The sequence below is a fragment of the Oryza glaberrima genome, chromosome 6, assembly GCF_000147395.1.
Source record: "Oryza glaberrima chromosome 6, OglaRS2, whole genome shotgun sequence".
NCBI classification, from domain to species: domain Eukaryota; kingdom Viridiplantae; phylum Streptophyta; class Magnoliopsida; order Poales; family Poaceae; genus Oryza; species Oryza glaberrima.
This window is the reverse complement of record NC_068331.1, coordinates 11,817,604-11,927,296: the sequence shown is the minus strand read 5'-3', so window position 1 is coordinate 11,927,296 and position 109,693 is coordinate 11,817,604. Positions and strand designations below refer to the sequence as shown.

Sequence of the window (109,693 nt, the reverse complement as noted above, 5' to 3'; positions counted from 1 at the left end):
TAATCTGGCAAAGCGATTTAGCTGATACTAGCATAAAGCCTAAAGCGAATCTCAGCCGATACAAGTAAATAAAGCTACCAAACTAGATTAACTAAGATATATGATAAATAGGTAGACAAACATACCAACCAAACCAGAGCGATCCAAGAGATCGAGAACGATGCAGCCTTAGAGAACACCAATGTAGCCGATACGATTGCCAGGGCCGGCGGAACATAGGACTTACCCTTTCGCTGGAGATTGAAAGCCGATGCAGCCCCGCGTTAGGTGCCAAGTTCCGTCGGATGATAAGTAGAACCTCGGTAAAGAGGGTGGCGACGCGCCGAGAGTAGTTGTATTGATCGAGAGATAATTTACAATGACTCTAGGTGTACATATTTATACCCATGGGTAGATTGAACAAGAAAGAAACTTTTCTAAAGATAAAAGGAAAACATAAAGTCCTTATCGTAAACTAAACACACTATCCTAAAGATAAAAAGAAACTAACAAACTTTTCCTAATTAATAGATAAACTTATACCGCCATGCCATAGTCTTCACGATTCCTTTTTGAACTCGATCTCTTCTAGATAAACTTTCTTTAATATATTAATTTCCTTAATTGGATATAGCAAGAATCCTACTATTGGTAACTTGATAATTCCCATCGGCTGATTCCAGGACTCTGAAGCCGATACTGATTCTAGGCCGATGATGACTTCGTGGCTTACCAAATTTTGGCGTTAATAGTGACGCTTGTTGATTTGGGGTCTTTGTCCCACATGGGTACCTTTAACTATTGTCGAATCTAATTCGCCTTAACCGCAAAATATTAAAACCATGGTAAAACGACTACCTCAGATATTTTGAGCATGGACACTGATGAGCATTGGCGACTCCAGACGAGCGGTTGACCATCTCCTACTGCTTCACCAGCCCAGTACCATGGTGTCAGTGCCCACGTGCGGGCTCTTATCAAGCTCGAGCTTGCAGCTGTGGTGCTAAGCGGCGACACTCGTTTGGACCAACCTCCTCGCCTATAGCTATATGCCATTGGTCCCTCCCAGATTTGAAGGTGTTAGTTCCTTCTACTCAAAGGACTTCCTCGAGCTCCACTATGGCAAGGACCTCCCCTCCATTCACCCCATGGCAAGGGACTCGTTTGCCCCCCTCCCTTTGTGCTGGTGGATCCCGTGCCCTCCATTAGAATCGTCACTGGTCTGCATACATGGTCACCGCTACCACCCCAAGCCCTAAGATGACCGTCAAGGTCGATGAGCCCATCGAGCAACAAAGCTCATATAGCGTCGTCCTGACCTTGGTCTTTAGTAGGGAGAAGGGAAGAGGGAGGAGAGATATTGACATGTGGGCCTCACACAGTAACAGGCATGTGATCTATTTGATTATTTTTTTATGAAACTGCCAATGACATGTGACTCTTATTATTGTTTTGTATTTTTCTTTCAGTTTGTGATTGCGCGTAAGCACCACATAACCACCACATAGGACAAACACTGGTTAACGTGCCAAGTAGGGTTTACATAGGATGAAATCACTCTTAAAACAGCCAAGTTTAACAGATAAGGAGCATTTCTACCTGATCAAGTTTAACAGATAAGGAGCATTTCTACCTGATTTAACAGTTACAAGATATAAATAAGATTTTGTCAATAGTTGAGAAAATCAAAATAGAATTTTTTTCCCCTGTCTTAGGGCTTGTTTGAGGGAGTTTCTAGTGGCTACAACTTCTGACATAATCTCCAGCTTCCCAAACAGTTCAAATTATCACCCAAATTCTGAAAATATGTAGCTGTAGAATAAAAAAACCCTAGAACACAAAAGATGAAAAACCCACCTCTCTAGATTATCAAAAGTTAATTACCAACCAGCAAATTTTTAGAATTTTAAGCTCTCAAAACACGGCTATAGTCCTTGTTCCCTATGTGCGTGCACAGGTAGCTTTGCGTATGGGTATGATAGGCCTTATGGCCCAATAGGTATGAATTTTTTTTGGCATTTTCCTATTAACAAGTGATTTAGAATAGATTGAAAGTTACTCAAAATTTTGTATTTTCAAAGTTACTTTTGGATAGATTTTTGAATACTTTTACTAATTTTATAGTCATCATTGAATACTTTTATAATTCAAGTAAAAATTTAAACAATAGACTTTTCAACTAAAAGTTTTATTTCAAATTTAAAAAATCCGAGTAAACTTTCTATTGAAAATTTGAAACTTGTAACTTAAATTTTAAAACTTTCAACTTAAACTTTACAACTTTCTACTCAAAGTATAAAAAATTTAAACTAAGATTTAAAATTTTCAAGTCAGATTTTAAAACTTTCAACTCATATACTACAATAGCACTGCACCCGCGTGCAGTAGACATCCTCATCTACTTGATCTCTTATAACAAAACTTTAATGGGATTTCCAACTAATCAGCCACCGGTAGTCCAATGTCTATTTTCCAAAAGAATTTCTAGAAAATCCCAGAAATACACAACACTATATTGGCCTTCTCACAGACTATATCTCTATAAAAAAAACCTCTTGAGATTAGAAAAACATTTTTGATATTAGTTGCGGGAGCCACAAGGAACCTTTGTTAATGCTAAATCATACTAAGAAGGACTTAGGCTCAGTTACGTTAATGAGAAAAATAATTCAAAGACTTCAACTGATAAACAACATTATTTATTACTGAAACATTAAGTAGCATTATTACTATGGTTGCCCGTGCAAATAATGTACATTAGTACAGTTACTCACACAGTAATGATAACTGAACTTCGTTTTGCTTTGCATCACTGTTGAGCAGAGACAAAATGAAGAATCATTAAATAAAATTACTTAAAGAATCCAAAATCAAGTCACTGTCGGGAAAAAATGATTTGGGGGAAGAAACATTAATGTCTTAAATCACATCACTATCCCTGTTGCGCAGAAGTGACAAAGAAAAATATCATAAATTATTAAATTTAAAAATCCTAAATCAAATAACCAAAAGTAGGTAGACATGATATAGGAAATAATACAACAAATTGAGTTTAAAATCCTAAATCAAATCACCGTAAGGTAGAAATGATATAGGAAATAATACCATTAATAAGGACAAAAAAAATAAAATGTTTAGCCACATCACCGTTGGCTAGAAATGGTAAAGAAATTAAGCTTACTGACAAATTAAAGTTCTTAATCACATCACCGCTGGGTAGATGTGATAAAAGAAATAATAATGCACTAATGGCTTGAACTAAAAAACTAAGTCATTTGACCATTAGGCCCAGAAATGACAAAGGAACTAATAATATATATTAAAATTTCCTCAATTATATGACCGTTGGGCAGAAAATAATCATAGAAATATTAATCTTAATGGAATTTGACATATAATAACAATGGTTAAAATAATTTTACGCCTAATTATTTTCTAGTTAAATTTCCCATTGGTTCCATTCAACTAGAAATAATTTAAATGACTGAGGAAATAATAATCATCATGATGAAATCATAGTCTAATATAATATAATATCATTAATTTTTTTCTAGTTAAACTTCACGTTGGTCCCATTTAACTTGAAATAATTCTCTAAGTGATAAAAAAATTGATCATGGTTTCTTAGCAATTTTAATGACTCAAAAAATGACAAATAAAATTCTGTAAATGACTAAAGGAATTAAATCGATGGGGCGTAAAAAAAATTCTTATTTTGGCCTAGGTCTTAGGAGTTGGCCCATCACTGTGCCGGGCCGTGGGGCACGCACGTGTGGAGACGGTCCATCTCATCACTGGTGGGATGTTGCAGGAGCAACGACCGGCGCAGCCCATCTTACTTCTACGGCCCGTGAACGTCCGATAGGAGGGCCGGCCGATCTTACTGACAGCAGAGATTGAACTCACGTCGGTGAAATCATCACCGGAGGGGGTACCTACTAATTTGACCTATAAATAGGTCTATGGATTAATCCACTTGCATCTCTACGATGTGGGCATGTGGCAAGCTGAGCCATGACGTGAAAACCCGTTGACTACCTTTTATTTAACATATAATTAGGTTCGCGGGACAGCCCGCTTGTATCCCTATTCAAAACCATAATGTCCCAATCCTCTTCTCTTCCCATCCCCGTTCTTTTCTCCGGTGAGCAAAACAACGGCGATGGTCCGGCGAACTGAAGGTCACGCAGCGGCGCGAATCTTGCTATTCGCTGGCTATTGAGGGGTGAAACCCTAATCCCATGTTTTTCTCTTCCTCTCCCCCGATCCCTTTTCTCTCCGGTCTCCTCTCTGGTGAGCGAAGAGCGACACAACTTTATATTCAAACATCAAAAACTTTTATCCAAAAATACTCAAATAACGCTTCCCGTTCAGTTCCGGGCACCCACCGACACCTTCCTAACCATAGTCGTTGACGCCATCTCGGCCATCGGCGGCCAGCAGCCTAGCCCTAGGATTAGGGTAGAATATCTAGGGTCAAGCACCGTATAGCCTAATATACTAATGAGTGCACTAGGATAGGGAGGAGTTGAGCCAGGGTTTACGATTCCGATAGGCCCTTCCGTTTCAGGCACTGGCGGAATTCGGAATTTCGCGAAATCCGGTGGAAAATCGGTAAATTCCGAACAAATTTCATAAACCAAAATTTGAATACAAATTCCCTGAGTTTGCCGACAAGTTCTCGAAAACCGGGCGGTTTTGGCGAAATTCAGATCGAAATCATCGGAATTTCGATCAGTAATCTTGCCCATGTAAGTGTTTTCCTTTTTTAAATTCTTTATTCTTTTCTTTCCTATGTAAGTTTCAATAAATACATACAATACATCATTTTTTTTGAAAATTTATATCCCAATAGGTTCTATGAATATCATAGCATATATAAGATTTTATTTGATTTTTTCTTTTTTTATCAATTTAAATTTGAATTTGGATGAAACTCCTCGAAATCTCGGACGGTTTCTACTTTCTAGTCTCGTCGAAACATCGAAATTTCATGAAATCCGACCGGATTTCGTCGGAATCGTAAGAAGGAGAGGAACAGAGGGAAGGGGAGAGACCGAGAGAGAGAGGGGGGGTGCTGATCGGCGACTAGTAGCGCGCCCGCGCTCCCGCGCGATCAGCGCCCCCCTCTCTAGTCTCTACTCCTATACATGAGTACTATGTATATATGTATTATGTATATACTATATATATACACGTGTATATATTAATTATATATATATATATACACACTTTATTGTATAAAAAATATACACATATATATAAAGTTTGTGTGCTTATGTATAAAAAACAAAAAAAATATGTATACAAACTTTATATACATGTATACTAAGTTTGTGTACATACGTATAAAATTTAAAAAATATACTTATACAAACTTTATATACGCGTATGCAAACTTTATATACGTGTATGCAAACTTTGCATACGCGTATATAAATTTTGTATACGCGTATGCAAAGTTTGTATTTATACATGTATAACGTATTAAAAATAAAAAAAAACTAATAATGATACGGAAAGAAAAAAAAGAAAAGCAACAAAACTAAAATAGAAACCGTAAACTACGGAAAGGAAAAACAGAAAAAGAAAAGAAAATCGCAAACTACAACAGGAAAAAAAAGAAATCACTCCTGAAAAAAATCACGCGCCGTCGCCGCCCCCCTCTCCACGCACGACACGCGTCCAGTCGCGCGGCGCAGGGGAGGGCGCGCGCGACTGGTCGCGGATTAGCTATCTGGAGGGAGAGCGCGGGGGGGGGGGGGGGGGGGGGGGGGGGCGATGAGAAGACGAATTGTTCGTCTCCACTGGCCTTGTGGGCTTAATGTGCGCCCCAAACGACAAGAACAACTACAGGCACTGAAAGCAGCACGGATCAATAGCATTCTGTTTCTTTCTAAGACACAGCACGTACGCAAAACACTCACATATACACATATGCGTGCACTCATTCTTTTTGGCAATTTATTTTAAGATAATGGTAATTACCAGCCTTTGCTTTACTTGGAAATGTACTTTGTGAGTTACGTTAATGATGACCTTACCAAATTACGGATACGCAGATCAGAATTCAGAGCAAACGGTAGATCGTTAATTGGTAGTACGTAGTTCGTGGCCAAGAAGGAAAATCCTATTTCTCAAAAAAAAAAAAGATGCCAAATCCTAAACTGGGAATACTTATGACGCCTTAACAACCATTGCCGATGCCGATGGGTCAGTCTACATCATAAGGCCCTGCAGGTAATTAACCGTTATCATGACGACGACGGCGATCGAAGCCATCGATCACAGCCATGAATGGATATATATAGATGGTAGCTTAGCTTCATCACCACTGTTCGATCGCACGCATGCCCTCCAGCAACATTTGCATTGGCAAGTTGCAGCTTTGTGGACGCGTGGGGACGCCATGCATGCATGGTGCCTGCCTAGCTATCAACTAACAATAAGCTGGGTGTCAAGTACTAATTGAGTATAAGACTAGTGGGTTAGTGGGCCTTTCTATTTGAGTAGAACGGGAGAGAATATATGTATAGTATTATGGGAGTCAACTAATTGTACTAGCAAAGCTAGGTCCACCTAGCTTGACGTCATAGATCTTCTCCATCTTTAAGACTAAAAGTGTTATGGGGTTATGTAACAAAGAAATGAGAATTTTCGCCATGGAATACATACTACTTTTAGGATATGTAACAACTTTCGGCCATTTAGACTTCAATTTAAATTCATGTTTGGACCGTTGAACTCTCTTTAGTGTTATCGATGCCTCCATGTCTCTACGGTATTACACCCGGATCGACCAAGCGAGCACGAAAAGGCACTAGCAGACAAAGTCGCGGATGACAACGTGAATTCATTTAAGTTGAAGTCGGGGGATACTGTTATGGTTACGGATAAGGCATACCTCATATTCTACGACTTATGGAATATACGAGTATGGTATACCTTCACGTACACGGGTTGTTTCCATATGCATTGTAGAAATCCATTACAAATTATGGAAAATATCTCTACGAGTCAAGCAATTTCCAAAGTCCTATTCGGAGGGGATAGAGTTTTTGTTATATTGTACGGGATCTGATGTCTCCAAGTCTTACTTGGAGATCAAGATGATCCACGTTATAGAAGGGACCCCCGGGGAGGGGTGCAAGGCATCGAATCTCATCGCCAACACACCCACCATAGATTACGAAGCCAGAGTACGTGGAGCCAAGTTGCCGGGAGATCTCGTCGAATACATCGACTACGATCTTGTCGGTATCATTGAATTTGTCTACTTCGATTGTATTCTGTGTTTCTCTATCATCAATCCCATATAAACTAGACTAGGGCTATTACCTAATAAGGGGCTTGAACCAGTATAATCTTTGTCTTCTGTTTGCTTGATGTCGTATTACGTAGATCCTCGTTCCAACGTACCACGATATCCTAATCATCTGGTCTGCGAGTATCACTCGTCGACACAAATTTCTTTATGTTTGACCAAATTTATAGAAAAAATAGCATCATATATAACACTAAATTAGTTTCTTAAATTTAACATTGAATATATTTTGATAATATGTTTGTTTTGTATTAAAAATGTTGGTATATTTTTATATAAACTTTGTCGAAGTTAAAGAAGTTTGGCTAAAAAAAAGTCAAACAACTTGTAATATAAAATGGAGGGAGTAAGATTTAATAAAATTTATAGAAAATAAAGCAATATTTTCAGTACAAAATAATCATTTTAGAAAAATACATTTAATGTTACATTTATTTAACTAATTTGGTGTTGTATATGTTATAATTTTTTTTATAAACTTGATCAAACCCAAAAACTAAAAAATATCAAAGCGACTTATTATAAGATGAAACGAAGGGAGTATATCACAGTAGTAGTCTCTTCTGCTTATGTTTGTCGAGAGAGATCATGTACATGTGCATGACAAAGGCGGTCACAGGTGACATGTGCAAATGTTGCATGGTTAGAGCACGCCAATGCATATGGTTGCCGCCCCCTGGTGAGCCACACCCACACACCGGGTATAATACCCCCATGTGTTGGTGGTGCCTCGATCGCTTGCTGCTCGGTAAGAAGTGCACTTCAAGTCATCTCCTGTCCCTGTCAACTCCCATCTAGCTTAGCTTGATCCCCCTCCCTAGATCTCTCTCACTTCATATCGAGACATGCATGCTTAACTGTCTCCATCATCACGTGAGCTCCACTTGATCTCCCCTAACCCCTAGCCGTATATATAAACGGCGCAGCCAAGCTTCTCCCCAACCTCCATCCATCCTAGCTTGTCTTCTTGTAGGCGTGCCGACGATGGGCGGCGCGCCGGCGGCGGCAGTGGTGGTCGTGTTGGCTTTCATGGCGGTGATGGTGGTGGTGCCGGTGTTTGGTGCCGATGGTGGTGACGGCCGGGTTCAGGTGCAGAGCTTGGAGCGGCCGGTTGGTGGTGGCGGCGGCGGCAATGGCACGTCGTACAATGCGACCAGCGTGGCCGGCCGGAAGGATGGTGGCGGTGGCGGTGGTGGAGGAGGGGGAAGCAGTGGTGGGAGTTCTTGGAGCTATGGATGGGGGTGGGGCTGGGGCACTGACGGCGGCGGCGGTGGAAGCAGTGGCGGCGGCGGAGGAGGAGGAGGGGGAGGTGGTGGCGGTGGCGGTGGTGGAGGTGGTGGCGGCGGCGGCGGCGGCGGAAGAAGGTGCTGGTGGGGATGCGGCAATGGTAGACGGCGCCACAAAGGTGGCAAAGAAGGCGGCGGCGGCGGCGAGGGTCGCAAGGGCATAAGGACGGAGCGGGAGAGGGAGGGCGACGGCGGTGGTGGCGCGGGGAGGAGGCACGGGCGGCGGCCAAGCTACAGCTCGAGCCTGTACCGGGTGGGGGAGTACGCGCGGTGCACGGCGGCGACGGGGCGGTGCCGAGGGGCGCTGCTGGTGTGCCCGATGCAGTGCGAGGGCCCCTGCTTCTACGACTGCGACGCCAACTGCAAGGCGCACTGCCGCTTCTAGCAGCGGCCGGCCGGCGCCGCCCGCCGGCGTCATTTGCCGGCCGCGGCCGGGAATATATATATACGTCAATACGTGCCACCGGCTGCTTGCATTTGCTTGCTCATTCTGTGTCAGTGTGTTTGTGTGTGTAGCTCGCTCGATTGGCTGTTTAATTTATTGGTGAGGATAAGGGCGCGCGTGCTGCGTCGCTATAGCTATAGCTGCGTGAGGACTGATCATGAGGAAGACTTTTTGTGCATGTGCTATAGCTAATGTGTGTGTGATGCATGTGCATGAGAGCTTTTTGTGCATGGTTGAGTCCAGTGTATGTACTTCATATTATAAAGTCTTACTTTTTTTCGTAGTGAAAAAGTAGCAATGTTTTCAAAATAAAATAAATATATTAAATGTTAGTTTTATTAAAACTAATAGTGTTATAAATATTGATAAAATTTTCTATAAATTTTATCAAGCTTATAATATGAAACAAAAGGAGGAGTACATGTATATATCATAACTAGATACTCCCTCCATCCTAAAATATAAGAAATTTCGGATAGATGGGGGGCATCTTAATATTAGGAATCTGGACTGGCTTCCTGTCTATATTTATAGTACTAGGATATGTCATATTCACCTAAAATCTTTTATATTTTAGGATGGATGGAGTATATTGCATTTATTTACCAATCAGCGTTCAATTTGGAGTAGCTCACATGCATGATGTTTGGATTTAGAGAAACTGGCTAGTTCTGTTCCTGTTTCCAGCGAGCCGCGAGGCTGTGTTTAGTTCCTAAAATTGGGGAGAAGTTTGGGGAAAGTTGGTAGTTTGAAAAAAAAGTTGGGAGTTTATGTGTGTAGAAAAGTTTTAGATGTGATGTGATGGAAAGTTGGGAGTTGGGGGGAAGTTTGGTGTGAATTAAACATGGCCCAAGACCGATTTTGGAGGAATTTGCATCGCTTGGTGAATGGACATTATTTCGCTGTGATGATTCGGGATTGCAACAAAAAAAAATTGCATATTTTTTGTATGCCATTGGTTCTTCTACTTCGTCATAATGCGTGCCATGACTGAACCGCGCCGTCTGGAACAGAGATTCCTTCAGCCTTTTTTCTGTATGCAAGTAGAAAGGGGGTGCAGCTCACTCGTTACAAAAGGCTGGCTGACCACTTTACTTGTCCACTGAGAGAAACCCCATATTGATAAATCATCGCTCACAGTCATTGCTCGGTCAGATATATATATCCTCTTCGCCACCATATGCATCCTACTGTAATTAATGACCTGTTCTGAAAATTGCATGCCACTGTTATTCTCACGAAAAAAAAATATATCAGGAATGACTTCTCTACGTGCAAATTAAAGCACTTCCATTTTGTGGTGTTATTTGATGATTTGGGCTGAAGCAAAGGATAGCTAGGGCTCCCGAGAAAAACAACCGTAAAAGAATTATGATATACTCCGTCCGTCCCTAAATATTTGACGTCATTGATTTTTTTAAACATGTTTGACCGTTCATTTTATTCAAAAACTTTTGTGAAATATGTAAAGCTATATGTATACATAAAATTATATTTAACAATGAATCAAATGATAGGAAAAGAATTAATAATTACTTAATTTTTTTTGAACAAGACGAATGATCAAACATGTTTAAAAAGAGTTAACGGCATCAAATATTTAGGGACGGAGGGAGTATATATAACACATTGCGATTGTATCTTTGTCGATCGGTACTGCGATCTGTACTGACTATAGCATGGTTTGCAGATGGTTGGCCAACACCATTTCCCTTCGCCTATATGCATCGCACATGCCATCTATGTATAAATTCCTATGGTGTGTGTTCACTTGGTATCCTCGAAAAAATGATGAAGACCTGAAGCAAGTTTTCAGACTTCCTTTTTAAACTTTTTATTTCTTATAGGAAAGTACCCCTGCCTTTTTCTTTATCAAGGGAAGAAAACCTTGCCATATGTTTTAAAGCTGAGGGAAGAATACCAATGAGTACACTGCTAATTTGTTTTGGAGAGGACATTCTTTTGAGAAAATGTTATCTTTAGGGGGCACTTTATTAAGAATTCACTACTAAAAAGCCCTATCTCTGCCGGGCCAAATGAACCAATAATGATAAGGGGTTTATGCCAAAAAATCGAATTCCAGAAGTGAACCTAGCATCACTACCATCATGAACCGGCAGTAATCGATAACCATCCTTGGACCTAAACCAACGGCTGAGATTCATCGGTTCAATACGTGTACATTGACGACTTGGCCACCGGAATCAATTGGTCCCTTCCCACATCCTCTTCCTAGCCGCGTCCCTTCCCAACTCACCCCCCGTGAATCCTCTTCCCCCTCCCCAGCCACCAGAGATGGCTCCCTATCCGCCTCCCCCATCCATGGTCTAGGGCCACTGGATCTGTCTAAGATGGAGGTCACCTACGCCACCTCCTTCTACGATGAGTGGAAGATAAAAGCAGTTGTTGGTGGGGACATGGAGGGTAGATGAGGTCCTCGATCGGCGGGGAGGTAGAGGGCAATGATTTGTTCTCCTTCTCTTCCTCTCTTTAAAACCTTCTTTGCTCTCGCTCTTTCGCAAATCTAGGAGGAAGAGGAGTGAGGTATATGATCGCACTAGGTTGGAGATCTCAAATTTGATCCCACACCAATGAAAAAACTTGCCCCAATTTTGATGCTTGATCATGGGAATGGCACCAATCACTAATAATGTGTAATTACAAACCATTACAAATTAATTAAAGACCATTCGCCATCTATTATTGAAAAAGGAGACTATTAATCTTGAATGGATACGTGTGGTTATTATGAACCGTTACATATGTTGGCCTTTTTTTTTTACCTGGAAACAATGGGGGAAGCCCCCACGGTGATTTTCATTTAATTAAACAAAAACTGTACAAGATAGATTACAGATTGTCAATCCATTCTTGAAGATGAGGTCTAGAAACTAATCTAGGTAAAATATAGACTTAGTTCCTCCTTGAGATTGGCCCTCCATCGAGAAAGAGAGGGCTGCACATTCTGAAATATTATATCATTTCTCTGTTTCCACAACAGCCAGCAGGTCACAAGAAAAATTTCCATAAAGCACATAAGTCCACCATTCCTCTGCCTTTGTAACATTTGATGAAGTTGGCCTTTTTTTTTATAGTGGCAATTGATAGGACATTATATTAGGTGTGACACCCTCAAAAAAAATTGAGGAGAAAAAAAAAGAGAAAGAAGAAGAGAGCTAGCTAAGTGGGCTACTTGCCTTTGGCGCATTATAGCCAAAGAATCTATACCACTACCTCCGTCGTCTCAAAATATTTGTCTTTATACAATTTTAAATTTATTCCAAAATACTTGTCAATCTCAAGTACTACTTGTCTCATCCATCACCTGCCATTCAAATTTCTATCAATTCTACCCCCAACTTTCATTTCAAATTTCTATCAGAGATGACTCCTACGATTATATGTGTGTATGTGTCGTGTAAGCGGCCATACAATGCTTACGGTTATGCCCAATGAAGTGGTCGTACGTATATATATAGGCGATACCAATAGGAGATATTTCTAGATAGTAGGAAAGCCTAGGTATATATTGGTTCGATGGGATGTGGAATCTTTGTGTGTGGATGTTAGTGACGTTCTAGTATAATCGAGAGAAAAGAGAAAAGGAGAAAGATGAAGAGAGCTAGGTAAGTGGGCTGCTTGTTGGCTTGGGCCCAATCTAGCAAAATAATGCAGATAGAAATCCTTTCTTTCTAGAAAGTTAAGACCATTAGCTGTGATTAGAAGAAGCCACGTCATCAATTTTTTTTCTCACCGTAGGATTGATTTTTGATGGCACAGATTGCCATGTATCCTTTATATCTCACCGAGCCGACGGGCTAAGCAGTAACGCATGATGGCTAAACAGTAGTACTACGTAATGTATGATAGCAGAGGTTGTTCGACCAATTGTCTCCCACTAAGGATATTTAAGATTTTCTATCTCCCTCCACAATCAGCCATGTCATCATACAATAAGTGATTGTCCTCGGTTAATACACCCACCATCTCATAGCTCTGCATAAATCATGTCTTAAAATCCATACATCAATTGGAATCGTTTTACCTTATCTGTTCACATGCAATTCCCATTAACTAAATCTCTTCTTTTTATAAAGTTAAGACCATTAGCTGCTTCCACAAGCTTTCGCATCATTAGCTGATTAGAGCAGTTAGATTAGTTCATATCAGCTAATACCAACCGTTCGATTGATAAGGGGTATTAAGAGGGCAAACTGGGATAGTTAAGGTCATCATTACTGATTCTTGAAAAGAAAGGGTCATCGCTTCTTAGCCGTTGGATGAAACACAACAACCCATCAGTCACCGGGTGAGTCTTTTTTGCTTTACCAACCGTTAGATTCGATATAGGAAAACCATCGCAAACATATTAAACAATGGGAAGGCAAAAGGTTGTCCCTTCATTCCTTTATATTTTTTCAATAAAACTATACAAAATATAGTTATTTTACATGTTATTTCTACTAATATCACACAAAACTCATGCGGCAACGCGTGGGGTATCATCTAGTAGTGTAACAAGTTTAGTACCACATTGCTAGTTTGCAAGGAGTTTGACTGGTTTAAAAGGATGAAGGTTCGATGACTTGTAACACTGTTTCATATTTTTAGCATAAAGCGAGGACCAAAGCACAGGAGTATTGCAGTGTAGATGTGGTCCAACAAATTAAGTTGGGTCTATTATAGTTTTGGGGTCATAATTGTTACATTAGGTTACTCACATGTTGCACCAACTTTTATTTCTTGTGTATGTTTCTATAAACCATTTGAGTTGTAGTAAACATATAGCAAATGTTGCATTAACAATTTCTTCATAACAACATTTTGGTTCATATGTGAACAATTGAAAACAAAAGTTGCAACATCATTAGTAGTCCGTTTATGTTGGCTGCATTTGTATATCATTGCAACTTAGACTTTCTTCATGGAATCTAAACAACACAATTTTGTGAGGAAGCATATTTGACACTAAAAATAAAAAATAATTAACATTCATAATCTAAAAGCAAGAAACCTTCGCATCAAAATTTAGTCTATTTCGAGACAACATTCTTGTTTTTAAAAAATATATTAGTATTCTATTTCAACTTTTATAAATTCTTTTGCCATAATTGTTATTTCTTTCATCCCCGTAAGAGCCAACTGGTCATCGTCGATTGCTCAGAAAGCATCCAATGATGGGAGAACACCGAAGATGTGGCGGTGGAGTCATGAACGCAAATACAGCAAAGACCTCATGTAGAGGCACTTTTGTAGAAGTGTTTTGTAAATTGCTTCCAAAATTCGGAGTTTTATAGCATAGAGGCACTTTACAAATCGTCTAGAAAACTTCTACTCTCAAGACACTTTAGAGACATTTTCAACACATTTATTTAATTTTATCATGTAGAGGCATTCTTTTGGCATTTTAGGGCCCACAGATCCAGCTCCAGCTCCACCTTTCCTGGAGCTGGAGCCCAACCAAACAGTTTCAGCTTCACCTAATATGGGAACAGAGCTGGGTGGAGCGCTCTCACAAAATGAACTAGAGAGATGGAGCTGGGTTTAGGCTGCTTCACAACTCTACTCCAGACCCAACTCCTGAAACTAAATTTAGAAGTTGGAGCTCTACCAAACATGCCCTTAGAATGTGCTTGATATGTAAAGGCATTTTCCTAAGACATTTTAAACTATGTAGAGACACCAATGTTGAGAGAACTATGAGGATGTGTTGGTGGAGTCCACAGTATTGTACCACTAGGATTCTAATCATAGTGCCCATGAATATTGTGCGTCCCTTCAATATAATTTAATGGGGTTAGCGATTTACCGTTAGTCTCCAATTTTTTAAGCCTATCTTAGGTCGCACTCATGGGATGTGCGCATGTTGTGTAATTAATTGACTTGTGATGCATGATCATTAAAATGGTGTCAATAACTAGTGACTACAAACCATTAAAAGTTAGGGAATCAGGGACTATTTGTCTCCAATGGTTAGATGGTTCTTAGGGTAGTGGCAACCCACAAAACATAGATTATGTTACTGTGTGTTTGCACGAACTTGTTTTTTTTTCTAATTTTGGTTTCAGTAAACCATTTGAGATGTTTTGAGCATGTATTGAATGTTGCACTTTACATATTCGTCATAAGAACACATTTATTTCGTATGTGTAGTCCTATATATATTGTGACCGAGAGTTCCTTTACAAGGAATTAATACTGTCGACGTTTGAGATCGCGACTATGGTATTTGGATGGTATGGGGATTGTTGGTACCAGGGTATATGCGAGATTGAGGTAAAAGAGATGGAGACAGGGATTTTTATACAGGTTCGGGCCCCTTATCTGATAGGTAATAGCCCTACATCATGTTGGTCGAAGCCGGTGTTGCTCTTTATTCATCTGGATCACACAAATACAATATTTGGGATAACCTATCTAACTGTCGTCGACTTGGCGGCTAGATAACCAACTCATAGTCAACAACAGGGTATTCTTCCTCCTCAAATACGAACTCGTCGAGATCAGAGATGACGTTAGATCCCTCTTGCCGGCTTCCGTAGGCACCGGATGGGGTATGTCTAGGCTAATCTCGGATGTTGATGTTTGGCGACGTGTGTTGGCTCGTGGCTTTATGGCGTCTATGGTGGGTGCGTCCTCTCTCCTCCTAGGAGGGCTTGTATTTATACCCAGAGGTGCCCCCTTGTCCAAGTAAAACTAGGGAGACCAATATGGATACAACCTGATTAATCCTTATCGTTTCCATGTAGAACTATATATCCTTCCTTATCCGGAACTTCTTCTATATACGAGGTTTGTTTCCGTATAAGACATGGTATGTGGTGGGCTCTGCCGAGCTTAGTCGATTACTATTGGGTATGTGGTATCCATAACTCTGATAGTAGCCCCCGACTTCAATGCAAATGAACGAGTTGAGGTGCTTGATCGAAGACTTTGGAACAACTATTGTCGTGTTCACTTGACCGTTCTCGGTGAGATCAGAGATAGCGCTAGATTCCCCTTATTGGCCTCCGCAGGCACTATATTGGGTTTGTCTAGGTTAATACCGATGTCGACTGAGAATGCACGGAGCATGCGACTAAGTCTCCCATCTTGCTGTAATCGAGAATTTGGATTGAAGTCAAGAAATTCCATCTCGGCGGGTACACCGTCTCTTCATTCCGTATTCCTTGTCGAGCTTCATCAACTGTTCTCGAGAAATTGAGAAGGTGTAAAGTCTGCGACAAAGCCTTCTATTGTCAACATTTGTCGTACTCGCTTAGTCGATCCCGGTGTAAGACCGTGGAGACATGGAGTCCTCGACAGTGTTGAATTGAATTTTCCTGAAATCAATACTCAAAATTGAATATTAAATAGAAATAGCCCCCGAGCGAACACTCAAGGGTAACATTGCATAATATGTATGGAAAAACTGAAAATAAATTGAATCTGCGTGTGACAATAAAAGAGTACGCTCGCTAGAGTTGCCCTCAGCAAACGGAGTTCGGTACTCGTCCTAGCCCCCAGCCTTCTCCTCGGAGAAGCCTGTTCTCAGAGGAGAAGGCTCAACAACCCATAACTTGCCTAGCTGAAAATGCGATTTACCTAGCCCCCAGCCGTGAAGTTGGAAAAATCAATTTCCGATTACACGGCTTAGTTAATACACCTTTTGAGCACTCTTACATGACTAGGTCTTACATGGTCGTTCGGCTCTCAGAGTCTGACAAGACCTTATCCGCTCTGGGCGTCCCCAGCCGAAATTCCCGTAGGTCTCTCGGAGGCTTGTCGGAACGGTGTAAAGGGTCAATAGGTTCGATTTCAAGAGTAGGTGTTATCGTGGTAAGGGATCTCTGGACAAATATTGCACATACAAGCACTTACAGAAATTGACGTAGATGATGAGACGACCACCACACTGGGCAAAGACCAGGTGTATAGTTGTGCCCAACAAATCGCATAGGTTGTGGGAGAATCGCTACATCGCTGGCAGAAGACCTGTTGTAGTCATAACTCGACCACTAGAAATTGAGGTACGAGAACCGCTACGCTGCTGGTTGGGAACCAGTCGTAGTCGTACCTCGACCATTAGAAGTCGTGGTATGAGGATCGCTACGTTGCTGGTAGATAACAAGTCGTAGTCGTACCTCGACCATTAGAAGTCGTGGTGCGAGGATCGCTACGTTGCTGGCTGAAAACCAGTCGTAGTCGTACCTCGACCAGTGGAAGTTGTGGTGCGAGGATCGCTATGTTGCCGATCGAAGACCAGTCGTAGTCGTACCTCGACCATTTGTAGGGAATCCACAGTAATATATGGATGACATTCTCGTGACCTGTGAGAACAGCCTCCTGATGAAGACGAAGACAATGAGGAATTATCGTAGTCGGAGGTCCGGCTCCTATACCTACTACCTCATCCCCGGGCCCTCTAGAAGTCTGGGGATCTTGAGTTTCATCGTCGTCGTCTGATGTTGTGATGTAGTTAACCATGTCTGTTGTTTCTTGACGTCATTAGTCCTGGACGTTGTCGTCCTGGTGACAACGGCGACTAGTCGGTCTTGGTTGTTGCTATCACGACAATGTTGATCGTCGCATTAGATGTCGAAAGATTGTTGTAACCGACTGGTCGAGGACCAGGAGTAGGCATATCTCAATCACCTGAAGATGAATTTTTATGTGGTAAGAGATCGCTACGATCTACTGGCCAAGAACCAGGTGTAGACGTATCTCGATCACCCAAAGACGAATTTTTAGGTGGTGAGAGATTGCTACAATCTACTGGTCGAGAACCAGGTGTAGACGTATCTCGATCACCCGAAGATGAATTTTTAGGTGGTGAGAGATCGCGACTATCTACTGGTCGAGGACCAGGTGTAGGCGTATCTCGATCACCTGGAGGGGCGCTAGAGTTGGTGATTACATGTGCATCTCATGTGGCCAGCATGACTCACATATCCAACATATAGCATATCCGGATATCTATTTGCAATCATGTCGGGTGGAATTATCTGTTAACAACATTTTCTCAAATAGTCTAGCCGTAGCCAGCGCTATACATGAGATAAGTCGTCAGTCTTCGTTGGTAGGTTGGGTGCGACAACTCAGCATTTTTCGAGAACGTTCTCGATAATGCGGTGTACTCGACCACATCCTACTCGAGTGCTCAATTGTTCCTGAAAAATATTTTCTAGAAGACAAGATATATAGCAGAGAATATCAAGTATATACTCAAAAGACTACGCAAATATTCTAGTATTATTAGGATATAACGAGCAAATTAAATATCAGGCATTATGTAAACCATAAACAAGCATGATTTATACATAAAAAAATAGAGCGAGCCCTCGGTATTAGACCGTAGTAGGCCTAACACCGGAAACACTTGCACAATAAATATTGTATAGAAAACATGCTCTAGGTAAATATAATAAATTATGGATCTAACAATATTATATTTATCTAAAAAACGAGTACGGTAAATTGTATAAAACATTGCGTACCTGTGTAGATATATGCCGGATATATCTACGAGATTAGTAGATTAATTTTAAAAAATTAATCTTGCTAATTCCCTCTGTTTAGCGATGCTAAATTATGTATACTAAATACACTGGGATTAGCACACACATGTATGCCATCCATGTACGTGAACAGTTAAAAGAGCATTAATTCTCTTACTGCATTGATATGTGGGGGTCCCAGTGCATGCTGATGTTGTAGCCACGTAGTGCAGTCCAAGCCGATCGTGGCAAGGCAATAGAGGTGATGTGTCGTGGTGTTCCATCTGTTTAGCCGCTCGCGAGTGCGAGAAGGAGTTTAATCGAAGCATACATCTGTTTCAGGATTAGCCTCCTAATATTCGGAATCGGTTGGCTTTAACACGACGAGAAGTTTGGCGTCAATAGCCTTCGCCGTGGCAGGTTTAGTCGATCCATGATGAAGCATCACGAGTGATAACCTTGAAACCCGTGGCAGCGACGTCTTGAAGCTTGGTCGATCTCGGCGGATCGAATAGATGATGATGATTCCGATCTAATCGGAAGACATACTTCGGTCGGGTTAGATCTCCCCACAGCCGAAGTCAACGAGTAGCTTTTTGTTGGAGAATCCATCTCTTGAACCCATCTCAATTGAAACCTTGAAGCACCAAACAACCCCTACCTGACGCGCCACTGTCGACGTTTGAGATCGCGACTACTGTTTTTGGATGGTATGGGGATCATTGGTACCAGGGTATATGCGAGATTGAGGTAAAAGAGATGGAGACAGAGATTTTTATACAGGTTCGGGCCCCTTATCTGACAGGTAATAGCCCTATATCCTGTTGGCCGAAGCCGGTGTTGCTCTTTATTCATCTGGATCACATAAATACAATATTTGGGATAACCTATCTAACTGTCGTCGACTTGGCGGCTAGATAACCAACTTGTAGTCAACGACAGGGTAGTCTTCCTCCTCAAATACGAACTCGTCGAGATCAGAGATGGCGCTAGATCCCTCTTGCCGGCTTCCGTAGGCACCAGATGGGGTATGTCTAGGCTTATCTCGGATGTCGATGTTTGGCGACGTGTGTTGGCTCGTGGCTTTGTGGCGTCTATGGTGGGTGCGTCCCCTCTTGTATTTATACCCATAGGTGCCCCCTTGTCCAAAAAAACTAGGGAGACCAATATGGATACAACCCGATTAGTCCTTATCGTTTCCACGTAGAACTATGTTTGGCCTTCCTTATCCGGAACTCCTTCTATATACGAGGTTTGTTTCCGTATAAGACATGGTATGTGGTGGGCCCTACCGAGCTTAGTCGATTACTATTGGGTATGTGGTATCCATAACCCTGACAAATACAAACTTTGTGAGGAAGCATCTTTGGTGTAACAGTGGAGTTATGGTCATATGACTTCACCCATCCATGTACCTATGCACATCCAAAGTTAGTATAGAAAATTCAAACAAACCTTTGCATCTCAATGTATTCCTTTTCTTTTTAATATTACACTTGTTTTAAAAATAAAGATTCTAGTGTTATTATTCAACTATTTTATAAAGTTCTTTTCCTTCATATTCCATTGCACATGTCATTTTGTAGGCGTTGCCTACATAGCGTGAGAGCGGTAGCCTCTAAAACTGATTAGCACAAGTGATGGTCTTATGCTCAGAAAATACCAAACACATACCCTCTAGAATTCAAATGTTGGTGCCCACAAATACCTCATGTGCTTTTTATACTATTTAGTGAGGTTGGTAAATGTCTCCAATTTTATAAAGTACATATGTGAAGTAGAGTAGCATGTTTTCCCATGAAACTTCCTCTTATGTAATCGAAAAACACCAAATGCACTCCCTCCATCTCAAAATAACTTATTTATAGAGCCCAAAGTTTATCCAAAATAAGATTGATCTCTGTCTCAAAATAAATGAACTTCTCGCATCCCAAAACGAACTTTAGGAGTGAGAATATATGACCAAAACACCCCTCAATAATAGGAAAATGGTATTGGTATATGTCACGTCCTGATAAATTCATCCCGAAATAAAAATCATTCTCTAAAAGGAATAATAGAATTAATTAAAATTCAAAAAGAAATTGGCAAACACTAAAATACGTACAAGAAAAATTCGAATGTGGCCCGGAGAATTTTTGTTAAATTCTCCTTGGTCTAAAAGGAGCCCTCAAATTTAACTTGAATTTTCAGAACACCGGGAATAATTACTAAGCAACAAAAACAATTATCAAAGTTTATTAAAAAGAAAAACTAAAAATTAATCCTCCTTTTCCCTTTGGGCCAAGTCTGGCCCAAAGTTTTCCTCTCTCCCTCGGCTCGCGGCCGAAGTCCCTCTCTCCTCCCTCTCTTTTTCCTTCCCTCTCTCTCTCTTGGGCCGCCCCTCCCTCCTTCCCCTCGGCCCAGCTCCCTCCTCCTCCCTCTCTCCCCCGGGCCGCCTCTCCCTCCTCTCCTCCTGGGCCAGCCGCCCGGCCCAAGCCGCGCCCCCTGCCCGAGCCGCTCCCCTCCCGTGTGCGCACGCGCGTTGCACGCGCGCTGACCACGCGCCCGGGTGGGGCCCACGCGCCGGTCGTCGTCTCCTTCCTCCAGCCGCCCGACTCCTCTCTCTCTCCCGAAAAACCCTAGCGCCGGTATATTTTAAGGTCGTTTTGGGACATGACATCGCCGGCACCCACTCCGGCAGCCCCTGCCGCCGTGCCCGTGTGCCGGCCGACGTCGCCGTCTTCTCCAGCATCGTAGCGGCAAGGTCGCCCTCGGCCTCGCCTCCTCTCCACCCGAACCCCGCCGGTGTTTGTCGTCGCCTCCTCGCCGGTTCCCATCGTCGTCCTCTCGTCGTTCCCGGTCATCGTGGCGTTCGTCCCTCCACCAGGCCGATCGCGTATGTCGTCCGCGTCCGTCAAGTGAGCCGCTGCAGCCCCGTCATCGTCTTCGTCCTTGGCTCCGCGCCGTCAAGCCCTGTGCCGGCCGCGTCTCGCCTTCGTCCAAGGATCGCCACCGAAGTCGTTCCCTCGCCGTTCGTCTCCGTCGTCCCCGAGCCGTCTCCGCCGCCCGTTCGCCGTCGTCGTTCCCACGCCTCGTCGCATGGTGGTAAGGGTCCGTCCTCTCGCTGCCCCCGTCCTCGTCCTTTCGGTGTCGCCCCATGCCCGTTGTGCGGTTGTCGACCCCGGTACCCGTGTACCAGTGTCGGTAGTCGTTCGAGGGTGCATGTGGTGACCGTGTTTGTGTGCCCGCTCGGTAGCCGCGTGGTGTCCACGTGTGCAGTCCGCGTGGTGTCTAGTGGAGTCCGTTTGTTGGCCACTCGCCTCGGTTGACACACGGGGTCCGCTTCCGTCGACCCGTGGACCGTCTCTGTGTACTCGGTGTACCGTGGTCCCTTAGGTTGACATGTGGGGTCCGCATGTCAACAAGCGCAGCCTTCCTGTCTTTTCCAGGCTAGCGCTCACACATCTTTTATAGTTGCAAAACCTAATTACAATAATCCGTAAATCTCCACGTGACAGCATTAAACTTCGGATGACCATGTCTTGATCATACGAACCCCGAATCGACCCTTTCAAGTCTCCTAATGTTTGTTATAACCTAAAGAACCCTGTGCTTTCTTTTTTATGTATTGTTATTGCTTCTTTATAGGCTTGTAGCTTTGCTTGTGTGCTTCGCGTAGCTTCTGTCGTTCTGGAGGTTTCTAAAGCGTGGTTCGCGGTCGTCGCCGAAGGTTCGGAATGCCGTTCTCTCTAAGCAAGGCAAGTCGCATCACCCTTGAGCATATTGAATCCCAGTTTATAAAATTATTTTGATTTAAATTATTTTATTACCGCTTTACTTAAATTCCCGCGTTATCACTGTCTTATTTAGCCATGCCTATTTACCTTTGTTATGACCTTATTATTATTGCTATTGTTATTATTACCTTGTTCACCCTAGGATAAACAAAACCCCAACTAGTGGGTATTGTATTAACGTTTCCACTAGTATGAATTTAGGTAGATGCTTCACTGATTAATTAGGCAACACTAGGTGGTTTTATAACTTTAGACTTTGGTAATTCTCATATCATTTGGACAGTATGGAATGCTTGGCTTATGTTGGAATTGGACACACACCTCCCCCTCTATTCAAAACCCCCAAAATGGTTTTAGGCTGGGCTCGAGGTGCATGGTTCTGCTAGTAGCACCTCGGCCACTATAAGGACCGGTCTTCGGGCCTCTGTTGCAAAGCACTACCGTACTAACCACATGTCTAATGGGTAAGGCTTAACTCGGTGCTCAGTCTAGTCCTGGCAAGAGTACACGGATGGAGATGGACGAAGTCGGGGCTCGATGGACATCTCTAGGGCAAATGAAGGCTACACGGGCTGCGGCTCTGTAGTCGAGATGTCATGGCACAGGGTCGGTGTCCTGCTGCTAGGGGCTCAATCTTACCGGCCATAAGCGAGGTTGGGTCGGTGCTTTTGTCACAACTAGGATGGGTAAAGGGGTTATGTCACATCCTTTACGACGGGTTCCACGGCCGTGGAATGCAGAGTAAAGATGTGTCTTGTGGGTAAAGATGTACACCTCTGATCAGAGTATAATCTATTCGAATAGCCGCGCCCTCGGTTATGGGCAAGTCTAGCAATGTACCCAAGTTAGTGGTTTAATTCTGAAAACTTGCTTAACAACTAAAATGTGGAATGGTTGGCCTGGGTTGGCTTGGGACGAGCTGGGACCCAGGTCGGGTTGCCAGTTCGGTCTGAATCATCGTAGGCCTTGGGTTAAGGCAGGTTCGTGCGGGTTCACGGCCTTGATTAATAATACTGTGTAGCTCTAGGATCGTATTTATAAAATAGCTTTGGGCAACTAAGTGACTTTTAAATGCTGTTTACTGCAAAACTTAACCCTTATATTATTACCCCTTGTATCCCCTTGCATTAATCATGCATCTCCCGGTGTGGCTTGCTGAGTACTGTGGTTGTACTCATTCTTGCTCTATCTTTCCCCCCTTCAGTAAGAGAAGCTTTGGAGAAGAAGTCTTAGGTGGAGCCCTGGCTTATACCCCAGTTGAGCGCCTGTGAAGATGGAGCCGTAGGCCCGCTAGTCCGCTGTTGTTTATTTTTGTTTGTCAGGCCTGAAGCGCCTTTGTAATAATGTAAATATTATCGATATAATAAAGATGTGTCTTTTATATTATGTTTGTGTGGTGTACCCCGGCTTTTCCTGGGATGGGGATTAATACACTAGCGTTCGGGAAAATGCAAATTTTCTTGGTCGCGACAGTATATGGGTAGGTAAGGGATATTAAAGAGATACAATTTCTCAATGTAGACTGGGAATCTGGGATAGGTAATAGCCTAGAAATAAGTTTATTTTGGGATAAACTAGAAATCAACTTATTTTTTGACGGAGGGAGTACTCTCTTGCTTACTCCCCATACTAAATCAAGAAGTTTTACCCCTTCAATATTCCTTACCAACCCACCCACCCACCTACTTTTCTATTAGCGATGGGGCACTTTTCCATGCCTATTGCCTTGAGATGCTTTCAACTATTTTATAAATTCTTTTATTTCTTTAGTTGTTGGCTGTTGCATGTGTCGTTTTGTAGTTACTGCTTTCATCTACGTCATAACCATAGCCACTGAAAACTAACTAGCACAACACTCCAACTGGGTGTTGTTGGTTCCTCATAAAGCATCCAATGTTGAGAGAATATTGAAGTTGCGGTGGTGGTGTCATGAATTGCACGACTTTACCACTAGGACTGAAATCCTAGTGTCCGAATGTTGTGTGTACCATCAATAGAATTTACGGAGGTTAGTGATTTGTTGTTAGTCTTCAATTTTTTAAGCTTATTTTAGGTTGCACCTATGGATCTTCTCATATCTGTGTAATTGCTTGACTTGCGATGCGTGATTGTTAGAATGACATAAATATATAAATTGTAATACAAACCATTACAGATTAGTGAATCAACGATGATTTGGGGCCGACGGTTAGCTGGCTATTGATAACCATTGCATATTGCCTTCTTTAGGTAGTGGCAATCGACAAGTTATAGATCATGTTACTCATGTGGTTGCACCAACTTGTTCTTTTTTCTTATAATTTTGGTTGTGCAAACCATTTGAGATGTTGCAAGCATGTATTGAATATTGCGATAACACTTTCTTCATAAAACTCTCTAATTTTGTATATGGACAACTTAAAAGAATAACAACATTATTGTAGTCCTTTTATATCAACTCCATGAGTATGTTACTACGACCGAGAGTTTCTTCACAGGGAATCTAAACAACACAACTTCGCGAGAAAGCATCTTTGGTATAATGGTAGATGTGGAGTTATGGTTGTATGACTCCACACACCCTTGTAGCTATGACTCGTGCAATGTTTTCAACTATTTTTTTGCACATGTCATTGTCGATGTTGTTTTCATAGTGTGAGATCAGGAGCCTCCAAAAACTGACTAGCATAAGTGATGGTCCGTTGCTCGGAAAATACAAAATGAATGACGGTGATCTCGTGATTCATGACTACCCACCAGAATTCAAATACTGGTGCCCACAGCTTTTGATTGTGTTTAGTGATTTACCACTAGTCTCAGTTTTGTTAAAAATATGTTAAAGGCACATTATTTGTTATAAAAATGTGTTAAAGACACATTATATGTGAAGTAGAGTAGCATTATTGCCCGTGCAAGTTCCTCTTATATACTCAATAAATATCCAACTTACTCATTCTGTCGTAAATAGGTTGATATCTACAGCCCAAACTTTGTCACAAATATATGATTTTTCCTACTCTCTTACCTCTCCTCGACTCGTAAATCAAGAAGTTCCGTTCAGTGTCCCTTACCTAGCTACCCGCCGTACTAATTTCTATTGGTAGTGGACACTTTGGTCGTTTTTTCTACCTAATCCATCCTTAAAACATATGGATTCACAGGGATGCAACTTTGTCTAAAGGTAAGTTGATTTCTACCCTTTGGTCTATATGTCGTGATGTTTTATCCTTTCAATACTTCTTACCTCCCCCAACAAATACTACTTTCCTATTAATTAAGGATGTAGTCCTTTTCTCTCACCACTAAAATTGCTTCAGGATATGAGTGCTTAATTTATTTTGGTAACAAGGAAGTAAATTGCCCTGGAATGAAACGATACATTTAAAACATCAGGGGTAGTCACTTTTTTCCTAAAATAAAACGACTCCTATCATCCTAAGAAAATGTTAAAAAACAGGAGAAAAGAAAAAAAACACCTTAAGAAAAGAGATTTGAAGGATAAGACGTCCCTACAAATATATTTTTATGAAAAAATTATGTATGTGTCGGGGTATTAAACGTGAGATCTTGGATTAAAAAAACACACACCCCTTATCAATGTAATATCAACTGCATATAATAAGAAAGTAGCATTGGAGGTTGAGCAGTTAAAGGGTATTTAAAAATAAAATTTCTAAATACTCATAAAGTTAGAATCAATTTATTTTAGAACACAATTTAAACTTAGTAAATTTATTTTATGCGGAGCAGTACTCTACAACGTCCACCCACACGAGACCGTCATGTTCTCCTCCACCGCATTTATCCATCGCTTTGACCGGGTGTGCGTCAGATACCTACGTTGACCCAGCCACGCAGGACCCACCGGTCCCCCACACACCTCACTCTCTCTCCCACCATCTCACTGACAAGTGGGACCACCATAAGCTGGAATAATTGGTGTCCTCGAGCACGGGGCACGTGAAAATCCCCAAAAGTTTTATCGCTGCATTAATTTTCTGTACTACTAGTACTTAAAAAAACAACAATAAATAAATACTCCAAGACAAAGCTACAGCTAATCAATCGCTTACGTCCCACCGCGACTCGTGTGAACGCGTCCAAAATTTTCCTCGAGAAAATAAATTTGGAAACAGCTCGTTCGCCGGGTCATGTGAACGCGGACGAAAAAGAGAAAAATATCTTACCAACTGAATTTTCTAGTAACCCCTCGGTTACGCGGAAATTATAAATACGGGATAAAGAGCGGCCAAATTTAGCTACACCAAGTAACGCCTGAGAATTCCGCGGATTTTAAGGGGACTAAAGTGTAAAAGTGTCCCGCTACCGAGTCCGACTCCTCTCTTCTCCATATATATAATTTCTAGGGTTCAAGCTATTTTATTCACCTTTTGATTTTCCGGTAAATCCAATTTTTCTCTCTTCTCTAGTCTCTCTTTTTGTTTCGTCGTAGATTTCTTGGAGAATTTTGGTCGTGAAAATTTTCGAGGAGCCGTGGAGTTTGTGAGGAGGCGGTGGAATAATAAGATGGGGAATTTTAGCGCGGCTTGGTTCGTCCATCGATAAATTCCTCTATTTTTTCCGTGTACTTATATTTTTTTTGGCCGTATTTCGTAGCGAGAAAATTTTCCCGGTGAAAATTCTCTCTGTTTTTTTTTTTGCTTTTCCCCTTATTTCCGCGCAACTGTAAAAAAGAAAAAAACGAATCTTGTGAAAAGGAAAAAGGGGAAAAGAAAAGAGAAAATCGGGGAGTTTGTAGCAGGAGTTGTTTGCTAGTGTTTGAGCTGGAGTACACTCTCCCGTGCGCTTTCTTGATCTCGTTGAATTCCGCGCTGATTTCCGAGTTCGTGGGAATCGTTTGTGCGCGGAGGGGGTAGCTGGGCGAGGTCTTGGGGGGTGATTTTTGCGGAGAAATTCTGCTGTTGTTGGATGCAAGGAGGGGCCATGTCGGCGGCGGCGACGGCGACGGCGAGCGAGGCGGCGGCGTACGGCGGCGTGGGCATGAGCAAGAGCGGGGCCCTGCAGCCTCAGCCGCCGCACGGCGCCGCCGCCGCGGTGCGCCTCGCCTACACCCACGACGGCACCGCGGTGTACAAGCACACGCCGGCGGCGCCGGTGTACCAGACGCCGGCCGCCGTCGCCGCCCCGTCGCCGCCCGTCCGCGGCAATGGCGGTGCGCCCGCGTCCGCCGAGCAGCACAAGCGCAAGCGCGGCCGACCGCGCAAGTACGCCGTCACGGACGTGCCGCTCGCCGTCGTGCCACCCTCGCCGCCAAAGGCTGCGGCCGCCGCCGGCGCCGGCGCCGCCCAGTCTCCGGCGACGCCCACGCTGCCGCCGGGCTTCTCGTCGGGCCTGGCCGCGTACGGAGGCGCCGCGGCGAGCCAGCCGGCGCCACGTCAGGCTCCGCCGGCATCCGGGCGCGTGCTACCTCACAAGAAGAGGGGCCGGCCGCCGGGCTCCGGCAACAAACAGCAGCAGCGGCCTCAGCACAAGAAGGCAACAGCTCCAGGTATAATGCTTTGTCTTGTGCCTTGTTTGTTGTAGCAACTACTCACTCGTGTTACTATATTGGATATATGATGGTATTCCTTTGTGATACATGTATAGTTGTATACTCTCCGTTTAACAAACCAATCTAGGGAGGATTTGACATAACCTTCTCTTCAGATTCATTATCCTAGGTTATATCAAATTCTCTCTTAAATTGGTTTATTTTGCGAGGGAGTGAGAGAATGCTACTTCAACCAGTATGGGCAAAAGGGCATCTGGTATTTTTTGGTTGTTGTCGTGATGACAAGCAGACAGCAGCACGCCATAAGAGTATGTAGGCATGAGGATGAAGGGGACTAGAGTTGTGGGGGGAGGGAATGGAATATCTGCTGATGATGATAATGACCTTTATGCCCTTGGTGTTGCTATGCGCTTGTAGTAGTTGCTGGAAGTTTCTTTCTGAGGATGAACCCAACTGGAAGTTCGTGGGTTGTGTTCAGTTGTTCTACTGTATTCAGGATCACTGCTTCAAGGTGAATTGGTGTAGTAGTGATCATATTATGGATATGAGAACAACCTGTCCTGCTAGTTCATTCTGAAAAGTAACACTGCTTTAGTTCTATTTTTGCTTATGAGTAATTGTGGTTTTAGCTCATTTATCCTCTGATGTCTGTGGAATAGGTGTTTATGTAAACCCTGTCTTGTGGGTTTTGTTGATCTACATTGCCAATAAAGATGTTCTAATTCCATCATTAAAATTAATTGTTTGTTGAAAAAGGGAGTATTTGTTATCCTTTTCCTTAGCTGGAATTATCTGGCCATTCATCCCTTTTTGAATTTGATTCTGGGAATTTTAGTAACAATAGTTGCAATTGTTTCTTAGCTGGAATTATCTGGCCATTCACCCCTTTTTGAATTTGATTCTGGGATTTTAATAACAATAGTTGCAATTGTTTTTTTGCCTCTCATAGTTAGTTTCCTAATGCATGGCTACTCTTAGAATCCTGTGTTGCTATTTCTTCAAGAATTATACCAAAGATTGTGAAACATTTGGAAGGTGTTAGTTCTATCTAGTGCCTTATGCTCATGAGTGCTTTGAATCATCAGTTTATCTTTATTACAATATTATCTGTACTTCATTAATATGAAAATTTTCTTTGAATTCTTGCAGGATCTAGTGTGATTGGATTGAAGCCTAGCGTCATCACAGTGCAAGTTGGAGAGGTACAGTGTTACTATCCCAGGCATATCCTAGAGATGCCCTTTTGTGGTGTTAGGATTTTCTTTTATTAAGATATCATCATATTTGGTGGTCTAACTTACAAAATCTGTACATGCCCTTTTAGGCAATATGCTCTGTTTTTAATTTTTTAGCTGTACTCAGTATTTATTGTGCCAATGAAGGTCCTTTTTTATAGTTTTTGATGCAAAGTTTGTTCTTATTATGTAATTGCTGTTTCTCTATCATGCTTTACATATCAATTTCTTTTAATTTTTTAATACATTGTCTTTTTCTTGGTGTACTGGTGATGAAGCTTTGCTTAGTTCTCTAGGATGATTAACTTTCCATTTGTCAACAGTTTTTGCAACAAGTACGGTCTATCTCTATTCAATACACTTTAGGTGTAAAGTTAGTTTGTTAGTTGTTTCATCAAGCTCCCTGCTTGAATGCACACCAGTCAAATGAATATTTTTCATTATTGTACATTTCAAATCTTTAACTGAACTCAAGCTATAATAAATTTTATTTTCTTCATTCAGCCTCATGATATCAATTTAGTATTTGTTGCTGCCAATTTTGTTTTTTTTGTGTGCTTTTTTTATTGAATTGCCAGATGCAAACAGATGAATACCTCTATTTGCGTAAATTTGATCTGTCCATGTATTCTCTTAAATGATTGACCTATTCCCATCAAGAATTATTCCCTAAATAATGCATATTTGTGAATGATAATTCTTCAAGAATTTGTGGTGATAATATACAGAATATATGGAACCAGTTTCACGTCCCTTTGAATTGTATGCTTATTATTAGTTCATATGGACCGTCAATAGTAATGTGCAAACATTGGTTGGAACTCTTTTTTTTTTTTTGAATCTGTGTACTTATTAATATAATTCAATAATTTAATAAATATATACAGGGTTGCTATAAATTTCGTCTGCACAGAAAATAACTGAATTCAGATATGCATGACCTATGTCTTATTTTAGTCTTTTTCAGTTGAAAATATGTAAAACCATAATAAAATTATATGGGAACATGCTGTAGCTAACATTCGTTGTTTGGGACTGGCCTTCCCATGTTTTTCAGCTGTTCTATTCAAAGTTCTTTTGTACCTCTCTTGTAGTCATATGGTAAACTGCTAATGAGGATTTGTGATTTTCAGGATGTAGTGTCCAGGGTGATGTCCTTTACTAAGAATGGATGGGCTGTTTGTGTTCTCTCAGCTAATGGTGCTGTATCCAACATGACACTGCGTCAAGCAGGTTCTTCTGGTGCAACAACAGTAAATTATGAGGTTTAATCCATTTTCTCAGTAGGAATTTTCTATATTCTCCCTTTTTTTTAATAAATTGCACTACAGTGTGATTTGTCCAAACCAGTAGAAGAAATATTTTAGTATGCTGTGCAGCTGGGGTATTGAGCCAGTGACCTGAATGTTCCAGCCCCCAGTTCAAACCAAGTGAATTTAAGCTCATTCTTGGTCTGTCATGACCCGAGGCCATGACGAGCTGGGGTATTGAGCCACTGATCTGAATGTTCCAGCCCCCAGTTCAAACCAAGTGAATTTAAGCTCATTCTTGGTCTGTCATGACCCGAGGCCATGACGGGATAAACACCGCCGGGAAGATAGCCAGGCGGTGTCGGCCCTGGAGAAGGGATGCAGATTTCGGCTAGGAAGGAAGAGATTAGACTAATTGATATTCATTGCTTAATGATAATAGATACAGTCCCATTCTTATATAGATGGTATAGCTTGACCTCTAAGTGAGGATTCAATATAATCTTATCTCTAACTTAACTAATAATCTTATCTCTAACTTAATTGATATGGGCTGCCTATGGGCCTCCGCCTTCCGGCCCATTGCACATGACATGGTCTGTAGACGGCATAGAATCAATATTATTGAACCATATGGTCTGACTAGAAAAAAAAGCATTGGTTTGACCGGTGAACCTTGAACCTATGACTTCACCAGTCCAATTTTTGTACTATGATGTACCTCAGCTCCTGCCAAACTTTCAAGATTATAATGGCGGAAGTATTGTGAGGTTGTATTTACGAAAAGTACCACTTTATGCCTTTCACCCTTATTGCATTCAAAGCATACAATTAGTATTTTTGAAATAAATGTTGTTTGAAATTTTGAATTCTAAATTTGCATACAGTTTTCAAAATGTCATAATTCTTTGCGTTCAACGTGCAGGGCCATTTTGAGATTCTTTCTTTGTCTGGCTCATATCTGCTGTCAGAAAGTGTTGGCCTGAGCAGTCGAGCTGGGGGACTTAGTGTTTCACTTGCTGGTCCTGACGGACGTGTTTTAGGTGGCGGAGTAGCAGGACCTCTGAATGCAGCTACACCTGTTCAGGTTTCTACTTTTCACTGAAAGTACTTGATATTGATTATCTGACCCTAATGTTGATATGATGAAAACATCAATAGTTTTGGATCTTGTTCTCTTTTGTTTCTCTACTAGAATGCCCTATGCTGTCAATTAGATTAACCATGAATTATAACTCACTTGCCAAATGACATTATGCAACAGAGTACTATCTCTACGAAACATAGTCGAACGCAACGTTTTCAAACATTGGCTTTGTCCTTACCAAACTTTCATGCTTTCAAGAAAGTTTGTCTAATGGATTGTTTCATTGTACTTGGTGTTCAGGTGGTCATTGGAAGCTTTCTGGCTGATGTGAAGGGGCACAAACAGGCCATGCCGAGTGGGGCTCCGTATCCAGGTGTGAGCACTCCAACATCCAGAGGGACTCCCAGTGGATCCTCAGGTGGGCCTGGTAGCCCCCTAAACCAAAGTGCAAGTGGCTCATTTAACACCAGCAACCAACAAGCCTTGGCTGACTTCCCATGGAGATGAGCTTGGTGGTTCTGATGATCTTTCAGCCTTCAGCTAAAGTCATTGGTGGTTCTGATGAGGGGATTGGGGTTTGTAGCTATTGGACCTCAAGAGGTAAACATAATTTGGTGGTTTCGGCTGTCGCTTCGTTTATTAGACAGGTTGTTATCTCTCAAGTTTAGGTGCTGAAAATGCCAGCTCTTAGTTTAGGTGCTCCTAGACACCTAGTGTTCAGAGAAATCAGCTTGAAAGGAAAAGCTGAGAAAAAAATTTGTTGGCTTCAATGCACCCTTGGATGTCATGTGGTTAAGTTACCATGTCGAAATGTGTGGTGCTGTTTTAAGGTACACCTGTTCTTATTACTCTTTGTTTAGTGAGGGAATGCTGCATGGTTGCTTATGCACACGTAGGATTGGGCTCTAATTCTGTAATTCCATTTCCATCCCGGCTGGCCTGCCAAGGGCTGGCCGGCGTGGACTTGCCGGCCTTCCAAGGAGATGGCCCACCCAGCCCCCGAGCTTCACTTGGTTTTGGTTGGTCCGGGATTTTGTTGAGTTAATAATTACAATTTGGGAGAAACATTGATGATCTAACTATAACCGTACAAGATTTTACTGTGTTGCTTATTAGCAATTGATACACCTCTTTATGGTTTGTTGATCTTGCTGGTGCAGATCAACTTTATTACTGCAAGAAAATCGAAGAAACAAGAACAAGATAAAAGCAATATATATTGTAAATAGGAATTGATTACACATAATAAGTTGGGGTTCCGAAGACGAGTAATTAGGTGGTCTAGCCAACACGCACAACTACAAGGTGAAGTAGCAATGGCTAAACTTCAATCTAAACAAAACCCAAAAAACTCTAAAAAGATATCTATCTATTTAAGGAGATGGGAGGATGACCAAGGGTTCCTTAAGGTCGTGCTCCACCAGGTTGAGGTGCACCCCACTTATGCTTGGAGTCCCAAACAAAGTTACAAGCCCAAAGGCCCATGACAGGTGGTGCAATAACTTGTTTATTTAATTATGGATGACTGAAATAAATTTTGGACATGAGGCCAAATACATTAGAAAGAGGACTTTAATTGTTTTCCACCAAGTACTCATCGGCCAAAAAGGAGCTCGTACGCATATTTGGCGATCGTTTGAATTGAACACTGTAGCAGGTAGTCGAATTGGATTTCAGAACTTGGACAGTTTGATCTTGATGACTTCCAGTTGACCTATGATGTGAGCAATGATTGTATCAAGAGTAGCCATATGTCACATCACCATAGGTATGACCTTGCAGCATCTAAGGCGGCAAAACCGTCATCAGGAGGTGATCCTAGCCGTCCATCATCTCTACCATCATAGTGGACAGCCGGCCAACCCCTAGGTCAGCCGACAAATACCCTCCGCACTCACTTAGGGTTTATTTTCAGTAGTTTAGCATTCACTCGTCCATCCCACTCATACACATTTCATTAATTCATTAACATTTGAGTAGAGAGTGGAGGAGTCTGAGTTGGATCCACCAACTCTAGTTTGGAGGATAGGAAAAGTTCCATTAGGAGTGGAGTGGAGTGGAGTGGAGCGGTAATGATGTCGTATTTTTCTGAATTTCGTACATTTTGAGCAATATAAATTTTATCTTGTATCCGTTCCTAGTACTTCAACATTTACTTTTTAGTTTTTATTTCCTTGTGGAATACTTGTCTGATCAATGTTTTAACCGATCGTTGTTTATGTATAGCTTAGAAGTCATACATTGTTGTCTATGAGTTTCTTGTTCAGGTTTAGTCACGTAGCTAAATCCGGGAATTCTTTATTCCAATCAGAGGAAGGATTTTAGTGCAAGTCTTAGGTGTGATGTGTAGGTCTTATATTTCCAAGAAAAAATAGCTAGAAAAGCTGTAGTGTGTTGGCATTAGAGATAGCAGTGCATCGATAGTGGTAAACTACCCTGTGTGCCCGAAGTAAGAAAGTCTTTAGTATTTTAGTTCTAGCTGTGCTGAACTTGTGACAAAGTTGTGCTCAACCACAATAAGGATAGAGTGTATCTAGACCATAGGATCACTGTATTTAGAGGTCAATTCTCTTTCTTTGACCTCCCACCGTTCATGACACCCCTAGTATTCTCCAATTTCTTGATCTAGACATGTGCGTTATTCTATATGTGTTCTAAAAGTGTTGGTATATTTTTTTATTGGATAAAGTCATGGCTCTAGTTTGCATAGATTCCCTTGGATAGTTTAGGTAATAGGAAGATAGATTTTCACCATAGTGTGTCCTTTGGGATAAATTTGATACTCTTGAATACTCCGAGTTGAAGCGCTATATCAGTAATTTCATATGCTTGCATATCCATTTAGTGAGAACATAAGAAATACCAACACTATCAAGTCTCAAAATTCCCTCGTCAACATATTGGTAAGGTGGGAGACGACACTGAAGTGGTCTCTCACTAGGGATTGTTTTTTCTCCACTCTGGTGATGGCAAATATCGAGTCACTCACAATCACAATTGGATCTCGTTCACAATATTCTCAAAGGGGTTATTGCACTCCTCCAGGCCTAGGAGGAGGTGACATCCAAGAGTATCAATGATCAAGTGCCATAGTAGCTCTAGCAATGATACAATATAGTTGTCTTGACTCAATCCCTCTCCAACACCAATAAGAGAAAATTTAAGTGCTCATGGTGTGAGAGTGAAGTATACATGGTGCCAAAAGGAACTCCTTCTACAGGGGAGGAGTATAAATATGACAACCATCCCTAACTAGCTGTTGGGGCGAAGTCCCAACTCTCTGTGCATTGTTGGTCAGACTGCCCATGGTGGGATGGTTAGACTAGTCCTTTGTACAACGGTTAGAAAACTAATCGTTGCCTATCACATCAAGCATTATGATCTGACTGGTCTCTTGGATCCTGTTAGACTAGCCTCAACTCCAGTCAGACTGACCTCAGACCATTTGTCAGATTGTTGGTGGCTCTGTATCACTTGCCCATCGGCTCAAACTCCATTGTACATCACCCCGATCAGATAGAGCCACATGGGAAGGGTTAATGTCCCATCATTATTTCCTCAGTGCTTATAACCAACTCCTTAGTAGTGATTATTATTAATCAGCCTTCGTGGTTTTTTCATGTAAAAAATTATGTCTCTATTTCCATCTATTTTCATAACACAAGAGGCAACAAACCAAACATACTAGAATTTGGTAATCTTAAAACTTTCTACTCTCATAACTGTTGATATTTCTTAATGATATTACTAGGAACTTAATCCCAAGCAATGTTGCCAGAAATATTGAACAATTATCTTATGGGTTACAGAAATAAATCCACAAGCACACGGATATACCGCCGTAGCATTTCACCCAGAACTATTTTCAAGGTATCGTATTTATTTAATCCCAAGGGAAGATATGGTAAGAGAGTAATATGTTATAAATTCGTATTACACTTATGCAAATCAAAGTCTTATGCAGGGGTTAATCAATTGAGGATAGGGATAGATTTGACAAATAGAAGATTCAGTTTAGAATACTCCCACTAAATTATAAGTCTAGGTTAAGCAGAGAAGAAATAAGAAAAGCATCGTTACTGTTCTTCTAGTATATAGTCCTTTTGGTGTACACTTGCTATTGTACAACTATGTGACTAATACCCCCTTAACTACACCCTCTTGGTATATCGAGAAACCACCCCTGATTACCGAGTTCCTTATTATGACAATCCGTCATGGCTATCCAACCGGTTAAAGATACAGATGAGTACTAGCACCAGGAACCTTTTTTAGCCCTATATACGCACGTGGAGGAATGCCCGTACTGAGCTGTCACCATCAGCGGCCTACCTCTATAGATCCGTGGCATATAGCACCACTTAATGATATCTAATAATTTAAGCATCGCGCTTATATTACTAAATATTACTCTACGTCTCTGCAGATGACATAAAACAACTATATAAATAGACACTAAGCCAATACCATTGCATATCTCTGATAAGCTAACCATATAATATAATTAATATGAGACAAGAATAAACTAAAATCCGTACTCGAATAATTATGCAAGTAATGTGTATATATAATTGCTGCAAGTCTGAAACTTAATTTACTCTCTGCACTGAAAAGAAAAATTCTTGCTGCGTCTTTGCCCTAAACCCATAATATATTTATGGTATTTCAGTTTTTAACCCCGCCGGCTGTGAAAGTCTCTATAAGAGAATTTCTACTCAGATTAAACTGCAATGCTGCCCTCATGATTGTTTTTTGAGTAAAATACACCGACAGTATCATAACTTGTGAAGTGGGTGCAATTTAGTTACCCATACTGTAAAATACATGCTCAAACAAGTCACTCATTTTAGGGTGCAAATATCATGTGGGATGTTTTCATAAGGTTAATTTCTTTCACAAATATTGTCATACATGATCCATAAATAAGCCAATGTGTAATACTGCTAGTAGTAAAATCCAGCTGAAGATAAATTTTGTTGTTGATTACCAAGCACTTTATGACATGAAACATTCAAGTAGTCGCATACATAAAAAATATAAGCTTTGATTTGTATTTTTATTTCTTGCCTTGTCCACATGGTTAAGAAATGGATTATGTTAGGTCAGTACGGCTTTCAATTTGAAAACAAGTAGTCCATGTAACATGTATTTGATTAGATTTGCACCATTGAAACAAGATGAATGTCTCATTTGAGCATTTTGCAAAACACGAGTGACTAAATCGCACCCACCTTGCAAGTTGTGATAACACTGATGTATTTAACTTTTTTATATAAAAAATAAAGACGTGTCTTTCTTCAGTTTGCTTTGTGCATCGACGTGTGCATTTTTTTTAAAAAAAATAATAATTGTGGATCATTGACTGAGTTTGGTTCTGAATAATATAATTCATTAGTAAAATAACAGGAATTAAAGTCTAGAAATCATGAGGACAGAAGTTGCAGCACAAAAAGTTTCTTTTCGGTAATTATTTTACCATCTTTGAGAAGGTATTAAAATGTATCATATTTTTTAACGTAAAATTTGGTATATCCATGTACCAAGTCATCGAGCTACCAAAAATTTTAATGTAAAATATAGATACCTGGAATCGTAAAATTTCTCTTCTTTTCACCTGTCACAAAACCAATATGGTGATCACTGATATTATACGAGTATCTGATATGAGTTTCATAAGTTCCATTGGACATAAATTTTATTTTTGATAGACAACATCACTAGTCATTAATTTCTTCGTGACTTTGATATGAGTTTAATTTGCTGTAAATTTTTATGCGGGCCATGAAAAAGTACATTTTGCCCACACTGTTGGTCCCTTCATCAACATCGTATTATCGTGTCACTTTCTCTGTCCTGTTCTCAACAGAGAGGACATATGTACGTCATGGTCATGAGCCCCCTGCTGCGCACAATCACCTCCTGCGATTCGTTTTGGAGGCATGTGCAGTTAGTTTTCAACTGCGTGCATGAGATCGTTCAGTAAGGAGCAAATGCTAACCAATACTAAAATTTGAGCTAATTTTGGGTATTTGAAATCTTGGTGTTCCACATTTCACATTTTTATTTTACAACTAATTACTAGTTGCAACAAGCTCACCACTCAGCACAAGCATATTTACAAAATGCGATAATCATACAATATTAAGTCATTGACTAATAAGACAACATATGTAGAAACTTAGATCCAATTACGTTAATTAATCATCTCAAATGGAGATGTGGGATAAGGAGGAGCTTCTCCTTGCGGTGCACAGCCACCCCGAACGTCTCGGTCATATCAATACCTCCCTTCGCCGCCTGATCTGCTGGTAGCTCCCAGTCAAAGCGGTACACCAAATTTGCTAGCATGATCTCGATGGTGGCAATTGCAAAGTTTATACCTGGGCAGATCCTCCGCCCGCTCCCGAATGGCAAGAAATGGAAATTGTTCCCGTTGTAGTCACCTGATGTGTTAACGATGAATCGCTCCGGTATGAACTCGTTGGCGTTCTCCCAATAGTTTGAGTCCCTGGCCAAAGCCCATACATTGACTATGACACGAGTACCGGAGGGTATTGTGTAGCCATTGATATTACAATCAGACATGGAAAGATGCGGCATTAGAAGTGGTGCTGGAGGGTGTAGCCGAAGTGTCTCCTTGATGACCGCCTTTAGGTAGGGCATACAACCTAGTTGCTCTTCAGTAACTATGTCTTGCCCCTTTGGCATCACTCTTCTCACCTCGGCCTGCAGCTTTCCCATTACATGGGGCTTCTGCATCAGCTCAGCCATGGCGTATTCTAGCTCGATGAATGACGTGTCCGTGCCAGCCATGAGCATGGCTGCCAAGTTTGCCTTGATGTTATCTTTAGTTAGGCCATACTCGTGCTGAATAGAGAGTAGGACATCGATGAAACCTGCTTCCTCATCGTAGTGGTTGAGCATCGAGGAAGACCTGATATGCTTGGTAGTATGGTCGTCAATGAGCTTTTCTAGCAGCTGGTCCCATCTCTTGTTGATGTTGTGTGCCTTGGCGCATGACAGTAGCAATCTCCTAACTGCGGCCAGCCTTGTAAAGCTAGGAAAGTAGTCCTCGATGTTGAAGCCACCAAGTAGCGATGTGTTTACCTTGACCAGCTCCCGGAGTAGTTGATCCCAACCTTCTTTCTGGGAGAACTTGCCACACACTGCGTGACACACTATGTTATTGGAGTAGCAACTTAACATCTCGGTCAGGTCCACTACCACATGTTTGGACCCCGCCTCAGTGATCCTGGCCATTACTATCCTCACCTCCCGTTGTCGTGCCGACACATAGGAGCGCACCTTCTTCACAGTCAAGAGATGTGTGGTGGTGATCTTCTTGATTTGCCGCCAATACTCGTTGTACGGGGAGAAGCCGACATCTGTTGCACCGTAAAAGAGGATGTTGGCTATAGGAGAGTAGGGCCGTGATGCGAATATGTCATCGTGCGTGCGTAGGATGGATTGTGCCACACGAGAGGATGACACCACTAGGGTTGGCACGGCGCCAAGGTGGAGGAGCATCATGTCAGGGCTATGCTTAGTGGCAAGGTCGCGGAGGGAGATGTGGGGCAAGGAGCCGATGAGGTGCAGGTGACCGATCACCGGAAGCCTGCCAGGTACCGAGGGGAGCTTGTCGAGTAGCTTGGCGCCGGACCTTGTGACATAGCAGCGCATAACAAGTAGGACAAGGAGTGGGAACAACAAGGACGTCATGAGCACGAGAGAGTACCACGCCATGGTGCCGGCCTGTGGAGGAGCTCCCAGCGATTCGTGGCCGTGCTCATGGCTGATCAGGCCATCAAGGAGGAAGGCTGCTAGCATTTGGGCCATTCAATATTGCTGCGCCTGCGCAATTAGTGGCCTTCGAAGAGCAAGCAAGCTAGCTAGGTAGATGAATCGAGGAATGAATTTTGAGTGGGAGCATTCCTTGTGGGTGGTTTCATTATTGATCTATAGAGGAAGAAGACTGTGGGGATCGACTGACGTGTCCTGTACTTAATTAAAGTAAAAATGACCGACGTACTCCTCTGTTAAAGTATGGTTTTGTTTCGAAGATACGATGCCCTATATACATAATTTTGTTCTGGGTGGCACTGAAACTTCTGTTTTTTTTTAAAAAAAAAGGAACGTGAAACTTGTTTTGCAGGGAAACACTGACATTGACATGCCATCTGCTCTTTTATCTCTTGGACCGTTCGTAGCACCCATGGCTGGATTTTTTTTCAATTTTTGTTCCTTGTAAAAAATTATTTTAGAAATAGACCCCTGAAAAACTTACTCACTCTTTCCTGAAATATAACAACTTCTTCACCAAAATTATCTTCTCAACAAATTACAACCCTTCACCATTCAATTTTCTCGCCTACCTCCACTTCTCAATTAATCACAACCTTCTCCTAATTAATTTTACCTACTTTCTTAATACTTGTGTCTAACCCTAAAAATCCTTATATTTAGAATTGGGGGGAGTGCTAATAAATAAACCTTTTTGGCGGCCCCAACTTATATGATAGGAGGTTGATGTCGTAACCCTTGGCCCATCTCCTGCTTGGTAGTATGTTGATGTCGTAACAGCTCTTTTTGTGTCTGGCTGCCTAGCCCGTTTGGTACTCTTGATGGATTATTCTGACTAGCCGTCAACAACGCATGGGCTCTATATTATTATTGCTATTATAGATATATATATATTTCTATACTAAATAAGTTGGTTATTTTTGAAACACCATGGCTTGAATTGAAAGAAGAGTCCACCTCAGGTACACCTTGCTAATTATTAATATCAAAGTTTAGCACCAAATTAATAAAAAAAAAGCTAAATTCAGACTCCATGATAGATATAACGACTCCATATTTACTAATCCTAAACTATTTCTAAATTAGGGAAATATTTAAAGTATACTGAAAGAAAATTATTCATTCTGAATTATTGATTATATTAATGAAGTGCTACATTATTGAGAGTCCAAGATGGGTTCAAACATACATTTAACGCGAACTCATATAAAATAATTTATTCAAACCAAACGCTTAATTTTATTTATGGTTATGATGATAATATATATTTAATCGCAAAATTTAAATCGAGAGCTCTCTTGATTTAGTCATAACGAGCGACCCTATCAGCCATCGTCCACATACGATAGCCATTGTACAGACATGTGTGTTGAAGAATCTTACTTTACTATATGATCAAGCAAGTAGAAAAAAAATATTCCTACCATCTATGTTTTAAATAAAATTTTCTTTTAAGTTACTCATCCAAATTACAATCCGATTACACCGTTGTGTTCGTAACAATTAAATCTTTACAACAATATCTCACATGATTATATTTTGATAGAAAATAACAAATTACTTTTATAATATATCTAAATTACTTTTAGATTTCACTGAGTTACTTCTTAAACATATAAAAGTAAATTCAATGAAGTTTTAAAGTAATTAATATATATTATAGAAGTAGCTTAGAAAAAAAAGAAGGTGACTTTGGCGTGACATTTGAAGTAAATCTGTTATAGAGATAAAAAAAATATGGCTCTATCTAGAAATTAAATTAAACCGCAGAAATTATGGAATTGACTAAAAATAGTAATGAAAGTAATCACCTCAGAGCATTATGAATGTGTGAAAGTAATTTAATCAAATCTAAAAATAACTTATATATATGATAAAAGTAACTTATGTATATAACAAAAGTAATTTACAAACATAATTTTTTATCATAATATAATCATGTAAGATCTTGCTGTATAGATTTAATTGCAACGAACACAACGGTGTAATCGGATCGTAGATCAGATAAGTAATTTAAGAGAATATTTTATTTGAAATAATGAGGATGAAAGTGGTAGGTGTTACGCATTCATTAAAGTTACTTTCTTTTTTGTTATAAGTTACTTCTATAATATATGTAAATTACTTTTAGGCTTTATTGAATTACTTTTATATGTCTAAGAAGTAATTTAGTGAAATCTAAAAGTAATTTAGATATATTATAAAAGTAATTTATATTTTTTTCATCAAAATATAATCATGTAATATCTTGTTATAAAGATTTAATTATTATAAACACAACAATGTAATCGGATCGTAGGTCGGATAAGTAATTTAAGAGAAAATTGTATTTGAAGTATAGGTGGATAGTGTCTATCATAGATGGAGTTGTAGCTAGTTTAGACCACTGACTGTATAATCACGTCCCTATTTAATTGATGGCTAAATCTTCCTTCTCAGTTAGAGTCAGTAAACCATCTGTTACACGGGTTATTATTACACGCATCACCATTCATACAAACTACACTAACACACCTTTCGGTATGCCTTTTTAAGCAACTAAGATGAAGGCTCAACTTTAAATCTATGAACTCGAAATTCTTGTTATAAATAGTAGTCATCCATTGATCCATGTGGAACAATACAGTGGTTAATTTTTCAGTAGAAATTTTATTAGCATCAATTTAACTGGTTCTTAAAAACCAATTAATTAATGTGCGTACTTAAATACTAATCACAAACAATGGTTCATCTTTTTCAGAAGAAACCTACTTAGCATCCATTCAACCGGTTCTTAAAAACCAATTAATTAAAGTGTATATTGAAATACTAAATCACCTTAGACAATGCTAATATGATTAGTGAAATATAGTTAGAACCCACATTATGAAGTTATATTAGATATCTTAAAGGTGCTGGTGCTGCTCTCCGAGCAATTTGGGAGGCCAGCGCCCAATGCGATGTCGACACGTCATAATAGATAAAAAAAAATTACTAATCGTTAGATTAGCTGAGAGCCCAGCCGATCCACTCATCAATTTTTGCAGAAAACCCCTCCTTATTTTGATATTTCCGATCGAGTCCACTGAATAAGAGCCGTTCAACCCCACGCGTGGACACAATCTGGCCGTTCATATCTTATCTAGTTGTTATAAAAAGGCCACATCATCATTTATTTTTAACACTCGCCTTAATGGTTCAGTTTTGTACATAATCTTTTCTAGCCTACATAAAAATAGTTTTTTGGATGTTGGGTAGTAATTTAGAAAACACAAAGTACGCACCAACCCATAGCAATGGACATGACAAAATAGCGCTAGCGCTGATTACAGGCAGCCCGAAGGCAATGTGCAAACAAATTAAGGATTCGATAAAATAGCTCTGATTGTGTGCATGCATACTAAACAGAACAACTAACAGTTACCAAGTTCTACCTTATATATACTATTTTTTCTACTATGCTCGGTTATACTTTGGGCTGGTCAAGTCATTTTTCTTAACATTATCAAATTATTGCTACATACGTACGTACGTGCGCGCGCGCGCCCACACACACACACACACACACATATATATATATATATATATATATATATATATATATATATATATATATATATATATATATATATATATCCAACTTTCATGCATTAGGATACGTTTAAGGCGTGGATGATTATCATAAGAGATTTCCACCATATCAAAAGATTCGCGTTCTTGAAAATCGGAACTTCTCCAAATCCAGAAGACAGATGGGATTCTAGGATTATCCTTTTGGGCAAAGACTTTTATGCATACTTCTTCTGGGTTATCTATACCATACTGTATTCTCATAAGATGATACACGCTAGCTAAAGATCCACCGGGTGCAACGTCATAAGCACATTGGGAACGTAAATAATTGTAACCATATACATATAAAATGACAGCAATGGAATCCCAATCCTCTGCTTTTATTTGCAAAGTCTCTATTCCTCGATGATCGAAGCCCAAAGATCTATGAACCACCTCATGTTTGACTAGCCAATTAGATAACCAACCATGCTGCATTATCTTGATCTCTCCTCCTTTGTATAAATATTTCGTAGTTCGAATGCAAGTTTGAAATATTGCCCTACTCTTTCTTTTTCGGCACAAAGAGCTCCTCCTAATTCACTAATTTGTAGGAAGATACTGGACTTTTGGATTTGAAAAAAGTTTCAGAAGATATGTCTAAAGTAGATGATGATTGATAGAGCAATTCTTGCTCATAAGTTCCAGTATTAGTACTGTGCCGAACATAAAGCTTGTGGCTGGTAGTAAAACATCGATTTTTCTTTTGAGATAGAGTTCGATCCTCAACTATTTCTCGCGATATCTTATGAAGTTTTGTTAGGGCATCTATAACAGCCTCTGGTTTAGGTGGGCAACCTGGCAATTAGACGTCCACAGGAATTAACTTATCAACTCCCCGAATAGTACTATAGGAATCCGTACTGAACATTCCACCAGTAATAGTATAAGCTCCCATAGCAATGACGTATTTTGGTTCAGGCATTTGCTCATATAATCTCACTAAAGAGGGAGCCATTTTCATTGTTACTGTACCGGCTGTTAAAATTAGGTCCGCTTGCCTAGGACTTGATCTTGGTACCAATCCATAACGATCAAAGTCGAATCGTGAGCCTATTAATGAAGCAAATTCAATGAAACAACAACTGGTACCATATAGAAGGGGCCATAAACTAGAGAGTCTTGACCAATTCGAAAGATCTTTTAGTGTAGTTGAAATAACGGAATTGGAACTTGTTTGGTCAAGTAGGGGAAACTCAATCAAACTCATAACTGTCTTAATGGAATCTTTTCCTTCTTTTTTTTTGTCTGAATATTCAGTTAAGACCATTCCAAGGCTCCTTTTCGCCATGCATAAACTAAACCAACAACTAGGATAAGCACGAAAATGAAAGCTTCGATAAAAACGGATATACCCAATACGTCGAAACTCATTGCCCAAGGGTAGAGAAAGACCGTTTCCACATCAAAAACAACAAAAACTAGCGCAAACATGTAATAGTGTATTCGGAATTGTAACCAAGCCCCCCCCCCATGGGTTCTATACCCGATTCATAACTAGAAAGCTTCTCTGGTCCTTCACGAACCGGAGCTAAAAGTGCTGAAATCCAAAATGCTAAAAAATAGGAATAAGGCTTGCTATTATTAGAAATGCCCAAAAAATATCATATTCGTGAAGCAGAAACATAAATGTACTCCCATTAATGTGGAATAGGCGGAACTGAATTAGTCAATTCAAGTCAGCATTGTCAATTTATACAGAATTTCTCTCTTTTCCTCGGTGAAACAAGGATCGGTTTTTCTCAAACCAAAGGGCTTAGTTTAGCCTTTGTTTCCTCTTTGCCACGTCTTCTTTAAAGATTCATCCAATGGAATCCCGACTCCCTTTCTTTTTGATTCCTTTCTATTTAGGTATGGTGGAGACATAATTCTTATAGAAACAAAACTCTCTCGCTTCACTTTGTCTCATTTTCTCTAGAATCTCTAGAAAAAGGAATAAAAACGAAAATACTACGAATTAGAGCCTAATTAAGATAGGATGACTAATGTATGCAGCCTAATGAGGAGTAATTCTATAAAAATAAAGAACTCTATTTCAGAACGTAGATCGATTTAGATTTAGGTAATCTATAGATATAGATAAGCAAAGTAATATACTTCAAACAAAGTAGAAATTCGCAAGATGGAGAACATCTTGCAGTTGATTTGATAGAAATTCATTTTTCTTTTCCTGTCTCTATAATTTTCGATGAATGAGCCTCTGGTAATCCTTTTATCTCTATTTTATGGCGCAGGCGCCTGTCCAGTCTATAAACAAGTACTAATAGGGAAATGAAAAATGTACTAAAGGAAACGTAGGATATCTCTCCTAAAATCTAAAAAAGGACAAATTAGGGCTATACGGATTCGAACCGTAGACCTTCTCGGTAAAACAGACCAAACGGATTATTATCGAAATGATTCGAACTGTTTCAAAGACCCAACATGCATTTTTTTGCATTGGGCTCTTTTATCAACTGATAGAAAGATCAGTTAGTCCACCATAGTTTTTCTTTACGGAAAGATAATGAGATGGCTCCCTGCGCTCTGATTGATTATTTGTATTATGATCTATCTAAGAGCAATACCAAAGTGTTTCAAAGGAGGATTACCTTGACTTAGGTCTGCCTCCAGCCTAAATTAAATCAACCTAAGTGAAATAGAGTCTCTATCGTTCCGCTACAAGAGTTGACTATGAGACTTCATACACCTTAAAGTTCATAGAAGGAAAAGAATTTTTTTGGAGGCCCTTATCCTCATTAAGCCTAGCATTTAGTGGGCTGGATATTTACCTTATCAACTAGCAAATCAATAAAGGTTCTATTTGTTTAGGCACCTGGATTGGTACCTGAATCGGACTGAACCAACTATTTGTCAGGCGACTGTTCTCCTATTCTCTCGAATCCATGAAGTAAGACATTGATTTTGCAAGAAGATCCACTATGTTCATTGCATAATAAGCTCCCTTGAAAAGCATTGGCGCACGTGTAAACGAGTTGCTCTACCGAACTGAGTTATAGCCCTTGTCAGAGATACCTTAATATATAGAGAATTTCTTGTCAAGATGAATATTCTCTAATAGTAGAGGATATCCTTTGATCTGTTTACTATAATAACATGCCAATAACGAAGCGGTATTTGCTTATAAAAAGGATTCGATTTATAATCGATCGAAGTAAAAGGTCTTCCTTTGTGGTGATAATTTGCCTACTTAACTAAGTGGTTAGAGTATTGCTTTCATACGGCGGGAGTCATTAGTTTTATATATATATATATATATATATATATATATATATATATATATATATATATATATATATATATATATATATATATATATATATATATATATATATATTACTTAAAAAATCCGTAGTGGTGGTCTTGATTCCTGACACAGCAGACGCATCTGACAGACACACGCAATCTCAACCATCCGATTGCCATATCACAGCGTCGATCTCCTCCCCATCACGCGATCGCTCCTCTCCTCCTTCCCCCAAGCCGCGTCGTTCGCCCTCCTCTCTGCGTTGCCTCCTCGCCCCGCCTCCGCGTCGCCTCCTCCACGCCCACCGGCCTCCTCACCAGACGCGCGATCGCCGCCGCCCTCTCCAATCTCCTCCGCGCCTCCACCTCGCATCGGATTGATCCTCCACCTTCGCCCTCCTCCGGGCGTCGCCTCCTCACCTCACCACCGCATCGCCTCCTCAGCAGCCACGGCCGCCGGCCGCCTCTCCAGACGCTCCCTCGCCGCCGCCCTCGCAAATCTCCTCCGCGCGCTCTCATCCCTCCCTTAACCATCACTGGCCGCTCTCATCTCTCACCAGGTCGTCCACCAGTCCACGACGATCTCTCCCGCCGGCGTCACTAGCGACGCCTTCCTCGCCGATCTCCTCCGCGCCCTCGCCGCCCCCGATCTCCGCCTGATCGCCCGCCTCCACGCCTCCCCAAATCCGCGCCGCCATATCACCGTTGCCCGGAGTCTCATCTAGCCGTCCTCAATGGGCAAGCACGATGGATCAGCGTTTGGTTCTTTTTATGGGGTGTCATCCTGCATGTGCAGAAAAGTAAAGGTGAAACACATCAATCCTAACTGCATTTTCAGTGTTTAGCTCTCCTTCGTGGATTTAGTGTTCTGATAGATGGAAGTGCTGTTTCAGTTTTTAGCTCTGTATTTCGTGGGTTTAGGGTTCTAAGGAGTGGAATTCCTCCCGTTGCCACAGAGCAAGCGAGCCTAGATGATGGAGAAGGAGAACCGGTTTGGACAGGATCAATCCAATTACAAATGGGCATGCAACTACTACTGTGACATCACAGGGAAGTGTATGCATCTGTTTAGGTTTTCTGATTACAATTTTGATTTTACAAATGTTTCAGTACTTTGACTCAATGTCCTGCAACCAATCTTGTATTCAATCCAATTTAATAATTTACCCAATTGAGTCTAGGATAGTTTAACAAATCAATCGGGAGTTCAACTATGAATTGTTTCGCTGTTTCAGGTCTTCAGACTTAACTGAAGTTTCAGTGTCGCCGCCAGATCACCATTGTTTTCGGTGTTTCAGATCTGACTAATAATTTCTTTTGCTGATCAGACATGGATTGATGGCCTTCACATAAAAATGCATACAAGTCTAGGCTTTATGTGGAGGGCTCCATGGATACTAATAACTCCAATGCTAACATATCTTCTGAAGAATGAGGATGATGATTTTTTGAAAGGTAAGGTATATTTCTGTCTCCTTGGCTTTCCGAGATATGCTGTATGGCACAGTGAAAAACATCTGATTCTTTCCGTCAATATTTAATTGACAAATATATGAATTTCCCCTATTTGTTGGACTAATATGTGTGGTACAATATTTACAACTGTTAGATAAATTCCCAGGTAACATATGAGTGTAGCTTTCATAAAGCTCACTTCAGATTGTTTATTTTCAAGATAGCTGAACGTCTGAACCTTCAACTGACTCAAGTATGAGTCTGTAGTAGGTTTCAAATGTGAAGGTTTTACTATAGACTAGGAAGATCTAATTCCTATTTTCCAGTATTCTGCTTTGATTGCTATCTGTCTTCCAATGCAACAGAAAAGTGCCTCAAGCCACAATGTGTTTTGTATATATATAGCTACAACTTTGATTTGAGACATCGGAGAGTCATCATAGTTTGCTCATTTACCACACTTTATAAATGTAAAATGTAAAAGAGTAAAGTGCACATGCGGTTCTTAAACTTGTAGGAGTGTTTTATCTAAGTCCCTAAACTCTAAAAATGCAGATCTAAATCCCAGAATTTGTCAAAGTGTCGCCTAGGTCCCATTTTGTCATAGCCCCTCTAAGATCCTATGTGGTGTTGACGTGGTATGCCACAAGCACAGACGTGACATGGCATCATCTTGACTGACAAATGGGACCGACTTAAAATTCATTTTCCTTTTTTCTTCTTTTCTTGTCATTTTTCTCTCTCTCTCTTTTCTTTTTTTCTCCTTTCTGTGTGACCCGAGCACCCCGTGCAGCGGTGACCTACAATTGTAGATAGAGAAAGGAGTATAAAGGGAAAAAAAGAGAAGAATGAGAATGAGAAGAAGGAAAAGAAAAAGAAAAAGGAAAAGAAAAATTTTTAAGTGAGTCCCATTTATCATTTAATATTATGTCACGTCACGTCCGCGTGGCATATGCCACATCAGCACTTTATCTTCAAGTAAGAAATGGACAATATTCTTTTTTTTTGTCTAAATACAAATAATAACTAGAGTGACAATATACATTTTGGTTGTTTTGCAGCCTTGTCCAGATAATCAGGACCACATGAAGCGAAATGGATGGTTTAAGTCAAGCTAACTTTAGATATTTATTATTTTGTGTATTGATAGGAGCAACACATATACTTTATAGCAAAGCTTGTTCCTAGATGATGTTGTGGATACATGTTGATTGATATTTTTCTAATAGCTCTTTATCGTTTTTTTTTAGCTTAGCTATATGTTTTATGTATCATTGTCAAAGCATATTGTATCACTGTTATTTGGTTGTTTTATTTGCAATATTAATTGTCACCGTAGCGTTAGCACGGACACACTACTAGTGTGTGTGTGTGTATAGACACAAACGGTAAGCACGTGTGGCGCGCTAGGAAATTGGTAGCGCGCCTCTGACCACAGCGAGCCTCCGGCTTTTCCGTTTTTCCCGATCCCGAGCGCCCTCCCACCGTTTTTGTTGACTTTGGCGCAACAGGTCACCCCCACTTTTCTCTCCCTCACGTTCGAGTAGTAAAAAGTTTATCCTTGTTATTCCCCCTAATCTTGTTATACCGTGAGTTAAAAAGTTACTTTCTATCCTACAACAATCTGTTAGCCCATGAGTTAATAAATTACTACCCGTTAGATATTATTCACCTCCACACTACACTATCATTTAATTTGTCGTATTCACTGGACAGTTACACTGCCAGTTAACTTGTACCATTAGTTAACTATGAAAATATACTATATACTTGTACATAGAAAATACAGGAGGATATATTTATGTTAGAGATTTGTCCACTTTATCAGAAGTAAATTATTTATGTTAGAGATTTGTCCACTTTATCAGAAGTAAATTTTTTACTCCCAGTAACTTGTACCATTAGTTAACTATGAAAATATACGGTATACATAGAAACTACAGGAGGATACATTTATGTTAGAGATTTGTCCATGTCATTAGGAGTAATTTTTTTACTCCCAGTAACTTGTACCATTAGTTAACTATGAAAATATACCGTATATATAGAAACTACAGGAGAATACATTTATATTAGAGATTTGTCCACGTCATTAGGAGTAAATTTTTTACTCCCAGTAAAATAATTACTCATGAATAAATATGAGAATAAAAAATTTAACTTTTATATCTTGGGCAAATTTCAGATGTCTATTTGCGTATAGTACATTAGTTTTCAGCTTTATAGGACACATGAAATTTGACCTATATGTTTCCCCTTTAAGTAAAAAAAAAACTATATGTTTCCCCTAGTTAACTACATTACCACTTCTTCTGTCTCGGCCTAACTTTGGTATGCCTCTTGTAGCCTTGTAGCCTCTATTATAAGTAACTTTTTTACTAACAAATATTTACTTTGTTTTAGTAGGACAGAATTGATAGTAATTTCTTTACCCATACATATACAAACAATAATTTTTTACACACTTTGTTACATTCAGACCCATACTATACAATAAACGGATTATAATGCTTAAACGTATAGGAGTAAAAAAATTACAAAGGAGCAGAAACACTAAAAAAAATCATTCAGACACATACTATACAATAAACGAATTACATGCTAAACACACAGGAGTAAAAAAAAATAAAACAAAGGGTATAAACACAACAAAAATCATCAAATAAATTCAGATAAGGGGATCCTCCTCTTCATCGCAGGATCCATCATGGGGGCAGCTGGGAGGCGGACGAAGGTTGTAGTGGAGGCAGCTGGCTCGCCAACCATTCAACCAACCAAGCAACGTAGAACAGGATTGTGCAGCCACAGTGTCGGGATGGGCAGCCCAGGATCAAGCATGGCTGAAATTAAACATGCACACCATAAAATCAGCAATCCCTGAAAAGATTAGTGTAGTAAAAACCATCGAAAGTGCGCTATTAATGATTGTCAATAGCTAAACCTCCGGCATCAGCAACAGTGTTTCCCAGGTCACCACATGACACACTTCATCATCCTCTAATCCACTGGGTTACAATGTGCTCCTGCAAGACCACAATTTACCATGCACTATGAGTAGGCAGGCCTCAGTGGATTGACTCATAGTATAAGGGAATATCTAAATGGGAATTTGGTGGTGCATATATATTAGGGGTGAGTGGCAAAACGTTGATCATGAGGATTATGAGTTGTTGACCATGTGCTGCGAGTTACAAAGTTAAAAGCACATACTCCTACCAAGGATCATATATATTCAGTTATCATCTAAATGACATTTGGGACAAGAGAGCAACTTCATTGCAGCATTCGGTCAGAATTATTACAGAAAACATATTCTTGTACACTGCATACAAATTAGTACTAATCAAATAGACCAAATTGGTACTAATAGAAAAACACCAGTCCTGGATTACCAAAGCCACTCATTTGTCAGAGAATGCAGCACCTATGTGACTCTAGACCGCATATGCACAGTTACAGATCATCCTACTTCTATTGTTTTCAGAAGCTAGTCAGCTAGTCACACACTTAAAGTACCAACGAAGCCATCAACCAGACAATTTGTAATGTGTTATATTTTAGGATTAATCAGTTGTTCCTACTCAATCGTAGCAAAATTGCATCCCCACAGCCAACATAGCTCATCCAGTATCAAAACGATGGGGCGATCCAATACAGAAAGGACGCCTGATATGATCTGACACATTACTAATTGAGAGGAACCGACGAATTGTACCTGAAATCGATTAAAATCGACTACTGCCACTGCAACGACCTCCTGCATTCCTTGGCGGCGCCGACCTGCCGCGCACGGTGACAGTGACATCTTGCTAACATCCTCCACTGCCTAGTGGTGGAGGCGTGGCTGGCTTCAGGGGAGGGAGAACGACCCGCCGGACCTCCAAATCCGCTGCCTCCTCCCAGTATGCCGCCACCATCCATGCTTCAAACAACGCTGGTGCTGTCACTCTCTACCCACCACCGACACGCAAGGAGCAGAAGAGGATTCTGGCAATGCTCTCGTAGATCCGTCGATGGGATGGATCGTAAATACTCAGCTGTCGATCTCGCTCAAGTAAGGGGAACTCCGTCGTCGGGGATGGAATTCAGCGATAGAGAGGCAGCGGACGGCGCCATGGCAGCCTCAACCGCGTCGGCGGCCCCGAATATCGCCGTGACTCTGATCTGCCGCCGCCGCCTGGTTCACCTCGCCAACACCGGTGCCATCCCAGCTCGATGGAAACCCAGGTCGTCGTCCCCCTCGTGAGGCATCTCCGGATCGGCTCTCCTCCGTCCCCGATGGGGAGAGATGATCTGAGAAAACGGGAAATATGGGGATTGGAGAGAGAATGTGAATGTTTAGGGTAATAAATCGGTAGAAAGACGAGACAGTAAAAAATTTACTTGGTTCGGGGAGTGATGGCCAGGGAGTAAAAAAATCACTCTGTGCACCATGAGGGTGGGTTTCGGGAAGATGGTGGGCAGGGGATTAAAATCCACGTGGAATCGCTGGTGGGCTACCATGGGGCGCTACCAATTAAGTAGCACATCTTCAGAAATAGACCTTATTTTAAAGCCTCTAAAAGTTAAATGAGGGCTGTCTCTATCTCCCAAGGACCCAAAAAAATACCTTCAACTATAGCAATAGCCCCTATTTCATAGCCCCTACTCATGTTTCTCTTTTATTTTAACATGCAATCCATGTTTACACTATGTTTAACACCACAATAATTAAACATAAATATTTCTAACGCGTATAATTTAACCATAGTTAAATTTACAATTTCAAACGCCACAGTTCAAATCCAAAATCAAAATTTTCAAACATGTAAATATGGTGTGGGCATAATACCATATACAATAACACACAACCAAGATATATAATTCACCAATGAAAACGAAAATTGCTCACCAACATGTGTAGCTCAGGAAATTAAACAGCAATACACCTATACCCTCTAGAATACAATCACAAGATTTCAGTAATAGAAAGGTGAGGAGCTTTGCCCAAAACCATATTAGCTCGATCCATGCATTCCCCTGCCAATTTCAGTTATAGTACTGATTTTCTGCTGAGTTGTGATATTGTCGATTTTTATTATGATCACTAAAATACAACAAAGTGCCCACCACCGGATTCTTTCTCACCAATTCATTCACATGATCAGTTCAGGCACAATTAACCACCTATCTTATAGAATTTTCCTACTAATATCTAAACTGAACAGAAATTTCCACATGCTTATCTCTGAACAGACCAAAAATTTGGCTCCAACAAGAGATTTCTAAATACACACATCCAATTTATCTCCCCGACAAGCTAAATCTCAACAAAGAACAAATATTATCTAATTGCATCCATAAATCCATTGGAAAAAAAATACCTTCGACTATTGCCGGCCGGGGAGAAGGGTGCCGGATGTGGAGGTGGTTTACCAGGGAGGAGGCCGCCCTGCAGGGAGGTGGCTGGTAGGGCAGGAGGGCGCCAGGAAGGAGGCCACCGGGTGGGGAGGTGGCCGGCAGGGGAGGAGATCGCCAGCCAGGGAGGTGATCTGCCGGGGAGGAGTGCAGCGAGGAAGGAGGTGGCCACTGGCTAGTCGGAGAGGACGGCACTGATCAGGCGGCGCACATCCGAGGAGAGGATTTAGTGGCGGCGCTAGCAAAAGTTTTCGCGCGAAAAAAGAAAACAGCGCGCGGATGTGGGAGATCTCTCCCGCGTGTGGAATAGGAGCCAGCGAGAAAGCCCCTAGGCCTGGGGGCTTGAGGGGATAATTTGGAGGCCTTCCTATTTTAGGGGCTTAAGTAGGGGCTTTGTTAGACCTGATTTTTTTCTCTCAACTCTCAAAACTTGTTTAGGGGCTTTGTTTAGGACCCCTGCTGGAGATGCTATTAGGGTGCTGTATAGTACACACACAGATATATATATATATATATATATATATATATATATATATATATATATATATATATATATATATATATATATATATATATATATATATATATATATGGGGTAAATCAGAGACACCCACGTGCTAGTACTTTAGGAGTTTTGGTTGCTATTAATCCATTGAGCAAGTAGAGGAAATATTCCTATCATCTATGCTTCAAACAAAATTTTCTCTTAAATTACTCATTCGATTTACAATCCGATTATACCGTTGTGTTCGTAATAATTAAATATTTACAACAAGATCTCACATGATAAAGTTACCTTCGTTTTGTTCTAAGTTACTTCTATAATATATGTAAATTACTTTTAGGTTTTACTGAATTTACTTTTATATATCTAAGAAGTAACTTAGTGAAATCTAAAAGTAATTTAGACATATCATAAAAGTAATTTATGATTTTTCATCAAAATATAATCATGTGAGATCTTGTTGTAAAGATTTAATTGTTACGTATACAACGTTGTAATCGGATCATAGATCGGATGAGTAGTTTAAGAGAAAATTGTTTTTGAAGTATAGGTGAATGGTGCCTTTTATAGATAGAGTGGTAGCTGGTTTACCACTGGCTGGCTGAGGCCCTCTTTGTTTAGGCTTATAAGCTAACTTATAATTCGAAAAGTCTAAGCCAAAACAAATAAGCAGCTTTTTTATTTGGCTTTTTTGAAGCCATAAGCCACTCTAACACTATTAAGTCAAAAGCTAGGTTGGAGAAGTTTTTTTGGCTTATATGAGATAGATGTATGACTCCACCACTAAACTTAGGACATTAAATCCACTGGCTTATAAATCATATAAGCCAATAAATTAATTTAAAAGTCTAGACCAATAAGCCTAAGCCTAAAAAAAAGGGCGTGAGTAGATACGTCCATACTTATTCTGTACCCCCGCGCCACCTCAACCATCCAAAACCGGCGCCAGCCTACCACCCGGCGCCATCCCTCCAAAAACCAAACAAAAACCGAAGAAAAGAAAAAACCCCACCCAGCGCCCTCTCCCTCTTCGTCTTCCTCACGCGCCGCCCTATCCTCACGCATCGCTTCCCCATCGATTTTGAGCGGCGATGGCGCCGTCCCCTTCTCAGCACTTCCCCCGGCGAACGACCTCTCCTCTCCGCGCCCCCCCCCCCCCCACGGCTGCACCTCCCCCCTGGCTCCCCTAAACCTAAACCCTAGGCGCAGCAGCCGGGAGTCGGCTTGATAGCCGGCGGCGGCGGGGGCCGACAGCGGCGGTGGGGGCCGACGGCTGCGGCGGGGCCCGACCTTCTTCCCCAGGCCACCTTCCTCCCCCTCTCCACTATGCACCGCGGCAGTGGGAGCGAAGCCTCTGCCGGCTGCCTCTCTCCCTCCCTCCACACGTCCACTCGTCTTCGCCCCCTCCGGTGAGCCCCCTCTACTCCTTTCTTCATTCATTTGGTTCCCGATGGTTGATTTCCGAAGATATTGCGCAAGAATTTGATTTGCCTAAACTAACTGTGAGGTGTGAGCTAACTAGAGAGATTTGATAATTTAACACTCTTTTCAATGGGTTTCGATTATTTGACATCCTGGCCCACTTTCATTCACTCAGATGGTCCCATATGTCATCCTCACAAATGTCAATTAAAGTAATTGGACAACGAAAAAAAGTGTCAAATTATCAAATTTTTCTAGCTAATGGCTACCTAAACAAGCTGTGAGGTGTGAGCTAATGGCTATGCAAAGATTTTGCTTGCTTCTGTTATGTTCCATGACAACTCCAACATATGGAAGGCCTGACGAGATTAATTTGGTGGTTTGCCACATGATCAAATTAATCCATGTTTAATTAGTTGGTTTATTAACTTGATTACTGTCAAAAGGTTTGGGTTAACTAGGTTGTGATGATGGAGTTTGTGGTGATGTGAGAGATAGATTAGGTTGCGCTTTTCTGGTCTCATCAAGGTGTGCAGAGCAGATGGAGCGGACTAATTCATTAGCTTAATTAATCAGTTATAGGTTTGTTTCTCTTAATTCTGTATGTATATAGTTATCTGATTGGGTATGATACATAGAGATTACTAGCTAGCTAGTAGTGCTGATTAGGGGAGTGATGAGCTAGCTAGAGAGATATCTCATCAAAATTTAAGGTCTTGTTTGGTTCATTTATCTGCAGATTATATATTGCCTTGTGTGAGATGGGCCATGTGGCCTCTGTCTCTGTATGTGTGCCTGACCAATATTATTTGAGATGAAAGTTTGTTTCACCTTGTAGAGCAGGGAAAGATATGCTATTAATTTTAATAGCTATGTATATGGATATCGTTGTATTTGGTATGGATATCACAGTATTTTTTTTTATTTTTATACATGAAGTTTGTGCATGGTGCTTGACTTTATATTTTCTTAGTAACATGGTTACTCTGTTACAGTTATATGTATTTTGCCCCTGCAGTAACATAATCTGTATGTAGTTTAGATGCATTTGCAGTAACACAAACCTTACTGTGCAGTAACATATTTTATTTTTTGCAGTAACTCATCTATGTGCTTATCCCTTTTTTCATGCAGTGGGTTCAGTTGTTAAAGATGGCAAAGTCTTTAAAAGTAGCAAAGGTTGTATACAGAGATGGTGACCTTAACTTGGAGGTTTCTTTTGACCCAACCCAAACCCAATCTACTGTGACTGCAACAGGAGGGGGAGAGGAGGGTGAGCCAGTAGAGCAGCGATGGGAGGGGGAGGGGAGAGTGAGGCAGCGACAGTGGCGACAGGAGAGCAAGAGGGGAGGCAACCACCTCCAGAAGTGAAATCTGTACCTAAATGCTTGCAGTAACGTACTTGGATGCTGGTAGTAACATACTTAGTTGGTGGCAGTAGCAGGAGACTGTAGGACACACTGCCATGTTTTTGCAGTAACGAATGTGTGCAATGGCAGTAACATACCATATATGTGGTAGTAACATACCATATATATAGTCTTTTTGTGTCATCGAACTTCCTTGTTAATTCATAACTACACCTATGTTAACCTCTGTTATATCATTTTGAAAGTATGTTGCTAAATGAGGCAGTAACGTACACTGATGTTATCAGAATGTTTTATTTATTGCCTGTAGCAGAATCTAGCAGTAACGCTGCTAATGATTTGTAGTAACTCACCTGTATGTTTGGCATTAACACGGATGATTTGTATTTTTTATTTTGCAACAATACATACATGTTTTTAATTACCAAGGTTGACTGGAGGATATAATAAGATTGTAGCAATCAACATTACGTCGTATATCTAATGTTCATGACAGCAAGACAAGTTGAAAATTGTTTTTACTTTTCCACAGTAACAGATGAGTAATGTTGTAGTAACATACATGTACCATGGCAGTACCATGGCAGTAAACATACTGGTAACATGTTATTTCAACCGACATCAGGATAAATCATCTAAATATTAAGCCAATACTCCCTCCATCTACTTTTGATAGGCATATTTTCAAATCTGAAAAAATTTTGATAGGCATATTTCAATCCAACAACATATCCTCTTAATGACTTTCTCGGAATTAATGCGTGACTCTCTATTCTTCCACACAAGATTGGCTACATGGGCATCGAGAAATGTAAATATTAACGAATCGCTTGTTTACAAGGAATGACTAGTAGCATGTTTAAATGGATGATAAGTAGAATTACTTATCCTTGGTCTGTGTGCTAAGATGAAATATGACTATCAAAAGTAGATAGAGGGAGTTTTTTTTTTAATGTAGCAGTGATGTGCTGCCCTAACTGGGCATCATGATGAAGCATAATATTTAGTAATCAATATGCTAAATGACAGTCACAGTTGTGTACTATACCAGTAACATATTACATATGTCCTAAAAGTCAGCAGCAATGTATTTATCACTTGTACACTTAATCTTCTTCCTCTTCTTCATCTTCTTCGTCAGAATAATCTTTTCTACACCCATCTGTCATATGGACATGCAAGATCTTAGACAGCTAGCAGTAATTTTCATACGTGATACATACACCCATTGAGCAGTAACAAAAAAACTTGTGGTAACAGTAACATGGAGATTCCTAGGGCAAAGGCTATCTCGAACAAGCTCATGTGCAGTAAACATGACAGTAAATTAACACAGGAAATGCAGTAACATGACGATTCCTAGGGCAAAAGCTCTCACCAACAATCTCACATGCAGTAAATCAGACAGGAAATCAATACAGAAAATGCAGTAACAGAACAGTTGAAACACAGTAACAAAAGCTTTCTTGACAAAGCTCACATGCAGTAAACCAGACAGTAACATGGTAATCTATAGACAGTAACAAACGAGATTTTTTTAGGCAAAGCTCACATGCAGTAAACCAGACAGTAACATGGTGATCTAGAGATAGTAACATGATAATCTATAGACAGTAAGAAATAATATTTTTTAGGGCAAAGCTCCCGTGCAGTAAACCAGACAGTAAAAGGGTGTTCTATAGACAGTAACAATGCAATAACAAAAGTTTTCTCTTAACAAAGTTTACATGCAGTAAACCATACAGTAGCATGATAATCTATAGATAGTAACATGGTAATCTATAGACAGTAACAAGAAGATTTTTTAGGTCAAAGCTCACGTGCAGTAAACTAGACAGTAACACGGTGTTCTATAGACAGTAATAACGAGATTTTTTAGGGCAAAGCTCATCTCAAGCCAAACTTTGACCAAAGTGAGGGATGAGGAAGCGAGTTGTGGACGGCGCCGAGGGAATGAGCCGAGAGGGGTGAGCCCTTCAGGTTTCCCATGACGACGCCAACGATGTGGATGGTATGACAGTTGGGAGAGATGGAGGAAAGGTGGGAGGTTGGGAGGAAGGAGAAAGAGGAAGGGAAGATGGGAGGGAGGAGAGGGAGGGGGATGGAGATAGGAGAGGGAGGGGGACGGGAAGATGGGAGGAGGAGAGGGAAGGGGCCGGAGGCCGGAGGGATTGGAGCGCGCCTCCTCTCGGTGGTGATGCGGGAGTCTTTTTTTCTTTTTATTGTTCTTTTTTTCTTTTTGGTGTCGCTACTTGGGGAGGGGGGCGGCGCGGGATGTTGGGGGCGAGTACACCCCCCTCCACTCAACTCCCCCAGTCCGGCCCAGCCCAGCCCACGCGCGCGCCCTCCCTCCATTCGCTCCCTCCCGACGCGCCGATTTCTCTCCCTCTTTTTTTTTCTTCTCTTCCTCCGCGCGCCGATCTCTCTCGATCTCTCCCTCCCTTCTCCTTTTCTTTCTCTTCTCCCTCCCCTCCTCCCGATCTGCTTTTTTTCTCCTTTTTTTTCCCTTCTCCCTCCCCTCCTCCCGTTCTGCTTTTTTTACTCCTCTCCATCTTTTTTTTCTCCTCCCTCCCCTCCTCCCGCTCCTTTTTTTTCCCTTCTCCCTCCCCTCCTCCCGATCTGCTTTTTTTACTCCTCTCCATCTTTTTTTTCTCCTCCCTCCCCTCCTCCCGATCTGCTTTTTTTACTCCTCTCCATCGATCTATTCTTTTCTCTTTTTAGAAAAAAAGAAAATAAATTGGTAAATTCAAGACTAGAACACATGATCTCATGGTTCATAACAAACTCTCCTAACCAATTCACCCTATAACACTATGTGATCTAGGATTGTTGTTTGCTTTCTCTATATATCTATTCAGATTTTGTGAACACAAACCTGTTATGTTTACTGTAGAAATCATACCTTGTTACTGTGATTCGGTAGTAACATTATCGCAGAAGTGCAGTAACACGATATGTTACTGCGAAATTTATAGGTCGTTACTGTGAAATTTATAGGTCGTTACTACGCTTTTTCAGTAATATTATGAGGAAATTGCAGTAACAGAGAGCATATGATAGTAACGGTACTACTACAGTACCAACACTTGTGCATAGCAAAAGTTTTAAATCTCAATCTTGTGCAAAATACAAGTGCTAAAAAAGTGCATGTGCATGGTCACAAGTTAACACAAGTGCTAAAGTACTTCTCTTTGTCCATACAAAGATACATACATAGTAGCAAGCTTAGTACAAGTAAACTTTTATAATTCTAATCTTTAAACAATAATATCTCTTACATCGTATATTATTTTTTAGAATCGTTTTCACCATAATGCTTTAAAACGACGTTACAGCGAGACAATAGTCATGTTACTACACGATGATCGAGACAAAAATGCTTTTATAACATTGTTACTGCGGAAAGTAGTCGTGTTACTGTACAATGATCATCGCGTTACTACGCCGTTCCAGCGAGACGAGAACTTTGAAAAGGTAAATCTAAATCTTTAGAGAGCAATATCTCTCACGTTATATAGTATTTTTCTAATCCGTCTACACCATGATGTTCGTAAAAAAGTACTTAACAAAACTAGATTCATCATGGCTATTTTTCGATGTTGTTACTGCGAAAAAGTTGTACTGTTATTGTACGATGACCGTTATGTTACTGCGGAATTCCTGCGAGACTTGAACATCAAAGTGGTGGGCGGGGGAGGGAGTCAATGGGCGGTTTGACCGGCGGGAGGGGGCTTTGACCAGCCTTTGACTGAGGTGGGAGGGTGGTGTAGAATAGTTATTCTAGGGGAGGGGTGTAGAATAGATTCAATATACTACACCCCCCTCCCATAGGTCAAACCCTCCTCCCCCACCCTCCCTAGGGCCCAAAACCCCCCCTCCCACCTCGGTCAAAGCGTCCTCCCGCCGGTCAAACCCGCCCACCACTTTGCTGCCCTCATCTTGCAGGAATCGTGTAGTAATAAGACGGTCATCCGACAGTAACAAGACAGCATTATCGTAGTAACAACTTTAAAAAGTAGCCATGATGGATCTAGTTTCGTTAAGCATTTTTTTATGAACTTCATGGTGCAAACGGATTGGAAATACAAGATATGATGTGAGAGATATTGCTCTCTAAATATTAAGATTTACCTCTTTTTTAGTTCTCGTCTCACTGGAACAGCGTAGTAACAAGATGGTCAATATGCAGTAACACGTCTGCTTTTCGTAGTAACAACGTTAAAAAATAGTTATGATGGTTCTAGTTTTGTTAAGCACTTTTTTTCGAACGCCATGATGCAAATGGGTTAGAAAAATAAGACATAACGTGTACGTTAGTACTCTCTAAAGATTGATATTTAAAATACTCTAGATCTAAAAAACATTACTACTATAGGGCCACTATTACTATGCATGTTCTCTGTTACTGCAAATTTCATCATATTGTTACTGCCAAAAGTGCAGTAACAACCTATAAAGTTTACAGTAACAACCTATACAATTTTGTAGTAACATATGATGTTACTACCCTTCGGGATAATATTACTGCCGAATCATAGTAACATGGTATGATTGTTATAGGTACATAACCGATTTGTTCACAAATCATCATATGGTGATTTGGTTAGAAGTGCTTGCCATGAACCATGAGATCATGGGTTCAAGTCTTGAATTCACCAATTTATTTTTAATTTTTCTAAAAAAGAGAGAAGGAGGGAGAGAAAAAAAGAGACCCATCCACGCTCCCCACCTTACTCGCCTCTAGCCCACCCATCCACGCTCCCCACCTTACTCCTCACCAGGTCCATAGCATGCAGTTAAAATTTAACTCACTGACGACTAATCTCGATCCAACCCTTGCGCCCTCTCCCCCCACTCCCATAATCCAACCTTACTCCTCACCAGGTCCATAGCATCCACGCTCCCCACCTTACTCGCCTCTAGCCCACCCATCCACGCTCCCCACCTTACTCCTCACCAGGTCCATAGCATGCAGTTAAAATTTAACTCACTGACGACTAATCTCGATCCAACCCTTGCGCCCTCTCCCCCCACTCCCATAATCCAACCTTACTCCTCACCAGGTCCATAGCATGCAGTTAAAATTTAACTCACTGATGACTAATCTCGATCCAACCCTTGCGCCCTCTCCCCCCACTCCCATAATCCGAGTTAAATTTTTACTTGATGTTATCCATTTGTATGCCTTGTGATCCACTGGTGTTTGCACATTGAGTTATTTTTTAACTCAACCATACAATGAATTGTTAAATACGAAGTCAGTTATTTTTTAACTGTTAGCGAGATAGCCATTGTATGTCTTGTGATCTAATGATGTTTGCACATGGAATTATTTTTTAACTCGATATACTGACTTTATCTGGTATATATATTACGGATTTCCCATAAAACCGTCCATCGACTCTTTACTCTCTCTCTCCACATTATTGAGTTATTTTTTAGCTTCACATGCCTTAAATTTTAATTTTTGTTTCTTTGTGCACAATTTTTCTCACGGTTATGCCCTTTTTTTCCGGATCGCAGGTCAGCGACGGGCGGTCGAGCGGCGATCGCAGGTCGGCGGCGCGCGGCCGCCGGCTTGGGCTTCCTGGCGCGTCGGGCGGCAGCCGGCGGGGTCCCTCCAGCTTCCTCTGACGGCGGGCGACAGTGACGGCCTGTTTTAGTGGCGTGCGACGGGCTCGGTGGGGCCATCCACTGCCCGGATCCGGCGGCGGCGGCCGTCCCTCGCTCGGCCCCGCACAGATCCACTAGCGGCTGCGGGAGGAGAGCCCAGGGGCAGACTCGGCGATGGCTGGTGGACGACTGTCGTGCACCGGGTGGAGTCCGGCGGCGGGCGGCGCATCCGCTCACTTCTTTCTGCCCGCTGCCGTCATCGTGGTTGTCCTCCACCAGCTCGCCGTGTGGCCGCCACCTTCTCCCCACACCGCCGCCGACGGACGTTGACTCCGACTCGGCCGCCGGGGGCAAGCCCACCCAGATGGACCTCGAGGACTAGGTATTCCCCAATCTGATTATCCTTTCTTCCTCCTCCCTATTCATTTCTTTTCCCTTTTTGATTTGTGCCCAGGAACCCTAGTTCATCCCAATCTCAATTTATAGTGTCGATGCCGAAGTGGAGGAGCTTCGTTTTTTTTTTATTTTCAATTTCGTGCTCCAAGGGCTCATCCCCATCTATCAATTAAAATTTTCATGAACGCCAGACCTTATTAGAGACGCGGATTTTATAGTTTCTAAAAATGCACTGCCTTTCTTATCTTATAAAGATGTATTGTTGCTGATGTACCAATATTGCTTGCCAAGACACAAAAACTTTAATGAATACAACTATGCAAGCAGCGAGGCCGTAAGTACAAAAGCTATAATCAGTTTTATATCACTGTACTTGCTATTCATTTGGTCTTTACTGAACATCCCTAAACTTCAATTTGCAGGTTTGACAGCTGGTTTCATATTTAAAGATACCACTCAGTCAAAGTCTTGTGGTAAATATTTTGCATTTGTATTTTCTTCATCATTGAGTTCTCCCAGGAGCTTTTTCTACTTGAGATTTAGCTCTTGTTCTGAAACTTTGGGACCAACAGAGCAATTTAAGTGGAATTGTTCTCGTGATTGTTGCCAGCCTATCTAAAATACATTTTGTTTTCTGAGCAGTACAGATGCATGAGCAGTACATACTTCTGCGGCAGTAAACGCAGATATGTCCATGATGAATTTTCGGGCTCTGATTCATTGATAGTGCTAGTTATATCAGAACTTATTTGATGGACTAGCTGTTCACATCTGATGCATTTGTTGCATTTCTGGGCCTTTTGTGTTATCAATGAACAAATATGTTTGAATGGATTCCTCTTATACATGTGTCCTCAATGATTTTATCTAGAGATTTTAAGGAAAAAATTGTTGTTAGGCTAGTAGTTTTCTGAATTTTTCTGCTTCAACAGAGGAGGTCGAATGATGCCTGAAATGCTGAACTTCTATTTTTTTTTTAGTACTGCCACATGAGCACTGAAATTGTCTAGTTCATTAGAGCATTGTTGATTGGTTAGTATTTTTCTGAAATTCCCTAGTTCTTGTAGAGCAGCACAAATGAATTTTCTTTGATCCTTCACTGAATCAGTTATCCATATCCTTCACTGAATCTGTAGAGCTGTTTTTTGTCATCTCATTTGTGTGGTTCTGTTAGTACTTTAATTAAATCGAAGTCAGGGCATATTCTGTAACAATTGTGGCTAGATGTTCCTTTGCACTGAACGTATTGTTGTTGCTTAAACATCAAGGTATTCCTTAGTCTCCTTTGCTCTCTGACTATGTATTCCAGATAAATTTAGAGCTGCTATGGCACTTGTGAAGAGTGACATTGGTGGTAATATCACGGTAAGCATCCTTTTTTGCACGACACTTAATAGTACATTGTGTTTCATTCCTCATTTTCATTAGTACATTTCTGGTGTTATCTATGTGATAGATGCATGAATCATATTTACTTTAGTCAGATTTGCTTACTTAGAAGTTTGTGATAGAAGCGGCTCGGGTGAAATTCAAGGAGGCGACAGGCTTGACGCGACGGGCAGCATTGCAGTAAGGGCTACCACGCCGAGCATGTCGTCTGGAGGCCTTGTCGCTGACCCGAGTCCGGAAGGTCCTATTGCTGGCCTCTTTGGTGATTCAAGCTCTGCATATCGCCTGACGGTCAGGTCGGCGGAGGCAGGTGCCTTCCACCTGGTGCACGTTCGTGGGAACCACCTGAGAACATCGTCAACAGTCTTCCTTTTGCATGTCGACATTGTTCTATCGCCAGAGTCAATTGTTTAAACTAGTAGTTTTTCTTCTGAGTATTTTTTTTTTACTTCTAGATTAACTGTGTAACATTTTACTGGTGGATCATATGATCCACTGTAAAGGCTCCTTGTAGTTTTCACTCACAAAGTCAAATGATCCGGTGAGATTTTTTATTATAGAATGTAAAAATATGCATGGCAAATAAATGTATTGTGATGGTTGATAATTTTCTACTTCCATTTTTTTACTTAGTGCATTGAAATAGATATGTGTTAACAAATCATGATAAACATGGTAGTAAATAAATTACTACCGTGGATAATTTTAATGTTTGCAAAATTTTTACTCACCCTTTTTTCCATAGATTGAGTAAATATATTACTAACCTAAAGAATTATGGAAGTGATGTAAAAACTATACGGGAGTGAAAATATTACTGACCTTAACAAGTATTATCATGCCCCTCACTTGTGAGGAGTAAAAAATTAACTGATGTATAAATAGGCCTGATATTGGTCTAGAATTTTTAGTAAAATTTTTACTGAGAAGGAAGTATGCGGTATGAGGGAGGCACTTGGGGAAGATGTATCGATCCTCCTGGGAACCGAAAAAACGGAGGCAAGAAGCGGAGTAATTTTTTTACTTTTTGGAAGGTGCGGAGGTGGGGGCGCCAGAAAAAACGAAAATCTCGGAGGAGAGGGCTAGGTGGCGCGCTAGCTAGTTGGTGGCGCGTTACTGGCGCTACGTAACGCACCACACAGACGCAGCGCGCTAGGAAAGCTCTATGGCGCGACTCACACCAGCGGATTTTTCGTTTTTTCCCGTAATCTGGCCGCGTTAGCTGATTGCATCTTCCTCCGGGTCTCCACGTGGTCTTTCCAAGCTCTTTTTTCTCGCTCTTTCGGTTTCCACGATCAGTTAAAACTTTCCCCAATTAGATCTGGTTCCTATGGCTTGCAAAAAATATTACTGACCTCGATAAGCCCAAGTAAAAATATTATTCACCGGTTGGATCGGAGGAAAAGACGTTCTGCTTCCAGTTTTATTTTTAGAGTTAACAAATTACTATCTTTTCTCAGTTCTATTTTTAGAGTTCATTTTTAGAGTTAAAAAATTACTGACTCATCTCTCTCACCCCTCCTGTCCCACTCCTGTCTAGAGTTAAAAAATTACTAAATATCTTTTCTCGGTTCTATTTTTAGAGTTAAAAAATTACTTACTCATTTTTATCGCCCCCTGTGTATAGTTAAAAAATGGTAGTTAGTGCTCGATATAGGGTCAAATGCCTCTCGCTCCTCCTGTCTGTAGTTAAAAAAATGGAGGGTTAAATACATAATTACCCTTTTTTTCACATCACTTTCTGTGAATATTAGTAGTAATATTTTTACTGACAAGTATTTGATTGAAAATAGGACCTTGTCATTTGGTAGTGAAGGTAGTAATTTATTTACTTACAAGGTATTTAGATTGAAAATATGATTAGTAATATAATTACTCGATTCTACAGAGACAATATTTTGGGTAAATTTTTTACACGGAGAGGATAAACAGACAGTAACCTTCCTATACAAAGGACATTAATTACAACAAACCATATGACATTGCAAATAAAAAGAAGACATATGGAACAAGCTGTACTGCTGTAACACCGTCGGCACATACGAACCACCAAAGAACAAACAAGACAAGAATAACGCATGGCACTGCACAAAGAAAGAAAACATGAAGCACCGGGAGTTTGGGATAGAGCAGGTCGCCATCAGGATGGTGTCTTCAGGATGATCACGCGGTGGGACCAACGTCGATGGGAAGGTACACACCGTGGACGTGGCTGCCGGCGACGGGCGCGGCGTGCCATTTTCCTTCTCGCAGTGGGCTCTTCTACCACAAACTTGGGAGCACGAGCTTGGGGCTAATGGTGCCGTCGCCGGAAGCGGAGATAGCGGCCGGGCGTTGAGGCGACCTTTAATTTGGCTCGTCGCCGGACGTGGTGGTGGTTGTTGGTGGGGCAGGCCGGGGTTGACGCTTGACGCCCACGGTGGTAGGGGATTTCGATCTTCATCGTTGTCAAGCCATCTGGTCCTCACCATGCAGGCCAGCGCGCGTATATATATGAGCAAGGTCGCGACTATACCCCACGCTGGCTGGCGCATGGATCGATCTGGCACACATTGGCCACTTCTTCCTAGCCCGCCGCTCTGGCCACCGGAGCGAGGCGTCGTTGCCGGCCGGAGTCCGCCCCCATCAACGGATCTGAGAGACACATCCCCCTGCGGGCCCACTGTCGCCCGTCGCAATACCAGAACGACTGGAGGAGGAGGATGAAGGTTGCCTCCGGCGTCTCCTCATTGACGCCAGCCAGCTCATCGATCGCCGTTCTGGATCCTAGATGCGAAAAAAACGGAGAAGGAATGGGGAGAGAGAAAGTGGAAATAAAAAGTTGAGCCCTTGCACAAATATATAAATAGAATTATTGGCATGAGTAAAAAAATTACTCCTACTTGGACCTGAGAGGATATGGTGGGGGTGCGGGAATGCTGGTGGGAGACACGAGTAAAAAAATTACTAGGATCGGGTGAGGGTCGGGAAGATAATGTGAGAAGTATCACGAAGCTACATAGCACCTAAGGTGCCACATAGTAGTTCTCTCTCTCTCTCTATATATATATATGACAGCCATATGGGACTCCACGATGTATGGGCTCCAAAGCTAGCTGCCGTTGGATCTAATCCATATCTGTTTGATCATTCTAGGTGTTGGGTTTCACGGGCACCCGTTTGTACATTAAATATGGAATGAGTTATATATGGATTAAAAACTACCACATGCAATTGCCCTATTATTGTGGGTAGTAACGATATGCATGCATGTTTAGATAAGTAGCTATACTTGCCATATATGATTAGTAATTTTCTTACGGATGTACGTGCCATGTCCAATTTTTAGGCAAGAAACTTTTTAATTTTGAGGGACAAATTTAAGGAAAAAATAATTATATACCCAGATTTGGATTTATACACGTATTAAGTATATACGCATTTAAACATCGATTAGATATATACACATTTAAACATCGATTAGGTATATATACATTTAAAAATGTATATTTGGTATATACCCATTCAAGGCATATACCCAACAAAATATGTATATTTGGTATATACACATTAAAAAATTAGGTATATTTGGTATATACACATTTTTAAAAAATTAGGTATATACCCATATTAATCATATAATACTTATGTAAATACATATTAATCATATAATATGTAAATACTTATGTAAACCCATATATATTAGGTATATACATATTAATCATATAATACTTATGTAAATACCCATATACACTAAATTATCATGCCTAAAAATATTTTTTGACATATAAATACTCCCAATTCCGATACGTTCACACGCGCAAATTAGCAAAACCGATTGGATATACTGATGTAAAGAATTCGATCCGGATTATGTACGTCCTGTGCGTGGTTGGGTATGTGTCCCCTTTGGACTTAATGATTGATGGTTGAGTATATGCTGTCACTGATAACTTAATCAGTAATCACAGTAGAGATTTAGAGAAAACGATCGAATGACACACATTGACAAATCAACATTTTAACTAATTTAATTTCTGGGTATCCTGTGATAATGCATCCATACAAACATATTATTCGGATTGGATACTGAAATAACAAAAATGAGGTGCTAATTAAAGTATAATACACACTGTTTCAAGATAGATTACACTGTAAGTGTAACACGTAAATATCAAACAAGTGATGCTTAGTACTCCGATGGCTTACATTTCTTCCATATATACCCTCCAAGATGTTGCTTCCGGCTTTACTGAGTTGCTCCGGCTTGTATACGCGCTTCACATGGTTGCTCTGCAGTAGATATGTTCTCAGCATGTGCAGCAACCTTCAATGACGGCGGTGAACTTCGCAGACGACCGGCAGCGGCGACGACGAACCTCACAGATGACCGCAGCGGCGACGACGAACCTCACAGACCGCACGATCCTCATGGATGATCGATAGTGGCCACGAAAGCTTACAGTTGACCGGCAACGGCGGCCACGACTAACCTCGCGGACGTTCAGCGACGTAACGGCATGGCGACGAAGCTCGCAGCGACGACAAGCGGACAAGGACGTATGTACCTTGGTGGAGTGTATGTATCTAATCTTTGCGAACGCATGTATATGTGTCTAATCTAAATTCTACAATTTGCAATACCGTCGGAATCGGATGGTATATGTATACACAGAAAAAATGAACGTCCAAATCTGTATACATGGAAAGAAATCAATTCAACATAATTAAGGATAACGTAATTGACGGGCATAATTTTGTCATAATCACGTTCAGAATCCATGTATACTTCATTTGGAAATACATGCATGCAAATAAAAAAATGGAATGTACGTAGATCTTTCTTATCGGGTAAAACCCGCTAATTTTTGTAACACTGAGTTTTTGGTTTGCACAAATCCTAAAACAGCTGGATGGTGGATGATTTTGTAGCCCATACTCCATGGAGCATCAAATAATTTACCTATATATATGTATATATGTATATATATATGTATATATGTATATATATGTATATATGTATATATATGTATATATATATACACCTAGAAAAGAGACATTTTACTGAGCTTACATTGCTGGAATTTATCATTTAAGATGGCAAAGTAAAAGGCCTATTTAAATTTTAAAAAGAAATAAAATGCATTTGACTTGGTTTGCTTCCTAATTTGATAAATTAAGCTCAACTCTTGGTTTTGCATAGTTGCATCCTTTTCATCGCCACATTTTTTAAGGAAACCTTCCATGATTACCTTTAATCTGCTTTATAGATAGCCATGTTTCTCAAAGGATTGTGCAGAAGCATTGCATGTACTTCTGGTTTATGATTAATGAAAACGATAGTTCGCTGCGTCGACGGACAGGAGCTTGAACCTGGCCTGGTGATCATGAAAAATCAGAGGTGCGCCCGAGGTACAGCTGCAGCCGATAGTCGCTGATCAACCAGCAAAAATCCTGCACGCAATAATCTGCCGAGTACCTGCAATACAATCCACACCAGGTAGCATGCGTTAACCGGGCATCGTGACAACATTACAACAGCTACGTACGCGAATCAAGTCTTAGACCGGTATGTACGTAGCGAGAGGACCACACAACAGATTAATCTACGTACATACGTGATTGGATTGGTTGCCAACATGTACGTGGGCTTTCGGAACATGCACATATCATCGGTTCGTTCTAAAAGAAGCCCGCGTAAAACATATTATATTGTAGAATCTACCGTATTGGTGTTACGATCTATTAAAATAATGGTCAAATTTTTCTGGTTAACGCGAGAGTTCGTAGAAAGTGTCCAATTAGTATAGGTATAGATAGGTAGATAGATAGATAGATAGATAAATAGATAGATAGATAGATAGATTTTGTGGTAATTAATCGCGGGTACAAATGAATGAATTAAGTATTATAAAGTTTAAAATTCTATTTAAAAAAGTCTAATTCGAAGCTTCATCAATAAGAGTACTCATGGTAATCGATAATCCATAATTAGTCTGATTCGACCTGGGCCAGGATAGTTCAAATCCTCCATCTAAAATGGTTTAACATTGCACTAAATGATATACAATGTAGGATAAATATGATGTAAATATCAATTAAATGAGAAAAAAAGTAAACCGGATCTTGCATAAGTCCTAGTTTATATGTTGTTCCAAAACATCATGAAAGATTAGTGCTAATTAAATTAGCTTACGTATTAAATTGGTACTGTGTGCATTGGAGTTATTAGAGCAGGTACAATTTTAAATTGGAGTTATTATAAGCAAGCTATAAACATATTTTAAAGAGAAAAAGAAAGAGAGAGAAGAGCAGCGGCCTACAGATATGTAGCAGCTGTAGCACGGACTCCAAGATGTAATGTGTGTATAATAGGTGTGACCAAGCATTAATAGTATAGTAAGAAAATATTGTATGAATTGGCTATTACATTAACTACAAATGATTTGGAGGTAGTAGTGGGCTATACTATTAAACTTGCTTTTAGGCCTATAATTAACTGCTATGGTATGCTTGTGGTATTTAACTAGGTGACATTTGGCTGTGTACATCTTTATTGGTGTACATGCCGGATTTTAATTCCATTATCTCAAGATTTAACTAGGTGACATACATAGAGCATATGACATTATTGTTGACGTAGAATCTCTCCGTCACATCTTGAGTATATTATGTGCAACTTACAGCGGTACCTGAAGACGCGTCACCGCAGGGAAGGGCAGATGCCGTCGAACGGTAGTGACCCCCGTCAGGGAGGTTTTTCCTAAACTCGACAGGCTACCTAGGATGTTCTCTAACACTGTAGAGACGAGAGACGACGAGCAATTTGAGGATTGGAGAGTGGATATAATATGGGACAGGTAGCAAGAAGGAGGGAGATATAGAATAGAGATGATTTGGGTAATAAATTGATTTTGACGATTGATTGGTTGTTGTTGCAATAAGTCTTGGTCTCCTTATATTTATAAAATAGGTGGATTTACTTCCTAGGGTATTTCCCATATCCAATTAGGTGTATAAACTAATTAGGACTATAAAATCTTAGGCCCAAGAAAAAAAATCCAAGAAACCATAAATTGGATTCCGAGTCGAACTCTACCAGCCATCGGTCACACCGGACCCCTGCTTATGGCGACAGTCTGGTCGGCTCACGTGGCAAGCCCGAATTCTTTCTAAATTTGATCATGTTTTTCTATTCTGAATTTAGGTGTTAACAACTACCACAGGAAAAGGTTATCGGTGCCAGTTCAAAGCAGTTATCACTGCTGGTTTTTATTTAGCACTAGACCGGCACAATTCCCGATTAACTATATTAATCTGCATGCCACACAAAGGATTAACTATATATATTATCTCGAGCCCTCGCACTACCAAAAAAGAGAAACAGTTATATTGAATTTGGTGTTCCACTCAAGCAGTTGTGCTTAATAATGCAGAATTTAATATTATATGGTTCCATTTGGTGCTTATAATAATGCAGTATCTGATTGCCCACTGCCGATTAATATAACCGACGGTGGAAGAAGGGTTTTGGGTGCTAGGGCCCCTGTTCCCGCTTCTGTTCTCAGGGGAAATAAATATATGATTCTAAACTCAGTATCTGTTCACTTGATGACACAGGGAAACAACAAATCGACCAAATTAAGAAGAATATAAATTTATTTGAGATTTTTGAACTGTTAACTTCAATTAATCGCTTGAGATGCATACCAGTCGTTTGTAGATTATTCATGAAAGAATCCAATCATCAAATTCCGATCATGAGATGCCACCTTTGTGTGTGTGTCTGTCTATATATATTACCGCATCCTATCTCTTCATCTTCCAAGCTAGATGTTGAAGCTGTACATAAACATTATCAACAACAAAAGCAACGGTGAGAAGCAAAAAAATAATTGAATCATTCAAATGTAGTCACAAGCCAGTAACTGCCATACTTAATTTGTCGCTCTCAATTATATTATTGATTGATGTCTTATGTTTTTCAGGTGATTTTGTTAGATAACATGATTGCAATATACCTTGATCCCTCATAGAGATGATTGCAATATCCTTCTGGTAATGGTTAGATTTCCTGTTATTCTCTTGTGATGTACTATCTGATCACATGGCATGCATTGCCTATATGGGTGATTTCTTTTCGTGCTCTGTTTTCCAATGTAGTACAAATCGTGGTGGAGCCATTCAAGTGAATGATCCAATTATCCAGTCTAGTACTATTAAGCATCTATCTCTATTCAGTATGTATATTCACTTATCATGTCTGGAACCACTGCAATATGGTATTCACAATCCTTTATGCTCTTAAAGATATCCCTTCATCATCCTGATCTGATGTGTGTGTGTTGCCAAGTTTTCAAGGAGACAAAAGATGAGATTTGTTGACTTTGATGGGTTGGAGTTATGGAAACGAGATGGTTGCCAAAAAATATTCAGGTAAAATTTATTTTTTCAAAATAAGTTTGGTTGCATGGCTAAATTGGAACTTGCTGTATTTGCTATACCCCCTTTAATGCTTTGGAATTTTTAAGAGCTTTATACTGTTGTCTGCTGGTTCTGCATGGACCATAGGTGTTTATTTCACTTGCTGTGTTCTATTGCTGCATTAAGCAATGCCTTTGCACCCCGAGTTCAGAGAAAGACAGGGGAAATAAAAATAATAAATTATGAAACCGCCTTTTAAGTAGTAGTCAATATTATTGTTTTGATTTTTTTTAAACCATGTTGGCATATGAATGTGATTAATAACCACCTATAGTAGCATATGTTGAACAAGCTACTGTAATTCAAGGCATTAAGGGTATTAAGTATTGCTAGTGGTTGATTAATACCATTAGATTGAATATATTTGTGTCTATACCGAGGGATATTGTGTATAGTTTATGCATGCTTTCTGTTTTTAAATATTGTCAATGGTTGATTAAGATTGTTAGATTGGATATATTTCTGTCTCTATCATACTATTATGTTATGAATTATTTTAAAAAAAATATTCAGGTGATTACTACCAATATCATCTTGTTAATAATGATTTAATTATGCATGATAAATAAGTTGTATTTTCTTGCTCCTGGTACATGCATTTAATATGACATAGTTTATACAAATTACAAGCTATTGCATATCCTGATTATAATTTCTCCTAAAGTTATGCAAAAAAAACAAATCTAATTGTTAAGGGTTAAAGAATTATCTTCCGTCATCATAAATGCAGTAAATGCAGATGTATCAGGTCCAACAGGAAATTGCTCTTTTCTTAAAAAAAATCTAGGTGCATATGAGTAGCGTCGAGCAAGAGATTGCTAAATATCCACACCAAATATTTTGTGTATATATGTGTCTTGTTTGTGTTTTCAGTTTCTTTATATAGGTTGAGAAAATGTTTGTATCCTACTTGACCATGTAATTCTTATTGTTGGATTATGTATGTAATTTCTGGGTTGTAATTCTTGAGCCATGCAATTGTATATGACTCTATTTGGGTTTCAATCCTTCCAAAAAAAAGGTCAAAAAAAACCGGGCCCACTAAAAAATTTTGCGACCCACGATCAGAAACATCTGTGGGAAAAAACCAGGCCCACCAAAAAATCAAACGGACGAAAAAAATCAGGCCAAAAAACCGCACGTAAAAAAACAGGAATCGGATGAAAAAAACCGGCCAAAAAAACCACGCGTGAGAAAAAGAAACCGCGTGCGATAAAAAAAACGACAGACATGAAAAACTATCGGAAGCCTTACTTATTTTTTAAGTAGGTGTGTGTGTATATATATATAGGTGGACTGCTGATGGGTCGAATCTGCATGCCTGCAGTCCAGGACCACACGCCCCACATATATAGGGGATTTTTCTTTTCATTTTTCTCTTATTATAGATAAATAGATACTTCCTTCGTTTCATAATGTAATACTTTCTAGCATTGCTTACATTCATATAGAATATATGAATCTAGGCATATATATGTGTCTAGATTCATTAACTTCTATATAAATATGAGCAATGCTAGAAAGTCTTATAATGTGAAATTGAGGGAGTACTAGTGAACTAGCACACCACTCACACGATGAAAAAGAGATCACCACAATATTGAGATCAAGATAGATTGACTATTTAATCTTGTGGGAGCCAAGAAACAAGGAGGAGCTTTTCCTTACGGTGCACGGTCAATCCAAACGCCTCGGTCATATCGATACCTCCCTTTGCCGCCTGATCTACCAGTATCTCCCAATCAAAATGGTAAACAAGGTTTGCTAGCATGATCTCGATTGTGGCGATAGCAAAATTTAGCTTTGTTCATATGTAAAACCGTTCAAGTAGCGACAACACCGGTTCTATAAAAGTTGTTCCCTTTCCACGTACTTTCGTTAACACCACCTATAAGCTTATCTAGTGTACACGCGTTCCCTTTCCATGTATTTCCATTAGCACCTCATATAACTTTTTCTTGCGTGCACGCATAAGGTACACGGGTAATGACGTGCTCTCGGAAGTGGTCCTTACCTGCACCGCTATATAAAGCAATGCCTCTCATTACCACACCACCAAACGTATCCTACATATTTATATCTTATATTGAACAACTAGCAGAGCTCTTGTTGCCCGGACCGAAATTTTGACAATTTGACCCTTTACAAAAACTTATTGCAAGAATAAACCGTGTGAAATACTTATTTCAAAAATAAACTGTGACCTCAGCGCCATCGAAATTGGTGCTGAGATCCAACATGTCAGCGCCACTAATTTTGGTGCTAAGCTCCGTTCGAGGTGGCATGTATTAGCCACATCATCAGGGGTCAACGCCATTCTCATTGGCGCTGACCTCTGTATCGGTTAAAAGATTAACCTCCCTTTATCCAACTGAGAAAGTGTGATAGCTCAGTGGTTGAGGTGGTTTAATTCAAAGCAAAGGTCCAAGGTTCAAACCCACACATGACTTCTTGTTTACATTTTTCCCTACTAGCCGTTATATGCTCAAAAAATATGCATGCTGATGACAGGAGTGCTAAAAACCACAGGAGCTAACCACTACACTAATAGTACATTCGAAGTAGGAATCACCATTATAGCCTTTACCACTACACTAATAGTACATTCGAAGTAGGAATCACCATTATAGCCTTTTACCCTTTACAGACGTCAGCGCCAATAAGAATGGCGCTGACCCCTAATGATGTGGCTAATACGTGCCACCTGGACGGAGGTTAGCGTCAAAATTAGTGGCGCTGAGATGTGTCCGATGGCCCTGAGGTCGCGGTTCAATTTTAGCTCCACTATACTAATAATACTAATAGTACATTCGAAGTAGGAATCACCATTATAGCCTTTTACCCTTTACAGACGTCAACGCTAATGAGAATGGTGCTAACCTCTGATGATGTGGCTAATACGTGCCACCTCGGATGGAGGTTAGCGCCAAAATTGGTGGCGCTGAGGTCGCGGTTCAATTGTGAAATAAGTTTTTGACACAGTTTATTCTTGTAATAAGTTTTTGTAAAGGGTCAAATTGTCAAATTTTTGGGCTGCCCGGTGCACAACGAGAGCTAGCTAGGGCGGAGTCGTTCTGCTGTTCTTGTCCAACGATGCAAGCGGCCCAGGCTGCCCAGGCTGGACTAAAAGCTTGTATGTTTCGCTGACTACAGACTATTGGTGAGATCCTAAAGTATTACCTACAGATTTACATTTTTAAAGTCTCTATATTACTTCAGATGATGAGATCATTTATCACTCATAAACAAATCACAAAGTATCAAGTAAAATTCTTTCAAGTTTTTGCAGTCCTTTGGTATCTTTCTCACTTTTTATGTCTTTTTTAACCTCAAAAGTCAAATGTAGATTGAAGTGCATTCATGGATTTGGATTGTATTAGTTGAAAAGTTGAAATTTATGCCATCATGTCCCAATCTTACTAGAATGATTGCTTGGCCTTTGTGTTTTTACTACGGTGAATTTTTGGCATGCATATAAGTTACTCTTCGTTTTTCTTTTGGAGGATTGATCTAGGGGAGATAGGAATCAAGCAAATTCTTCACTGTCCCATGCATTATATGATAGATCCCATTGTTTTTATCTTTTTCAATAATGCCATTTCATGAGGTATCATTGCTTCAAAAGAAATGGTCAGTAACAAGATTTCAATATCTAGCATGTCTTTTCATAGATCACATCAAATTCAAATGGAGAACATTCATAAACACAAAAATTTATAAGCTAAACCAGGTAAACAGGATAACATAATTTTCTAACGGTTCAACCAGGGACAATTTGTTTGCACCTAGCTGCGTACACACCCTTTTTTTTCACATGCTTCTCAAATAGTTACGGAAGAATATGAATGTCGGAACCCAAAACTAAATACATGGATCCGACTAAAAATAATGTATCAATCCCTGGATCAGTAAATATTGATACATACAATATAACTGGTTCTTCATTGCATACGTTAAAGTATACATTACTAGGGTTTTACAAGGGTAGGTACTTATCTAATTAAACATAAGTACTAATATTACACAGCGGAAGTTCTAATACATTCTGACTAGGAAGGTATAACCTTTAGGGGTTTTCTAAATTATCGGGGTCATCGTAGTAATAATCATAAGGGTCCTCCTCTTGACCCAGATCTGAAAAAGGGGTTATAAGAGCAAGGATGAGTATCCGCAATACTCAGCAAGTTATCATGGAAATATGTTATGCATTAGTATATAGTAGGGCTCTTTGCAAAAAGCTGTAATAAACAATCTGGGAAAGTTATAGCAAGAATTTATAAAACATATAAACTTTAGATTTCTAACCAGGGTACCATATGAGTCCCTGTACTCAACTCCATGAGTACGGCTATTCGAATAGTTTCAAAGATATTCTACTGCAGCAGATATACGCTTTACCCGCAGTCCACGACTTGCTGATAATCATCGGCTTTAGTCATGGCCCAGTATTAGGTTATTAACAATTGTGGCACATGTTCCATGAACTTATATCCTCATATGCTCTGAACGTAATGTTAACAGCAGCAACAGGAGTTCTAGCGTTCCCGATGTATTTAAGGGGAACTGATCGTATGACACCACGTCATCTCGATCAGGGTTTAGAAATATACCATAAATATAATTGAGCTCAACAAACCAATTACTTGTACAGGGTAATGGTATAAATTGCCCTTTGCGGCTATAGGTTCCTCCTGCGCGAGGACTTAAAAATAAGAACCACTATACAGAGGTGCCATATTGCTAATTAACATAATAACTAGGTCTGTCCGCAGTCTAGAAACTGCGGTCATACCTGTTCGTTCAACATAAGTACCTGGTAAAACTTATATTGATCGAGATAGTACTAGCCACCCGGAAATCAACCAAATCTTACGTACTGTCCCAATCTAAGTATAAGGTATTTTAACCAGATTGTAAGCAAAGTAAGCAATACTAAATTATCTGGGTTTCTATGATTGATTTATGCATAGAAAAATAGAATATTGAATAGAAGGCTATAAATAAATAATTTATAAAATATAGGCTTAAATGTTAAAAAGGTATATGGTAACTTGCCTTGCTCGATGTCCTGAGATTGATTGATATTATCTATTGAGTCAGAAGAATCGTCAATACCTAGGGTTAGACATAAAAAATTCAAATTCAAAAGGAGTTCAAATAAAATTCAAAAATAAGAAAAATGGAGAAAATAAAATAAAATGCAAAAATAGCAAAAAGGGGCTCAAAAGATAGAGAATGATTTTAGAAGAATATTGGTCCAAGTTTCACTGGAATTGGATCTATATTTTAAAAGATATGGGATTCTAAAGTTTGAAAATCAAATAAAAGTGAGATGTTACTGTGTGCGGGTCCCACCTGTCAGTCTCTCTCTCTCTTCTTCTTCTATCTCTAGCCGTTCCCCAAATCAGGCCGGCGGTGCTAGGGTTGACAATTGTGGCGGCGATGGAGGGGAAAAGTGGTTGCAGCCGAGGAGGGGAGGGAGCTAGGGTTCTCCGGAGACGGTGAGCGGCGGCGGAGGGGTTAATTTGATGTGTGGATGGGTTGGCGGCTAGGGTGGCGGTGGCACGGTTAGGCCGTGAAGGCGATTGGGATGATGAGAGTTAGACATGGCTAGGGGAGGGGTTTTAAAGCATCTATGAGGTACCTAGATGGATTCCAACAGCTTGCCGACCTTTGGCAAGGCACGGAGTATACTTGCCGACGAGCGCCTCCATAGGTGACGGTCGTGCTCACGTCGGCAGCCCAGAGGGCGGCAAGATAGTGCAAACCGATTGCAAAAATGGACTCTAGGTAGTATGTAGATGGTTGAAACGGAAGAACTCACCGAGATATGCCGAGATGAAGGATTGCGGCCGGAAAAACTTCTCGGCGGCAAGAACAGAGCAACGCGGGGGCGGCGGTGCTCGGCTTGGTGCGGCAAGGTAAAACTCGACGCAGAGCTTCGGGTAGGGCTTAGTATACTAGAACATGGTTGATATAAGGTGTTCTATGGGGTATTTACGGCGGAGGATGGATGGAGGGGTGTGGAGTCGATCGCGCACAAGGTGTTAGACCGACGGATGAGGGTGGTTGATGAGATGGATTGGTGAAGCAGAGCTTCAGGGTTGTGGGGCTATGGTTGTTGATGATCGATGATAGACAAGGAAGGGATTGGGGTCCTAATTATAGGGCTAGAAGGAGTGGATGAGCTCGGGCACCGTCATCGCCATGGATGAGCTCAAAGATTGGATATGGCTGGGGCGGCAGAGGCTGTGAGAGGGCGGCCAAGATCACTTTGAGTGGCGGGAGGCCACGTTTGAATACTTACCAGCGAAGGATTGGCTTGACCGCGTGTGAAATCGGCTGGTGACGTGTCAGCGCAAATCTGGACGCGACGCGCGGCGGCGGCGAGGGTGAAAACAACCGACTCGGGGGTGAATGGTTTGAATTGTGGGAGGGGATACCACCGTCTATCTTCAATCCAACCGTGCGGCAAGAATTGGCGTGATTTATCCCGGGTAGAAGCGAAATCGCGCTCGGCGGCGGCTTCTGGCGGCGGTTGTTATCCTGGCTTTGTCGTCGTCAAGATTGGTGCGGTGATGGCGGTCTGAGGGCGTCGAACGGCTAGCGGCGCGCCAAGGCGATCGGGCACGCGCAAGCGGCCCCGAGGTCGACGCGCGGCGACACGGCGCGCGGCAAAGTCGGACGACCGGGCGGCGCGCGTGAAGGGGAGGAAGAGGCAAAGAAATCCACGGTTTTTGAGTGGGGTGTGGTCCTCTAGGATCAATTCTAGACTTTGCACAAGATTGGGTAGTGATCGGGCTGCTCTAGCTGGGCTGGGCATTTCATCAAGCACCTTGAGTGCGATGAACAGTGAATTTAAGAAATTTTGAATATTTTCTTAGGAAAGAATGAATTTAAACTATGAATTTGGAAAGGTTTCACTAGGGTTTGAAGTGTAGCAAATCCTCACTAAAATTAGGGTAAGCTAAGGAAATAATCTATAGTTTGAAATTTGAGAGAATTTGCTCAAATTAACTAAGGTTTGGAATTAAAGGAATAGTTAGGATAAATTATTAGGGTTCTAAAGATGTAATACTTGAACCAATTTAAGAATCAAATAGATTTTTTTTAAACACATTAATTTAATCAAAAGCCAGCATGATGCAGTCAAATTTTAGTTTAAAATTTGAGGATGTTACAAACCTACCCCCCTTAAAGAAATCTCGTCCCGAGATTTGCTTAGGAGTCCTCGAAAAGATACGGGAATTCTAATTGTAAATAATCTTCCCATTCCCAAGTTGCCTCATCCCTTGTATGATGATTCCATTGAACTTTAAACATTCTTGTTGCCTTAGTACGAGTTGTTCTCTATGCTTCTTCCAAAATTCTGATAGGGTATTCTGGATAGGTTAAATCTTTATTCAGTTCGACAGTACTTACTGATATTTCTTCCTCTGGGATACGTAAACATTTCTTTAATTGTGAAACATGGAATGTAGGATGTACATCAGATAAATAATCTGGTAAAGCCAATTGATAGGCTACTTCTCCATGTTTAGCAATTATTTGATATGGTCCAATATAACGAGGGGCTAGTTTCCCCTTTACTTTAAATCTCTTTATCCCTCGTAAAGGTGAAACCTTTAGATAAACATAATCACCAATGTCAAAAGTTAACTCTCTCCGTCTAGAGTCTGCATAACTCTTTTGTCGAGATTGAGCTACTTTAAGTCTGTCTCTAATAAGTCAAACTTTTTCTTCGGCTTCCTTTAAAAGGTCCGTTCCGAATATACTTCTTTCTCCGGTTTCTATCCATATCAATGGTGTTCGACATTTTCTTCCATATAAAGCTTCATGTGGTGACATTTTCAAACTGGCTTGATAACTATTGTTATATGAAAATTCTGCGTAAGGTAAACATTTGTCCCAACTAGCAGCAAAATCTAGAGCACAGGCTCTTAACATATCTTCTAATGTCTGATTCAGTCTTTCCGTCTGTCCTCCGGTTTGCGGATGAAATGCTGTACTGAAATCCAGATAACTTCCTAATTCATAATGTAGTTTCTGCCAAAAATGTGAAGTAAATTGGGTACCACGATCGGAAATAATTCTTTTTGGCACTCCATGTAAACATACTATTCTCGTCATATAAAGTTCTGCGAGTTGTGCCCCAGTGTAAGTTGTTTTCACAGGAATGAATCGAGTAGTCTTTGTAAGTCTATCAATGATACCCATATAGAGTCATATCCAGTAGAAGTTTTAGGTAATCCAGTAATAAAATCCATTCCTATTTCATCCCATTTCCATTCAGGTATTTGTAAGGGTTGTAATAATCCTGTAGGCTTTTGGTGTTCTGCTTTAACTTGTTGACAAACATGACATAGTGCAACATATTCTGCAATATGTCGTTTCATATTTGGCCACCAGTGTAAGTCTTTCAAATCATGGTACATTTTTGTACTACCTGGGTGTAAAGAGTAAGCTGAATCATGTGCTTCCTTTAGTATTATCTTCCTTAAGTTTCCTGATTGTGGTACAATGATTCAAATTTCCGTACCATAATATTCCTTCCAAGTCTTCGGTAATATATGCATCCTTTCCTTGCACCTTCCATTCCTTAAAAGTTTGTATTTCAGAATCTTCTTTCTGATGTTCTTTTATTTGATCCATCAAGGTAGGTTTTAACTCCAAAGTGTTTAATTCTCCAAACTTAATAATACCCAAATTTAGTTTAAGCATTTCTGCTTGCAATTGTTCTGATATTATTTCTTGTTGTAGATTGCAATAAGCTTTTCGGCTTAAGGCATCAACAACTACGTTAGCTTTTCCTGGATGGTATAGAATTTCCAAATTGTAGTCCTTAATTAATTCTAACCATCTCCTTTGCCGAAGATTAAGGTCCGTCTGGGTAAAAATATATTTCAAACTCTTATGATCGGTATAGATCTTGCAATGATTCCCAATTAAGTAGTGTCGCCAAATCTTCAACGCATGTACGACTGCTGCTAACTCCAAATCATGAGTTGGGTAATTATCTTCATGGGGTCTTAGTTGTCTTGACGCATAAGCTACTACTTTACCTTCTTGCATAAGAACACATCCTAATCCTTGTCGAGAGGCATCGCAATAGATCTCAAAATCTTTTTGGATGTCTGGCAAGATTAATACCGGCGTAGTAGTAAGCTTATGTTTTAATCTTTGAAAACTACTCTGACATTCTGGTGTCCATTCAAATTTCCTGTCCTTTTTAAGTAATCTGGTCATAGGTTTTGCAATAGCGGAGAAATCTTTAATAAATCTCCGATAATATCCAGCAAGTCCTAAGAAACTTCTTATCTCAGGTACTAAGGTTGGTGTTCTCCATTCCATTACCGCTTTAATCTTTTCCGGATCCACGGCAACTCCTTCCTTAGTTATTATATGTCCTAGAAATGCAACTTGATCTAGCCAAAATTCACATTTACTGAATTTGGTATATAACTGATGTTGCCTTAATTTCTCCAATACCAATCGTAGGTGTTGTTTATGTTCTTCCTCATTCTTGGAGTATATCATAATGTCATCAATAAATACAACCACAAATTGATCTAGATATTCCATAAATGTCTTGTTCATAAGATTCATGACGTAAGCAGGGGCGTTGGTTAATCCAAATGCCATTACTGTAAACTCATATAATCCATACCTTGTCACAAAAGCAGTCTTTGGTATGTCCTCTTGTCTAATTTTCAACTGATGATATCCTGATCGAAGATCTATTTTAGAAAATATACTTGCTCCTTTTAATTGATCAAATAGATCGTCAATTCTTGGCAGAGGATATTTGTTTTTAATAGTTACTTCATTTAGAGCTCGGTAGTCTACACACATTCTTAAACTTCCATCTTTCTTCTTTACGAATAATACAGGAGCTCCCCAAGGCGAAGAACTTGGTCGAATAAAACCTTTTTCTTGTAGCTCACTATCTGTTTCTTCAATTCTTCCAATTCATTAATTGGCATCCTATAGGGTATTTTTGATATAGGTGCCGTTCCAGGAAGTAACTCTATAATAAATTCTATTTCCCGATCTGGAGGTAATGAACTTAGTTCTTCAGGAAATATATCCAAATATTCCTGCACTACTGGAACTTCTTCTTTTGGTATAAGCATACAGATGTCTGTCATATAATGTTCCATGGATAGACTGGGTTTAACTATTAACCTTGTATTTATTCCTTGTTCATCAGTAAGGATAACCTCTCTTGTTGCACAGTTGATTAGTCCATTATTCTTGGCTAACCAATCCATGCCCAAAGTAATATCGATAGTTTGGGTAGGTAGTACCATCAAGTCAATTAAAAATATTTGATCTCCTAATTTAATTGGTACATTTCTACAAATAGATGATACTAATATGGTTCCTCCAGGTGAGTGTATTAGCATAGCCTTATCTAAATTATCTTTAGGTAAAGACTGATTCCAACTGGCTTTTGCAGATAAAAAGGAATGAGAGGCACCTGAATCAAATAGAACAGTAACTGGTTTAGAGTTTATGGTGAACATACCCATTAATATATTAGGATCTTGTTGAGCTTCTTCTGCTTTAATATGATGTACTTGACCACGTCCAAGATTAGGTCCACTCTTAATAATTGGAGGATTTTTCTTTATAAAACCTGTAGTAGATGGTTTCTGATAAGAAGTTTGGCCACCCATATTTTGATGATTAGGACAGAGTCTTGCGAAATGTCCAATTTTCCCACAAACATAACATGGGGAGTCTTCCATTTTAAATCCAGGTCTTGGTAGTATTGGTGGCATGCCTGGCCTTGCATTGGGTAGAAATGGTTTAAATGGATAAGGCCTCTGAACTTGTAGTGAACTTCTAGTTGGCGATTGTCGTTGTAAATTCATTCTTCTCTTACGGAGTCCTTCCACCATTCTACGATCATTTTCTAGCCTAACCACTTTATTGACTAGGCTTTGAAAATTTTTATGATCTTGACTAATCATTGGGCCTCGAAGTTCATCACGTAATCCTTCAATAAATCTTTCAATCTTTTCTTTTTCATCTTGAATGTCCGAGGCAGCATATCGAGCAAGTTGTGTAAATTTATTCAAATATTCTTGTACTGTCATAAAACCTTGCCTCAATCTTCGAAATTCATTCTTTTTCATCCTGATTACAGCTGTAGGTATTAAAGCATCTCCAAAAGCTGTAGTAAATTCCATCAATGTAATAATATGTGTAGGGTCTTCTATAGAAGCTTGATATGCTTCCCACCATTCATTGGCTGGTCCTTCTAGTTGATGAGTTGCAAAGGTTACTTTCTCTTGTTCGTTTATTCTAACCAAGGTTAGTTTCTTTTCAATAGCCCTTAGCCAGTCCTCAGCATCCATAGGTTCTTCGGATTTAGAAAAGACCGGTGGTTTAATTCTCATAAATTCTGCATGTGCGTTGTAACCTTTATTTCCTTGATTTTGTGCTAGGGCTTGTAATAATTGAGTTTGTCTTGCCATTACTTCTGCCAAGGTGGTAGGATTTGGTGAAGGGATTTCTCCTGTATCTCCTTCACCCGTACCGCCATTGCCCGCATTCATCTAGAAAATAGGGTAATTGATATCTTCTCAAAGGGGAGTCAACATCCATAATTAAACATAGATTTTATTTATGAACACGTTGTACATGGTGTATGCTACAAAAGAAACAAACCAAAGAAAACCACAACCATAAAAGAAAAGGTAATCACACATAGAAGTTAGAGAGGAGTAGGATTATTCACTATTCTACACTTAAGACCTCTAACTATCTATAACTCCTATTCGTCAAGCCATCCACCACTGACTTCTGTGGGATTAGCAAATAACGATGCGGGTGCGAAGTGTGAGAAATCATGAGGAGATGCAGAAGTTGATGTAGTAATATTGGGAGCAGAGCATGAGTAAGGGTATTCATTATTTTCTTGATTATCAGCATGTATAGAAAGATGTTCTTGTATCTCAAGCTCTCGTTCTTCTGGATCTTCCTCTTCCTCTGGAGATTCAGTCCAAATTGGTGCAGTATTTAAATCATTGATATGAAATACCCGATTTGGCCTGAGTACTTCAGGTTCTTGACTGGGTTCAGTAATGTCCATGGCTGAATGCATTTCTTTTGCTTCATCATCAGAATGAATAGGATATAACGGTGGTGGTGATGGTGGTGAACCTTGTAAAACTCCTTCACCATTATCCTGAGGATTTGGCCCATGGGGTTCACCTTCACGTACTGGCGAGATATGTCCTTCCATACCATCATCATCATCTTCGTCATCATTACCCATATTTGGAATTTGATGAAGACAAAAGGCTGCTCCTGCAACACAAATATTGAGGATAGAATTTTGTTTTTCTCTTTCCTCATATAATTCATGAAGTATACAATATTTGTGTTTGAGAACAGCTTCTTTGCGTTCAGATTCTTCCAAACGTTTACGTTGTACGTCCATGTATTCCAAAGCTTCTTCATACATGTCATCCGCGGCTTCCATCCAGATAGACATGGTTGCTTTCACTGGTTGTTCATGATAATCCACATTCTGGAGGGTACAATAATCTTCGCCCGGCTCTCGCATAGGATGATAAGAATAGCGAGAGTGTTGCAACCTGTCTTGGTAAATATGATTAAGACGTAGAAAAGCCTCCCCGGACACATCATATAGTGCAGCTCGCACGGTATCCCGCCTATGACGTGTTCGGAAGTAATACATATCACGTTCACCTCGTGGAGGATTGATCTTCACGGTAAAAAATTTATAAGCTAAACCAGGTAAACAGGATAACATAATTTTCTAACGGTTCAACCAGGGACAATTTGTTTGCACCTAGCTGCGTACACACCCTTTTTTTTCACATGCTTCTCAAATAGTTACGGAAGAATATGAATGTCGGAACCCAAAACTAAATACTTGGATCCGACTAAAAATAATGTATCAATCCCTGGATCAGTAAATATTGATACATACAATATAACTGGTTCTTCATTGCATACGGTAAAGTTTACATTACTAGGGTTTTACAAGGGTAGGTACTTATCTAATTAAACATAAGTACTAATATTACATAGCGGAAGTTCTAATACATTCTGACTAGGAAGGTATAACCTTTAGGGGTTTTCTAAATTATCGGGGTCATCGTAGTAATAATCATAAGGGTCCTCCTATTGACCCAGATCTGAAAAAGGGGTTATAAGAGCAAGGATGAGTATTCGCAATACTCAGCAAGTTATCATGGAAATACGTTATGCATTAGTATATAGTAGGGTTCTTTGCAAAAAGTTGTAATAAACAATCTGGGAAAGTTATAGCAAGAATTTATAAAACATATAAACTTTAGATTTCTAACCAGGGTACCATATGAGTCCCGGTACTCAACTCCATGAGTACGGCTATTCGAATAGTTTCAAAGATATTCTACTGCAGCAGATGTACGCTTTACCCGCAGTCCACGACTTGCTGATAATCATCGGCTTTAGTCATGGCCCAGTATTAGGTTATTAACAATTGTGGCACCTGTTCCATGAACTTATATCCTCATATGCTCTGAACGTAATGTTAACAGCAGCAAGAGGAGTTCTAGCGTTCCCGAGCTATTTAAGGGGAACTGATCGTATGACACCACGTCATCTGGATCAGGGTTTAGAAATATACCATAAATATAATTGAGCTCAACAAACCAATTACCTGTATAGGGTAATGGTATAAATTGCCCTTCGCGGCTATAGTTGCCTCCTGCGCGAGGACTTAAAAATAAGAACCACTATACAGAGGTGCCATATTGCTAATTAACATACTAACTAGGTATATCCCCATTCTAGAAACTGCGGTCGTACCCGTTCGTTCAACATAAGTACCTGGTAAAACTTATATCGATCGAGACAGTACTAGCCACCAGGAAATCAACCAAATCTTACGTACTGTCCCAATCTAAGTATATGGTATTTTAACCAGATTGTAAGCAAAGTAAGCAATACTAAATTATTTGGGTTTCTATGATTGATTTATGCATAGAAAAATAGAATATTGAATAGAAGGCTATAAATAAATAATTTATAAAATATAGGCTTAAATGTTCACACTACATGAAAAATGCTTTGTAGAGACATTTTTCTAGTACTATAGAGACACTTTTCAAATGCCTTTACAATATTATAGAGGCATTTTAAAAAATGTCTAATAAGTGCCTTATGGTGAATTGTCTCTACAAACGAAGAGGCATTTTATAAAATGTCTATAAGGTGGTAGAGGCATTTTCACATTTTATAAAATGTCTATAAGGTGGTAGAGGCATTAAGGTGGTAGAGGCATTTTCTAGAGATATTAAATTGTACCACAAACATATGAAACCAATGTAAAAATGAGAATAAAATATTTTCCCTTGTTTTTGCCAATCCTTGAACTCATGTTCTCTTGAACAAATCATTCTTATCTTCAAGGCACTAACCAACTCAACCTCATGTTATTCATTGTATATGTTTATGCCTTAAGTTACTTATATTTAGCCATTTAGTATACTTTTATTGTAAGAAGTGTCTCTACAGAGTTTAAAGTGTCTCAAGCAAATGTCTTTACATGTTAGACACATTTTAAAGTGCCGAAAGAATGCCTCTACAAGATAAAATCTAATAAAATGTGCTGAAAATATTTCTAAGTCTCTAGAGTAAAAATTTTCTAGACAATTTTGAAAGTGCCTCTATAAAGTGTCTCTACGCTATAAAACTCCTAATCTTAGAGGCAATTTGCAAAATGCCTCTACAAAAGTGTCTTTATATAATGTTTTTGTTGTAGTGTCAAAAGGTATATGGTAACTTGCCTTGCTCGATGTCCTGAGATTGATTGATATTATCTATTGAGTCAGAAGAATCCTCAATACCTAGGGTTAGACATAAAAAATTCAAATTCAAAAGGAGTTCAAATAAAATGCAAAAATAAGAAAAATGGAGAAAATAAAATAAAATGCAAAAATAGCAAAAAGGGTCTCAAAAGATAGAGAATGATTTTAGAAGAATATTGGTCCAAGTTTCACTGGAATTGGATCTATATTTTAAAAGATATGGGCTTCTAAAGTTTGAAAATCAAATGAAAGTGAGATGTTACTGTGTGCGGGTCCCACCTGTCAGTCTCTCTCTCTCTCTCTCTCTTCTCTTCTTCTACCTCCGGCCGTTCCACAAATCGGGCCGGCGGCGCTAGGGTTGACAATTGTGGCAGTGATGGAGGGGGAAAGTGGTTGCGGCCGAGGAGGGGAGGGAGCTAGGGGTCTCCGTAGACAGTGAGCAGCGGCGGAGGGGTTAATTTGATGTGTGGATGGGTTGGCGACTAGGACGGCGGTGGCACGGTTAGGTCGTGAAGGCGATTGGGATGATGAGAGTTAGACATGGCTAGGGGAGGGGTTTTAAAGCATCTACGAGGTACCTAGATGGATTCCAACAGCTTGCCGACCTTTGGCAAGGCACGGAGTATACTTGCCGACGAGCGCCTCCATAGGTGACGGCCGTGCTCACGTCGACAGCCCAGAGGGCGGCAAGATAGTGCAAACCGATTGCAAAAATGGACTCTAGGTAGTATGTAGATGGTTGAAACGGAAGACTCACCGAGATATGCCGAGATGAAGGATTGCGGCCGGAAAAACTTCTCGGCGGCAAGAACAGAGCAGCGCGTGGGCGGCGGTGCTCGGCTTGGTGCGGCAAGGTAAAACTCGACGCAGAGCTTCGGGTAGGGCTTAGTATACTAGAACATGGTTGATATAAGGTGTTCTATGGGGTATTTAGGGCGGAGGATGGATGGAGGGGTGTGGAGTCGATCGCGCACAAGGTGTTCGACCGACGGATGATGGTGGTTGATGAGATGGATTGGTGAAGCAGAGCTTCAGGGTTGTGGGGCTATGGTTGTTGATGATCGATGATGGACAAGGAAGGGATTGGGGTCCTATTTATAGGGCTAGAAGGAGTGGATGAGCTCGGGCACCGTCATCGCCATGGATGAGCTCAAAGATTGGATATGGCTGGGGTGGCAGAGGCTGTGAGAGGGCGGCCAAGATCACTTTGAGTGGCGGGAGGCCACATTTGAATACTTACCGGCAAAGGATTGGCTTGACCGCGTGTGAAATCGGCTGGCGACGTGTCGGCGCCAATCCGGACGCGACACGCGGCGGCGGCGAGGGTGAAAACAACCGACTCGGGGGTGAATGGTTTGAATTGTGAGAGGGGATACCACCGTCTATCATCAATCCAACCGTGCGGCAAGAATTGGCGTGATTTATCCTGGGTAGAAGCGAAATCGCACTCGGCGGCGGCTTGGACGGGAGCGCACGGCGTTGAGCGGCAATTTCTGGCGGCGGTTGTTATCCCAGCTTTGTCGTCGTCAAGATTGGTGCGGCAATGGCGGTTTGAGGGCGTCGAACGGCTAGCGGCGTGCCAAGGCGATCGGGCACGCGCAAGCGGCCCCGAGGTCGACGCGCGGCGACACGGCGCGCGGCAAAGTCGGACGACCGGGCGGCGCGCGTGAAGGGGAGGAAGAGGCAAAGAAATCCACGGTTTTTGAGTGGGGTGTGGTCCCCTAGGATCAATTCTAGACTTTGCACAAGATTGGGTAGTGATCGGGCTGCTCTAGCTGGGCTGGGCATTTCATCAAGCACCTTGAGTGCGATGAACAGTGAATTTAAGAAATTTTGAATATTTTCTTAGGAAAGAATGAATTTAAACTATGAATTTGGAAAGGTTTCACTAGGGTTTGAAGTGTAGCAAATCCTCACTAAAATTAGGGTAAGCTAAGGAAATAATCTATAGTTTGAAATTTGAGAGAATTTGCTCTTCACTAAGGTTTGGAATTAAAGGAATAGTTAGGATAAATTAGTAGAGTTCTAAAGAAGTAATACTTGAACCAATTTAAGAATCAAATAGATTTTTTTTTAAAACACACTAATTTAATCAAAAGCCAGCATAATGCAGTCAAATTTTAGTTTAAAATTTGATGATGTTACAATGAAATAAATTGGTAGCATTGATTTTCTTTAAAGAGATGTAAAATAGATATGATAACAAATGCCCCTTGTCCAACCAGGCTGCAATTATTACTCTATAAACATTTTTACACCAGAGCTTCAGCCAAAATAAAAACATGTCTGATTATACAGGCTAGGAGATTGCTCGTTCGGTTTGGAGGGGATTAAGGGGTGTTAGCTTATAAATTAACCATAATAGGTGTTCTTTCCACATCACAATAGGTGTTCTTTAGATTAACTAAACATGGCCTTAAATAAAAAAAAATGGTGCACATACTTATAGCCATAGTACAAACATCAGGTAAACAGTACCAAGCAACCGAATTTAATAGCAGGTGGCTAGTGCATTTAATGATATGACCACGCTTAATTTATACTCCCTCAATTAATATTCATTGTGCATTTAATTCATTTAATGATAACACCAAGGTTCATAGCCTTTGAGCGAGTGTGCAGCACAACAATTAAATTTGTGCCCTGTATCTATCTCCTCGTATCAAACATTGAGGTGCGGAAAACCTAATCATCAAGATTACGTCATTGTACAATGGGAATTACAGTATTACACCAAAGAAAACCGACGCACAGATTTTTTTTTCAACCAGCATCAGTTGGCATCACTTTCTGTATAATAGCATTCTCAGTAGCTCACCTAAATTTGATTCTTCGTATTCGCATATGGATGGTCATCCAAAAAGATTCCTCCATACCCTTCCACTTCAACAGATCATCCATATTACATCCTTCATATCACACTCTGCTATATTTTACTAAGAGTAAAGTGCACGTGCGGTCCTTAAACTTGTAGCGATGTGTCGTCTAGGTCCCCAAACTCTCAAAATATATATCCAGATCTTAGAACTTGTCAAAGTGTATCATCTAGGTCCCAAATCGACACATCCCCTCTCGAATCCTACGTGGCGCTATGTGACCTTCCACATAGACGTGACATGTCCTTTTTTTTCTTATTTTCTTTTTCTTTTTTGTTTTCTTCTCATTCTTCTTTTTTTTCCTTTCTTCTGCTCTGGTCACAGAGAAAGGAGAAGAAAAGAAAATATAAGAGAAGAAAAAAGAAAAAAGAAAATTTTTAAATGGGTCCCATTTGTCTGTCAAAATTATGCCACATTATGTTCGTGTGACATGCCACATCAGCGCCACGTAGGATCCTGAAGGGGCTATGGCGATTTGGGACTTAGATGACACACTATGACAAGTTCTAGTACCTGGATATGCATTTTGAAAGTTTGGGGAACTAAATGAAACACTGCTACAAGTTTAAGGACCGCCCGTGCACATTACTCTTTTACTAATATCTTCCAACTACGAATAAACTATACAAACTTCTATATCATCATTCTCACATTTATCTTTCTCTTCTCTCTCTCTCACAACAGTGATGGAAGTGACGGCGGAGGGGGATATGCAGTAGGAGTGACAACGGAAGGCATAGGCGGAGGGGGAGATTAGGCGGGAGCGACGGCGGAAAGTGTGGGCAAAGGGGGAGGTGCAGCTGGAGCGACAGCGGAAAGCATGGAGGGGCAATGGCAACAACGGATGCCGCATCTTGGCGTAGGCGATGGCGTGGAGGGCACAGCATCTTGGTGCGGGCGATGATGTGCAGGGGTGATGATAGGAGCTTCCGACGCCGCTGGGTGGCGCAGATGGGTGCATGGCTTCCGCTGCCGCCTATGCTACCGGTGGCACAACTGCTACAGCGGTCCACCTCCAGATCTGGTGCGCCTCTCCCTCTCTACCCTCCCTCCTCCATGGTTACACCCTCCCTCTCCTCCCTCTCCACCCGCCGTCATGGCCAGCGACGATGACGACAGAGGATAGGTTGATCCAGAACTCTGGGATGGGGGCAGGATATGGCCTCTCTCCTGTTTAGTGCATGTACTATTTTTAGATTGCTCAATATCTATTGGAGGCCGAATTTCCTCTCACTTGTGCTATTTCTCATATGGAGAATGGATTTTGTTGGGATGCTCTAAGGCTAAGTTCGGCACCCCAGGTTCCCAACCCAAACATGCAATACGGATAACGGAGCAATCCGTTAGCACGTGATTAATTAAGTGTTAGCTATTTTTTTTTTCAAAAATGGATTAATTTGATTTTTTTAAGCAACTTTTGTATAGAAACTTTTTGCAAAAAACGCATCGTTTAGAAGTTTGAAAAACGTAAATGTGGAAAACGAGAGAGGGGTTAGGAACATGGGTTGCCGAACACACCCTAAATCACTTAAAAGTGTCGAGCTTTGCTCCAAAAAATAAACTAATGAACCGGAAGACAAAAAGGCGTGAAAAATAGAGGCACTGCAAATCTACAAGCCAAGCCTCAAAAATTGAATCCTGATTGTGAAAAAACAAAGCAACTCTCATTTCTCTTTTCTACCTTGATAATCTAACGTGAGAGTCACTAAAGTGTGTTATTACAGGCTTATCGTAGTTGCTCGTGGCTCATATGCAACCTTGTCGACGTGCACAATCCTACCAGGGCACAAGCATCTAGGCCGCCATAGCTAGATGGCTGGTCCAGTGGCCAGCTGAAGAGAGTAGAAATGTTGGTAAGCATGGGCATTTTTTTGTCGTTTGCCTTAACCAAAAGAATTTATGGTAATGTATGGTAATAGTAAAATTAACTGCGCCCTCTTATCTCAAATTCAAAAATTTTCACGCGAATTAAGAAAAGAGGTGAATTAAATGGAGAAGACTATTGTGATTGATTAAAATGATAAAATAGATAGAGAAATTAATTAAGACATAATTGTGATTGCTTAAAATAAGGGAAAATACAAATGTTAGAAGCAGCTGTATTTTGAAAGGGTAGGTAACACTGGTAGCACGTGCAGAAAATTTAATTGCGAAAGCGAGCAGGAGATTCCATGGGTGAAATCGATCAAATGACTAGAAGTATCAGTTGGTCGCACTTCATGAAATCTTCAATCTTTTGGCAGCAACCACGCAATCTGTTACAAAATTCATCTTCTTCCCAAATCCGAAGTAAAGGCTACACTATACACCCATTTTTCTGCGAAGTAGTTAGGCTAGTATAATACAGAACACAACTGATCTTCAATGGCACTTTTATCAGAAGCAGAACCGGTATCAAACAATGTTCCAATTAAATAACATGATAAAACACGGAGGTACTTTAGTTGAACTGTTATTATTAATCTGAATCGCAGAAGGGATTTTTTTTTTCCTTTTTACTATTCCGCTACCTAGATGAAAAGGCACGTAGTGCAATACGAATTAAAAGTTCCGTAATTGCATTCCCTAAAAATGCCATGATCTAACTTATTTTCCTTGCTATTAATATGAAAGGGACGAGCACATGTGATATGTTCAGTGTAGCCTCGCACCAGTTGAAAACGAAATAAAGCAACCGCATGTGTGTCTGATGTTATCAAAGTTTAGGCCTCATTGAATTTGAAGACGCAATCATAAAGCCTCCCACCCAAAAATTGCGCCACTTCAGGATGTTTTACCTGGAACATGGAAGAAATGATGGCAGTTTTTAAAGCTCAATCATTGATTAACTTGCAATGAACTATTCAATACAAATTATAAAATCGCAGAGAAATGCAACACACCATTCCGATCTTAATCGAGTCACATTTCATTTGTGCATATAGGTTGGTTTCAATTGCTCTTCCCTGTAACAAAAAAGAGTTGAAAAGTGATGGGCTTTTAGCCCTGTGAAGGCAAACAGATGTGAATGTTGCAAGCCCACTTACCATGCCTTCTAGAACGACCAAGTCAGCATCATTTGCCAAATAAGCTAGTTCTGGTGACACACTGGACAAATCAATTACCTGAGACCAAGACAGATATCCAGTTAAGAACTTACACATATAATACAATGCAATAGGTAAAATAGTTTAGTACACCACCATAGTAAGATAATCTTACTGGCAAATCGTTACCGGAGTTGGCAACGAGTAGGTCAGATGCATCCACACCTGCAAGCTTTCCATTTTCATCCTTGAGCTGAAAATAATTGCAAGAGTATAATTCATAATCTTTTCTCAGATCCCCGCAAAAGAAAAAAAAACATGTCTCACAATTATAACAATTTCATGTTTCTTACCTTGTTTATAATTTCAACAAGCTCTGGGTAAGTGACATCATTGATTGATGGCATGTCATTGGCAGCAAGAATCACCTACACAATCCAACGGTAGCTATTTATTGACATTCTTTACCAACAGAAAAAGATAGCAAATCTCAAACAATATATGCAAAAGACACTCTCGAAATAGCTAGAGATGTACATATGAAGGCAACTTCAGCAACTACCGAAAGAAAAAAAGAACTATATCAATTTTACTCATGGATAAAGATAAAGACATCATTTAAAAATTCACATGGATTTAACAGTGTAGTTTCCATGCGAATTGGAAAAAAAACAATGTGCTCAAAAGGGAATAAGATGCAGTCTGGACTGGTAAAAAATCATAAGTTTATTTGGTTGTTCCTGTTTCTTGTTTAAGCTGTGGGTTATCTCACATTTAGCAACTTAAATCACAATACTATTTCACATATCCAAAAATATGATCCACTTCAATGTAATCAGAGGTTCATTTCGATCGATCTTTTTACATTTAACTCCCTAAAAATAGCGCAACATTAATAATGTGTTGCTGGCTGGAACAAATAGCAACATCTGCTCTTGTCCTAACATAATTCCTCAAATAGTTCTGGAGCAATCACAAGAGAAACAAAAAGGGTGAGACAGACCTTTGTGCCATGTCGGAGCAATTCCCTTGCAAATGGTAATATGCCCAAGATGATATCAGCGCCAGAATTATCAACAAAAATAACAGCCTACATATGTGACAAAGCAATGATTCAGCTATGTATAACAAAGACATAACAATGTTAGTTAATATGCAATATCCCTACAATAAATATGTCCAGAACTCCAGCTGAAAGATTATTATGAATAGCTCAGACTGACATGTACATATATGGACTACACAAGGCCAGGTGTTGTGTATGTCAAGAACTAATACTAAATATACTAATAAAATATAAATGTCAATAACAAATAAATTAATAAATCTAAAATAAATTGACACCTTGGATACCATTGGGAGAATTATTTGATACTTATCCACAACATGAGAAGAATACATGTGAAAAAGTTGCAGCATGGGAGTAACAAGTAAGAATATTAATTATTTAAGTTACACAGTAGTTACAAACTTCAAAACAATATTGTTTCAAAAGAAGTGGGAGAGTTTCTAATATGCTTTAATAAGAACCAAAAGAGTACATGAACATTTGTAGAGTACATTATACATGTGTACGTACAATAATTCTGAACCAATAGAATTCTATTCTTGCATCCAGGCTCATACATAATATTTATACATGATGCAAAACTAAAACAATACTAAAAGCATGGTAGCAGTATCTTATATCTAGGTTTGTTGCACCCAGTTGATGTGTGCCATGGGATTGCGCTAAAGTTTATAATGGAAGATAATTTTTACCTTTTCCCAAGATTTCTTAGTCCATTTATTTTGAAATGCATCCAGGTCATCGATAACCCAAGGTCGAGATACAAGATTCTGGCAACTCGCTAAGAAGGACATACCGTCTTTAGCAAAAACTTCTGCAAGCTAAGAGAAGTGAAAGAAAACAGAGACATTAGAGGCAGGGCGACATATGTAAACCTTCTGAGAAGGAAATAATGAAATAATGAACATAAGAGCATTTCATCAACAACAAACCAATTATTCAAAAAATCAGAAGGAAATAATGAAGAAAATTTTGTTGGTTCTGCCCTTCACGCTGATTGGCCTTTCACACTAAGCCAATGGTGCACCAACAGAAACTACGGAAAACCCTTTGTGAAGCCCTATCCACAGGAAAAGGTCAACAAAAATAATCATCAAGTGACAAAACATACCTGTGCAGATCCTAAGTCAAATATGTTTCCTGCTAAGATTCCACGGATCAAGTTCTCTGCTCGTTTTCCATCATCTTCAATCTCATCATTTCGCTGAACAACGCCCTCAAAGAGTGACATAGCCTTAGCATTCTCCTCATCCTAATCATGGAAAATCATCAATCGAGCATAGATAATTACAACCATGTAAAATTGTCACGACAATAGACTCCAAAGTAGTATTTGAAGACAAGAAAAACCTTTGTTGGCATTTACCTTAACCTTCTTGAATATATCCCTAAATCCCAGTTCTCTAAGGACTAGCTCACGAAGCCTGCAAAGAAGCTTGAGATTCATTCGAAGAGTTAGTGCACAGTAATCCAAGATCTTCTTTTGTAGTTCAAAGAGCTCATCTATCAATATCTTACAATGCAATCTGGTGGCCCTCCATTACTCTCTGGGTTCTTCTTCAACTCCTCGAGCATTGCAGTGTACCTTCACCATATATACAATAGATAGACATAATAAAATGTTAGAGCATTGCCCAGTAGTTGGTTTGGTTAATATTAATCTGGAGAAAATGCACGACGCAAAGACATGCTTGTTCCGGAAGCAGTAAAAGAGCCATGGGACCAAATGGTAATTAAATGTCTGATTCTTGAAACATAAAATTGGACTATATTCATAAGTCATGACAAAGAAAAACAATATAAATGGAGACAATTTCATTTTCCAGACAAATATTGTATGACCAAAATAAAATGGGCACAACTTTTCTGGTGATGGCCAAATTAGTATTGCCTCCAGTAAAAGAGGAATGTTTTACTTTTCAGTAACAATTTATGCCACCTTGAAACTGAACTTTGTTAGGACTAATTTGAAAAGAGTTGTGAATATTTTTCATGATGGATTGCTTGCACCATTTTCATATATACCAAAACTATGTATTTTTAGGAATATTGTCCAAATAAACATGTTTTTACTACACCCTATTCTAGGATGACATGTCTTTTAGCACAGAGGGGTAATAACATCCGGGGGTTATTTGGCACATTCAAATGGACTAATGCACATCCAAATTCCAGTTTCCCAGGACCAACGAGTGCCTTCCTCCATAATTTTATTTATCAGGGTAACACAAATGGCACATTCCACAACACTAATATAAAGACTGGAAGGGTGATTATGTTTCCAATTCATAAAGACTAAAATGGTGCAATACTTTGGCTGCAAAACATGACAAGAAAAGGATAAGTAGTGCTAACCTCAATCCGTAAACTAAACACAAGGAGATATTACCATGGTTCGACACATGCTAAACACACCAGGCATACCTTTGAGACCAAGAATGAGTGAAAACTCCATATTAAAGGGTCTTTTCGCACATTATATGTTTGATGCCCCGGAAATGCATCCACACCCAAAAATAGAAACAAAGTACTACTCTATCTCAGGCAAACAAGCATGTACCATCCACCACTACCTACCAGTACCTTTACCTTGAGTTCCAGGAGACAAACGTGCGCAATCATCAACCAATCATCGATCACTAACCAAAGCGGATGCGCACATACCTCTGGGCAAACTTCTCGGCCTTGGCGGGCGCATCGGGCACCGTGGGGTCGTTCTCCGCGCGCTGCCTGCGTTGCGGGAGATCAAAATCAACACGGACCGAGTAGAGCTCAGAATCCGCCGCGGGCGGCAGGGGGCAAGGAGGCCTTCCTTACCTGAAGGAGGGGACGGAGTTGAGGAAGAGGTCGATCCACTGGATCTCGACGGGGGTGGCCTTTCGCGGGTTGTCGGAGGCGAAGCGGTAGGGGATGGTGCAGGCCCTGTACGTGCTCTCCACCGGCGCCTGCAGCAGCGGGAACGGCACCGACGGCGACGAGCTCTCCATGTGCTCCGGCTTACTAGTCGGATCGCTCCTCCTGCTCGTCGGCGGCGGCGGCGGCGGCGGCTGGGATTCGTGGGGTGGTTAGGTAACCGCCTAAACTTGGGGCGCCGTGAGATCCGGCGGTGAAGTGGTTATTCTGCACGCGAGGAAGACGGAGGAGAAGGCGAAGGGGAAGCAACCGCCGCTCGCCACAGATGCATATTCTGCTCACGTAACATGGGCTTTAGAGGCCGAAATGGCCTAATGCCTGGCCCATTAGACTGTGGCTTTGCAGAGAGAAGAAGTTCACTATGGCTCCCTCTATTTGTCGCCCATCCGATTTTCGTCCCTTGGTCACAGAACCGAGTATGATGGGTCCCCAACTTACGAAACCGTCTAAATGAGGTCCCTTGGCAGTATTGTGCCTGGTTTTCTGTTGAGGTAGCGCCTACGTGACTCCTTTTGCCTAGGTCTTTGTCCAATGTGTAATTGACAAGGCTGAGAGCTATTGCAAATGCAACTTAGAATTGAATTCAACACACTCTGATGCTTTGTATCATTGCTAAATCACAAATAAGGTTCCAGATTACCAAAGCACGTGTCGTTTTGCAAGTTTAATGCTGACACTGTCACCATCTAATCGCAGGATGAACCAATTTGCAGGAATTATCTGTGATGATTCGTGTGCAAGTAACCGACGAGATTCAGTAATTAGACTTTCAGAATTAAGAGATTGACTGGTACCGCATTGGCAGATCTATCCAATTCAACATTGCTTCCTATCATTGCTAAATCACAAACAAGGCATCAAATTACCAAAGCTTTTATGGTTTTGCAAAGTTTAATGCTGACATTGTCACCATCTAATCACATAGAATTAATTATCTGTGAGGATTCGTGTGCAAATGTCTGACGAAATTAACAAGCAAGGAATTGGGAGGGCTCACCTCATCGCCTGAGAGCATCTCCAACAGAATGACTATTTTTGACTTCAAATACCTATTTGGCCAGCCCGATAAAAATTTAGAGAGTCAAGTTTGTCTTCTATTCCAACAGACTCTCCACATTCCACTCTCTAATAACCAATGGACCCCGCCTGTGATTCCCCTTCTCTTTCTTCTTCCTCCCCCTCTCTCCAATCCTTTGCTCGTGCTCCTGCTCGTGCCAGGCGACAGCGAAAGTGAGGAAAGCAAGGTGACGGCGTGGCCGACAGCGGCGGTCGCGGCCGGCGACGACGTGGACGACGGCAGAGGTCGTGGACGACGGCAGAGGTCGTGGACGGCGGCGGAGGTTGCGGCGGGCGACGGCGCGGATGATGACGACGCTGCGGAGGCGGTGGCGAAGGCGTCGAGCTGTCCCGCCGCCGCTCCCTCCCTCCCTCGCTGCACTAGGATGCTGACGACGGCGGTGCTGTGCCGGTAGATCGAGGACGACGGCGTGGGCGTGCAGATCAGGACGAGAAGGAGCCGCTGCGAGGAAAAGGAGGCGATGGCGCGGCCGACGGCGGCGGTCTCGGCCGGCGATGGCGTGGACGACAGCAGAGGGCGCGGACGGCGGCGGCGGGTGCGGCGGGTGACGACGCGGCCGACGAAGGTCGAGTTCGACACTTGCGTGGCCAGCGACAGTGCGGACGATGGCGGAGGTTGCAGCCGGCGAGGGCGCGGACAGCGGCGGCCGTGAGCCCTCGCGTCCTCGTCGTCGAGCCGCCTCACCGTTACGCCCCGCTGTCGCGCCCCGCCGTCGAGCCGCCTCGCCGTCGAGCCGTCGCGCCCTCGCCGTGAGCCACCTCGCTTCTCGCGGGCCTTCGTCGCCCCTCCCTCACCGTTGCCCCAATCCATCTCCCATGCATGTTTTTGTGGGGCCCACCATTAGCCAGTGACTTCGGCTGGCCAAATTTGGCTAAGGGAGGGAGTGTTTTGGCCAGCCAGATGGCTTGGCCATCCAGTTGGAGAGGCTGTTGGAGGAGTTTATTTTTTTGCTAGAGTGGCTAAAATTTGGCTTGGAGAGGCTGTTGGAGATGCTCTGAGAAGCGCGAGGGAGGCACTGTGGCCTGGCCTGCCCTTGCGGCTGCTTTTGAGAGAGGTAGCCCGGCTAACGAATGGGGATGCTCTTCGGTGCGGCCCCCCATGTGCTGCTTCCACGAGTAGAGCGGCTTCACTTGCGTCTCTCCTCTCCCACCCGACTCCGCCGCTCCTCTCCCACCCCGCCGTCGCCCGCTCTGGCTACCGCTCCGCCCTGCCGTCGTCTGCTCCGCCGCTCCGGCCGCCGTCCATCCTGCTCCGCTGGCTGGAGAGCGATAGAAGAGGGAGAGAGGAGAAAGAGAGAGTGGGACAGAGAGAAGAGGGTAGTGAGGATGACGTATGGGTCCTCATGTGCCCACCATTTTTTATTATTTGTGCGCGACTGACATGTGGGTCCCATGAGTTTTATTATTTTTTGCGGATACAATTGCCACGTAAGTGCCACGTCAATGACAAGTTGAACAAAGACCTAGTCAAAGGAGGCATGTAGGCGTCACCCCAGCAAAAACCGGACACAATACTGCTGAGGGACCTCATTTAAACAGTTTCGTAAGTTGGGGGACCCGTCGTACCTGGTTTTATGATTAAGGGACAAAAATCGTACTGGGCGACAAATAGAGAGACCCACAGTGAACTTATTCCTTGCAGAGAGGAGGGGAAAAAGTTCACTGTAACTCCCTTAAAAATTTGGCCGAATCTAATTCGTACCCCTCAACTAGGAAACCAGATAAGGTGACTCCCCCAACTATTAAAACCAGTACAACTTGACTCCCTCAGGGAATCTCCATGAGAGAGGGATTGGAGGGGATTTACAATGGTAAACCTGCAGATTTTCAGCCTACAAGATTGTCACATCCTGCTTTTCGTTTCAAGATTTATAAATTATTTAATAAATTATTATTAGAATTTATATTAAATGTTCATTAATTTACAAGTGAAGTTAAATGTGGAAAATAAAATTTCATAAATATAAAGCATGGTTGGATTTAATTTTTATTAAATTCTCCATGATTAATTATACTCTCTAAAATTTTCTCGGATTTTTCAGAGCTCAATTACTAATTTTAATAATACAAAGAATAGTTCAGCAATTATTTAAATATTAAATTAGTCATTAAATGATCTGATCTTAATTTTGTTAAATACTCTAAGTGTCCAAGTAGTTGCGAGATTTTTCTTGAAATTATTTGAGCGTTTGAAGTATTTTTAACGATTCAAAGATCATTTCAGTGATTAGTTTGATTGGAAAAGTAATTAAATCCCCTTTTCCTTCTCTAAAATAAATTGTGAATTAAATCCGATTAATCTTGTAAAATTCATAACTAAATCATATGAAGTTGGAATGAGGCCGTTCAAGTCTCGTAATTCATCTAAATTCATGATCTACATGTTTGTTTACTTTTTATGTACTGTTTATTTCGAGTTTCTTAGTATTTTTCCTTGTTTTGCATGTTAGCTTGTCGTTTCCGTCATTTCGAAGGTTTCTGAGTGCGTCGGAAGTGGTTCAAGAAGACTAATTCAAGACCGAGTATTGCAAGGCAAGTCACATAAATCCTAAACACATTTCCTTTGAGCATGTTGATCCTATATTTAAATTCTCTATTTGTTTCAACTGTGTATTTATTTTCGAATGTCACCGAGTGGTGTGAACCTATTCCTTTGTTATGGCCAATTTGCATTGATTACTCTATTCCTTGATACCTTGGTTTATTATAATTGGACTAGTTGAGCTTTATATATTGGTTCAGCTAGATGTTAGACATAATTGCTTACCCATGCTTAGAAACATTAGCACATGATTGGGATAACTAATGCTACACTACCACTTATGATTATATTTAATGGTAGCTCACGATGGTCAATCGTGATTGGTTAATTAATTTCTTGCCAACTAAAACTTGACAATGGTGGGTTGTGAGCACATAGTTTTGAAGGTCATGCTCATGACAATTAAGGACCGGTTCGCGAGTTACTATTGTGAGACATTAACCGTGCCAACCACAAGCCAGCGTGGGCAACGGATTTACCTTTTGTATAGCATGGTTCATTGCGGGGCACCGGACTGTGAAGCGGCGAGAAGTCCGTGGGGGTCGCTGCGGAGTCCATGCCTCTGGATATTGAGGGGGTGATTATTATCCAGGAATGGTGCGCTGTGGTGGATTGCGTTGTATGAGGGGTACTGTCACAATCCCGTTTCGAGGTACCGTGGTGGTACTGAGGGCATGGTAAGATGTTTTGGGGCTGTGTCCTGTGGGTACAGTGGTACACCTCTGGCCAGAGTAAAACTATTCGAATAGCCGTGCCCGCGGTCATGGGCGGGTTGAGCAATGTTTTTCATGATTAGTCTCATACCTCTTACAATAATTATTGATGATATAACTGGTAATAATTTGCTTAGCTCCTGGTTTGGAGTTAGATCTATACAGTCGGGTATGGTTGTTTAAGATGGTTGGGCCTGTGCAGCATGGGTGTTGACGGTCGTTATCGATCAGTTTCGACCGTCAATATTAGTAAAATAGAGGAGAACTAGTTATGCTTGCAATGCATATACAAGTTAGAATAATAATATTCCACTAGTATTAGTATTAGGTTCACTAACCTTTTGCAGAAAATAACCATAAAGTGGAGGAGAATCGACATCAACTTAGACGATAAATCAATCGGACGATGTCGAGAACCAGACTTATGCATGAATGGGCTAAGAACTTAGAATTGACACGATGAATTGGGCCAAAATTCACAAGTCTACGAAGTGAAGCAACGGAGGAGGCCGCCAGCCAAAACTTGGGCTGGTTGGGCCGGCCCCTGGTTCGGCCGAACCTCCCTCGCCGTCGTTGGATGCAGTGCTTTTTTCTGGACAGTTGGGATTGATCCCCAATGATGGTTGGAGGGTATTACTGACCATTCCAACCGTCACAACCGTCATTACCTGCCTATAAAAGAAGCTCATCTTCTTACTTCACTCATACACCTCAAGCAAGAGTTCTCTCATATTCTCTCAAGTTAGTTTAGTATTCTTATGCTAGTGGAATAGGAATAGAGTAAAAATCAGGAGTCCGGAAGTCTTCGGAAGAGTTCGGGTATGGCTCTAGTAGCTCTTCTCTTCTCTTTTGTAAGCTTTATACTTTATTTAGAATACTCTTCTATATACATTTATGGTATTGAATTACTTTCTGAGTATATGAATACCTACTTTACATTATGTTCATGTTATACTGAATATACTGCTAGCTTATCTGGGAGATGCTTTGGTGCGGGTATAATGTTTGCTTATGCAATTACTCTATGTCATGACGATGGTATTAGAGTAGTATCTGGTAGTTTAGACGTGGTGTCTAGATTACGGGATATCATAATTTGGGGTTATATGCTGCGGATGAGAGGTGGGCCGCTGATAGTGGTGACAGCTCAGTACGGGTATTCCTCCACGCATGTATATAGTCCTAAGTTAATTTCCTGGGGAGGGTACTCCTCCGTATTTAGCCCCAATTGTATGGTCATGACGGGCTGTTGTAAGGAATTCAGCAACCAGGGGTGGCTTCTTGAAGTACCAGGAGGGCATCAGATAAAGGGTATTAGTTAGTATATCAGATGACTAGAATGTATGTATATTATGTATACTAGAAGTATAGGAATAGATTATCTTTCTCTTTTCTTTCCACTTAGCTTAGATAATTTAGTATGAGAATGAGTAGCTTAATTGCTTGTGTGTCACTCTACCCTTAAATTATCTTAACCTCTGCTTAGACTTTGATTATTACAAGTAATATATAAATTATTAGTCAAGTTCTCTCTACCATGATCTTCCCACGGGATTAAATAAATACGATACCCTTGGAATACTCTCGGGTGAAATGCTACAATGGTGTATCCGTGCGCTTGCGGATGAACTTTGTAACCATAATATACTAGGAGTATTTTTGCGCCATTGCTGGGAATTATATTTCTAGTAATGTCGTTAAAAAATACCAACAATGGGTGTGTTATTCAATGTTGATTAATATTGATGATTAATTACTCTACTGTTTTACTACTCCTAAATGTTTGCTAAATGCTGCTTTTGCAAATAAGCCTATATTATGCCATCCATTGGTATCCTTGTGCACTTGCATATTTGCTGTGTGGCTTGCGGAGTATTCCATGTACTCACCTTGCAATAATCAATCATACCTTAGTTGAAGAGAAGTCGCAAAGGAGAAGACGTTTGGCTTAAACCCCAGTTGAGCTGCCTATGGGAGTGGAGTCGGAGCTTCGCTAGACCGTCAATCCACTATTGTTTTTCTTTTCTTTTGTAAGTATGTAACACAATTATTATGATGGATTTGTACATTAAATTGTCAGTTTGTGTACCTCGGCTGATTCCTAGACGAGGATTTTATGCACAAATAAGTTTGGAAATTACCAGTGAATTTCTAGACGTGACAAAGATCTTTTCGATAACCTTTTTGGAGCAGAGGAGCGTGTGCCTATTATTAAGTTGACCCATGATCCGACCCAGAATCAAAGAATTCCCTTCATAGATTGGTGCTCTTTGGGCCCTATTCTCAATAATATCATTTCTTACAAGAATAGCAAGAATGAAGTTGCTTAGGCAAACCTGCATCGTCCAGCCGAGGCGCCTCGCTCTGACTCAACTTCTGTAAAGAGGAACGACGTTCTTAGGCCCGTTGAGTCAACATAATAGTGGTCTCCTACTTTACTTCCCCGACCTTGTTTTCTTCTTTCTTTACTCTTTCTTTATGAATTAGAGTGGATAAGGTGACTCCCCCAACTATTGAAACCAATACAATTTGACTCCCTCAGGGTCTTGTTCGGTTAATCTCCATGAGGGAGGGATTGGAGGGGATTTATTCCATACCTATTGTGATGTGGAATTATTCCCCCTCAATCCCCTCCTATCCTCTTCAATCCCCTCCAAACCGAACAAGGCCTCAGCGGTTTTGAATGGTGGTTTTGCTGACGTGGCTTTAACGTAGCGATGTTGACCTGGTCTTCGTCCCATGTGGCGCTTATGTGGCATAAGATTTAAAATATATATGTGGGACCCACTTGTCATTCAAAAACAATATTGTGGACCCACTGACATGTGGGGCCTACATGTCATCCATTCTCTCTCAAACCCTTCTTCCTCCTCCCCCCTCTCTCTCCCTTATCTCTCTCTTTTCTTCCCCTTCGGCCATGGTGGCGGCGGGCGGGACGACGTGTGCAGCTGTAGGAGGAGGCCAAGGATGGCGCGGGGGTGCGGGAGGATGACCGGGGACAGCGAGGTTGAGGTGGACGACGGCTGGTCCGCATCACCGGTCGCCACCATCGCCTCATCCCGGATGGTGTTCACCACAATTGAATTGCTGGTGCACCCGGCATCAGCCGATGCAACAACGGAGACAATCCTATCTCTTCTTCCTATCTTCCCACTCTCTTCCCCTCCTCTCCTGCTGCCGAGTGGCGCACGGATGTGGAGGCCCGTGGCGAGGCGTACATGAAGGAAGGCGAGGTCGAGCAACTTGATGAGCACCGGCACAAGCTTTGTGCGAATGAGTTTCACCCATTTTGCCGAGGGAGAGCAGCGAGGCGAGCAGTAGTGCCGCGCGTGATGTCCTCGCAAGGGTAGACCACTGGCAGAGCGAGTAGCCGCCGGCACTTTGACTTGCTTGGCGGCGAAGACATTGTGGGAGGAGAGGAGATTTACGGACAAGCAGCGGCGGCGGTGGAGGCGGCAGCTATTGTCAGTTACCACAGCGTTGCAGGCTGTTCTCCCAACGCACAACGTTCTAGTTGCTCTCGCCGTGCCGCCGGTCGACCTCACTTTCTGTTGAACACACAACAAAAGGTAACCTCTAACCTAGACATCATGTTTATGTTATCAATTACTACTCAAGTCTTAGCAAGAACTTCTTTCTTTATCTAGAGTCTTAGTATTATTAGTATTAGAGCACTTAGTATAAATACTAATTAAGTGACGAACCCGTAATGATGAGAATATATTTTACATAAACAAGAAAAGTAAATGCCAAAGAAAGTCATGAATACTTACTTATATAAAAAACATTCATCGAGGTACAAGATCGACGAGAGTGCCGACATCTTCGGCACTCCTCTAGAACTCCAATAGAGAGAATGCCGACATCTCCAGCACTTCTCTGGAACTCCCCCGAAGAGAACTCTGACATCTGGAACGCTTGTTTTGGAGTTTCATCTCACTCTCTTTCTATATTCTAACTCTATAGAGTAGTCTAAATATGAAAGTGAGTTGTACTCTATTTGAGTTGTAGGGGTGAGAGGCCACAATGGAGGTTCAGCAGACCCCTTGGTCCCACCTCTCGGCCGCTCCTTTGGTTGTAAGGCTGCCTAATGGGTTCTCTACACTCCTCTAGGCATGTGCCGTCTTGTCACTACTCTAGCCATTCCCTACGACGTGTTGTCCGACCTAGTAGTCCAGGCGCTCCCCTCGCCATGCCCGGTATAGCCGTCCTCTTAGTTTGAAACGGACTAGGGAAGAGATAAGACTTAGAAGTACAAGTGACGATGGGTTGGCTCATTTAGATTGTCCTTTACTATCTCCATTTCATATTATAAATCGTTTTGACTTTTTTTTATCAAACTTTTTCAATTAATTTGACCAAATTTATAGAAAAATATAACAATATTTTCAATACGAAACAAACATACTATTAAAATATATTAAATGTTAGTTTTAATGAAACTATATTTTTATAGATATTGCTAGATTTTTCTATAAATTTTGGCACGGCTAAAATAAAGTGAAACTGACTTATAATATATAATATAAAACGAACGGAGTAGAAAACATCCATCGTGGTCGCAATCCTATGAGCTTAATAGTGTTGTCAGCAGAAATGAAACATAAATCTACTCTCTCCGTTTCATATTATAAGTTGTTTGACTTTTTTTAAAAGTTTAACCAAGTTTATAGAAAAATGTACTAATATTTTTAATACAAAACAAATATATTATAAAAATATATTTAATGTTAAATTTAATTAAACTAATTTGGTACCGTAGATGTTTCTAGTTTTTCTATAAACTTAATCAAATTTAAGAAAAATGTCAAATTACTTTTGATCTAAAGTATTGAAAGAAATCTGGTTGGGCCATGTGAGTAAGAAATCTAGTACCATCCAATGTAAAGAAATAAGCAACAACATCCGTTGGATTAATCCTAGTCAAACAAGGAGAGTTTAAAAAGAAGTCTTTGCAACTTGCAGGCAGCCAACGTAGAGAGAAGATTGTAGGAAACAGGAAAACAACAAAAACATGGTCGGCATGGCAAAAAAAAAAACTCTTCAAATGTTCTACTCATCTTTCTTATGAAATGCATTCCTACTAAATAAAACAACCCTTTTTAAGAAAATAACAGCATTTACTTCAGAAAAGCTACACCCAATTATTAAAATGTTTGCCGAACAAATAATTGTGAATTACAATATTACTACTTGATTAAGAAAAACTATTGAGAATACCACCTTAAAGACAATCCTTTTCACCACATAAATTAGATTTTTCATTAAAAAATAAGCCCAATGTATAAATAAAAAAAATTTAATCCACTCGTGACTATAATAACTTCTCCTTATTATATACTGTCAGTTAAAAAGCCACGCAAACGCGCCACTAAGTGGCTAGTATGAAACGGATAGAGTAAGGCTGCGTTTAGTTTCACCGGCAAAAAATTTGCCCGGTCACATCAAATATACGGACACACATTTGAAGTATTAAACATAGACTAATAATAAAACAAATTACATAATCCGCATGTAAACTGTGAGACGAATTTATTAAGCCTAATTAATCCATCATTAGCAGATGTTTATTATAGCACCATATTATCAGATCATGACGCAATTAGGCTTAAAAGATTCCACTAGTAGAGAAACCATCTTTTGGTCGGTCGACCCAAATCCACAATAGTCCCGCATCCACTAAAAACCGGGACTAAAAATGATTTTTAGTCCTGGTTTATAAGAGGATGATATTTAGTCTCGGTTGTTGTTACCAACCGGGATTAAAAATCATCTTTAGTCCCGATTGGTAACTCCAACCGGGACTAAAGATGATCTCTAGTCCCGGTTGATTCCATGTCAGACCGTATCAGGGCCCTAGGTTCTTTAGTCCCGTTAGTAACACCAACCGGGACTAAAAACCTATTTTTAGTTCCGGTTAATGTTACTAACCGGGCATAAAAATCAAAACACACTATATAATCCCTATTACTGATACTCTTTTCCCGTCCACACAACAAACTCCTCCCTCTATCTCTTTTGTCCTCTCTAACTTCTTATTTATTTCCTTATCTCTAACTCCTACCTTCTCTTTCCTTTTTTTTCCTTCCATTCGTCACAGCGAAGCAGACGGCGGGCCAGCTGGCGGCCGGTGAGGTGGCACGGGGGGCCGCGCGGCGGCGACCGGCGCGGTGGCGCGGGGGGCCGCGCGGAGGCGGCCTGCACGGTGGCGGCCGGCGCGGAGGCGCAGGGAGCCTCGTGGCGGCGGTGGCGGCGGGCGGCCGATGTAGCGGCGCGGGGGGCCGCGTGGAGGCGGCCGGCGCGGCAGCGCGAGGGGCCGCGTGGCGGCGGGCGAGGGGCCGCTCGGCGGCGGCCAGTTCGGCGGTGTGTGGGGCCGCTCGACGGCGGCCGGCGCGGGGGCCTGCGCAGCGGCGGCGGCAGCGGGCGGCGCGGAGGGGAGGAGGGGAGGCGGTAATGGCCGGCCGGCCGGCTTTTCTTTTTTTTCTTTTTTTTTTACAATTTATGATTTATCCTATGTTGTATTTGATTTGTGTGTGATGGGAATCTATGATGTATTTTTTAGAACTTGTGATGTAATTTTTTTAAGAGTTTGTGATGTATTTGGAGATGATCTATTTCGGGAATGCTCTATTCCGGTCGCCCGGCGTGGCGGGAGCCGGATCGGGCGCTCCCCCCGCGCCCCCTCCCCCACGTGCGTATTTGGGCCCACTCAATTCTCCCTCTCTTTTTTTCACAAAAGATATTTCACCTAGTGTATTTATAATGTTTCACTATTTATAGATGTAATGTTGCAGTGAATTAAAATACTCTTTTGCAACAAAAAAACCCACATATTTTGGAAACTCTCTATTAAGGGAATTTGGTTTATTTTTTGTTCCACCAAAAATGTTTCACCTAGTGTACTCGCAATGTTTCACTATGTACAGATCGAATGTTGCACTGAACGAAACATTCCATTGCAACAAAAAACCCACATATTTTGGAAACCCCATATTAAGGGAATTTCGTTTATTTCTTGTTCCACTGAAAAATGTTTCACCTAGTGTACTCACAATGTTTCACTATGTATAAATCTAATGTTGCTGTGAACTGAAACATTCTTTTGCTATTTGCTGAAACATTATTTTTACATAAGGTGAAACAACACCCAATTTAAACGAGTGAAACATTTTCGATCTACTTAGTGAAACAATTCTGATATATCTAGTGGAACATCGTGCAACATTTAAAAATAATTAAATAATAAGCTAAATTTTTTTTCGTTGGAATATATCCATGTGTAGTCTTGTTTTGAAGATTTAATTGTAACGAATTTAATGGTGCAATCAGATTATGATTTGGATAAATAATTTAAGAGATAAATCAGTTTAAAATAATTTTGCACGTAAATCGAGCGCTGACATCATGCTGACGTCAGCGCCCGATTTTACCCCCTCCCGATCGGGCGCCCGACCGGGAGTCATTTCGAGGATTTGGAGATGTTCTGTGATATGTGATGATTTGGATTTGGGATTTCTTGGCATGATTAGGGGATGGTGTGAAATCAATATTCAATATGAAAAAGAGAAAAAAAGAAAAAATATCTTTAATCCCGGTTGGTAACAATAACCGGGACTAAAGATGCTCCCATCTTTATTCCCGGTTGTTGTTTGAATTTGAACCGGGACTAAAGAAAGCGATCTTTAGTACCGGATTCGTAGTCCCGGTACAGAGGGGTTACGAACCGAGACTAAAAAGCACTTCTCCACCAGTGTTCGTCTCGCAATTTGCACGCAAACTGTGAAATTAGTTTTTTTTTAATATTTAATACTCCGTACATGTGTTCAGACGTTCGATGTGACGGGAAAAAAAATTCGGGAATGCTATGTACCGGAATCCCGTCCGGACGGAACCCTTACTTATTCAAAGAGGAGTGATACCTGATCATGCACGTCCCGAGTAGCAGCAGCAGCCTATGCAGGACACGGTGCCGCTCCAACACACACGCATGGCCGACATGGGCGGCGGCGCTAACGCCCGCACCGTCAATGCACTACCCCGCGACCGTGAGCTCCTCGGCGGCGACGCCGGCTGTGGCGCCCACGCCCACACCATCGACGCACTGCCCCGCGACCGCGAGCTCCTCGCCGGCGCCGGGGAGGAGGAGCCTAGCGCGGACGCGGCGGCAGATAATGAAGTAGAGCGCGAAGGTGCTGCCCTCGCCGCCATCGTTGGCGCGGAGCACGACGAGCACGTACCTGGCTAGCTCGTCGAGGCGGCGGAGGACGCGGCCGCCGGAAACAAGCTCCGACGTGGCGTGGACGGTGGAGGATGCGGCGGTCGGCGACGAGCTCCGGCGTGGGACGTGGATGACGAAGGATGCGGCCGCCGGCGACGAGCTCCGACGTGGCGTGGACGATGGAGGATGCGGCCGTCGGCGACGAGCTCCTGCGTGGGGCGTGGATGACGGCGGATGTGGCCGCTGGCGACGAGCTCCGACGTGGCACGAACGGTGGAGGATGTGGCCGCCGGCGATGAGCTCCGGCATGGGACGTGGACGGTGGGACCACCGGCGACGACACTTTGGTGCCCGGCTCCTGATATCTAGTAGGTATCGTCTGATACCTCGCAAGTATCACCTTCTACGTGGTAAGAATCGCATGAT

At 41.0% G+C, this 109,693-nt stretch overlaps 4 protein-coding genes, 3 long non-coding RNA genes and 1 pseudogene across 9 annotated transcripts; 5 read left to right on the top strand and 3 right to left on the bottom strand.

Annotated features, from left to right (window-relative positions):
* The first annotated feature begins 7,957 nt into the window (after positions 1-7,957).
* Positions 7,958-9,316, top strand: LOC127775593 (putative glycine-rich cell wall structural protein 1). The gene has a single exon (XM_052301854.1). The coding sequence runs from the start codon at positions 8,288-8,290 to the stop codon at positions 8,972-8,974; it is 687 nt and encodes a 228-aa protein (XP_052157814.1). The 5' UTR covers positions 7,958-8,287; the 3' UTR covers positions 8,975-9,316.
* Positions 9,317-26,664: 17,348 nt separating this feature from the next.
* On the top strand, positions 26,665-32,200 carry LOC127775589 (AT-hook motif nuclear-localized protein 10-like). Its single transcript, XM_052301848.1, has 5 exons — positions 26,665-27,777; positions 28,930-28,982; positions 30,149-30,280; positions 31,191-31,352; positions 31,653-32,200. The coding sequence occupies exons 1-5, from the start codon at positions 27,198-27,200 to the stop codon at positions 31,857-31,859; spliced, it is 1,134 nt and encodes a 377-aa protein (XP_052157808.1). The 5' UTR covers positions 26,665-27,197; the 3' UTR covers positions 31,860-32,200.
* A 5,211-nt stretch (positions 32,201-37,411) lies between these two features.
* On the bottom strand, positions 37,412-39,305 carry LOC127775588 (indole-2-monooxygenase-like). Its single transcript, XM_052301847.1, has one exon. It carries the CDS (start codon positions 39,186-39,188, stop codon positions 37,554-37,556), a length of 1,635 nt encoding a protein of 544 aa, XP_052157807.1. The 5' UTR covers positions 39,189-39,305; the 3' UTR covers positions 37,412-37,553.
* A 6,909-nt stretch (positions 39,306-46,214) lies between these two features.
* Positions 46,215-48,776, top strand: LOC127775597 (uncharacterized). Of its 2 annotated transcripts, none has more exons than XR_008018003.1 (3): positions 46,215-46,795; positions 46,911-47,444; positions 48,506-48,776. It is a non-coding gene; the product is annotated as an uncharacterized LOC127775597 (long non-coding RNA). The 2 variants fall into 2 exon arrangements; XR_008018002.1 differs by having other exon boundaries at positions 46,883-47,444.
* A 990-nt stretch (positions 48,777-49,766) lies between these two features.
* LOC127775596 (uncharacterized) lies at positions 49,767-51,883 on the bottom strand. 2 transcript variants are annotated; one of them, XR_008018001.1, is made up of 4 exons: positions 51,828-51,883; positions 51,160-51,737; positions 50,386-50,467; positions 49,769-50,284 (listed from the first exon to the last, which is right to left on the bottom strand). It is a non-coding gene; the product is annotated as an uncharacterized LOC127775596 (long non-coding RNA). The 2 variants fall into 2 exon arrangements; XR_008018000.1 differs by lacking the exon at positions 51,828-51,883 and having other exon boundaries at positions 49,767-50,284; positions 51,160-51,772.
* A 2,397-nt stretch (positions 51,884-54,280) lies between these two features.
* LOC127775595 (uncharacterized) lies at positions 54,281-56,369 on the top strand. The gene is made up of 2 exons (XR_008017999.1): positions 54,281-54,755; positions 55,903-56,369. It is a non-coding gene; the product is annotated as an uncharacterized LOC127775595 (long non-coding RNA).
* A 5,197-nt stretch (positions 56,370-61,566) lies between these two features.
* LOC127775594 (uncharacterized) lies at positions 61,567-64,150 on the top strand (annotated as a pseudogene).
* Positions 64,151-92,064: 27,914 nt separating this feature from the next.
* LOC127777798 (damage-control phosphatase At2g17340-like) lies at positions 92,065-96,967 on the bottom strand. The gene is made up of 12 exons (XM_052304417.1): positions 96,622-96,967; positions 96,469-96,534; positions 95,323-95,389; positions 95,171-95,239; positions 94,916-95,056; positions 94,497-94,625; positions 93,739-93,825; positions 93,089-93,163; positions 92,911-92,988; positions 92,736-92,813; positions 92,592-92,654; positions 92,065-92,486 (listed from the first exon to the last, which is right to left on the bottom strand). The coding sequence occupies exons 1-12, from the start codon at positions 96,789-96,791 to the stop codon at positions 92,412-92,414; spliced, it is 1,098 nt and encodes a 365-aa protein (XP_052160377.1). The 5' UTR covers positions 96,792-96,967; the 3' UTR covers positions 92,065-92,411.
* Between the last annotated feature and the right edge of the window lie 12,726 nt (positions 96,968-109,693).

Excerpts from the sequence above, each read along its gene's own strand:
- LOC127775593 (XM_052301854.1), top strand. The coding sequence starts at position 8,288 with ATGGGCGGCGCGCCGGCGGCGGCAGTGGTGGTCGTGTTGGCTTTCATG.
- LOC127775589 (XM_052301848.1), top strand. The coding sequence starts at position 27,198 with ATGCAAGGAGGGGCCATGTCGGCGGCGGCGACGGCGACGGCGAGCGAG. Across the intron at positions 27,778-28,929 it reads CAAGAAGGCAACAGCTCCAG|GATCTAGTGTGATTGGATTG; the intron begins GTATAATGCTTT and ends GAATTCTTGCAG. Across the intron at positions 28,983-30,148 it reads TCACAGTGCAAGTTGGAGAG|GATGTAGTGTCCAGGGTGAT; the intron begins GTACAGTGTTAC and ends TGTGATTTTCAG.
- LOC127775588 (XM_052301847.1), bottom strand. The coding sequence starts at position 39,188 with ATGGCCCAAATGCTAGCAGCCTTCCTCCTTGATGGCCTGATCAGCCAT.
- LOC127777798 (XM_052304417.1), bottom strand. The coding sequence starts at position 96,791 with ATGGAGAGCTCGTCGCCGTCGGTGCCGTTCCCGCTGCTGCAGGCGCCG. Across the intron at positions 95,390-96,468 it reads GCCGAGAAGTTTGCCCAGAG|GTACACTGCAATGCTCGAGG; the intron begins GTATGTGCGCAT and ends TATATGGTGAAG. Across the intron at positions 92,989-93,088 it reads TTGTTGAAATTATAAACAAG|CTCAAGGATGAAAATGGAAA; the intron begins GTAAGAAACATG and ends AATTATTTTCAG.